At 39.4% G+C, this 144,179-nt stretch overlaps 1 protein-coding gene across 1 annotated transcript; it reads right to left on the bottom strand.

The window, feature by feature from the left end:
* Window positions 1-52,365: 52,365 nt before the first annotated feature.
* On the bottom strand, window positions 52,366-112,976 carry CLVS2 (clavesin 2). The gene is made up of 5 exons (XM_074862413.1): window positions 111,638-112,976; window positions 100,737-100,911; window positions 68,548-68,658; window positions 65,307-65,527; window positions 52,366-60,773 (listed from the first exon to the last, which is right to left on the bottom strand). The coding sequence occupies exons 1-5, from the start codon at window positions 112,024-112,026 to the stop codon at window positions 60,686-60,688; spliced, it is 984 nt and encodes a 327-aa protein (XP_074718514.1). The 5' UTR covers window positions 112,027-112,976; the 3' UTR covers window positions 52,366-60,685.
* Between the last annotated feature and the right edge of the window lie 31,203 nt (window positions 112,977-144,179).

Here is a 144,179-nt window from a genome sequence, read left to right as displayed (position 1 = left end):
AATATATTATATTAATATATTAATATATAATTATATAATAATTATATACTATGATAATGACAATTCAGCTAAAAAGTCATCTGGTCTTTAACTATCATGAGTCCAATGTATGTTACTGTGTTAATATTGTCATATTTGTTTGAAAATTGACAAAACCATAACAGTCACCGCTAAAGCTGTCTAATTGGAAAACTTAAAAATATATGGGATTACACAAAAAGTGTAATGAGTTCTATCCCCTTGTCCAATTTCAACGGACAATAATTTCTATTATACCCTTATAGGTGCAAAAAAGGAAAACAGATGGCCCCCTATCTCATCACTGTGCCTGACAGAAAACCAACTGCTCATACTAAAGTTAATTAATTTTGCTCTTTTCTGCTCCTTTAGTATGTCCAAAGGCATATTCAGATGTTTAATTTTTTTTTCCATTGGAACAAATATTAGATAATGCTTCTCTTCTTTTTTGTTAAAGAGAAAAAATAATCACTAATATCCTATGAGACAATGAAGTAGCTTCTATCTAAGCTGTAGGAAAAGATGTGCAGAGCCTCATATCTCACCAGTAAAACTTTTTCCTTTTCCACAGCTCCTGCTTCAGCCTTCCACAAGATTCTACAAAACAGTTGTTCCATTGACTGCTTCTGCCAGTCACTCATGACAGAATAGAAAACAGCTAAGTCTTTTTAACCGTTACATTTTCTTGCAAACCACAGCCTTGGGCTTAATACTTTTGCCCTTGTGCTGTACAAAAGTATAACCTCATATAACAATCCTAGGAATTCTCTATGTGAAACAAATCTTAATATATAATAAATCTGTTTTCATGAAGAGTAGGCTCCATCTCTTCTGGTCTATATGGTGTAGTACTTCAACAAACATTATTCTGGTTGCTGACTAAAATCCCAATGTGCAAGGATAAAAAGAAGAAAATGCACAGACTCATCTCACTGCAGAAATAAAGACAGGATTAGATTCTCTGCCTACACTCCAACTATCAGAAAAAAATAGAAACATTTAAGGGGTTTGGTTAAACATTAGAAACCATTTCTGTTGTAAAGATAGCTAATCAGTGGAAAATTGGTAGGCTCCACAGAATTTTCAGAAATTTTAAAAGAAAGGTTAGATAAACACATGTCAGGAGTGGCACCATTATAGCTGATATTGCTTAGGGGCAAGGATGATCACCTCACAATGTCCATTCTAGCCCTATGTGCTATGGTTGAGTTAGTGTATATCCTTAACATTTTTCTTGGTGTAACAATAAATTCTGCAATGCCAAGAAAGTATATGCTCCTCCAAAGTTAACTAGCTTCCAAAGCAACATCTGAGGTGTTTTCATGGAAATGGTTGCATTCTGACATTCAATACTATGGCATATTTTCAAATATCTTTTAAAACTGTGGGCTACATTAAATGTATTTTTGTCAATTCGACCTCACTTCAGTAGTAAAATCTTTGTGAATCCCAGTGACGCAATGGCTCTTCCAGGAACATTGAGTAGCACCAACATTTAGAAATGAAATCCTGTTATTTAGGATTCCTGCAGCTGGACTAACTACTGCATCTGCAGCTGTCCTAATTTGTAAAGCCATAGAGGAATGAGAAAAAAAAAATCCAGCTATGTTATCTATTTCTATTACTTTAGACTTTGTGATGATAAATCTATGAAACAAACTATGAACAAGCTCTGAGGCTATATTTCTGATTTCCCAATAGGTCACAGTGAAGATGAGTTGCTATACAAAAAGAGAGCAGCTAAAGCTAAGAGTGAATACAGAACTGTATCATTCAAAGGACACTTTGAATGTGATTTGTCTCACTTACTTAACTTTATCTCTGGTTTGTCAGGTGTCCAGTTTTAGTTGCTCAGTCAATGTTAAGTCTGTAGTCAATGAAGAGAGACTGGTAATTCCTGATAACAGTTCACCTATTCTGCAATTAATATCTGAGAGGTAGGATGAATCACTCACGAGAGAAACACATCTTTCTTCATTTGTTGTATTCTTAACTAGCTAAGATCAGATCTTTCTAGCTTTCATAAGGCTAAAGTTATATGAGATTCATCTGTGATACTATGATGCCTAGATGCCTCTGTTGCCTAGTACTAGAGCTAGAAATGGACATGCTTTCAGCACAGGACCATAACCTCGATGTATGGAAAAAGTGAAATGCAGCATTTTCTGTATTTATGCCAGGTTTTAGTTGCCAAAAGTAAAAGTATTCATTTGGTTAGTTAGTGTCATTTCTCTCTTCTCACTCCCTCTCCTCTTTTAATTCCGTGTCACCTACATGTCACAGGAGTAAGTTTCCACTAGACTTTCTAATTGGATTTTTTTTCTCAAGTGAAGAAGTAACTTTTCTCAGAGGTGACCATTTGTCACATAACTATATCTAGTGAATGAAAATGGAACAAGCTTAACTTGGATTTGTAGACATTGTCTTTTTGTGGTAAACAAAGTGGGGGAGTTACAATAGAGGGGCTTACTGATGTTGAAAATATGTGCTTTCATAACAGAGTTACTGCAGACCCAAACAAGGAAAAGCCATCCCTAAGTACCAATGCTGGCTGTTAAATTTCTGATCCTATAAACAACAGGCTGTTTTCCATTTCCCTCTGGTTTTCTCTTCAGGAATGAAAGTCTAAAAGAAAAAAAACATAACCATTAGCCAGGTGGGATTCAAACAACATGAGCATAAATCAGCTCAAACTCTGAATATTTTTACCGTATCCCTTGACTGCCCCCACCCCCACAGAACTATGTAGAACATAAAAATTGTTTGAATTGTCCAGGTCATTATAAAAGCCTAGGGAAATTTCTCTTTTTTGTTGATACCACTTGTGCAGGGTTTTTTTTTCCTTTGACTTATTACAACTGCTTCAAACTTATAGAAGTGTAAACACTCATTTCCTAATCAGTGATTCATTCTTCTGCAGAGACACTGATGAAACTATGGAACTATGAAACTGTTCAGGAATAAAACTGGGAAAGGCTTTCCTCTCAGCTTGAAAGGCTGAATTTGCACCACTAAAGTCAACTGGAACATTTCTACTCTTCAAACAACTGGAAGTTCAGGTCCGTAAAGTACAGCTGCCAGTCAGGTGCAATACAAAAGGCAATGTGTCTCCCACCATGTGGATACAGAATATTTGTCCCTGAACCTCTTCTCCCTCAGTGGTGAGCTCCTTGACAACAGAGCTGGCAAGGGCAAGCTCAGGCTGGGCTATACTTACTCATCAATTGTCCAGAGTGCAAGGTATTTCTGCTGTTTCAGTTATGTACCCAACATGACAAATTTAGAGCTCTGAATGCATGGTTCTGTCATGTTTCCTACATCTTTAATGAAAGTGAACATATTTTACTCCTACCTTAACATATGATAACATCTAGAGTGATTTAAAAATATCAGCCCCTCTGGTCTTTATCAGTGCTAGTGCCAACACTATATTTTAAATTTTTTTTGTTTAATTTCATCTTTTCACCTGTACCATGCCCACTGGAGAAGAGATCCCAAATTCTTCTTTTGAACTTAAAAAAAATGCATCTGCTTTCTTTCGGTCTGAGGTAGGCAGAGAGGTATCAAGAACATAGACAAGTTTTAAGAGGAAGGGAAGCCAGGAGTCTAGACCCCAGTATCCGCATATCCTTTTTCATTCTAAAGGGAGACAACTGTTTGACTGTCCTTCAATATCCTGATGAAACAAAAGTATTTCAGTTCATACTGAATGCAATACAGAACAGAGAAATATATTTCTCTGTAGAACATGCTGTGGATGTAATTATTCTGGTTGTTGAACCAGAAAGAAGGATCTAGATACATGAAAAAGTGTTTAAAAAAAATTTAAGTCCATAAATGAAATACCCATCAGAAACCTTCCTGTCTGATCAGATGTCTTTACATACTTTCAAGTCCATTTCTGACAAAGTGTGAAACTGTCAAAATCTGTTTGAAGTGTCCCATGCTCACCACAGCCAAATCCAGGAGACAGAGTAGCACTGAAGGTCCTCGCAGGACCCAACCCAACATACATATTCAGAACATGTTTAATTTATAATAAATCACACCAACCCCCCCCCGATTTCATATTATTGTACTGAATAAGCCATTAGACCTCTCAGTTGCTGTCTACTGTTGACATCGTTGTCAATTTTTCTTAAGCATGTTTGAAGGAGGTCTGAAGGAATCTGCTTCCTCAAAGAAACTGATTTAGATGCAAGGTCATGTAAGATGTGTATGTGTACTCTAAATGGGTCTGTGGAATTGAATAACCATCCCATCCCAAAGTATTGCACCATGCCAGTATGAATTCATGGAGACCATATCTATAGAGTTTTGCCTGTGGAATACTAAATATGTTACTGATACTGACTATGTTACTGAATTATTTATTTACAAGTTATTCAAATATGCCCTTTTATCATTAAATGACCTTTTCATTCTAAAATATTTTAGTATCAGAAATATTCTTTTGGTACAAATTACAGCCTTTTAAGCATTTCAGATTAAAAAGCTGTAAAGAAAAGATTGAAAACCCATTGATAAACAGAAAATAGGAAAATAAAATTGAAAAGTTTTATCTTTCTCTTCATTTGCAGTTTTTTTCCTCTTACTTTTCAATATTTTTTTTCCTTCACATTTTGTAGATAAACCTGGATTTGTACTAAGATCCCATGTGTTGGCAATTTTTGTCATAGAAAAAAAATCGTAATGAAAATACAGAGTAAAACCAAGGCAGTTCCAGCTATTTATAATAAATGTATTTGTGATTTTAATGTTTCCCTTACAGGTATCTTTTTCAAGTGATTAAGGTATGATAAAGTGTAATACTGTTAAAGGATTTCTATTACTAATTATTTTTAGTGCTTGAACTTGTTGATAAAATGCATGAAATGTTCACTTAAATGAGAAATTATAACTGAAATCAAGTTAATAAGACTTCTTTAATAAATCAAAAGACATTTTTATTTGGCATTTTTGTGCTGTAGATAAGGAACAGTTCCAGTGAAACACCAATTGATTAATAAAAAACAGGCAAGTGATACAATTTCTGAATGCTCCGTGTGCTTCATTTAGCATATGATAAATGAAAGATTTTATTATGTAAAATCTTAATGTGTAGGAATCACTATGTTTATTCATTTTTCTGATAGCATATAGTCATGCTAAGGCTTTTCACACATACTTTCCATATAGAGTGTATTCACAGGAGCATGTATGTGAAGGTTGATGGTGAACTGTGTTCAGTTCACTCAATTACAGCACCATCAAAAGGGCTGACATCACACACAAGTTCTAGTGTTGAGTGAAGTTCAGGACTTAAATTTCTCATCATCTTGTCTCTAAAATTTGGCTTTCTAACTTCCTACATTCTCACTTCTTCAGTCTCTTAGCTGTTCAACATATTAAGGCCAATTTCATTCACTTTTTCAGCCACTATGCTCACACTGAATTCCTCTTCAGATCTCTTCAGTGAGTTCTTTGCACCAAATACATCATATTTTGGTGTTGTCTCTTTTTTCATACTCTGAATAATTTATTTCCCATACACAATCCTGTTGCGTCTTTTTTGTATTAATATGTGAATAAGGAGTATTATTTTACAAAAGTTGTTCTCAGGAGTTGGTTAACATCTATTGTGTGATTCCAGTTCAGCTCTGTGATAGTACTGAAAGCCACATACATGTAAATAGTACAAATTGCTTCCAGATTGGAGCACTTCTCCATTACATTTATGAATATTTGCATATTAATAGAATCAATTGTTGTAATGCTGTAAGAGTGGCCCAGTCAGTGAAGAGAGGTAAGAGGTAAAACTCTTAGTTTCCCTGGCTATCACAAGCGTTCTCCAGATATAAAGCTAGGGCCAACCTACAGGCAAGATGAAACATGAAAAAGGGGGAAGAACCATCACCTAATGTTATGAAACTACTGAAAGCAAAGGAGGTGTTGCATACTTGTTAGCTTTTAACTATATTAAAGTCTATGACACAGATAGGTAAGTGTGTTAATTAAGATCCTGGAAGCATGTTTAGAAATAGCTTGGGTAAGTCTGCAGCGCACTGCATTACATTAGGTGCACCAGAAAGGTCCTGCTCACTGTGCGCTTTCCCTAAAACAACTGAACTGGGAGATACAATCTTTAGTGGGAAGTCAGAAGGATTTCAGTTTTTCTATCTCACTCCATGACCACTTAACTACATAAATTAAATAAGTCACTCGGTACACACCAAAAACAGGGCAAAGAAAGCACAGTCTCTTCAAGGGCAATGAAACAGCACACCACTTAAGCAGACTAGATGATTTTTCCACTGGAACAGGAAAATGGACATATTTTTTCTCTGTTTAGACCAATGTCTGTTGCTGGCAGATGCCTAGGAAATAGCACCAGAATAGGGTAGATGTATAATGATATTTTTCTTGGATATTCAATAACATGCAGAAATAAGTTTTCTAAACTAGGGTTGTCTTTCTAGTTAGTAACCTTAAACAAATTCTTCTTTCATGAGTTTAACCAGTTTTTAAACTCTATAAAATATTAACATCCAAAATATTTTGGAGTGAATGGGCTCCACTGTTAACAGTATCTTGTGTGAAGAGTCATAGCCTTTAGTTTATTTTCACCTGCCACTTACTAGTTTCATTTGATTGGCCTCCTTTTGTGCACTAGAAGAGAGTGTGCTTTCATTTCTTATTTTCGTCCTTTATGATACTCCTGATTTCATGGTCTTTTATATTCCCAGCCATACTTTTTTTCCAACCTGAAGAACCCAAGTCTGTGTTGTCATTCATCAGTGAAGGAATGTCAAAAAGGGGATGTGTTTATTTGTACTGTCTTATTGAGGTAAGAATTAAAATGCTACTAAAATGCACGCTTTTTGCTGATATAATTTTCGTTGCCTGCAAACATTTTCCAAGAAATCCATGTTTTACTTTCCACTAATACTGATACTAATGATCAAAAACACGGATTTCCTGTGAGGGTGCTCTTGTTCAGGTGGTGATGTCTTGAGAACTGGTGTCTGAGTTCTGAATATCTGCAGTTCTGAAGAAAAAGGAGGATCTCTTTGGCAGTGGCTTTTCAATAAACCTCTGGGACACTATACATTAGAGTTTTAGCTTGCATGGTTAATTTACTGAGGACTGTATAAATTCCAGTATAGTGAGCAATGTTAGATGTGCAATGCTGCTTGTCCATTAAAAAGCACATACTTTGCTACTGTTACTTACCTAAGAATAGGTTGTGTGTTGGAATAATTCAGAATGAAACATCTGGTTCCCTTATAAAGTTCTTGCTATAGAGACAACATCTTCTTCGCAAAAATTTGGTTGTGCCTGAGAGGCTTAATTTTATTAAGGCCATTAATCTGGAATACAGCAGCCTTGCTGCATACGTCAGGCCTGGAAATGTCAGGGAGGGTGTGAATACTGCCAACATACAGATTGCCAACACACAACTAGGTTACAGTGGAGCGGCACAACCCTCTACCAAAATGGAGGACCCCAGGTACTGTTGTATCTATCTAGCAGATTAGGTAAAATCAGTCACAAAAAGTATTCATGAGTAAAATGATGGACTAGAGTTGACACCTGTATTTCAGCTTACCAATTTTATGTCTGTGAAAATAAACAGTATAGGTCAGAGTGATATGAGGCCTAAGAGTGCAGCAAAATAGAACTACCCAATGAAACAGTTTATCTCCTGAAAAAATAACCTGTCATCAGACAACTGTTGAAAACTTAACTATTCATTTTCCACACCATGGTGCTCAGTTGTTGGTAGCTTACTAAATCTTATATTAAAACAGCTGTAGAGGTCAAGGGGATAGCAATAGGATACCAAGACTCCATTCTGAAAGCTGGTTTCAAGCCAGACCCAGCTGCTACTGCCTGAGCATTATTTCTACATGACAGCACAGCCAGCTGTGAAAACAATAATTTTCCTGGTTCACTTCCTGAAGAAAAGAGGTCCACATTAGAAAAGCCAGTACCACTGCTGGCCGTTCTTGGTCCATTCATCAGCAGTTTCTACAGTTTCAATCTCCTTGTGCATTAAGGCCATCTCTACTCTTTCAGTGAATGAAATAATGAATGACTGGCCCTGGTGAGCTAATGGGAGAACTTTTCAACATCAACCAACTCCTGTTTCGCACCAACTTGGTGGGATATGCAGACACATTTGGCTTCCACCCACCGCTGACAACAGCAGCTTCATAACCTGACTGTACATCTAAGATTTAATTTCCCAGAGGAAATAATTAATACTATTGAGTTAATAATACTGTTTGAAAACCAAACATTTCAATCATAATAAAGACAATGAAATGTGACTTCAAGAATACAGCTACACCATACATGGAGACACTGCTTATTGGAAAAATAGTTGTGTGAACAGAATAGCAACAGTAATGGCTTACATTTAATATATCAAGAGAATTCACAGGTTGCCATATTCATCAAGGGGGAAATAGCATCAACATATTCTTTATACTTTCCTCTATGAAAGTAAGTATAATTATATTTTTGAGACAATAGTCTAAACAAAATGAAAGCACAGTGAGACTTTTCTCTTCATCACCCTCACAAATATATTTCCTGTTCCATCATTCTTCCAGAAGCAAAATGGAAGAATGCATCTTCCAGTAGAAGATGGAAATCTTTCATTCTATGGCTTCCTTTTTTATCTCTTGGTGATGGATATGATCTCTAAAATGGAAGGGGGGGGATTTCTGGTTTTCACCTGTGCTTCAGCACATGGTATTATTCTGGTGCTCAGCACCACATTACCTCAGTCCTTCACTGTTTTTAAGTATTCCAGAAATGCTCTACTTTCACTGTTCTCTTTTCTTTCCCCTTCTCTTTCTACCCCTCAGGAGGGGAAGCATTTCTTTTTTAAAGGAGTGGATAGGATGGATGACATTCTTGTCTTTCCCTCCATCCAAAGTTAGAAACTTTTGTTGAAAATTTCAAGGAAAATCAAATAAAGTACAATTTATTTATGATAACCTCTACCAAGCATGTATATATTTGAGGTTTTTTCCTTTGTTTCCTATGGCAACTACTCCTTCACTGTGAGCTTAAGCATCATTTTTTGCACAGAGGACTTATCTCAGAATAAGCTAAAATACAAGTTTTAAAAAAACACTGAATGATTATTCACAGAATCACAGAATGGTTAAGGCTGGAAGAGACCTCTGGAGGTCATCTGGTCCAAAACACCTGCTCAATCAGGGGCACCTAGAGCTGGTTGCCCAGGACCATGTCCCATTATTCCCCTCTCTTTTCCTGTCTTCACAATCCTTTTCTTAATGTAGTCTTTCTTGTTTGGTATAAACTCATGTTTCTTGGGAAAAGATTAAGTCTAAATCAAAACCAACCAGTTACACTGAAACAAGTCCTCATGGCATATAACTATGCTATAACTATGTTGATTATCACTAGTAAGACTTTCACATGTGCTAATATCATTAACAAATCTTTTATGTATAGTCAAATTCCTAGCTTCTAGCAGGAAGCCTACAGGTAATTATACCTGCTCCACTGTTGAACACATTGGTTTTATAGTTCAGTACCTACTATGGTTTATGGGACAGTCACTGTGTTAAGACTGCCCTGTTTGGCACTGGAAAGTGTACTGCCAGATTAGAGGCTGATTTAAATTGAAAACTACATATCTGGATTGGGATTGATCTGTAATATTAGGTGGTTAATTTGTACTACTAAGAGAGGTATACTATTAAGATAAGGTTCTTCTGTGGATGCTGGCTCTGCATACACGTTCACCTTTCCCTAATGTTTAAAGTCAACTGCATCTTAGAGCTTGGCCAGAGCAACTTCTGAGTCATCAGTGTGCATCCTCATTTCTCCCAGGTGATTTATCAACAAAATATTTCCAGCTAGAGAGGACATTTAGACAATTATAGATGCATTCCCCATTGCCCATTCTGTGTGCTGACCTTTGCTGAGGTTTTGTTGTATGTCTTCCATTATATCACAAGTAATCATGAAATAGAGCAAATGTGGCCATCTTTGGCACCATTTATTTATCTCCATTAGGTACTTGTAACAGAAGTGACACATCCAGTGACTACACAAATACCAAAAAATTGTTACCAATATTTTTTCTTGCTGGTACTAAAACATGTCAGAAAGAAACTAAAACCAAAATCCAGTGTTCTCTGTAAGACAGATAACATTGTCATGCTACCAGGAACAAACATCATTTTTATGAGGAAAGCACCTCTTTAGCAGACTCCAAGGTGAAATGATTTTGGCTTCTGATTCATCTTGATGTTCTCAGATATCGAGTGAAGTGTCTTCAGATTTAGTCCCCTGGAGCAATGTCTGTTTGCATTTGTCCCTTCTGTTGGGAAATTTTGTTTCGAAGCTCCCAAATGTTTAACAGCTCAGCTGAGTGATCATTTTTTCTCTCATATGGCTCTGGCACAGGAACACTTTGTTTCTTTTTTAACCAGAATACAACAGGGTCACCTTCTCTCCATAAGGAATCAGATATATTAACAACTGGCGTGACAGCTGTATCACTTTTTCCCTTGATATATTCTAGTGCACCAGTGAGAAAGTTACAACACTACAATCGTTGCCTCCCACCAAATATATCCAGACTGGGGCTTTTCTACTCCATTCTTTTATAAACATTTAATGTAGACAGTTAAGATAGCAGCTGATTCTGATTGCTCTGAATCAGTTTCTGAAAGTGTTTACCACTCTCCATGGACTAGAGAGGTAGCCTAGACAGACTACTTAGCTAATTTAGCTACCTATATCAGGTTCCTGACTTGTCCCCAGAGAATAATCAACACAAGCTCTGCAAATAAGTGGCTGAAACACACATGATTCCTTTTTAAGAAGTATAACCTGTGTTTTGATTTACAAGACAGAAGTAGGTGAACGAAGGATCACAGTCAAAAAGTTCTAGGCAAACCTAAGCCAGTCCTTTCAAAAAGTAATACTAATGATTCATCAGTGTGATTATTTGCATGTTTTTTGGAACTTTTTAAGTTTCACATTGACATTTGATGTGTGATATACCCCACACAATTTATTCACTCATTCCAATACTGATCATACTTCTTAAGTATGATCATTTTTAAGCCTACATTCTTAAGCCTACCAGACTGCCAATTATTTCTTCCAAGTATGAAAGGTTTACCATTCTCCACCATTGCAAAGATTCCATCCAGAACACTTGTCATCAGACTTTCTTTTTCACTCATCCAGCAACACATTAACTGAATTAGTTCTCTCCTATAAAATTTTCACAACATATCTTTGCCAAAATCGACCTTGCACACTGTCTTATTATTTTAATTAGACATACCTGGACTGATATTTCCCAGAAGATTAATAACAAAATCATTTTTTTAAAATGGTCTGTGCACTTCCAAGATATGGAAAGTTAGCATCATTGCACATATAAGAAAATAAGGAAGAGGTAGGTGAATATATTTGTTTGAGCTCATAAAGGAGAGAAGCATTATTAATGTCATAATGAACAAATAGATAAAAGACACAAAAATAAATGTTGTTCTGCAGCAGCTGAATTAATGAATCCCCCATGTCCCTCCTCAACAGTAGTTGTCTTCCACACTCCTGTAGCTTTCCCTATCTCAGGATGTCCTGTCAAATTCTATGACCTACACCCATAATATCATGAGCTCTCCCCTTGTCACCTAGCAATATGGCACACTTTTTCATCAAACTAAGAGGCAGGTCAAGACACTGCCTGTTGAAGATGTACTGCTGTGCACTACCACTTGGAGGTCTTACTGCTGTTCCCATCTCCACATGTTTTTCCACCAAGGGAAGCACCAACATGGGCACCTATCCTCTACCTAGGCACCACTTCATGTGACATTTGCTGGAAGTCTATTTAAGACCTAACTTCTCTGCCAAACTTGGCTGAAATTTGCCTAACAATTCACAACTGCATAAAGAAAACAGACATGAACAGACAGAGTCTGATCAGCTCATTTCCTTAAGAAACTGGTCTCAAAACAGTTCTCACAGAAGTCTGTTTCATGAAAGGCTTTCTAGTAGCTAAGCTCTATCTATCAAAACTGCAGACCTATGGTTCAGTGATGATTCTGCACCATACTGGAAAGTTTTACTGACATAATATATTACTGTTACTGTTACCTCATTGCTTTCACATTGTCTATCTTCTGTGTATAGCTCCCTTTGAATTAAAATATTTTGTCAAAAACTAATGTAATACTAGGTAAAGTTCAGATATGACTTGTCTTGAGCTATGACATGGCCCATGTTTCCCATCAGAATGGTTTAAAATTTTAAATCTTTAAGGAGGTTGACCTCTATTTTCCTGTACATTATTGAAGTGTAAATGTTTTATGCTTTGACATGCTGCCATTTATTTTGGGCATTTGGTAAGTTTCCAATTTCCAATTGCATTAATTCATATCACCTTTACATTCTCTTGTTTTAGTAAATTAATGACAAATAAATTACAACCCTCCTTTAATTTAGGACAAGGAAGCCAACTCAGCTATTTGTCAAAAGCGTCTTTCACCTCGGAAATATTCTTGAGACAATTGTTTTTGATGGGTGCTTTTTAACAATATCTCATTTCCCTTCTTTCCTCCCACAATTCCCCTGCACCTTATTTAGCAGAAAGTGGCAAACTTACAGTTTGTAGAGACATGCAGCCATTAGCTATATTGCTATAGTTGTTGATCTGACCTGAGAAAGCAGATTGAGACAGTTCTTAATTGAGGTCACCTTCATTTTCAGAATTTTCATGAATCATGCTGAAAGAGCCGAATAACAAACTCTCATCCTGTTTGGACATGAGGTAGACTTTATGTCTCATATAGGATATCTTCTCAAACAGAGCATGGAGCCTAGCAGATATTTTTCTTTAATGAATTATTAGCTTTTGAAAAGTCTGCCAGTCTAAGACTGGAACAGACAAAGCCAGTGGTGGAGAAAGATGTAATCTATCTATAGAGACACTGATGGTCCAAAATTGGCTATATATTCTTCACTGATAAACACAGCAGTCCCTTCTTGGTTAGAATACTAATGACAGATGTGTCCCAGGCTTACTAAGAAACAACTCTGATGGTCTTTCTTAATTTACCATAATGTTCTGAATGCTGACAAGAACTGCTTCTATGGAGAAGATTTCTTTTCACTTTTTCTTCAATAAACTTTGTTTATGAAAGTACTCCAAGGTCAAATTTAAATCCAGATCAAAAAATGTTTATGGAGTCTGTCAACAAAATTAAAAAGTTAAACTGAAAACTTACAAGGAGCTGTTAAGGTATTTAAGAAAATTATTCTGAAATAACAAAATTTCACATTACAGCACAGGAAGCTCTGGACCCAGAGAAATATGTAACATTATCATTCTGAGCTCAGATATCATATTAAAGATCAATTAATAGACTACATAAAAGTAATACTATTTGATTGTTAACAAAATAGATGTCTTCCTTTGTATAGGAACACATGAATACTAGATTCAAAAGTCTGTACCAAATTGATCTATTATTCTAATAAAGACAAATTCTAGATATGACCCCTGCAGGCTGGCTCAGTGGAGTTTTGCTAGCATGGAAGTGGCATAACTCCACTGAAATAACTGGAGAAACACAATTTCTATATCTCATAATTCAAGGACCAATGTTTTCAAACTAAAAACATTTTTAGTCATTTTAGAAAAACTCCACTGACTTTAGTTGAGTGACTAATTACTTTTGCCACCCCATATAAGGACGAAATCAGATCTAACACTTACAAATGCTGAAATGTATTGGCACTGTGTAATCAGCATCAGAGGCATGGTATTTGCCTGAACAAGCAATTCTTTTTTATCTATGGAATGTCAGAGAAACAATGTCGACAGAAGTGATATTATTTGCAAGGTATAATTTAGTATCAGTAGAACAGAAATTTGTTCTCTTCTTAAGAATGAAGAAATTGATATCAGAATAATTATTTTGTTGATATGTTTTGTCGCAAGTAATTGGTGAAAATCGGCAAATCTGGCTAATCAGCCATCATCTGATGTTTAAAAGATTATTTTTATTCCATTTTTAATTAAAGCATTTGAACACATTCACCAAAGAGATTTACCCCACAATGATTTTTCTGATTGAAAATGTCAGCATTTGGGAGAGTAATAGTTCTCTTTGGTTCCTTTTCTTTCTAGCTTTTCTCTCTCTCTCCTTCTGCTTTCCCTTTTTCTACAGCCTCTGGAAATAACAAGATAACCTCCCTTGGATTAAAAAAAAACCCACCTTCCTCATCAAGATCCTTGCCAAATTCAATAACTCTCATGAAATATAGGAACAAAATAATTCATTTAAAGGACAGCTATTGTAACTAACATTAAAATAATAGATAATTTCTCTGGATAGATTCTTCTAACATATTAGAAGATCATGATTCTCCTTTTTTATATCTTTGTGGGTTTGTCCCTACTAGTCAAATTCAGGTAAATATTCACAATCTTCTTTAATTAATTTTCCAGCTATTTCACTTGGAATGGAAATAAGTCCCAGCTAACTCTAATTCCTGGAACCAAACAAACTTTTTTGCAGTCCAAAAGGGATCCAATAACATTGTACAATTGTCCCCAGGATAAATCTCAAAAAGCAGGACTAAAGCACAAAATCTGTGCACTCATAAGGCTACTTTTCTTAAATTCTTATGTAGTGAAATGACTCCCAGCTGTGCCATATCACTGCTACTTTTTCAAAAGGTCCTATATAGTATATAATATTTCATATGTAATAGAGAAATGTTTATGCACCATGCTGTCTTCTAAGATTTCTCAAATATTGTGCTGCCTGTAACTGTACCAGATTGGTACAGATTTGTTTCTTAACTGATATCTCTGCTTATGGAACATTAGAATAAATCATACTGTGAATTTCAATTTCAAGTTCTAGATATGAGTGACTGAATGCTAACCTTTTTCCTAGGATCATGCGTTTGTTTCAACATGTGGTGTGTTTAAATTGGTGGTCAGTTTATCCAAACAAACAAGACTTACTTGATTTTATGCCTGATCTCTTCAGTGTTTAGGAGATTTGAATTTTTTTCTTATATATTTTCCTGCACTAGTAGAAAGGACTTTGGTGGAACCTAAAAAGAAACTATAATTGCCTTTTGTGTGGGAAAAAGATCCCTTTTGTAAGCCATTGGACATCAGTGTCCCAGGCTGGGGAATACATTTAGAGAAATGGCGGTTCAGGAAAAAGTTCTTTAGCAAAATTAATTTAATTGGCAAAGAACATCATCAAGGACAAAATAACTAGGACTGTAATAATGAAACTTTCATAAGACCTAATAAAGAATAACATTATCAATTCAGGGAGGATAGGAAAGAACTAGATGATCTTCAAGACTGGAATAACAGGGAGGGTGGAAACTGAGGACTACAGAGTAGAAGGTTGTTCAGAGAGGGACTAAGATCTGATAGTTAATAATTTGGAAATGCATGACAATGAGGATCAATGTTTCAGGGACTGATGATCCGTATGATGCAGCTATGAGAACATACACAAAAAAATTTATCAAGGCAAAAACACAGAAGCAGCTCCCTGTAGACAAAACAAGAAGTTATAAAGCAAATATTATGCCTTTTTTTTGGTTACACTCTACTCCTTATAGGAAAGAAAAGGGTTCAGCTTCTGGATTCATATTTTAATGCCATTGTTTCTCCTAACACCAGCATCTGTTGTTTATCTGAAATATTAAGTGACCTAATTGGAAAACATCTTTACTTGAGATTTAAAATTATCACAGTAAATAAGACTCGTCCCAGAATACATTGCCTACTCTATTAAAACCTATCTGTTACAGAATCACAGAACCAGAATCACAGAATTGTCTAGGTTGGAAAAGACCTTGAAGGTCATCTAGTCCAACCATTAACCTAGCACTGACAGATCCCAACTACACCATATCCCCAAGCGCTATGTCGACCCGACTCCTAAACACCTCCAGGGATGGGGACTCCACCACCTCCCTGGGCAGCCCATTCCAACGCCTAACCACCCGTTCTGTAAAGAAATGTTTCCTAATATCCAGTTGTTTGCTGGAAAGTCACCCAAATTTGTTTGTGTGATTAAGATTTCAGCTCATGGGGCAAGTGCAATTTGATCATTGAGATAAATTGCTAGAAAAACATTTCTTTCACCCTGGTCACATCCTTCAAGTCAATTTCCCCTTAGTGGATTTTCAGAACATCTTTCCTAACATGTATTATTCAGTTATTAGCTATAATGAAATCCAAATCCAATCTGAGTTCTCTAAGATATAAACCTGCCCTTTTCCACTTCCTGAAACTAGAGAAAATATTTTCAAAATGAGGGAAAACAGCACCTTATTCAGAGCAAAAAGAGACACTACATTTGTCACAGTCTCCCTTAAAAGTGCCCATTAAAATTGCTAAGCCTGCTGAGAAAAGAGGATGAAAGTTAACTTATATAATTAAACACACCTAGGGCATCTCACCTATGTGCTGCACTGGCTTTCAAAGTAGTTACTTGTGAAGAGCCTTTCACAAGTGAAAATTGGGGTCACTGTGTCTTCATGTCCTGCGTTGAAAAATAAATAATTCAACAAGTAAATGCCCTGGCTACATTGTAAAAAACATCCATTCAAACAGTGGAGAAATAGGGAGACATCAGCTGTGAACAGAGTATTTTTTCTTTTCTGACAAGAGAAGAAAAAAAACAAGCAAATTTGATCCAGTGAGACCCTCTCAGGATTTTATTAAGGATCTTCCTCTGGTTTATTCTCTCCTGAAATGTGTTATACATATGACATTACCTGAAAAAAACTCTCTGCTTGCCTCATGAAAACTCATAAAATCTCTATAAATCATTCAACATTCAGACAATTCAGTGTTGCTTCCTGGCATCGAACTATCAACTCTTAACCTCCAGCTCCTTTTTTGCAACCTTATTCACAGCAAGAGCAAAAGCAGGTGAAAAGACCCATTGCCTCTAGTGTCAAGGCTCATGATAGCAGATTATTCTGTGCCTTCTAGCTACTTAGTATTTAGGTGGGGAATGAAATATGTTTAGCTCGAGAGAAGTGTAGGTGTATATCAGTAGCAGTATTCTGGAAGGAAAATGAAGGCACAGAGTAGGCAATAGTGCAAAAGAGCATGATGTTTAGTTCCTGCCAAGTGACTACTTCACTCTCTTCATGCATCAGTGATTCCTTCTCCAGCCCAAAACATGAAAGAGGATGGAGAGTGAAATGCTAGCATTGGCATCTAGGCTATATGTGATGTACAAGGCTCTAAACTAGAACCTCCAGTTCGTGGTTCTGATAGGTGAAAATTATATGGCGAGCATATTACTAAGGTCCTTTTGGGCAAAGGGTCTAGTAAAATCCTCATACTAGAGGAAATTCTGCTTTCTTGCATTTATCTAAAACGCCACATTTTCACCCCCTAATGCATCAGGCCCAGGTCAAGAAACCACCAGAGAGGCAGAGGTCTCTCTATTGTTGTCCCTACATCAAAGCACTTCCGTGCAGAGCATAAAGGCAGTAGAGGAAAGGTTGTTTAGTGTATGTCTTTATATGCATTTGTGGTTACATCTGATTTTGTTTCATTAGTCACAGGGATAAATAAATATTTTTTAACAATTTAAGATCAAATCTTGCTTCATGTTACTAACAAAAGGAAGAGATCACACAAGTCCTTACAATTTCCTTCAGGCTTATCAGTGATTTGGCAATAGGAAACTGTATTGTCTGAAACTGTGCTATTTGTAAAATTTCTGACATTTTAATTATGTTGTTACTCTCTTGTTTCTTCTGAGCTGAAATTCTACACAAAATTTGAGGGAAAGGGGTTGTAAATCTTAAACTTGGCTTCTAATGGTGGTTTACATTCTGTGTTCTTTGAAGACTCTGCAGTTAGTCCAGCACTGGATCTTCAGTGTAAAACATTTTCTGGAGTGTGACATTTTCTGGTGATATAATGTCATCAGAAAAGCTGTAAAGTGGAAAAATATTAGCAGATTTTATTAAATTTGTTCAGTGTTATGCCTAAATCTGTGAGGTAACAAAGGAGGCATGAACCTCTAGATATTTTATAATCTTTTGGATCCAAAATTATAACTTTTCATGGAAATCCCATCCCAGACAACACAAGTGGGAATCTTTTAGCTAAGAAAAATACACCAGCTTAATTCAAATCATTTTATATGGTGAAATGAGCATTTTCTCAATGAAGAGGATGGGACTGTAAAAGATACAAAGAAATAGTGATGTACAAAATTTCTTTCGGTGTTAAACACTCAAGATTCTGAAGACATTGAAATCTTGAGGAGGACAACTGCTTAGCAACCATCCATAGGTAACTGAAATTGAAAGAAGGCACTGGCAGTAACTTTAAACATCATTCAAATAAGGATCTGAAACAGTCCTTCCAGAGGTCATCTTCTGAGAAGGTAAAAAAATCCTATCTAGTTTTAAGATGGAGTTTGATGTGTTTATGAAAATGATTTTATGCTGTAGTTTTCCCCATGATATCAGGACAATAATTACAATGATACTTTCTGTCCCAGTTTCATATAAATTCTGACAATCTCAATGCTTGGACAACATATTTGGGCAAACTCTTTGTCCTGACACTTTTTCAAAGCTTCTGAGCTGTAACTATCCTCCGGGAGGATGGGGAGACATGTAAAAGTGCACCAGGTAGCAATTCAGCATGGAAGAGAGGTTGTGCTTCATTTAACCTGTCCATCACCCCACTCGTCTCTGGAAGGCAGGACCCTGCCAGGCAGGCTGCTGACTGCAGTGTCCTCTGTGAGCAATTAGGCTGTTCAGAGGCAAGAGGTGGAATGTGTCTCCTTCCAACCACAGCAATAACAGATTGGCCTGAGGAGAGAGGAGATGCTTTAGCAAAGCTGGTCCCAGGGTAACAAATTAAACAAAATCCTATTTAGCTCCTACTGTGTAGATGGTACAAATACAGAAACATTAGTGTGTGCACTCCAGAAAGATATGCTCTTAATGAGCAGAGACTTGAATTCTGTTACACTTTCAATCTCCAGATGGTTGTAAAGTACAGCCCTTAGTAAAATTCATTGCAGAGTCTGAGCTGAAAGTAATAGCTACTAAATGCATGACTTAAAGAAATGAGCCCAACTAAATAACTAAATGAGAGTGAAGGACAAGGAGGGAAACTAGATCCCTTCCTTTATAGTAGCTCTCTGATTTTTTAATATCAGCAGTGAACTAATTTCATTCCTACATGCCTCTTCTGAGTCAAAAATAGCAATATTATCTTTGCCATCTGTTCCTGCTGTTTCCCATAGCCAGTGCTTTGGTCCCTTTCAAATCAAACATCAGCCAGCTAGCCCTTGGCCACAAATCCATCCTCATCCTAATAATAGATGCTGTTGCCATGGCTGGGTTGGGTGTTTTGGATGGATACTGCTGAAGGTCATGGGCTGGACGACTCTCTGGACCCAAACTGTCTATTCAGAGCAGTCAAAGGAAACCATGATACACCTAGTCCACAGAAATGGGAAATGCACTCTGTTCTTGTTGAAATTCTCCTCAAGCAAAATATGCAGAGATTAGATAAATTAAGATGGAGGCTCTGAGAAAAATAAGCACTTCCTACAACTGCTAAAACAACATATGTTTGTTATAGAATTTTTCAATTGCATATTTGTACAATAGGCTAATATATTAGAAGAAAATATCTGGGTTTTTAACTTTCAAAATTGTCAAACTAACTGTTTTGAACTTTTCTAACAAAAACTTTACATTTTTCTGCTTTTAAATAACTTTTTTTTTCCAATTAGGCTAAAGTTAATTAATTTACTTTTTTCAAATTAGGCTCAATTTAAGCATAATCAATGTTTTTTGGATCTCAGTGAAAAATTGAAAAAAATAATGGAAAGTATATTTTATTTGAATCAAATATATTTTGGACTTCCATTTTGCAAAGCCTTAGATTTTGATGCTTTTTTCTAATTTAAAATAGATATTTTTCCTTCACTAAATCCGTTTTCAAGTAAAATGAGAATTTTTCTTCCTTATTTCCTCCCCAGGTTGTCCTTGCAGCTGCAATTCAGAAATAAGTAGTGTGTAAGACTGTATCTCCATTCGTGTATTATTCAGGTTATGGCTACTGGGACAAACTTGTTCCAGATTCCAAGTTACTGAAAGATGTATTCTTTTATTATCCAGTCAGGGACTTTTACTGAGATGCATGCTTCAATTTCTTTTTCAGTCTTTGAGAAAGGCTTCTACGTTTTGTGCAAACCTGAAAGAAAACAAACAGCATGTTATCAAAATAAATCTCACTCCGCTGAAAAAGGTTGAATAGAGGTTAATCAAATTACTTAATGGTTGTCTCCTTTTGCCTCTTCCTTCAGGCAGAGGTGTTTTTATATGTTCTGCTTCCCTCTCCTAAGATGGTTCTTTAGAGTTCTTTCCTTCACAAAAGAAAAAATGCTTCACTGTGCTCGCTAAACAAAATCTTTCTCCATTATGGAGGAATAGAAATATGCTCAAAAAATTGTACACGTAGTGTTGAAGTTACTCATTTACAGCAAATACTTAATTTTCATTTAGAGTGAACAGGCCATTGCTTTTAGATTTGTTTGATATATTCCTGAGGTCAGAACTCTTACTGAATTAATATATAGTAGGAATAGCACTGAAAAATTGATCAATAACATTAATTGATTTGATCGATAGCATACATTAATATATCCAGAGAAAACAGGATAAATAGCAGTAGGAGTCAAATAAATATACTTAATAGAACCCTAATGAGAACCAAATTTAATGAACTGCATGTATATGTTTTCAGCATTCCTGCTTCAGGGAAATTGAATATACTAACTCCTGTTAGCATCATCCCTCTGGGAGTTTATTGCACAACCAGTAAGCTGCACAAAATGATAACCGACCTACAAGGAGGGAGGGCAGCAAGTGAACAGTGAATGAGATGTATGGGTCAATTAATCTTTGGCATCCACTTGTAGCTTATGGAATAATTATTCTTCTGCATTTAGGACATGCCAAAATGTTCATACCTACAGTCCCCAGAACTAGACCTCCTGTGCGGATGCTCACCAATCCTCTGTCATTCTCTCAGTCAGAGCCATCATAGTCCATGCTTGGTAGTGCCCCCTGGCACTAACTGAGGTGGGCGCTATTTATTCCCTAGTCAGCCTGACCCAGTATTCCTCTCTCCCTGCAATAAAATTGCAAAATTTATGCTATAGACATTGTCCAGAACAACTTCTGCTTGGTAGCATATTCAAACACTAAAATCAATCCTCTTTATTGCTAAATGAAAAGGGAAAACTTGTTCCCCCGGTGTGTTTTTACTGTCATTCACTCAGTGAGCAAAGTTTTAACAATGGGACTAGGAATACAGAAAATTAATTAAAAAAAAAACCTCTTTGTAAAATCGGGGGAGATGGACAGGATGACTAAATTACAAAGTGGGTGAATCACTTGCTGGACCAAAAACTAGCTCGAAGTTGTGGTCAATGATTCAAACTTCAACAAAGATTAATTTTAGTGCCTCAGGGCAGGAAAAAAACGTCCAACAGTATAGGCTAGTGACTCGCTGTCTGGCTAATGCTTCTGCAGAAAAAACATGAGGATCATGGTAGGAAACAAGTTAAACATGAGGCAGCAGTGCATCCTTGCAGTGATGAAGGCTAACAGCATGCTGTGCTGCGTTAACAGGAGTAGAGTAAGTGGGCTGGGGTAAATTACTATTCTGCTTCGCATGGCACTTGTGAGGAGGTATGTGGTTCTCTGTCTCCAGTTTTGCCACCCCAGTACAAGACATGTGACCTGCAGACAGCCTAGAGGAGGGTCAGTGGCATGGTCAGGGGCTTGCAGTACATGGGGAAAGGCTGAGGGAACAGGTTTTCCTCAGCCTGGAAAAGGGAAGGCTATGAGTGAAGACTAACTGCAGTCTTCTACAACCTAGTGTGGCTACCAGCGAAGGCATCTTGAAGGTGCAATGGTCACAAGTTCCAGCAAGAGAAAAAGATTTCACCATGAGAGTGGTAAGCATCAGAACAGGTGCCCAGAGAAGCTGTGGAAGCTTCATCCTCAGAGATTTTCAAAACTTCATTAGCCCAGTCAGTTCCTGAGCAAAATGATATAACTTTGACAACAGTTCAGCTCTGTGCACAAGGTAGGATGGGATCACCTGCAGAGCTTCCTTCCAACCAGAACTGCCCTGTTATTCCCCCAGCCTAAATTCCAGCTCTGCTCCTGCTCTGTGTAGCGTTAAGTAGTGCAGGATTAGTTCCTACCATAGTAATTCAGCAAGAGGGTCATACAAAACTGGGCTATATGGCTTCCTACTTGTTGCACAAAGGTTGTGAACTGCATAAAATGACAGATGTTCCTTCAAGGATTTAGCAAGGGTGATTTACCCAAGGTCATGCAAGTCTATGAGAGATCTGGAAACTGAACTAAACACAGGTTTCCAGCCAGCTCACTGATTAATCAGCTATCCATTCGCAGTATGGTAGCTGGAGCTTCTATGGAAACAGGCCTGTTGAAGTGATGCCTTCCATCTGCACACCAAATTTTTTTACATGAGCCAAGAGTAATTAAAAGTGTAAATCTTCAGTAAACTGAAAACTTTACAAAAGAAACCCTGATGTTACGCCCATGTCTTCTTTGTCTTTGAGTATGAATTTTTGTTCTTGACAAAAGGTCAGCAGCATAACAATAATGCGTTCATATCCCCTTCAGCAGGTATCTGTTAGATTCAGAAAACCAGTATGATCTTAGCTGTAGACAAAAGACACTGACCAAGTATCAAAGAACCAGAAATAAAAATGTGTTGTTTTCAAAAGAAAGGAGTAATATAATGATAATTAGAGTATTTTCTATTTCTGTCTTTGTATGCAAAAGCATCATGATTCCTAGTCTGCCCCATTAGTGCTTAATTAAAACTCTTGCAGATTCACATTGATTCGTAGATTTATTTTTAAGCCACTTACATTGCCTCAAGTATTATGGACTTATTTTAAGAACAGAGTAAATTGTATTACTATAGCAGTGATGCATCTGAAGTAACATAATAAAATCTTCAATATAAAAACATCTTGTAAAAGAAGTCAGACAGAAATCTTGTCTACACCCAGCTCAAATCCAGAGTACTGCCCAATAGTCCAGGTCCATTACAAGATTTTTTCCCTTTTTTTTTAAACTGTCAGATATTAGCTATGGCAAGAGGCAGATTATAAGATATGGTGAGCCAGTGGTTTGATCTGATATAGCAATCCTATGTTACTGTGATGAAAAAAATAAACAAAACACACATGCAAGGATCCTCTTCTGTAATGAGCCATGTTCCTCAAAATATTCACATCTGTACAGTTCCTATATGATATGTTCATATGGTGAAGAAAATCAGAAGGGCCATGTCAAAAATTATTAAGTGCTCATCATTTTATAGCTGCAGAGGAAATAAAGTAGGAGAAGAGAGCAGCCTTGCCATTAACAATTCTGCATTGAGATCAGGTTAGTCATGCCTGTTATTTCACTTCTCCCTATGTCAGTTCAAATGTAAAGTACTGAACACACAAATAGCAATATGAGCAAGCTGACCCTAAAAACCTGACTCTCTTTCAAATATATGAGTTTTATTTGACCCATTTTCTTCCAAAGGGATGAATAAAATGCCAGAAATCTTCTGCAAGCTCTTTGTGAGAGAAAATTCCTTAATCTGCACAGGCTTTTCCGCAGTGGAGAAAATCATTGCTGGCAGGGCAAAGAACACCTCCATGACCTTAAGTAACAGGGTTTAAAGATAACTTGTGGTCTGTGCAGGTGAATTTGAGCTTTTAGAGACACCCACAAACCTCCTAGAGCAGGAGGCTAGAAGAGGGATAGCTTTGCTGCAAGTCACCGCAGGATCCCTTTCTCATCAATGGAGAACTTGGCTGCATTGTCAAAGAGAACAGGTATAATTTATAGAACAAGCATCTGAAAGAGAATAGGTGAACTGGAGTTTTCTCCATTGTCTGCTGAGCAAGTCTGTATTGACTAACCCAGGCACACGTCTTACCTCTGCCTCTGTCCATGACACCACTTCCACTATTGATAATGCTGGTGCAACTGTGATTATAGTAAATACTGTAATTGAAGTTTTTCTCTATGAATGGGTTTTTTTCTGAGTATCATATATCCTTACACTGCAGTTCAATGTCTGAGGAAATTGATGTTAGTAGTATATTTCCTATAGCTCACATATAGTTGCTCAAACCTAGATGAGGTAGAGTTAAGCAATTGCTAGCTACCTAAAGTCCCTTTTTTTTGCTGGTATTGCCCGCTAATCACTATCACTGGTGCAGCTGAATTTTTCTCTCTTCTTTTTCTTTTTTTTTTTTCATAGGAGAAGGGCCAACTTTCTTGAAATGTAAGGCAAAGACATTGCTGGGCAAGACTTATCAGGTGGTTGCATGAGTAGTAGCCCTAAGTGAAAAGGAGAAGTCATGGAAAGGCCTAACATTTAGAGGCAAGAAGGCATCCCAGCACACAAAGACCTCCATGACCTTTTCAGAATCAACTTCTTTACAGTCCACTGAAAATGTCTATGTGCTGCCATCTACATAGACATCCTCATAAATGTGTGTCCACCTGAGTGAAATATTTGTCATTTTATTACCAGATAAATATTTCGAGTTTTGTAATTTCTCAGATCTCAAATTAAAAACACTGAGTGAATATTTCCTCATATCAGTGACTATCTCTTTTGATGCAGAGAAACAGATTCTGTCTGTCCTTCAACAACAAAAGCTTTGCTGACCATTCCAGATGGGACAGATATTTTACTGTTCAGATGGAGAGGACCATAAAGGAAGTTTCAATCACAGAACTATTGGATTTCTTGGGTCTACATGTTTCAGATTGATTTTTCCTTCCTAATATAGACCATTCTGGAAGAACCAAATGTGGTCTTGTCCCTAAATTCATCTTTACCCAGAGGTGTGTGGTCAGAAGTGAAGGCAAAGAGCGCTAACATACTATAGGATCACAGACAGCTCAGGCTGGATGGGGGCTCAGTAGGTCCCTGGCCTGGCACTGCCACAGCAGGCTCAGCACCAAGGTCAGGGGGGCTGCTCAGGGCTGTGCCCCCTTGGGGCTGGAAACCCCCCAGATGGAGCCGGCAGAGCCTGCATGGGCAGCCTGTGCCTCTGCCCCCCTGGCCCCCAGGGAAACATGTTTTCAACTGCTGTAGAACTGAAAGGAGATGATGCAAAGAAACAGATGACCTTGTCTTTCCACATCACCAAACTTCCTAGAAGATCTGCTGAGGTACATGTACAACAGTATTTATTATTCCACCACAAAATGTGACTGTGGTGATAAATACTTACTGTGAAGGAAAGATAAAAAATATTAAGGGTAATGCTTGTTTGAATAAGCAGGCTATACAATATATATCCACATGCTTCTGTAGAAGATAAATTTTTAGTCTAAATGTAATGTCCAAATATCAAAAATAAGGACAACAGGTAGTCATCATTTCCAGGGGAAAGAGGCATTTCTTTCTTACCACTAGTTCTGAGACACATGAAGCAATGTCATACCACACTTCAACTTCCCATACAATATTCTGTGAAATCTAAAGCTTCAGTATTATATACTTCATGTCAGAACTCACTCTACTTCTCCAGTCCAAAAGGAGATGACAGAGAATGTAATGACAATAAGTCCCAACTTCACTGTGAATAAGAATGTAAGCTTTTTTCTGGCCTGAGGACAACCAAATCCTACTGAGAATATAAAGTCAACATAAGATTAGGGATAAGTGTACAGAAGTCAAAGACACTATCATTTACTGCTGTTTTAACTATAGAAAAATAGAAAGATTTTTGATGTTTGAAGAACATTGAAGAGATGTTATTTTCAGTACAGTCTTCAAATGTTATTTGCAGGTTGGCCTTTGATGATAGGTCTGTTTCATGTTCATTTCCTACTTTATACCTGCAACAAGAAAAGAACAATAGATCATCAGCAAATGTGTAAAAATCCTCCCATTTTAAGTCTTAGAACTATGATTTCCAGACCTGGCCTTCTAACTGGATTAGGTTAGATGAACACAGCAAAGTCACGAACTCCTGCTGCTGTAAAGTCTTTGAGTTTTCTTTCCTGTCATATTAAATTATGGCAGGGAAATTTAAAAGCTATTTGAATGAGTGTCCTTCAGCAATAATACCTTTGAGTAATTTTCTGAGTATTATTTCTGAGTCTTTAAAGTTATCATTTCATAATATTTATTTAGCTCATGGTGGAAGTGAATATTTCATGTACGTTCTTCAGGTTAATACAGTATTTTGTCTGTTTAGTTATCAAAACCAAAATTCTACACACAAAATATTTTAAAAATTACTCCACTTAATAAACTACAGTCAGGTTATTAGATTCCAAAGATGATCTTCGGTTTATAATCACTATGTCCAATGGAAAAATAATCTAAACATATTTTTTAAGAAAATCCGTATCTACTGACAACACAAAGGAATTCTAACAAGAACCACTATCAGTTTTTGTCCTTTCCTGAGAGCAGGTGGTGTAAACACATACAAGCGTATTTCCAAAGCATATCCTGATATCAGAACATGCAGCTGTCCAGTGATTAAATTCTTAATCACTGGAGATAAAAGATGTCCTGCATCTTTTATCAGCTCTGAAATAATTTATTTTATGTGACTTGGAACCAGCTGTAGTTTTCTCAATTCCAGAGAAAAATATATTAGTTTACCAGAACAATTCTACATCACTAAAGTTAAAATGAAAGAGTGGAGTTACATTCCTGGCAAAGAAAGACACTTATTTAAAGCAGCCAGTGACAGCGTTTGCAAGATACTAGATTGTAAAGTTATTTATTATAAAGCACATTTTGTTCAGACCTGAAAATTCCAGCAGTTCAAAAACCATAAGCCAGATTTCCAAAAACTTCATTATCTTTAAAATTGTAAGATTTATTTTATATAGTTTAATTGAGACTTCAGAGATCATGCTATCTGTCCACTAGTCTCCAAGAGTCACTTCTGGGCACTAACAAATATTAATCAAATTTTTACAGAGGTACTGGGTCTCACAAAGTTTCTGCAAGTGCAAGGAAAACCTCTAATTAGGTGGAGTGCTGGTGGTGCACCTGGTGCTGGAAGGGCAGGGGCAGGTCGGTGTTTCTCTCTCTTGCCCAGCAGCAGCAGCCAGCAGTCACCATCTCCACCACTTTGAATCAATTGGTGCTTGCCAGAGCAGCATTATAGATAGTTAAAGCAAATGAGGTTTTTGGGGAAGATTAGTATCTTTTGCTCTGTGAGAAAAATCCACAGGAAAACAGGCTTCCTCAGTTCTGCTGTTCACAGAACGATTTGTTTTAAGAATCAGGTTTTACTGTTTAATACTTCTTGTGTTGTGTCCTCAGGCTACCTTAGAGTCAATTATTTCAGCCTTTCTCTGCAGGTAGGAACTTACTTTAATTTTTTTTATTGACAGCTTCCATTCTCACAGTACTGGAGGATGTAGCTTAAAAATAAAGCCCAAAACCAAAACAAACAATCAAACAAAACAAAATAAAAACCAACCAAGCAAATGAACAAAAAAAAACCCCCACAGTTTTAGATATGTGAAAAAAATCAATAAATAACAGAAACGGGGAGGGATCTTAAGTAGGCAAGATAAACTGTGACTAAACTATTGCCAACAGATTGTTACCTCTATTATTTTTTAAAGTCCTCCAATAACAGAGATGCAAAAACTTTCCTGGGTGCCCTGTGTCATGGTTTGAGCCCAGAGGGCAACTGAGCACCACACAGCTGCTCACTCACCCCTTCTCCCTCAGGAATGGGAAAGAGAAAATACAACAAAAATGTCGGGAATTGAGATAAGGACAGAGAGGGATGATTCATTCATTATGGTTACGGGCAAAAGACAGACTCAATTGGAGAACATCTATTTAATTCAAACACCACCACCACCACTTAACAGACTAGGACAGTGAGAAGTATAACCACATCTTAAAAACACCTTCCGCCCACCCCTCCCTTCTTCCTGGGCTCAACTTTTCTCCAGATTTCTCTATTTTCTCCCCCTGAGAGATGCAGGGGGCAGGGAATGAGGGGGTGCAGTAAGTCCTGCTGCTTCTTCCTCCTCAGGGGGAGGACTTCTTGTACTCTTCCTCTGCTCCAGCGTGGGGTCCCTCTCACAGGAGACAGTCCCCCACAAACTTTCTCTGACATGAGTCCCTCCTATGGGCTGAAGCTCTTCCCAAACTGCTCCAGTGTGGGTCCCTTCCACGTGTTGCAGTCCTCCCAGCACAAAACTACAACAGCAGGGTCTTCTCACAGTCCCGGCCTTCTTCAGGCACAGCCACCTTCTCCGGCGTGGGGTCCTCCACAGGCTGCACGTGGGCATCTGCTCCACTGGTGACCTCTGTGGGCTGCAGGGGCACAGCCTGCCCTCTCATCACGGACTGCAGGGGAGTCTCTGCTCTGGAGCACCTCCCCCCTTCCTCCTCCTTTCTTCAGCTGACCTCGGCGTTTGCAGAAGCGTCTCCCTCGCAACTCCTCCTCACAACTCCAACTCCTTCTCCCAGATTCCCCTTCTTAAATATGTTATTGCAGAGGTGCAGCCACTGTCACTAACTGGCTCAGAGTTGGTGCAGGGGCAGGTCCGTCTTGGAGCCAGGGGAGCTTCAAGAAACTTCTCACAGGGACAACCTCTGTAGCGCCCCCCCCCCCCTCCCCCCCCCGCCCCCAAAACCCCCACCATACACACAAACCCAACACACCCTGTTCCAGTGTTCCAACCTCACCAACACTTCCTGCACCAGTAGGTGGCACTGTCATTGCTAATGCACTACTTGAGAATAGCAGGAAACCTCTTACTAACAAGGACTAGATGATCCTTGTAGGTCCTTTCCAACTGAAGTTTTCTAACAACTTGGAGAAGGAGAGGACCTATGCTCCTTAACCATAATATGAAGGACAATGATGTTTTCCATTTAACCTAACTTTTGATTACACTGGGAAGAAAGGGCCTCACAAACCCATCCTATCAATGAAACATTTTTACAGAAACAAGTCCAGCAAAATTAATGCAGAAGAGAAACAGTCGTGATTCAAGTTCTTACCATCACATCTACAGCTACACAAATAATATAAATGTGATGCACAAAAATTTTTATCACTTACTCGTAAGTAAAATACTTCCTTAACGGGGAGAACTGCTTTGTTGCACTTTAACCTTGGAAGAATGCTCACTGAAAAAGCTTTAAAATTTAAGTCCATCGTATTATTTTCTATGTATTCCAGACAAATGCTAGCCGACACCTTTCTTTAGAAAACAATGTAAAGGCTCATTCAGAGACACCTTCAAGATGCCACCTACTTACAGCTTCCCAGCCTACTTCTTTTCATGCCTAGAATTAAGAAAATTTAGAGGTCTCGTGCTATGCCATTTCCCCTTTGACTGACAACAAGTATGACCCAGGATTTGAGCATGAGCATACATATACATATGAGAGATTGAGACACAAGAGCAAAAATTTAATTCATAGCAATAACATCTGAATAAATTCCTAGTTAAAATATTAGAAGGAAAGCAACACCTGTATGTGTTTTCATAAGACATAGAACAATTTTGTTCTGTAGCTATTCCTTAAAAAAATCAAGATTGCCGCAAGTGGAACTGATATGCATCTACTATGACATCATTTCACTGTGAATGCTCTGAGGTCTGAATATTTGTCCCTCTTCAGCATTCTGAAAGCAAAACCATCATTTAAATCTAATTACTTTAGCCCAGGGAAGATATGCATTTATAAGGAAAAATCCTGATAGCTGTAAACGAGTCTTACGGCAACATTCACATGCCAAATAAAATTATTTCTCTCTCATAGAAATTATGCAACTCTGTTTTCAGCATCATATGTTTCATATTTGAAGAGAGCACTTGTGTGAATGTATGCCTGATTATTTAATAGTGCAGAGATCCTTAGAGTTTTAAAAAGCAGCTAGAATAATATGGCTATGACTTTGAGTCTGAATTTGCAAAGATCAGTGATCTTTTTTGCCATCAATATAAATGGCAAATGTGTTTGTTCTTCCTTCTCCTTTCACGAAGGAAGTTGTAGCCCCAGCCGAGCTGCAGGTACAGGAACCTGGCTTTTGCCATGTTTTGCTGTACAGCAGTCCCTGGGAGACGAGGAGTCTCACTAACACCTGCTTGATCTGACTGTACAACTGCCTTTGGCAAGGCAAACCTCTGCATAGCACCACTAGTTTTCACTGGCTCACATCCTTCTTGAAGGTTGCTCCTCACAACGTGTTTCATGCAGTGTGGTGGTCAGCAGGCTGTGGCTTGGGGAGCTCAGATGAGATCCCAGGCTGATGGGTATCTACTGTTGCATGATTCCTGCAGACAGAGATCCTCTTTGTCACTTCTAGAGGAACCGCTTGCTGCAGACTCAGAGGCTATTAACATAACCTTCCTTGCCACTCTCTGCCATGTCTGACAGTCTGGTCTCCGGCTGCCAGCTTCCCGAGCAAGTCTCCAGGAAGCAGACACCTCTGAGCTGCCAGCACACCCTAACTCATGCTTCCTGACTGCCTCTGTTGCAGTGGGTCCCCTCTGTTTGCTGTTTTCATTCAGATTCATTTCTCTCCCCAATACCATACAGGTTTTGCTGCAAGACAAAGCAGAGGGTTATTTATAAGAGTTGAAGGTAATAAATTCAGAATTATACCTGCAGGACTGCAAGCACAGGTGACATAAAATGTTATTCTGAACAGTAGAAGCTTTCTGGATTTTTCTGGTGTTTCACACAAGACCCTTGTGGCACGTGTTGACTTGAGAAGCTGATGTTCCTCTTTCATGAAATAGTGACAAAGTCAAGTATTCCCAACAAGTTCTAGAGGATTTCTCTCTCTTCTCCAGATACACCAAGCTTGGCTTCTAGCTTCAATTCAGGGTCATGCCAGTGGCTCACATTTTGTGCTACTATTTGTGATTTAGATTTTCCCCACCATGCCATCCCCATCTGCACTAGCCAGGTGCAGTCACATCAGGGATCCGGGCAGTGCAAAGGCAGAGCCCACTTAGCCCAGCCATTTCTGGTGTGGGAAGGTTGGGGAAAGACTGAGGAAGATGGACTTCCCACTAATTCCCACTGTTAAATTATGCTAGCTGGTGTGTATTGCTAGGTATTTTCAGGTCTATAAAATTTGCCTATGAATCTTCATTATTGTCTTTATTAAATCTTCATTAAAATAATCAAATTTATTAAAAATAATTAAACCAAGTAACCTGCATTAAAAATATAAGTCATATCTATTTTATTAAAACTTTAGCTTTTGGTGTTCTTCCAGTGTTTTGCTTCAGACTGCACATGGCTTTTATGGATAAAAATTTCCAGAAAGATGGAAGACTTTGCCTGTACAGCCATCCACTTGTGTTCCCTCCCCAAGTACTTGGTCTCAGCTTTCGGTTCTCTGGAGCAAAGAGTCAAAAGGCGCTCCCCTCAGAAGTGCAGCATATGAGTCTGGGGATTTTGTACCAGTTACACCCAAGAAATACTCAGAGCATGAAGTCAGGATAAGAAATGACAAAAAAATAGACTGAAAGTCAGAGTAACTTTGTTCTTGAGAGACCTTGCAAATTATCCAACCGTGACAGCCCTGACTGCCTGGATTAGCCAACTTTCAGAGAAATAAAGCCTTCATGATTGTTTCTCTCTTGGACACTGAAATTACTTCCAGCCTCTCCTCAGGGTGCCTCCAAAGGGAGAAGCACATTAAGCCACTAAGCCAGTTTTTCTCAAAACAGCCACTAAATAAAGAGGCCAGAGGAAAAACAGGAACTGTAGGTAGCTGTGAAACTATACACTGCAGGGTTATTAAAATTTTTTAATTCTGCTTTTGTAAAAGCCTAAGCAATTACTAAAAAATTCATAATTTTAAATACAATTGTAAAATAACATAATTATATAAAGAACAGTTGGAAGCAACCCTGAGAATATCAGTTAGCCCAAGTCTGGAAGGATCAATTATCCCTATGTCATTCATGAAAGACATATGGTTAAACTGTTTTTAATATCTCCAGCAATTAAGATTTTACAGCCTCTGCAGACGTCTGCTCATACAGTGCAAAGCTATATTTTTGACTAGCACTGTCACTTTGCCTTATAAGTAGGAAGTGTTTCCTAGTACCTAGCTTGATCTTTTCTTGCTGGAAACAAAGCCTATTACTGTTTCTTTACCTACCAAAGACTTGGATAACAGCTTATCCTCCCATGCTTTGTAGCAGCCTTCTGTACACCTAAAGTCTCTTACCTTGTCCAAACTGTTTCCTATTCTGTGTCTTACCTGGGTCCAGTTTTTTCAATATTTCCCCAAAGGCCATATTTTCTAGAGATTCTCCCAGACTCTCTCTGGTTGCTTCACACGTTTCTCAAAGTGTAACGACCACAGCAATCCAGCTTGGCAATACAGGTCTGAGAGGAACAGAAAACCTGTGGTCTGCCTTTCTGAGTATACATCCTAGACATGATGTTCACAGCTGTACAACCTTATTAACTTCTGTTCAGCTTGTGGTCCACCATAAATCCCACATTCTGTCTTAAAAATCTGGTATTTCATCCTATTTCTGTTTGCCTATTCCTATCTATCTGTGTTGCCATTAAGCTTCATCTTGGTTTTTCAGACCAAATTGTCAAGATCTGTCAACATACCTGCAGTCTTTCTTCCCGATTCTCTTTAACTATTAACCAGAGAATTTTGACATACACTTTACACTTTCAACACCACGCAAGTGTGTTATCTTGCATATACAAGGTAATACTTTTTCTTTTCTCCCTTGTTTGTCCTTCTTGAGCATACTATATCAATTTATGTTCATCTTCTAGTCATATGAGTTATCCCATCTCTGTTATGCCAGTTACTTCACAACAGTGATGAAATTAAGTTTCCTGTGTTAATATATAGTTGCCTGTATAGTATCTATGGTATATAGTATAGAAACCTTTGATGGGCTGACCAGCTATTCCTATTTTCAGTCATTCTAAAAGAAATCTTAGTGACTTAGTGTTTACTAAGAATAGTCTTTATGTATCTAGATCCTTGTTGCTTAGGTTTAGCTAGGATCTTGTCATCCCTAGCTGGTATCCCTCCTTCCTAGGTCAGCAAGAGAAGATAATAGGATAACCTAGGTTGGCAAGATAATTCACCATTTTTGTGAGGTGAACTCCGTTTTGACAGCAGATCATTAAACGTTATTCCCTATTGAAAGGACCAAAGCTCATGCTCTTGATGAACCTTAAGGTAGTCAAAATGTGAGTTTCAGTTACAAAGAAATAATTACACATACAAATGTGTTGATTACATTGATTACATTACATGATAGGTTACATGACTACCTGTTCATTTGCATGCACAATTACCCAAACTGAATAAGAAACCATGACAAATTTAATGTGCCAATTGGGTGTGCAATCAGGCATTCAGCTAACTCACACCTAATTGGGCACACCTCATTTAGAAAATTGTTTTCCTAGTTTTCTGCTTACCTTTAACATTTTGGGTGAAGGCTCTGTGATAATTTTTCCACAGTTATAAAATTGAACAAAAGGAATTCATAGTTGTCCACAAAGAACATACACAGCAACACTGTCTATAAGCATTTTTCTTTTTCCCAGTTCAGCCTTGTCTAAAAACTATACAAGGTCCCACCAGGTCACAACGCTGGTGCTGTCATTAATCACTAGATTCCACAGCAATCTATTAAACTTTTGAGAAGAATTTGACACCAATAACACCAACATGTAGAGATTATGACTGACTTTTCTTTCAGTCATGGATTCATGGATTGTATTACATACACATAGTACTTGTGCAGCATGAAGTCATGTTTTTAACTAGGATGGCATTTAATTCACTGAGGACCAGATTTTCACTGACAGACAAACACAGATGTTTGTGGATGCCTGATTTATGTGCATAAATGTCAGCTGGGTAATCACAAATCAGGTATCTGCACATATACAGACTTATATTCTGAGTGGCTGTGCACACAGGCAAACAACTGATATGAGTATACAGATCCACTTCTAAGTTAGAGATGGGCTAGTACTTGGAGTGCAGTACTAGCTCCCACATTCAGGTTAGTCACAGCTAAACTGTCTGAAAATAGCTGAAGAAAGATCCCATGATAAAGCATGAAAAGATTTCAGGAGAAATTCAGGATCAATAAATGCAAAATAAATCCCATGAAGAGAAGTAATTGTAATTCTATATGTACAGCAGCAGGCTTTCAGTAAGATTTTTTGACTCAGAAATGAGACTTTAGAGATACTGTGAACAATTCTTTGAAAATGTTAGCCCAGTGCTCAACAGCAGTCATAAAAACAATTAGAATATGTGGATCTATTAGGAAAGGGAAAGGGAAGAAAACTGTATAAATTCACTGAATAAAACCCTTGTGCATTATGTCTCAAATGCTGTGTGTAATTCTGGCCATCACATATCAGAAATCATGTAGCACTGGTAAAGTGGAATCAGAAGAGGCAGTGAGAAATGTGACAAGGATTATCAGAAGTATGAGATGGCCTCTGAGGACAAATTACATAGAGTAGTATGCTTCTTAAAATTTAGAAAGATGTAATCAACACTTATAAAATGTTTTTTTACATTAAAAAACAACATGTCATGGAAAATATAAATAGAGAATGACAGTATATTATTTTTCATAATATATAAAATAAGGGACATATGATGAAATTATATGCAGCAGGTTTAACACAAACAAAAGAAAGCAAAGTTTTATGCAGTACACAATTAAATTGTGGAACCTTTTGCCACAGGATGATTTAGATAGCACAAACATGAATAGGTCCAGAGATTTTTGAACAAATCTTGGAAGATCTACTAAGATATTCTGAAATAAGACGTTGGAGACGTGACTCTGCTTCAGTAAACTCCTAATCCATAGTGCCAGCAGGGCAGAGTGCATCAGGAGAGGTGACCCTCCGCCCTTCCTGTTTCTTGTAGTCTTTTCCTAAGCATGAAATGTTTTTTACTGTCAGAAACAGACACTAGTCTAGGTGGACCTTTGGCCTTACCCCATATGGCTATGTTTATAATACAACTTTTGATCCTTTCCTTGGGAACTTCTACCTAGTTGCATTTTCCTGTCTTGTGTGCTGCTCTTATTTTCATCTAAATATAGTATTTGTTCTCATTCTTATTGAACTGCAACCTATTTTTTTCAGACCATTTCTCCAATTTGTCAAGATCATCATATTTAAATCCATTTCCTCACATCGTCTTTAGTAACAATGATTACCTGAAGGAATGGCTGATGACAGTAACTCTAAATCTTACAACACCTGCACAGTTAAATTACCCTAAAGCTCATTAAACTGACTGATGCCATATACAAGGGAATTATGGTATTTTAAAATTGTGATATATGTGTCTGGATAGATCTGGAAAGACAGAATATTATGGTTCCCAAAAGTCTACATGATTTTCCTTGCATGCTGTTATTTTGCATAATATCACTATTAGTACGGAACATCCTAAGAGTTGTTTCTGATCTATTAATATTTGTAAGATTGGTGCAGCTACTGTTCTCAGTTTGTAGGCACCTGTTGAAGTAAGACAAATTAAAAAAGAAAAAATATTTAATGTAATATTAGTTATCTCATATTACACTTTCAAGGTAGATTTTCCTTCTGTTAACAAATGCTAATACTTAGAGACACAAAAATACTGATGTACTGAAAGCCTGGTCTTCAGCCAAAGAACCTGGAGTTTATTTTCACTCCTGGCAGTAGATCTGGGAAGGGAAAGGGTTGCTAAGTGCAATATAATGTTGCTCCCTCTGAAGAGGAAAAGCATATTGACTAGCAGAGTGCCATGCTAAAATGTCAGTTTGACCAGTGGAGACCTACGTTCAGGCTTAGATTGAGGCAGAGCACATGCATATCTGTAGGCAACAGCCTGTGCAGATACCCTTTCAGGTACCTAGAAATGTGTTGCACAAAGGCTGAGTTGGGAGACATCTAAACTAATCATTCAGAAACAGAGATGGAAGGAAGGAGAGGAGGGAAGAATTTAGACAATTATCTTGTGTTGCACCTCTTTCCATTAGGAGAGTTAATTGTCTTCTCCTGAAGCGGCCATCTTTCTTTCAGAAGATAAGGAAAAGCCAGTGCTTTTTAAAATAGTATTTCTGGAGCAGAGGACTTGCACTGCTGCCCAAGATCCCCCACTACTTTTGTCCAAGAGCACAGTGTACTAAGACCTCTCTCACAACCTATGATAAACAATTTGAGTAGCAAGGGAGAGGAAGCTACCAGCAAGAGAGGAGCAAGAAGAGGTATCTTCATTCCCTTCCACTGAAGATGCTACACCTGATACTAAACTACTTTTCATGAACTTACCTGAAAGTATGCTTCACCTGCGTTCCAGTCCAAGCTCCTGGTTCTAAATTCCCTCAGTGAAATTAGACCTAAAGAAATATTTAAGTACTTTTCTCTTTAGAAGATGTTTTGATTCAGATTCTGTAATTCAGCCCCCAAGATGAATGTATCTATGGTTTTCTTTAATGAGATTTCTAACTTGTTTGACAAAAGTAATTAACAACTTTTGCCTTTTCTAAGGTGTTTGATTTAGTATCACATGTGAGTCTTATTATAAAATTAGTCTCTTATAAAACAGTAGAGAACACATTAAATGGATTAAGAACTCAGTAATTGGCAGATGCCCAAATGCAGCTGTCAATGGAGAGTCATACTGAAGTGAGGAATATTCTAACAGGATGATCCCTTTGCAGGGATTAATTCAATAATGTTTTATTGATGCCCTCAAATAATACACAGTAACACTGCTGGTAAAATGTGTGGATGACACATAGATTGTCAGAATAGCAGATAATCATGATGAAGACATCCAACTTGTCGGTGTGGGCCCAACCAAACAAATAATCTTTTAAACACCAAATATCTCTAGACCAAAACATCTGGACCATGCCTGTGAAATTAAATACTGCATATGGAACAGGGACTCAGTGAGAACCACACAGGAAGAGCAACTGAGCTTGAGCTTCCAGAGGGATGATGAGGTGAAAGGGGGCTCATGAAGTCACTGCAAGTATGTAAATAGTGGAGCAGAGGCTGGAAACGAGAGCATCCTTCTGTATGTGACACTATTGAAGCCAGCACATGAATACTAGTGGAGAAATTTCCAAGAATTGTCACTATCTTCACACACAAGCAGCAACTTTGCTCACTGCCTGTTGCTCATCACATCCTATTCTGCCCTTGTGTAACATCATCCATTGGATGAAACACATGAGTTGTTTCAGAAGCAGGAGAGTGCCGTAACCACCAGGCAGCACATCATTACAATGCTTACAGCCCCTTTCCCTCTGTCCCTGTTCCTTCATGTTCAGTGTCAGTGCTGCTCAGTGCCCCATTCCCAGGTCAGAAAGGGATGTATGAGTGAGTGGCCTTCTGACTCACACCCCATATCCATGCTTCCCCACAGCCTGATCTAGTGTGCAAAACAGAGATGGGAAATACATATCCCTTGAGGTCAAACCTGAGTCTCTTCATTGTTAGGAGCATTTGTTGCAAATAGCCTGTTATACAAAGAGTGGGTAGGAAAAACAGTTGTGTTTTTAAAGGCTAAGACCTTGTTTTTTTGAAAGAAAGGGTGCAGATCATTCCCTTCAGCAGATGGGCTGTGGGTTCTGAGTAGTAGGGAGGATGCACTCAGTCTTCTAACCCTTTCATGGCTGTATAGTAAGGACAAAAATACACTGCATTTAGTCAACAGAACTTGAGTTGCTGATTACATGACAACTGGAAAAGCATTCTTTATTCTAATGAAAATACATGAAAGCATTTACCTCACCAACAGGGCTTGATATATGGCTGCAAGTTTCTGGACTTTTGGACAGACATAAATCAGTTAAATATACATTTTTTCAGTAAAATAATCTTTTCAAACACACCACATTACTGACATTCTTAAAATAAATATTTATGTTTACATAGTAAGACAATAAAAGTTTGTTATAAATCATCAAAAAAGCTTTCTAGCAATGAGAAAGTTAGACCCACAAGGTTTCTCTTTGCTTGCTACAAACAAGATAAATGACACATTACAAATTTATGCTATAAAGAAAAGTTCCCCTTCCTCAACATGTTGTTCTTCTCAGATTACATGCCTGAAACAAGCATACGTAAAGTACTAATGTTGATTAAGAATATACTAAGTTATTAAATAAACATCTACTGTTTAATGTCTTTGGAGTCACAGCATTGCTGAAGATTAACCTTTCAAGCTTCTTAGAAAACACAGAAATGTCTAATAAAGTTTTTGATGTTAAAACTTCCCAGTTAACTAGTTTAGACTGCTTAGTCTAACATTTCAACTCATGCATAAATACATCACAAGATAAATTAATCTTGTTACTCTACTAACAGGAACCCTTCCTCCCACTAAATTAAAATATATACTTATGCCTGAGGTCCAAATACTGTCTTGAAAACTTTTAACTACTCATCCAAAAGTATACCTGCTTTCTGCTTGCATAGATAGTGGTTAAAAGAGTCTTAGTAAATATCTTCATAAATATTAAAATATCAAATTTTGACAAATATTATAACATGGTCAGTACTAATATCTTCCCTTATACTCTTGGATCTTCAGGTCACCACCATATCAGAAAAAAATCTGACTCCTGACCAGCCTGTGTGTGAGAGCAGGCAGACATATGCCTTTGCGCTAAGCACATACTCTTGTTCTCCTCCTAAAGCAGGCAGGAGAAAAGAAGGACCTTCTCCGTCCAGCTGGAAGGGGGTCCTGCCTTCACATCCAAGGAGAGAGAGGAGTGCATGCAGGTTATGATCACAGCAAAAACTAAAAATATGTTAGGATATAAAATGTCTGTTCTTCTTTAAAACAAATGAATTGTCCTCTATAGCCTCACAGTTCTTCAAGGAGCTCCATGCCATCCAAGCTGGGCATCCTTTTTGGATAGACAATCTGAGGCCATGGGTTGAAGAGAATTAATTTAATGTCATGGAGGATAGGGAACATTATGCAGACCCTCTCAAAGGAGGGTCTAAAGCTGCAGTCAGAACCCACAAAATCATCTGAAGCTGCACTGTTATTATAAATTCTTCCTCCCCTTATATTCACAGTTTCACTTTTATTTATGAATAATGTGCTCAGTCCTGTAGCATGAAACCAAGCTAGCTCCTAAACATACCATGTTTATTCTCCGTAATCCCAGAAGAAAACTGTGATTAATATACAATGTCTTTATGCAAGGATTTAAACACAGTAGGAGAACAGCTAATTAATGTCTTTTAGAGATGCCAGCCATCCTAAATCATTGGCAAATACAAGTCCAAGATATCAGACTGCCACAAAACCTATCAGTGAGGTACAATAGATTGCTATGATTAACAGTTCCTAATGGATTCCCATGGAAGGAATGATTGATTTCCAATAAAAAAGCCTTGGATTCACAACAAGGAAGCTACCACCTGCTTCTGTTTAAGAAGAAGGTCTGAAATTTATAAACTAGTTTGTGTACAGCATTTTCTTTTCCTGCTGTTAATTCTGTAAATTACCTTTTAACCACTACTGACACCATTTATTTTTTGTTCATTAGACTTAGGTGGTACTACCACAGAATTCTCAAAAGAAACCAATAAAATATTGTTCAAACTTGTATAGTAATCATTGTTATCATCTGCCCCTCCATGGAAATGTGACAGGAGATAATGATACAACATGGAGGCAGAAGTATAGACAATTTCATGGCTGGAGCCAGAAAAAGGTAGAATACCGATGTTCAGGAGGGTAAGAGCTATTGGATGTGTTACCAGCTCAGGCAGTTAATGAAAAGACAGAGAGAAGGGTTTTTTAAATTGCTAAGAGGAGCAAACTGTCATTCTGAAATAGACCTCAGAAAGTCCTGATTCCTAATGAAATAGATATTGTCTGGCCACACTTGGTTCTCAGGCTCCCAAATCTTCTGATGCTACTCTCAGTCATTCTGAAAAATAGCGAAATTCAGATACATGAGCAATATGCAGGCTTTGGCTCTGGATATGCAGCCTGTCTCTTTTGAAGGAGAGCCATACATATCTTGGTCCATCTCCAGATTCCTGTGTCTGACTGCACAGCTAGCAGTAGCTCTGGTTGCTTTCAACACCCCATGGCAAAGGGTGCGTATGTGCTTACAGACGTGTTAAATGAGAGCAGTTTCCAGCATTAGAGTAAAACTCCAACTCACAGATAAGTATCCTAATACTTTAAATGCTTTGCTGTGATTTCTTCTCTCACCTCCCTTTTGCTCTTTCGCCTCCTTTATAGCCTGCAGTTACAAAGGTAGTTGTCCTTTTAAATTACAAAATTACAATTACAAATTTTGTGAGTGCAAAAATAATTTTCTGCTGACCAGTGCAAGCAGCAAATAATAATCCTTCCTGTGCAGACTGGTGGGCCAAGCATCAGAGCTGTGTCTCCATTCCCTGTCCACACATGAATCAATGTTCAGCCAGTGGTCAAACTCACAGAGTCATCGCTCAGAGCAGAGGTCTGTAATTGATATCACCCAACCAAATTACAGTAACTGCCATCTCAAACATGTAAGCATTGCTCATTCTGAAGATTTCCTGCACTTTATGAAAAATAAAGAGTAATTCAGAATTTAAACATGTGGTAAGTTCCAACTGCATCACTTAAAACAGCTTTGGATCTCCAGATTGCGATACCCCATTAGCAAAAGGGATGGGAACACCTCAGACTAAAGTCTCCAAGGGGAGGACTTTGAGCCCCCATTGCTGTTTGAATAGAGGCTGATTTTTTCAAGAAAGATATTTAGCTGACCACAGAAGAACTGTTCTCCAGATTTATAGGCAATGAGTCCTTAAATCCAGCACAGGGCCCTATGATTTTTGGATTTTTTTATTTTTAAGGAATGAAGAAAAGCTTCAAACTGTGGTATGCACCCATCCCAAAAGCTAGTTTAATGTTCTGTGTGTGCTGAATGTGAGAAGAGGCACTTTTTGTTGAGATCCACTGAACTGTCTTTTATTGATCCATCACTATGCAGATGAGTTGTTCTGGAAGCCTGAGCTTGCATTCCTTGCACTTCTGAGGACTTGAATATTCACCATAATAAAGATAAACTTGGAAAGTCTTTAGGCCGTAACACAGTACATTCCTTTTGCCTTGCCTCTGCAAAGAGTAGCCAGACCACATTTCAGTACTTACAGCATGAGTCAACCCGTCTTCTGTGAAGGACGGGGCAGATGTGTGTGCAACAGTGCCTCTTTGAAGACTAAGGTCCTGATTAAATATCTTTTATTAAGCAAGCATTTTCCTTTGGAGACCTACCTTTTCATTACAAATAAAATGTGTCAAAGGGCTTCCTCCTGTTGTTTAATAATTCGTAAGGGAAACATTCTTTTCTCTGCACTGCCTCTGTGCAGTGCGTATGCTGTTTCAGATTCCCATTATGCCTCCCTTGTCAGTCATACCAACAGTTTATCCTAGCTAGGATTTCTGCTCTAGGATGTGATGAGTAGTGCCTTAGAAGTGACTCTTCCTCTTTATTGACTAGGGCGTACAGAGATAGATCACAAGTAGCTGAAGTTTGGTTAACTGAATCCCACACATTTTAACTCAAATTATTATCGTCAGCTGTTTTTATTGTACATTCTTCTTCACATAAGTATCCAGTACCTGTACTTTTGCATCAAAATATCACAGCATGACAGATTAACAATGCAAAACATAACATCTGGAGCATAAATTATGTGAAGAATCCTGTCTCAAGGTAGATGTAGTATCTTCAAAACACTGGGTGGTACATTTAATTTGGCTGAAGAAGGAGTGGTGAGCAATTTAAGTGTCATCATGAAGAAAAAATGACCTATTATAGATGCAGACAAAGAGGAAGCAAAGAGAATGATTTTCATCTTGAAAAAATTATATAGATAGTTGAAAGTATAGGTATAATTGTAAGTATAGATACAGATAAACTTTGGGAAGCTCTTTACCAGTGATAAGAAGAATATTCAGGTAACAAACACGTTTCCATATGGCAGAAGGCCAGATGATTTTATCTTGAAAACAGAAACAATACTGAAAATTGTATGTCATATACCTGGATACAATTCTGTTATGAATGAACTCAACCACCAGGAGCTATACAGTCCAGTTCCTCTGAACCTAAGTAATAGCTGCCCTCCATTCATAGTGCTGCCCTTCAGGCACCCTGCTCTGTGCACGTCTCCTGTCTGACACCATTCTTAGGCAGTATCATTTCCATAACACAGCTTTTAAGAGCCAGGAGTGATTCAAATGCATTTTTCTCAGTCCTAGCCCTTTGAATTGTAGAACTGTGATTTTGGAGGAACTACATGGCAATGAAGCAATTAATATATTTTTTTCTAGTCATATTCTGAAGAATTGTTACACTCAAGAAGAAAATAAAGGATCTTTCTGGATAACAAAATTTTGCCTTTAACACCTTTAACCAAACCTGGTTAAAGTCTGTATGCCAGACAGCTTTTCCAGATGGCTTGCCCTCACACTATTGTTTTAGAAAATACACTAATGTCTCCTTGAAAAAAAAGCCACATTTCCTCCATTTTTATGCAATGTACTCCATGAGGGAGGAAGCAGAACCAGGATACAGCTCTCTACTTACTTCCCTTGCTTACTAATTCTCCCCTCACATTATCTTCAATGTGGACACCGGTCAAGGGCAATGGTCCTGCTAACAGAAATCTCCTGATTTCAAAAAACAGGGAAAAAAACATTCAGTTTTCCCAGTTTGCTATTCCAGACATAGTGGGATTCTGTACTGGGTCTGGCTGAGCCGGAATTGGTTTTCCCCTATAGCAGCCCTCATGGTGCTGTGTTTTATGTTGGGAGCTGGCAGGGTGTTGATAGCACACTGGTGGTGTGGCTACTGCTGAGTAGTGCTTACACAGCACCAAGGCTCCTTCTGACATTTCCCCCCACAGTGGGACGGGGTGGGCAAGATCTTGGGAGGGGACACAATCAGGACAGCTGACCCGAACTGACCAAAGGGATATTCCATACCATATGATGTCTGCTCAGTATAAAGCTGGGAGAAAGGAGGAAGGGGGTGGGGTCACCCTTGGTCCTCCGAGGCAACCACTACACGTATTGGAGCCCTGCTTCCTGAGAAGGCCCGACATCGCCTGTTCATGGGAAGCAGAGAATAAATCTGTTTTCTTTTTTTGCTTCCGCGCGCGGACCTTTGCTTCGCTTTGCTTATATTAAAACTGCTTTTGTTTTACCCACAAGGGTTGGTTTTTTTCCTATCTTATTTTCTTTCCCCTCTTGTTGAAAAAAAAAGGGGAAGGGGGGGGAAGTGATAGAGCAACTTGGTGGGTACCTGGCATTTAGCCAAGGTCAAACCACCACAGATTCACATATCCAGATTCTGATCACTGTAGTGTAGGTGTCTGAATGAGAGTTAGTCACTTGGCTACTTTTACAGAGAGTGATGGTTTCCACAGAGCACAGATCATCTCCTAGGTGAGATGACCCTAACCATGAATTTTCTTCTCCACTGATCAGAGCAGGGATCCAGGCAATTACCTCACACATAGATGTCTAAAGTTGGATGAGATGAATTTCCTTCATCTGGCTTAAATAACAGGAAGCGCCCTCCCCCCCTTGCATAACAGCCTTTGAAGAATTACAGAAGACAACAGCTCTTTTAACAAGCAAATCTCAAATCCATCGCAGTGTTGGACACTATGCAAATCTGTAGTATGAAAGCTATTTTTACTGAAAGTAGGAAAAGCCATGCTGGGCAAGGCTAAAAGTCCATCAAGTCCTGTTTCTGACAGTGGGCAGCAGCCAATGCCCAGGAAGGATATGAGAATGCTGCAAGCAGGAACTGATGCTCCCCTGGTGAACTGTTGGAATACTTGGAGCTCTGTGTCTCAAGATCTCCCTGAGCCAGTGGCCATATTTTTTTGCATTTAATGACCTTAGATAAATAATTATTTTATGAATATGGTTTTGGAAGTCATATATATTTTCAGCATCTACAGTGCCCTGTGGCAATGATGTAAAGATTTTAATTAGAGATTACATGAAGACTCACCTTCTCTTATGCATCCTGAATGTGCAGTCTAATCATTTTGTGTGGTGACTCTTTACTTTTGTACAAAGAAGGCTATTCATGTTCTCCAGGCCACTAATAAGTTTGTAGGTTTCCATCATGCCTCAAACTCCACTGGTTATTTTCAGGGCTGAGCTGTCCTAGCACATTTACTCTCCATGTGCAGATACTGTTATATCATCTTTGTTATCACTCTCTATTAATTTTTAGTGTGCATGCTTTAATTCATTGCCATCACTGTCAGGTCTGGATCTTGGCTTTTTCCTCTCTCTTATCTACTCCCTCTCTCTCTGGTGTGAGTATTTTTGCTTCCTTGATATGCATGAGATCCTTGTCTAACATGATATCAAGAAATGTGTTTGTTTTCACACGTGGTTAATACATTGGAAAGTGCTTATTACATAGTATGTCTGACAATTGTAGGATTTTGAAAGGAAAGATGCAAAGCCACCAACTTGTTCATTTAATACACATCTCAGAAGATCTCTGGCTGTCCTCAGGTGAGAGTGGATGAGGCAGAAACTTTGGGATTGATGAAGAGGAAGGAAAAAAAAGAATAAAACTTTGAATGGATGAATATGTTTCTGAAGGGCTGGAGGCTTATGTCAATCAAATCATGACCTTTCCAAAAGTCACCTACAGCAAACTAGAGTAGCTGACCCAAATAAAAAAATAAAAAAGGAAATTTTATTCCTCAGAACAATTTATAGATTTTGAAATTATATTTGTCTCAAATTATAATGAAGTGTAAAAATCCAAAAAGTTTTAACAAAATAAAATATACAAATTGAAGCAGAAATATTTTATGTCATTGTTTTAACTAACATATCATGAAAAGAACTATTGCATCAAAACAAATGGATTTAAACTGTTTTAAAAATTTACTTTGAAAATGTAGATGAGATTGAAATGTTTCACAGTTTCAACTTTGCTATATCAAAAATCTTCAGTAGGAAAGAGTTTCTCAGACAAATTCTGACCAGTCTCACTCAGGAGAATAGGGAAAGCAAAGCTTCATGATGGAAAAAGTTCAAAGGCTTAAAACAGCTCCACCCGACCCTGCCTGCCTCATCACGCAGATGCAAGCAAGTGAGGAGTCCCAATAGGGTGACATTAATCATCTGTGCTCTGGAATTATGGACCTCACTAGCTGTGGATGTCATGGAGGTAATAAAGCTGAGCGATAAGTTGCTTAAATTTATAGAGCAGGTGCAAGCATTAACTAAACTTTTCAGAAGACTAGTCTTACATTTTAAGACGGGAGTTAATGATCTGATTATTTTTCTAGTTCAGTAAATCAGCAAGTGACTTATAGCGTCCTCTTATTCTCTTTAATCTGAGTAAATCGTGAAAGGAACTGATATATCTTTGCTGTCAATGACTTATTTTGACAGAAGTCAAGCAACAGAGCAGCTTCAATCTAAGAGTTTCTCTTCCATGAGAAATTGTGGTAGTTTGGCATTTGAGTTTATTCTGGCACAGAACTAAACATGATCTGAGAACAAAACATGATCTGAGACTTCCTTCAAAAAACATAATGTTAACAATTCAGACTCATAATATCACTTCAGCATTAATAATCAGAATAGGTGTTTTGCTTTTTTTTAAATAAAGAAATTACTTTAACCATTTTACTTATATGTTATAAACTGCCATAAAATCAGTCTTAAAATGAAAGCCATTTTGAGAAGAAAAATCAAAGACAAGTCATTTTAATCAAAATGATCTTGCAAATAAAGACTGCAAACTGGAATATTAAAATCAATACCAGTAATGCTACAAGCCTCTGGTAGTTTCCCTCACAACATAAAAAGTCCCTTTGGGAAACTCAGTTCAGAAAAGTTGGCAGTTTTATTCTCTGCCTTCCCAAAATTAGTTCTCTGACAGCACCAATACTTTTCTCCCTAGGATGCAGCAGTTTTCTTCAGTGAGGCTATGTGACAAAAATCCCACAGAAACTACAACCCATATAAAGTGCCGTTTATAAAGAAGAGGTTTGTGTATCTCAAATTGAAACCAAGTTGCTGTGCCATATCTGGCCTCTGTGGCCCCTCATTATTTAGTGACTTCAGTCTGTAACACAAACTCACTTCTGCAATCTGAAACCCACAAATGTCACTCTGCAAACAACCAGTGGTGAAAGGCAGCAGGCAGGTGCCTCTTCATTATGTGGCATCCAACAAACACACAATTTTCCCTGATAAGCATTTGTAATAGATAAATTGCTATCTGAGCCTTAAAAACAAATAAATAAATAAAACAAAACAAAATAACAGTCATCTTATTAGTGCATTTTTTTTTGCACAAGAGAAAATAATGAGAAGGTACAACTAATTATTTCCAGGGGAAAATACTCAAGCTAAACCATGCTATTTGCATTTTATTGTCTCTGCAGAGGTGTAAATTGCTGTCATCTTGGGCTTTATATTGCACTGATAAGGTGCTTCTAGGAAAGGGAAACTAGGCAGAAAATTGACATCATTATGCATTTCTGAGATGCTTATATTTAATCATTACAAACAACCAATCTTTGAATAATAGTCTGGGGGGGATTAAACTGCCAAAAATAAATGTCTGCAGCTGCAGGGTTATGAAAACATTATTTGATGAATTACCTAGAAATGGAAAAAAGGACTCATGTCCCCACCTTCCCCAAAAAAACCCTAACACAAAAACCACCTCAGTATCAATAAAAATAGAAGACAGATAACTGGCAGTAAAGGAAGACTAAAGAAATTCTTATATAGTAGATTCATCTGCTTCCTTTCATAATGCAGGGACATTAGCAGAGAAATTTAAAGGCAATGAGCTTTAGAGAACTTAAAGACGGGAATAAGCAATGGTAGTATGTCACATTCTCACTTTCCCTGAAAACCTCCATAAGATCCTCCACAAAAACAAGTGGCAGAGGATGTTACTCACAGGAATTATGACTTGAGGTCAATCTCAGTTAATGCCTTGAATTTAATTAATCCACACTGCACTGTAGTTTCCTGTGCATTTTACTAAAGCCTTATAACAAGGCACTTTTCTCATAGTGAGAAATTAACAGTATGCTAAATCCACTTTTTCATAGCATGATTTCTTATTAATTCAGCTGATTGACATGTATTACTAACAGATACATCCATTTTCCCCTTTTTTTAACTCTGCAGCTTGAAAACCATCATAGCCTTAAGTGACTGCAAACCATACCTCTTGAAGAGACTATGTACCTGACAGGTATCTATGCAAGGGTTTTTTCAAACACTCTCTTCAGTTCTGCATCTTTATTTCATGATCAAGTTTAGTCTACAACTTTTTTCAATCTACACTATATGTCAAATGTTTTTAATGACACTATAATAACGTGAGAAGCTATGATGGTTTAGCATGCTTTTACAGGGCTGCATCAAGGTGATGGCTACAGTTTTGCTAAAGAAGAAAGAAAGTCACATGTATGAGGAATTAAATCAAGGAAGATCAGTATAAACTGTAGTATGCCAGTTCCATGTTTGTTTTCTGTTTTGTTTGTTTGTTTCTGCAAACAAGATGTTGTGTTTCTCCTTGAGGTCTTTGCTATATGAGCATTAAAAGGATATAATAATAATAATGTAAAGCCTTAATAGCAAAAAATTTCCAGCTGATAGTATGATGCACAGCTGTACCTCATGCTTTATTCTGAGGACTTCAAGATTTTATGGTATTTTCTTGATTTTTGGTAGCTTGATCTGAACTGAATCTAAACATTGAATCTAAACATATATACACATTTTAAAAAGAGAAAGAATTGTAAAACTTTTGAATATGTTGCAGTTTCCCACTATTTTTTAATTTAGAAACTAATTAAAGGCTTTATATTTCATATTCAAATTTTAGAAATTTTCAGTTTATGCATCAAACTAAAAGAAAATATTTTTTTTTTCTCATTAAGAAATGAGAATTTCTCAATGCTGCATTTCAACAGCTTCTTCATCAGGGTTATCCTTTATGGTAAGATCAGTCTGATTCTCACTTCATTCCTTTATGAGGAAGAAATTACATATCTGTTAAAAAAAAATGTATTTATTTCCAGAGGTTGAAATAAAAAATATTGCTATCAAATAATATGATTAACTGTTTCCTCTAGCATTACCACTGCTGAAAATAAAATTTAAACAATGGTATTTCATTAATATTTTCTTCATTAATAGGCGCTTTTTTTTCTGTAAATTTGGGAAGAGGCAAGGTGTTAAATTTTTCAAAAAAGACAAAAATTTAAAAGTTGTAGCTCTGAATAGAAGAGAACGATAGTGTAAGAAAAAAATATTATCTCCAATTTGACCAGTGTGACATATTTTTGCTACATATGCACTTTCTCAGCTGCTAATCTCCAGAGTTTTCAATAGTTAAGTTGACGGATGAAGTGAAGAAAGATTGCTTGACAGCCTGGTAATCTATCAAAAGGGGAAGGGACACTGTCAGTCAGGGTTCAGGTACTGGAAGGGCTTTTGACCAGCCAACCATCTGTACATGTCTAGATGGCCAAGTGCTATTTTTCCCCACTACTCAGCTCATGAAAATAAAACCAGCACTGTCAAGATGCACGCAGGCAATGAGACAAAATACTTTTTATTGTCATAGAGAACTTTCAGCTTTGTGAACACTTACTATCACAGAATCACAGAATCATCTAGGTTGGAAAAGACCTTGAAGGTCATCTAGTCCAACCATTAACCTAACACTGACAGATCCCAACTACACCATATCCCCAAGCGCTATGTCGACCCAACTCCTAAACACCTCCAGGGATGGGGACTCCACCACCTCCCTGGGCAGCCCATTCCAACAACTAACAATCTGTTCTGTAAAGAAATGCTTCCTAATATCTAGTCTAAACCTTCCCTGGTGCAACTTGAGGCCATTCCCTCTTGTCCTATCACTTATTACTTGGTTAAAGAGACTCATCCCCAGCTCTCTGCAACCTCCTTTCAGGTAGTTGTAGAGGGCGATGAGGTCTCCCCTCAGCCTCCTCTTCTCCAGACTAAACAACCCCAGTTCCCTCAGCCGCTCCTCATAAGACCTGTGCTCCAGACCCCTCACCAGCTTCGCTGCCCTTCTCTGGACACGCTCGAGTAATTCGATGTCCTTTTTGCAGTGAGGGGCCCAAAACTGAACACAGTAATCAAGGGGTGGCCTCACCAGTGCTGAGTACAGGGGTAAGATCACTTCCCTGTCCCTGCTGGCCACGCTATTTCTGATACAAGCCAGGATGCCATTGGCCTTCTTGGCCACCTGGGCACACCGCTGGCTCCTGTTCAGCTGGCTGTCAATCAACACCCCCAGGTCCCTCTCTGACTGGCAGCTCTCCAGCCACTCCTCCCCAAGCCTGTAGCGCTGCTGGGGGATGTTGTGGCCCAAGTGCAGCACCCGGCATTTGGCCTTATTGAAACTCCTACAGTTGGCCTTAGCCCATTGCTCCAGCCTGTCCAGATCTCTCTGCAGAGCCTCCCTACCCTCGAGCAGATCAACACTCCCACCCAACTTGGTGTCATCTGCAAACTTACTGAGGGTGCACTCGATCCCCTCATCTAGATCATCAATAAAGATGTTAAACAAGAGTGGCCCCAAAACCGAGCCCTGGGGGACACCACTCGTGACCGGCCACCAACTGGATTTAACTCTGCTCACCACAACTCTTTGGGCCCGGCCATCCAGCCAGTTTTTTACCCAGCAAAGAGTGTGCCCATCCAAGCCACAAGCAGCCAGTTTCGCCAGGAGAATGCTGTGGGAAACGGTGTCAAAGGCCTTACTAAAGTCAAGGTAAACAACATCCACAGCCTTTCCCTCATCCAATAAGCAGGTCACCCTGTCGTAGAAGGAGATCAGGTTTGTCAAGCAGGACCTGCCTTTCATAAACCCATGCTGACTGGGCCTGATCATCTGGTTGTCCCGCATGTGCTGTATGATGGTACTCTGGATGAGCTGCTCCATCAGCTTCCCAAGCACCAATGTCAAGCTGACAGGCCTGTAATTTCCCAGATCATCCTTCCGACCCTTCTTATATATGGGTGTCACACTGGCCAATTTCCAATCTGTCGGGACCTCCCCAGTCAGCCAGGACTGCTGGTAAATGATAGAAAGCGGCTTGGCGAGCACCCCAGCCAGCTCCTTCAGCACCCTCAGGTGTATCCCATCCAGTCCCATAGACTTGTGTGTGTCTATGTGATGCAGCAGGTCACTGACTATCTCCTCCTGGAATGCAGGGCGGACATTCTCCCAGTCTCTGTCTTCTGGCTGAGAAGGCTGGATGTTTATATTATGCTCAATAGACACACACAGAGTTGCGTAAACCACTATTACTATTGAAATTAATAGTACCACTCCCAATTACACTATCCACCCCTGCATCCTACACCATTACAGTGCTATTGTAGGCTGCATGGAAGTTGTGATAGTATCATAGGCAATTAATTCCCCAGAGGAGTCTCCCATATTCCTGCATACCCTGCTGACCATGCCTCCTCTCTGGCGGGCATTACATTGGCACTGTCCTCTTGTCTGGAAGTTGTGTATGACCTCCTGCCCATACAGAAACATCGGTGCCTGAAAGCAAGGGCTCGCTCTCCTCGCCATCAGAGAGCAAAAAGCATTGCTCTCCTCTGCCTATGTACCTGCTTTCATGGTACAACACATCTAAACTCTCTGTGTAGCACTAGCATAGGTCCCCATTGCATCCCAGTTCCCTCAGACCAAAGGCAAGTCTGATATTCCTTTCCCCATCCTCCAGCCCACAGCCTGGTCTCTGCCAGTAGGAACTGAAGGTACTGGAATCACAAGTGAGCTGCAGGATGCTCCAGCCAGCTCCCACATCAGGGCCGGGCATGTCACACCGTGCTGTCACATGTCAACATCAGTGCGAGCTTTGAGGCCTCTGTCTTTTTCCCAAAGACGTCTGACATTGGTAAAAGGGCTCCAAAATGGGAGGTGGGGGGAGACAAGCAGACATGTACACACACACACATGCACACACTGTGATCACATTGTTTTCAGGGGAAAGCAGCCTCGTAACATACAAATGGATAGTGGCTGTAATCCAAAGCACTGTGGTGACGTACTTCAGTGAACCACACCAGTTTACAGGGGCTTCCAATCTACTCACTAAGAGGGTTGTGAGTGAGGGATTTCAAAGGGGACAGAGAGCTGTGTTGACATCTATCTTGTTACAGTAGTTATGATGAAATGCACGTTTGTGCAGCAATGGCTTGCATACTGTATACAACGATGCAGTGCCTGGGAACTGAAGGACTGCATTCCCACATAGATGGGAAACCACTGATATTTTTTCAACATGGTAATTGGGAAATCTGTACTTCTTCTTGAGAAGTTATACCTTGCAGAATTGACATAAGAAATGCATCTGAATATACCACTGAGATTATGTGTGAAACAGAAAGCTACTGCAGCCTTTTTCTTTTAATCTGTGTAAATCAAAGTTAAGATATGAAAAATATACATTGAATAAGTGTCCTTGTGCCTAAAGTAAGGAATACTACAGAAAGGACATTGGAGAAGCACATAAACACATGGCTATCATTTACTGGGTCTGTCCCCCCAAGAAAACATAAAATCTAGAATGAAATATGGTCATTCTGCAGGCACCGCTGCAACATCACACAGCCAGTTCTGTCCTGCCCTGGTTACTCTCTCCTGAAAACAGCAATATTTCCCTGAAGAAAGGGACATCTCTGTGGAGCTAGTATCACTTGTCCCTGATGTGGCATCAAAAGAAATGCCAATGAACATGAGATGATGCTAGGGAACATAGTACAGAAGAAGTTAAGAGACAGGAGAGTAGAAAATATCTTTGAGGGGAAAATGAACTTTTCTTGTGTTGCATCTCTGCATGATCTTCATCTGTGAGGACATCCACGACCTGCAGACTTCCAAGAAGTGACAGCTCACAACAGTACTGTAAACATGGAATATGTTAGCTCTCTAAAACTTACTGCTGGGCAGAAAGAGATGTTCAGGGTTACCAGAAAAAAACTTACATGCTGATATACCACTCAGTTATTTCTCATTTTTCTTTCAAAACCTTGATAAAAATCAAGTACGGTTCATCTAATTAAAATGTCCTCCATGTATGTTTTAGCACAAGCAAGCCAGACAAACACTCCCACGTACAAACACAAAAATATATATGTATTTTAATTTTCATTTGGTCATATTTTATTTAACAGAATGTCATTCTTTCTCAGTAACCAACAATGATTTAAAGTAGTAGTACTCTCCAAAGCAGCCCATTGATCACAGAGACCTGATGATATTTAAATATACAATATAAAGAGTGACATGTTTCACAAAGTTGCTTAATCTTCTGATTTTAGCTTGGAACACAATAGACCATCTTACTAGGTCCAAGAATAAAATTCAAACTGACACCAAGTTGTGAAAAGAGAATAGCTATTGAAATTATACATAGAGAGATGACTGATAGACTTGTCCTGGCTTTACAAATCTCAGACCCCCTGAGTCCTAACAGTACTAAACTGAGAAACAAACAAACAAATTTTATCCTGAGGATATAAGCACTGTTTGCAAATTACTCCTGTAATTTAATTTTTGAATTTTTGATACGGTGCTGTAGTATTTTCCGTAAGGCTCCAAAGTAGGTTGTTGCATGCAAAAAAAATTTATTCAGTGGTTACTGCTATGCAAGTACTACAGATCATGAGAGCCTTAAGGCACAGATAGCCAATCTAGCAATTTTAGATGTCGCCACGACTAGCTGTTAATCATTATTCTCATAACAGAGTTGTATCAATAGATTATGTGAGTGGTTTTACATTTGCTTGAGTGCAGGATCAACAGAGTTAGCGTGAGTTGTGCACAACCTTCATTGGGACAGGATTACTTCCATAATCTGTTGCTTAAATGTTGGGGCAGTAGTCCCTACCTAAAGAGTGATAATTAACAGTCAGGGGAAGGCAACATCTTAAACCACAAGAGCTGTCTCAGATGACTATCTATCTACACAACTATCTATCTACTCAAGCTCTAGTCTGCAGATTATCATGGTGTTGGATTTTTTTACAGTTTTCTCCAGTTATTCATAGAATAAAGTACATACAGAAGACAGGATGTTGTTGAATGCAAAGGGGTAGGAGAAGAAAGAATGCAGAGCTGGAAAAGTTTTGTAGGACACGTTTCACACAACATAAGGTAAAAGAGTTAGAGAACAAAATGGTTTGAAAGAGACATTATTGTCAAGTTGAACACTAATTAACTGCAAAACAATATTTTTTAAAAGTATCAGGTATTCTATATGTGCCCCTCTGAATATATTCATAGTTTAAAAATCCCATTTTCTACTATTTAATTCCTTCTGCCACTGATGCGTGAAAGATGCACATGAACCTCAGAGAATATTTATATTCTCTATATTTAAGGGAAAAAGATTATACACTAAGTCCCATCAAGGATACAACGCAACCAAACCCTGAAACTCTTTAAGTTATCATAATATTAGGCATTACTTGTATCACCAATTTAATATTTTTAGACACTAAGTGTAATGCTTAAAGTTGTCAGTTTCCTTTAAATCGTCTCCACTCTGAGTGACTAATGGCTACAATTAACATCACCAGCAGAACTGTTTAAAGACACAGGACAGAGATCACCAGCTACAGCTCAAAGGCTGCATAATTAGCACAAGACATGGTGGTGCACAGGGGAGATTCCCACACCACTTACACTCTCAGCCTTCTACACAGAGTAGGCGCCGCTATTGATGTCAGGGCAAAACAGGCTGCGCAAGCACTGAATTCTTCCACAAAATTATCTCTGCAGCAGGGATGTGCAGAATACATCTCTCCCTTCTCTTCCATAGGTTGGTGAACATTAGCTTTCCAGCTCCTGCATGCTACAGGATATCCACATCCCAAGAGCCACTGTGGAAACAGCAGCAGCAAAGGCAGTTCAGACCTGGCATATACATCAGGTTTAAATATATTGAAATCAAGTTTGTGTGTGTTAGAAAGAGAGAAAGATGTTCTCTCTCCTTTCTGATGGCATTTTTGTGGTGGGGTTTGTAAGTCCTCTTTATATTACAGAGCAAGTGAAAGCCTCCCTCACCATTACATTAAAATGATTGATCAGTCACTCCAACTCCCCGCTGTGGTTTTCTCCATAGGCCTCCCCCTTTTCCCTAGGGGCATGTGGCTCCTTTCCTTCTCTCCCTGCATGGCTTCTTCAGCCAGGCAGGACACAACATTTCACATATTCCTTTGTGTACCAGGTCTGAGTCAGCCCAGAGCCCATCTCCAGGTGAGGGTCTTGTGGTATGCACTGATCCATTAAACCACGTTCACAAACTCAGCTACTGCACCTACAGCTTCACATGGTAACTCAAGTGTTTTCTAAAGATTTAGGAAACTCCATCATGGCCATATAAGGTAGACCATGTAAAAAATGGGAACTCTGTTCATAATGTAGATGGGGGACACAAGATAGACTACTGATTTACTTCTTGGAAGTGTTCATACAAGTTCACTCACATCATTTTTGCCATTCATATGGCTTTCCACTGCAGGCTTACTTCTGGCTTTTATTTTAATTATTGTGTTTTATCATCTTCTATTGTCTTTTCCCTTGCTTTCCTCTCCCCTTAAATTTTTATTAACCCAGGGACCTGATTTGAGATGCCTGCCTTTAGGCACTGCTGTGTGTTGCGGATGATGCAACAGCCTCTTTAAGGAATCACAGCAGCATTTCCATATCAAATACAAATCCTAATTAACCCCCGCCACTTGTCTGCCACAAATTGACAGATATGCCAATTCTCTCGAAGTGAGTTCTCCACTAACAGCAAAAGAAAGTTTCGTCACACCTTTACTAAAGAGGACTTGCTGTAAGTGACTGATTCAGAAACAATAGAGCTGACTGACCATGGTCCCCATAGACAAAATACTCTGGCCATGTTTTAACAAAATTGCATGCCATAAGGAAGCATCAGCATCTTCCCTTGGAGGTCTCTCTATTATGCCTGTGTGCAGTGCTTCCCCTCCATTTGGATTCCACAGCAATACCATCAACTCGGATTTTGAACTCACTGCAGAAAGTTCTGCTCTCTTTTTAAACTCGTATCATGTGAATCTGACAGGTCTGTTATCAGTTAAAGCAGTTTACACACACAAAACACTGGAGAATGAGTGACAAAGCAGTGGGAGCTTGTGATCTATATTTCAACTTCACCATTGCCCAGCATACCACAAGCTGTTATTTTTTAACAACAAGATCACTTTGCAAATTGTGGAATCCAACAGGGGTCAATGCCATTTTGTGGCAACAGACCCATATGAAGGGAACAAATTAAGATCCCAAAAGCTGATAGGAAAAAATTCCCACACAGCTGAAAGCTGAAATGCAGTATGAAGAGTATATCCAAGTCAATGTGCTAAACACAGACCCTTGACACAGGATCATTCAACGTTACAAGGCAATACAGGATGGGGGGTCCTATCTACCCCGCTTGCACTTTCATTTGTGGTCACTTAAGCATGCCTCTAAATAAAATGTCAATGGTCCTTGTGTAGTTAATGGGAAATAAGTATCTTTCAAGGCCTTCAAAAGGAAATCCTCCCTGAACAAGTTCATAATTCTTCACTGGGCAGCCAAGATTCCCTTTTGGGAGTCTTCAGAGTAAATTACTTTTTTTCCATCAATTACACGGGGAAGAAAGGCATTTCATTTGGGGTACATACTCCCTTTTTACCATTTCCTCAGCAGAAATGATAAAATGTACATTCAGATTTAATTCCACAAGAAAGCAGATCACCCCTGGTCTGTAAAGGTCTCATGGTAAGATGTTTACGTAGGTTTCTAAAGAAACTAGGCATGACTGAATGAACAACCAGACACTCTTCTCTCACAAAACAAGGACACATTATTTTCTCTCCTGCAGTTCAAATCGGATTGAGTGATCAAAGTGTCATTTTTGCCATATATAAACACAATATGAATGTCTTCCATTGAGATTTTAATGTCTCTAGCTGGCTGTGTTGTTGTTTTGCTACCTGAGAAATGGGTAACTATTATTTTCTTGATTTCATAGTGTGCTTTGAACTTTATGGACAAAAGTACTATTCTCAGCACCACAGATACATGCCTGTAAGATACTTGCAAAATGCCTTTCTTTAGAGGGACATGATACAGCTAGCACGTGATTTTTCAGTACAATCCTTTGAGACCTTTGCTTTTGCCTTTCACATCGATATTCAACTTCCAAATTTGTTCTGGTACCCAAAGCTGTCAATAGCTCAGCAGGACATTCCCCATAGGTAAATAAAAATTATCAAAACCAAACTCAGCCAGCCCTCTCAACCAAACCCTGTCAAATCCTATTTTAAAATTCTAAACAAAATTCTGAAGCCTGATTTTGATTTTTTTCTCTCTTCCATACTCTTTCAAACATGACTTTTCAAAAAATCTTGACACATACACTAATAATAACAGAAACAGTAGAATAACAGGGACATGACAAAGATTATTGCAAAGTGTTTCTCAGGTAATTCTAAATCATAGTTCTTATGATGCTTGGCAAACTTTTTAATTTTGCAAACAGAACAGATAAATAATAAAATGCGTGAACAAAATACTGTCAGGTTATAAATTTGTCAAGTAATGTGCTTAGGCATTGCTGTGACTGTGATTAAATAATACAAAGAGCATTCCATGCAAGGTACTGAGCTAAAACAATTCTTTGAAAGACTAAAGCGAATCTGCTCCTCCACATATTGATGACCTATTGAGGTCCCTTCTACTCCTATTTTCTTCAATTCCATGTTTAGATTATGTATGTCTCTACAAATATCTTTTGTGACTAGGCATAGCATCTTTGTAGAGTGCAAAACATCTTTTTAAATATGCTATACAGTAAATTTACATTTCTGTAAAGACATCTTAAAGCTATTTTACAACTAATAACTCTTGGGAGCCTGTGTATTTGCTGGAGCTTAGTGGGACTGATTACCTGTCTTTATAAAGCCAAGAGACCACTGACATCTCTGATTACAGGAGGAAGGCTTTGGGCATGGAAGTTTCCATAACTTTTCCATATATTTTTAAACATTAGTTTCATGGGAGATATATCATGTAAGCGGACATTTTTAGATCTTGCCAAAGGCCTGAAAATATAAATTTTTACACTTTTTTTCTGCCCTTTTTTTTTCACTTAATTGCTTGTACAGGTGTATCCAGTTTTTCCACTAAGTTCCTCATATTGCAGGATATTTTTTTTCATATGCATATCAGCATGCATAATTACAACAAGGTTTATTCTATCCAATACACAACAAAGGTAAGAAATTAAGAGGAATTCCTCCCAAGCATCTGAATTCTATTTTTAGCACTTCAAGTCTGCTATAAAAATTAGACATCAATTCCTATGATAATAAAGATTGGAAAAAGCTTTCAGTCCAAATTTAATCTATTAAAAATTGACCTACCTATAAAGATTTTCTACAAGAAGCAAGGGAAAGGTGGAAACCCTTTATGTACCCTGATGCGTAAGAGAGAAATGTCTTCAAAGAATACTGAGAACATGTAAAGGATAATTATTTTTCTTACCCATTTTCATATTCTTATCCAATGTCACAATAGCAGTTACTACTGACAGAAATTGCTTCAGCAAAATAAAAGCTGCAGCCAAGAAGACCTGTAGCCCAACTCTTTAACAGTGAGGATCTTACTGAAAAAGTAGTTTTGTTCTTGGTGAAAGATGAGGTCCCAGTTACACAAAATTATAATATATCCTACTTTCACTTTCTGGAAACAGCATATTAATACTCATTAACTTGAGGCTGAAATCAGGAATCAGAAAACATTACATAAATTACAGCTAAGTGCATAAATAAAGCATTTGCAAACAAAACAAATTTATAAGCTTCAAAACAAATGTTAACGATCATACAGTTCAGCAGATACACTTTCCTACAAAGATGCTCTGTAGGGATATAAGAGGCATTTGCATTTTCTGACCAGACAGCTGGTGTACTCTAAAACCAGCGTTCTGCTGGTTTACACCAAGGTTTGGCCCATATATCCAAAAGCATCCATGAAGATTTTCATCACCACTGTGTCACAGTTTGCATACATATGGAATACTGATTAAATCCTGAAGCCCTTACAAGGAGAATACTTCTACTGATGTTAGAGTCTTATCTGATAAGGATTTAAAAATCAGATCAATGGCAATATACTATTCTACTAACCACAAGTGTGGGCATATATAACATACATTCAAATATGGCACTTACGCAAACCCTACAGACATATCTCACCTATCTGGCATGATGTTACAAGGTATGTGAAAAACAGAACTGAATAAAATAGTATATAAGAATTCATCAATCTTCCAAGTCTCTCAAACCATAGAAGTAATATTACAACAGTTTCCACTACTGAAAGCTTGTAGGACAGACTAAAAAGACATTCAGGCTCTCTTTACATTTCATAACACGTATCATGAAAATAGAATTAGGAGAGCGGAAAGGCGATGACTTGTTCAGACAAGTTCATCCAATACAACGGCATGTTGGGGCATACACTATTTATAAGCATTGCTAATGAACTGTGAAGCAGGAAAGCTTTATCTGTGTGCTGCCTGGGCTAATCAAGGGTGATGCTGGAAGAGACAGGGTTGTCTCAGCCCTGAGAAAAGCCAAAGCTGCCACCACAGGAGTTACAGCTAAACTCTGAGATGACACACTTCCAAGATTTCACTCTCCACTCTCTCTTAACTTATCCCAGTCAACTAACAGCTGCAAGCATCCTGGGTGAGGAGAGGTGACCTGCAACTGGTGACTTTGAAATTTCAGTGATCACAGAAGCAACGGAAGAAATTCTTTAAACTCTGGCACCTGGGAAGTGGGGTTGCTGTGAACTATCTCCTCCACTATGGTCAGTGTATTCTTAACTAATCCCTGCATTGCCTGGACATGCTCTTACAATACCTCTAACTATTCAGATGTCTCGGTGGGCACCCTGTGTCTTCTCACTCTGCAAAGTCCTAATAAGAAATTACATTCTTGCCTCAGCATACAGGCTGCACACACATCAGCCAGCACACAAAGATGACACAGCCCCTGTGTTTCAGCTGATTTACCCAATCCCCAGTGAAACCTGTTGCCCTTTTGAGGTAAAATGTATTTCTCTATTATGGCACAAGTTCAATATATACAGTTACACTACAACCAAAACAAAAGTGTCCTAAACACATAGGCAGAGATGTTTGACTACAACTTATTCACATTAATCCTTGCTTGGAGTGGGATGCTGTTGTTCTATGGAAAGCTTTACTATATCAATAATGACATTGTCTCAATATACAATCTATAATATATCTAAGTACATTGAATAGGTATGATTTCTTGTATAAACCTTCAGTTAAATATACTTGTCTAACAATGTCACCTTGTATGCTTGTCAGAGATCGGTAAAAATATATATATGTATCCAGTCTCCCAGTGCACAGGGTTCAGTGATTAACTTTTAACCTCTGCTGTCAGGCTTTACTTTCAAATACCGGTTATTACACTGTATTTAGAGGACTATTTTCTCACTCCAAGGGAGAACAGAGTTCTGGAAAAATTGTTGACGTGCACCCAAAATGCAAGAGAAGTAACTCAAATGTGTACCACGTTACAACACCCAGATTAGGGTAACAAGCCAGGTTACTTGCAAACTGTAAATGAAAAGTTAAGGAAGAAACCTCACAGATCCATACAGCCAAACAACAAAGCTGTCAAAGAGTTGGTTCCAGCTCATCTGTTATCTTTTTCACAATGCTACATGGTTTATGTTAAATCACAATCCTAAGCCACAACTTTATTTGGGAAATCAATTCCTACAGTTAGGAAATATTCAACTCATTACAGCATCTCCAAGTTCCTATATTCCCTCTTTATCTTTGCACACTACATGAGCATTGCAGAGAGAAAACAAAACAGCAGTCAATATGCTAGCTGCAATATGGCTTCCTATGAGAAGGACGACATTTAATTGGCTTTGATATTTTTCTTTGTCCGGTATGTATTTCTTTGTATGTGTGTGCATGTGTGAGCGCACACACTTTTTCTTCTCTTTTATGGTGCACTTCACTGACATATTTAATAGTCACTCATTGCCATAGCATTTGTTTACCATAACTTACAAAGTCAAATCGGAGGATTATATTGTATTTACAAACAAGTTGGCACTTACAGAATAAATTATTGATTCCTCTTTATTTTTTATTTCATTTTATTTTCCTTTTTTCTCCTCTTTTTTTTTCACCCAAGGGCATCTAGAATTCAGGCAGAATAGTAAAACCTGCTGCCTGCTGCCATTATGCTACATTAACACAAGTAAATAGGATTCCAGCTGGTACACTCTTTCCCAAGGTTTGCTTGTTGCTGAGAGGCAGTGCCTTCCACCTCAGTTCATGTCCAATGCTCAGGAACTGTTAGTCAAGTGAAAGCAAAGGCTGCATGTTTTCTTCCTCATTCTTATCCATGCGTTTCAGCACCCCAGGATCCACAACCGACTGAGACCTGCAGAGGGATAACATGTTTATTTGACAGTTCTAGATCAAGACAAATGAGCGTAAACCTCAGCTTTCTTTTGTTTATGTTAATCTCTGCCAGGGCTTAAAAATAATGGTACAGCATTACCCAAGCATCTGATCATTGCAAATAGTCAGAAAATACCCTCATGGAGTGATTACATGGCTTTAAAGAGCTCAGTGCTTGTTTGTGGATATAAGAGCAAAAGGTGGAATAAAGTGGATCCTCTTTTCTTCAGTGAAACAGGGCACATCCTCAGTATGCAACAGAGAGCAAACTGAGCTGTCTTTTGTACTGCCTTAAGCACTGACCCTCTCCACCAGAAGGTTATATGGCATGGGGCTGGTAAAGAAGGCACAACTCAGCCACCCAGCTGGCTAATGACACGCTGCAATTAGTGGCATGTGTTAGCTGGAAGCACAAGTTGCTCCTTTTCTGAATAGCAACAGTGTGAGATACTAAGCCATCCCTAGGGACTCCAGACATGGTCAGCAGAATTTCTGGAGCAGTGAACACATCTGTCAAACTCACTTAGCAGCTCAGCTAAACAGAGCAGAGATGGATGGGAAGGGCAAATTCAACGATTCAATGAAAAATTTCGCCAGGTTCTCTTATTCAGCACAGAAGCATAAAACTGGTGCTGGTACCCTGCAACAGCCAGGTGTGAGGGAAAAAGAGGAACCCCCAATCTCCACCAAAACCAAAATGCTTCATTATAAACAAAGTCCGAAGTGTGTCTCAGCTTGTCAAAACGCAGACACTTCTGGGCTACAGTAAAAGCAACCCTTGTTAGATGTTTCCTTTAGTGGGATGAATCTCATGCTAGAAATGCCTGTTTCTCATCATTTCTGTAAAGACGATTTGAGATGGCTAGAGCATGTGTACCTCTCTACAGTAGAAGCACACTGTGACTGTAGTATGGCTACAGATTTGCCCATGTGAAGGGCTACAGCAAAAAGAAAAAAACTGTACTAATTCTGACCTCTGCTAAGATAAACATACAGTAAATCCCTCACTTTTATAGACTGGCATCATCCACTGAAACCAATGAATGAGTCTGATAGGAGGAGACAATTCTGTTTTTCTCAAAAAATCTAAAGAAAACCTTCAAAAACACAAAAAATATCTGAATTAGAGCCTAGGTGAAAACTTTAAACACAAGGATATTGTCTAATAATACTTGCCACATTCTCTTACTAATGCTAAAATCAAGAAAATTAGCTTTAAAAATCTGATAGTCTCTCTTGTGATAAACATAATTAAAAATTTTTAATTAAAACTGTACAATAACCCTCATCTAGAACACTGATCAGTTCCTCAGGCAGAAAACTAAACCACTGAATTTAAAATGCTTTAAAATCTTCACAAGGTACTGTGCCAATGTAAAGCTGATTGAAAATTTGCTTTACTCCTGGAAAATACAGTTCATCAAGATAAAAAATGCTGTGGAAGCATACTAATTTCAAAGGATTCCCAACTGAATGTAAGTACTAGTGGAAGACTGAGCCTCTTCTTCATCTGCCAATGTCTGAACCGCCAAGGTTTCCAGGTCTCATCTGGGGAGCTGAAGGGGAGCCAGAAAGGCTGCAAACCTGGTCTCAAATTCCCAGTGAGGTAGTTTTGGGCATAAATTCCCAGGACCTCCAAACTCCCCGATACCAAGGCAGACATGAAAATGGAACTGCACAAATCCTGATCTATGGCTTGTAAGCTCAGGAGCCTAAATGCCTTGAAGAAGGAGAAATAGTTTTCATTCAGTTTGAAATCAACATTTACTGTCACATTTCATTCTGTTCAGCAGCAGTTCATGAAGGAAGGTATGTAAAATGAAAAACATTTGTGTAAGTCTATAGCACCTTCTATCTACCTCTTCCAAAAATCTTTACAGATATTACTGAATAAATTCCCAGAAAACACAGTAGGACAGAGTTGTACTACAAAGTCCCACTGCAGAGGTGAGGAATCAAAGCCACACACAGATTACTCTGCAGAGGCTATCAACACAGAAATCTGCCCTGCAGGGTTAAGTGAGAAGAGGATGCAGGTCTCCAGCTGGGTGTCTCAGCCATGAGAGCCATGGGTGGACACAGTAACAGGCTAAACATAACTGCTGAGATAGCTGCAGTGGTGCCACGTGACATGAACATGTTCTCTCCAGAGGTCTGTGCTACAGGTGGTATTAATTCCTCCTTATCTCCACCACCCTCCCCACCATCAGCCTTCCTTTCATGCAGAGGTCACCCAATTCACCAAAAATTCAAGGAGATCTGGAGGAATGTCAGTGGTTCATATGGGGACAAAAATGAATAACAAAGAAATGAATTCTCAGCAGTATTTTAGCTTAGGAATGATATTCTTTCAGAAAAATAAACTGATTTTAAAATGGCAAGCCAAATTAAACAAGATAATTGTTGGAGATCTGCTAGATGCTTCTGAAATTTGTTCTAAGTTAAGCACTTTTCGTCGACTTACTGTCATGGTTTTTTATATGTTAAAAACCTTCTTCTGCACTAACATACCACACTGAGTGTGGTTTTAAACTGAAAGAAACAATACATCAGGTGCCGAATTCAAGTTAAATTTCATCTGCTTTACCTTAACTTTTCTATTTCTGTTTTAACACAATCTGTGCACTAAATACATCGAAGTCCTGGGACTTTCTGTTCATCTTACTACCACTCCCTTCTACTTGGTACTAGCACAGTAAGTCTACTTAGTACTTTTTATATCCAACAGCAGGGAAGGAGGATTCCAGCAGGTGCTGCAGACACACTAACTGAAAAAGAATGCAGAGAAGGTGAGGAAATTTCAGCTCAATATTATATAGATATAAATTTCAACATGCTTATTTTCTGCAGTATGTCTCCTACTGTGTCAGTTAACCCAGACTGAAAGAACGTCAATTTAAAGCTTACACTGGAGTGAAACTCTGCATGAAGGATTTTTCAAGCACAAGTTAAATGAAAATAAAAATTCTTTGAGAAAGAATGAAGAATCTGGTCAACCCACTGCTCTTCCATTTAATAATGTGCTTGCCCAGGATAGTCTGTCTTGTCACAGGCCTTCTCATGTTTTTTTGTTGCATCATTGGATGAAGCTATTTACTCTCATGACTTCATTTTGCAACAGTAAGACTTGTGCATTTCAGCTCCTAAATTCCACCCTTCTCTCCAAGACAGCTTCTCTATTGTCTCATGATTCTTGTATTATGTGCAAATCACATATAAATGTATTGCTCAGTTCTCCCCTTTCCCTGACTCTTTGCTGTCCCATTTTCTCCACTGCTTGTGTTAATTTCATCATATGGCTTCGGGACCTTTTTTAACTTCTCCTTATCCTAGTTCATTCCCATCCATTGCTATTTCCCACTTTCAGTGCACTATAGGTTTTTTCCAAAACAAATTCCTTAAACTTCACTGCTTGTTTTCTTTTTCATTCCTACAGCAATCTCCTGTTGTCTCCTCTCTATTTGCCCCAAAATATCTCCCTTTCAAATCGCGCTGTCCTCCCAAATCTATGCAACATTTTCCAGCCAACATTACCTTTCTGGCTGAGGAGTCTGAAAATATTTTATCCTGTTTGATCTGCTTCCAGAGTCTCTCTCCCTTTTGCATCAAATACCATCTCCTGAATCTGAATTCTCAGCTTAGCATATTCTGACTTAATTTTAATGACTTTATATATTGGTTTCTGCCCTGTTTGTTCTCTTCTGATTCATTGTTATGCCTACCCCTTTATGAGCTGCAATCTGGCTTTTGCTGCCCTGCTCAACCTCTTCTACCACCCTGTTGTAATCTGTCCCCTTACTCTTCTACTGCCCTGGCAAGGCTGGACCGGGTTTACCCCTCCCAAATGAATCACCTCACTGCTTCCATAGTTACTGGAGAGTTAACGAACCTCTTCCTGCACTTTATTTTGAATGGTAAAATGCAGCAAGCAATTATACTGTATCTTCTCAAAGAGAAGAATATCAGAACACCAGGATGTTTAACAGACTCAAGTATAATGATTGGCACCAATTTTTGTCCTGGTTCTCCTCATTACATTTTCTCATGTTGTGTGCAGTCACTGTGACTGACAGTTCAGATGCTGTAAATGTCCTGGCACCTATAGGCTGGTGGATACCAGGCACTGGGCCATGAGGTGGAGGAAGGTACGAGTTATCATCACCACCCAGCTGGATAATTGGCTCCAACTTAGCCTATGCACCAAGGCTCACTTCAGCTAGCACTATCTCTCTAATACATTCTGGAGGCTGGGGTGGGATATCAGCTTATACCAAACACAGTACTGTATACACTACCTATATGGAACCATGGAAATAATTAGCTGTACTGAGCTCACAACTCACATGGGCAATAATCAACACTATGGTCTATAATCAGCAGAGATCTTCTTAAGAAATTTTAAAAAAGGGTCCTTGTATATAATAAACTGAGGGAACTACCTGCAGCTTCACAAAACAGAAGGCAAACGTTAACCATATAGCAATACCAGAAGACCACAGTACCTTTAACCCACCTTTTCATGGATTTGGGAGAGAGGTCCTTTTCTATATCCTTTGCAGGAGCGTTGTAGGAGTCTGCATTGCATTCACTGTCATCGTCATATTCATGGTCAAGCAGTGTTCTTGCCCACGTCCCCATGTCATAGGGGGGCAACATTCCTCCAAACTCTGAAGGCAGGATCTCAGGGTGTATTAGCTGATGAAGGCTGTTGAGGTTATTACCGTGCAGGAATATCTGTATGTACACATGCAGGTAAAACCAAAGTGGTATCACAAAAATCATCCAAGCCCAAATTCCATCATCCTTATTAGAGGATACTGTACAGTTTCAATGTTCTGGCTGTGTTGGGCTAACAGAGATGTCAACTAAGGCACACATCACCTCTGCCTTAAGCGTGGTCATACTATGTTCATAAACCTACAACTTGATTAAAACATAAATGACTTAAAATGGTTGCAGGACAAGGGGCCTAAGGAGGGTAAGAACTGATGTCTGGTACCTAGATGGACAGAAGATTAGGTAGACTGCCTATCTCTTGTTATTTGCTCTCCCTAATCCTGTGAATTAAATTAAGTGAATAAATTAAGAACATAAATAATAAGTAAAATTAATATTCACCATATACATTAGGGAATATATACTGACTTTCAGCATTCAGCCATGAGTTCTGTAAATAAGATAAATAGTGCAGTGTAATGAAAACTGCATTGGAAAGATTTTCTTCCTTAATATGGTGGTACTACTAACTACCATCCATACTTAACAACATATGAAGTAATTAATAACAGTAAAATAATTTCTGTGACAACAATGAGGGAATAGTTGATGGTCTATTTGATATTTTCCAGCAATGTTTTGGTAGACTGATTTTCATACATGCTTTACATTTTTATATATATGTATATTAATATGACATCTATGTATATGAATACTTGTATTTATGTTTAACCTTACTGTTTTTCCTCAGATATCTGGAATGTGACTGATGAGTGCTAGAAACAGAGCACCTCTGGAGTTGGACAGCCTTCTACCACAGATACTAGGGACCTGCAGACTTTCCACTGGGAGGAAATGGCTGCTCTTGGGTATGGCTACACAAGACAGCTCACAGCAGCTATTTCTAGACTAGCAAGTAAGACGGGCCAGGATTCACCCTTTGGGACTAGGAGCAAGTGCCATGGCACAGTTCACATCCATATGGTTAAACTCCTTTCATCTCCAGAACAAGTTCACCTCATCCATACTGCTCACTGGTCCATGCCATCCCCAAATTGTTCCTGGTCAATGTCTAAGAAAGCACCAGCTGGCACCAGCCAGTGCCCTGCCAGAAAGTGTCTGTACAATTAGAGTAGGAATGGCAGTGCCCAACCCTTTTTAACTGACTAGCACAGAAGCAGCCAGGAAGGCAAGGTAGGATGTTGCCTCCTAACAGCTGTGCGCTGCCTCTTGTTCCCCACAGGGCAGGCGGGGGTGTGCACACAGACAGATGTCAAGTGCTATCAATTCACATTCCACTTCACCTTGCAGAGACTCCTCTGGACAGCTATACCCCTAGCATGATTTATCCAGAGTTAAATTCAAAAGGCAGAAAGAAAAATGATCAAATCTATGCTTGTCTTGTATCACTTATTTCAGCCCATCTTCCAGTCAGCTGTGGAGACAGGAAGCCTAATATGACCATGCAAACCCAGTAATGTTCTTCCATCTCGGAAAGGAATTTATCCTTGTGTGAAAGAACAAGTATTAATGGTAAAAGGAATTTGTTTTATGGTGCCTTTCCAACTGAATGTTTCACTCCTTAGAAATTGTTTTCATACATGCCTAGCACTACATTTATCTGAATATAGCTATCAGTTGCAAATCTACCAGACATATTAAAAAAATACAAAATAATTCAGGACCAACACAACAGATCAATAATAAGCCTGGTAAAATTCTGAAGAGAATTCTGTTGACTTTGGGTTTTTTTCACAATCATTCATTCTGCCTCTTAGGTTGTTTTTTTAAAGCTGATTTTAAATTTTATGTACTGGGCATAACTTCCACATACTCCACACTACATTTTGGACTCTAAATCAATATTTATCCACCTGATTACTTCTTCCAGTTATTCAGTATTGACAAAAACAGTTGTAAAAAGTCAGTGTTTCTGAAAATATATGCCACTGATTCAGGTGTTTAAATAAAAATTTAGACACAAACTGATAAGCACCCATGTTCAACTGCCTTGTCACTTATTTTTAATGTTGTAACTCACCCATGAGCTGGACTTTACTCCCTGGTTATGCACATGCAGCACTTTAAAACGCCTGAAACATATCTGGCACTATAATGTTCTTTGTTGAAGCTGTAGTCAACAGAGTGCAACTCAATTCTGCAAAATGGATTTTCATTTGCATATTCATAACAGATATTACACAAAAAGCTTTGTGATCTATAGTTCAAAATTTGTGAATACCAGAAGACTCTCAAACATAATCTATCAGTAAAAAACAGCTAAACACCACGGATCATTGTGGTCTTGAAGACTGTGTTTGAGGAGAGAAAATACAGTTGCTTAGAGAGCTGATCCCATTTAAAAAAAAAAAAAAATCACATTCTTTGTAGTAGCTTTGTATGTGATGCTGATTGTGTTTTCCTGGATGACAAATTTCCTGTTACAGAAATAATATCATTCTATGTGCTATCACCACCAAGCTCTAATTTAATTGCACTGATGCAAATGCTGCAAATTCAGCAACATCTCACAGACTGCTCATGCTTATGCACAGATGCATGCACACAAATTTCCTTTCACTGGCTTTCATTCAAATCAGTATTTGCAAACTGCTATACACCAGCTGTGTATTTTAGTTCATGCTAATGTCAGGGAAATCACACTAGGAAAGGACTTTGTAGTCACTACCTCTGTTCTTAAAAGAAAGACACAAATAATTTTAACAGAAGTTGAATAGAGTTGAATTGAATAGAATCTTAATAGAAACAGTAATGTTGGCAATATTTTTTATACAATCCCCAGGAGAAAGCATATGCTTACATTTTAAAATACATTTAAGTAAACTGCTTGACTGTCTCCTTAAAGGATAACACTGTATAAGTTTCTAAAACAGTTAAAGATACTCTTTATAATGTATATGTATTTAAATATTTTCCACCAATAGCAAGCTGATATATTGTGTATATCTACTTTATTAGAGTATGATACATCTGCTGACTACAACTGCCAGGTAACGGACAATTAAACAGAGGAATACCCTTTTTCGTGTCTTCTCCTTTAGAAAGGGCCGTATAACTGTGTAGAGGGCATGGATATACCACGGCTGATTGACGAAATGAATTCCTCCAAACCGAGCTGGAAAGCTGTCCTGTATGTCACAAAACAAATACAATGTGAGTTGACCCTCAATGTGAGGTTGCAACACTCATCAAGTTATTTTTTTTCTGAATGCTTTCATTTTAATAATAAACCTTAAACAAGAAGAAACATTCTTCAAAACTGTGTCCTCTCAATTGAGTTCCAACCTTCCAGACCAAGCAGCAACACACCCTGGACAGAGCAGTGAGGAAGCATGCTGAGACAGCTACGATATTCAAATAAAGGCATGGCATTTCTAACCTCCAGCAATGCTTTAAACATTTATGACTTGCCCATAATCCATCTATGCAACATATTTTTCTCCTTTCCACTTCTACAGATTTTATTCATTTTTAATGGTAACCATCTCAACTCTCCCAGTGTCATTGAAGAGCACTAGAAATGTCCCGCTTGTTTCCACCTTAAAAAGAGAGTGTAAATCTAAACTACTATTCAAAATGTCTCCAATATTATCCATATTTCATAAAACTGAGAATGTATTAAACATCATGCATAAACTGTTATGCAATATCCATGACAGTAATTCTTGTCACACAGTCAGGGGCCTTTTGAGAGCTTAAATGTAAGGATAGCATATCTGTATTGAAGCAATGACTTTTCTTTTTTCTTGCTGAAAAACACAAGGGGCAGACAACTCACTAGGAAAGATCCTGATCTGCATTTTCAATTTCTAAGTCAAGAGAATATGCCAGAGGGTTTGGCAGTTTGAAGAGGTCAGCCACTCTGTCCTGGAATACTATTGCCAAATTCATCATGTGTCCTCATTTTATCTTTGCCTGGATGATCATACGCTCAAACAATGTAATAAACTGCTGCTGACTTCTATCTTGCCTAGAGTTGCAGTACCGAGCAAGAAAGTAAGAGGTGTAAACAGGCATGTAAACTAACGGATGTCTCCTTTTGTTTTCACAGGTTGTATCTGAACCTTCTCACTGTTTATTTAGGAATACAGACTTATTAAATGATTGGCTTTCTTTTGAACTTTATTCAACAGGTGGTCCACTCTAGGCAGCCATGGTAGTCACTTAGATCAAAACCCGGCTCCTCACAGCAGCAGCAACTCCCGTTTGACAATACAGGTACAAACAAGGACATGCTTCCCAGCTACACCTCCTCCTCCACCTTCTCCTCCTCCTGTGTGGATGCAGTAAAGGCAGCTTCAGGTCTGTGTCAGCGGGATCAGAGGCTCAAAAGGAGGCAATCGAATGGTTAGACAGCACTGTGCAAATAGACATATTTTACCTCCTCTGGAGACAAGACAGCAGGCCATATAGAAGCACGCAACAGTCTATATATAATCCACAAAACACCATTTGAACCATACCGATTTAAGGTCACATAGCACACAAAAAAAATGGTCAAGAAAAACTCATAAGCTGTATCAACCAATCAAGAACTGTCAAATAAGGAAGGCAGGAACTGTAGGAAGGAAATCTTTCATGAAATGTTTCCAGATAGGAATATACTTTGAAAGAGTGCATGTGCCAAGAGTTCTGCAAATGGATGCAGACCTCTGGGAATAATGAAGCCTGAAGAGGTCACTTGCTCCTCTCAAAAGTACCATTCAAATACTGGCAGGCACTCTTAACCCAGGGGGTCTTTACATCAGGGTGCTGCCTGCCTCCAAACTGCAACAACCTGGTGGATTACCAGATGAAATATTGTCCATCAAGGAGGCAATGCTTTAACAATAATCTACAGGGAGGATGACAGCTACAATACACACCATGAACATCTGGCTGGCCACAGCACAATAGTCAATGCAATTAACAGTCTATTTTACACATTTTATCCAGAAACATTTGATTAACAACAGCCTTGAAATAAAACAATCCTACTGAAAGACTGTGCTACAGAAGCCTCATCTTGTTAAATGCCTAGTTCCTGTCAGCGCTGACTAAATGTCAAACAGGATGGTTGATAATTTGACATGTAATTCAACCTGTTCAATATCGTAAATCCCCAAACACCATTTCGAGAACACAACATCCGATGTACAAAAGGTAGTAAATTATGTCCCTATCACAGCAATCCAACGAATCCATTAGGAAGGATAAATCACTGGATGACACCTTAACCTTTAGTTGTAGGAGATACCATTCATCTACAGAAGGCTGCGTTTATTTGGTTTATCATGGCTGCTGCTCCAGGAAGGTCCAGTGCAGCATGCTGTGTACCATGCACAAAAGAGCATACACTAGAGCTGCAGAAGATGGCTTTTGCTAGTTTCAGCTAGATGTCTTTGAACATATCTTCACAGTTAACTCTGGAATGGTAACTGTGTAAAGTGTTGTGGGGGTCAAACACTTTTTATAATGTAGGCACTATTGAAGACAGCAAAGCAAACCAGCCATTCCTGGCTGCATGCCTTCTTGCGTGATTTTATAAGCTTTTAAATTAATACAAGTGCCCCAAAACTTACACACACCAAGTTATGAAATGTTTGGGTCTTATCGCTCAAAAAATGTCTCACACACAAACTGAAGACAATTTGTGAATAAGATCTCAATAGGCAAGCAGCCATGCATACACAAAGATTCAGAGCAGAGAGAAAGGTATTTGTATTCTACCATGGGCTCAGAATGGATGACTTGTCAATACTCATTATCTTTACAAAGATACTAAATTTCTAGAAGATAAAAGGAGTATCTTTAGAAAGTACCACTTTGACACTTCCACTATCTTTTCCTGCATCTTGGAAACCATTTGGAGGATCATGAATGTATATGGAATGATCCTCAAATAGAAGACGCCACTTGAAATTAAAAGCCAGTTTGTCTCAGTGTTTTTCAGCAATTCTAAAGGCATTTCCCAGAACGGACTAAAGCCACGTATTTATCAATTTCTATGTCTGAATTGAGGTGCCCAAATTCAGGAGCACTTCCTAAGGTGTAATTAGGAACCCCCAAAATTTGGTCCCAGAAAGAGAAAGGATGATTTGGTCAGAATGATCCTGCACTGTACACAGTGATGGGACTAGAATTCAAAAGCTTCTGAATACAGATTTAAAACCCAATCTCAACAGCACCTGGTGACAAAATAAAAAAGTGGAATAAGCAACTACAGCTGCTGGAGAAACAGGTGTCAGAAGGTTGTCTGGCTCTTCTCAGACGTATCTGACTTTCACATGGGGATTTGCCAGACAGATGGCCATCCTACACAAACAGCAGGTAGGAATGTCTTCCAAATCACTGATTCGTGTGGGTTTTTTACGTAGATTAAGTCACAAGTGTTGTGGCAGTCACAACTGCCTCTGTAGACATACTGCAATTCAACAGAAAAGAATTCATGAATCACATGAATTCTAAGTAAAAGGAATCCCATGCCAAAAAACAGTAAGTAATGGAGATCAGCCATGAAGTGAGCTGTGCATTTGACTGGAAAAGTAATGAATCTGATGGGGTATTACCAAGCCACTAAAAAGAACTAATTATTTATACACAATGTGTGGATTTTTTTGGTGTTCACGATAACCTCTGTTTATACAGCAGAACACAATCTATGCGTGCCTCTGACATGGCAGTGCCACAGACACAGAGAAGCAGGTAGTTACTCTTAGGGACCACAGTCCTTGTGATACAAGGCTTACAAGTGACAATTAATAGTGGAATGCCAAGGAAGAGGCAGACCCCTACACTACTGTTTGTAGGACTGGGCGACTACCAGTGCATGGCAATAACTGACCTCCCCTCTAACATCTATAAATCAGCATTGGAGAATGATCCCAAGCAAACTGTGATCCCAAGCAAACTGATTCACCAGGTTTCCATCTCTGATGACATGGTTCTGCTCACTCACAGCACAGCAGCTTTACCTCTCTGCCACACCTAATTTATATGACTTGTCTCCACAAGCTTCCTCGCCAAGGACCCAGCTGCTGTTGCCTGCTACCACCCTTGGCACATGCTAAGAAGCCAGGTTTATACTTGCTGGGCACCACATCCCACCAGGTTGGGCTCAGCCATCACCTGAGCCAACTCTCAGGGTTTCATAGAGGGTCCTGCTCTCCGCTATGGCCAGCAGAAACTCTTACAGGGCATGTAATAACAGCAAAAGCAGTATATGACATTTTCAATAGTACCTGAGAGGAAAGTGCCAAATTCCTACTGAAAATCATGTAAGTCTTCTTAGTGGTGTCAAAACTGTTATCATAGAGATAATAAAAATGACCCACCTTTTTCATCGTTACCAAATGCGAAAAATTAAAGAACGTCTTAAAGCCCACAGCATTCTCCACTCCTTGGGTATTGTGTCTACATTTAAACATCTGAAGTCTACTTTTAAAGAATTAGCCCCCCAGCTGAAATCAGTACGGGAGTCAAATTTGTTTGCACAGCTCTTAGAAGCTGCTGGGACTGCCGCTGTGCACTGGCAGTCCAGCCATATCGGGGCCTCAAAGTGTGCTGCACATCACCTGCGCATACATAGTCCATCTGGAAACACCTTGTCACATACTAACACTGCAACAGTGCTTGGGCATCTATGCTCTGGGGACATGTTTGAGGGTTTGCTGTCCTTATGGGCAGCAAAACTGTTTTTGCGGACAATCTAGAGGCATTCTTCAAAGGACTGTCTAGACGAATCTAATGATCACACTCACACGCTTTACTTAAGGCTGCACTTGAGTGCTGTGATGAATTCAGGCCACAGCATCTGCAGGCAACAAGAGGCTACAGAGACAAAACTATGAAAACTGTATCTTCATAACAAAAATTACAAGTTCAAAGATAGCATGTTAAATTATTAATATCTTAAATGTCACTTAAGAGTTATTCCCAAAGATAATAAATTCACGTTTCCTCCAGCTATTCCAAAAAGTCAAGCACTTCAGGGAGAAAAAAAAAATCATTATGATGGAAAGCTCCACTAGAAAGACACTGAAACATTCTGTCCGATGCAAAGATGCAGCACGACTGAACTTAATTTTTAGCATGTTAAATAGGAAACTATGGAAAATCACAGAAAGAAAAGGCTCTGATTAGAAGGGATATTTCACTTCCATAGCACTCCAAGAGTTGAATTACCAGAGGAACTAAGAGTCACTGCCGTCCACACCAGGAAAGGAAACCCAAGTCTTGCTCCCAAACTACAACTGTCACGGAAAGTATGAAAGAACAAGGCACTTCTAATACCAAACTTCCTGCAGGCACCCATACGTGACAAGGGTAATTGCAACGTCTCAAAGCAAAGTAACTTGTGTGTCAAGACTCATAACCTGTGCTCAAGGCATGACCTTAGACTGGGATCCAACCCAGTGGTATGGTAGATGATAAAGAGACTGAAAAGTGAATCTGTGGAGTCTAAAAGAATTTGGATTGTTTTGGAAGGCAGATGATCTCTATAAACACACTAGGGAGAATAAACAATAGGTGACAAGCTCAAAACAAAGAACAATGCTGACACCCAAAGAAATGAGAAAAAGCTCACCATGAACACAGCTAGACTGGTAAGAAGCAGACAGCTTTGAATCATCAAACATCCAACAGGTCTGGGGGGCGGAATAAGTAACCTAATTCATTTTGAGACAAAGATTATTAAATTATGAGGAAGATAAACTTCAAGTCATCTGTAACAACAGGCAACTTCACCTCTGTCCCACTGTGCTAAAGCTCTTTAAGGTTCAGATCCAAAAAAATTTTCAGGTGTCACTGATGGTGAAATTTTACTTGATCCCTAAAACAGCTGCATCAGTGACTTCCCTCTGTAAGACTAGGATATTGTTCTCACCTAGCTTGAGCTTTTCATTTTTATTAAACAATGTTGAACCATTTCTAAGACAAACAAAAAGTGCCCAAATAAATTTTTGTTACTCTGTTCAACCAAAAGAGCACTACCTAAAGGCAAATTAACATCACTCAGTGACATTCCTACAAAATAAGATTTAATTATCTAGAACTGGATGTTGTCATTTCGCTAAGAAGCTTCCAGTGAAGCAATTTGACTTTTGGCAGTCCTCCTTTTCATTTCTATTAGTCATTTTATCTTACAGCTCATATAGAAATATGTTAAATTGAATGAGATGAGAAGAGAGATGGTATCCATCCAGTGAGAATATTGCTCTTTTTATTGAAGTATCTGTTTTAATTTCAAATAATCTTCCATCGTTCATTTCAATATGCTACTCATAAAAATTATATATTGGTTAAATTAATTAGGTGGATAGGGATTTAAAAGCCATCTGACCACATGTGTCTGCTTGTTTATATATAAATATAATAAAATAAAAAATCTACATAGATTTTGTGCTTCCACTATTTGGATAAAGGGCTCAGATCACTCTCAATTTTTTAATTAGATGAACTTGACAAAGCAAACATTTTGTATAAAACCTCTCATTTTAATTTGAAATTACTTTCTTTTTGCAAATTAACTTCAAGAGGTTTTGGCCTGATTTTTTTAAAGTTTTAATTAGAAATTGTGTGAAATTCTTTTAGCTGTTTTTGCTTGTTTTGACAGGGGCTTGGGGTTTGGGGTATTTCTTTTTTCCTTGGCTCCTTTGTTTGGTTTGAACCTGGAAAAATGAAGGCTTTCATTTTAAAGAGGAAATGAAGAATGCTGTTTTCCAAGGACAATTCTGACCTCAACTACCAACACTGTCCCTTTTTTAATTCTAATTAACACTTCATCTGGAATGTGAGATATTAGAAAGGGGGGAAAAAGCCCAAAACTTTTTCACAGCATGATGCTGTTTTCCAAATTGGCAAAGCCAGAAAAACAGTAGGAAAGATGGTAGAAGTAGGTTCTTCTATACTGTTTTCTTTTCCTGTGATGAAAAACATTCTTTACAATAGGCAATTATCTGACAGTGATTTCTTCTACGGAAATTCCCATATGGGAAAAAAAAAAATCCATTTTCCAGGCAGCTTGCGAATGTCTTATTAGATTAAGATTACAGACAAATGGAAAAAACACTATACTGCAAGCTGCTGTGCAGAAATATAGTAACAATACTTTCATAATGCCAGTGGAATAAAAATAACACAGGAAATTACTGTTCATAAAAATGCCATACTCAAATTCCATACACAGCATCTCAGCTTGTACCACCCTCATCCTGAAGTCACCCTCTTCTAGTCAGTGAGGCTATCCTGATGTCCAAACAGCTCTTGGTCCCTGGCAAGACCACTGACCACAGGATTACTGTCATGATGCTTTGCATCACACAGAAAACGTCCCACAGCCCTGAGGCCATTTCAAGAGGAGCATCAATAGCTATCAGATAGCACACCCACACCCCCCCCCCCCCACCTTGTGCCTGACCACTTCCAAATGTGAGTAGGCTAAACAGCACCTTATCTAGAATTGCCTTAGGGGACCTACACCTATTTGTTCTGGTATTCAACCAAAATGTGACCTCATGTTATTCCACCTTTCCTTCATAGGAAAGGAAACCTTAGGATAATATTAAAACAAGGATTGAAAGAAACAATGACAAGGCAGAAACCATAGAAATAAGATAAAAGTGAGGAGCAGAGGAAGGCAGAAGAGATTAAATTAAAATTAATTCAGGGAAGGATATAGAGAAATAACTATGATGAACAAGAGAAAAACCTATTAATCATGTTCCTTTTCTAGCCCCTCTTCAGAACTTGCACAGAAAGGCAGGGAAAGAGAAATGTAAAGTATTCCTACATGGAAGACCCATGTTTAACAGTCACATGTCAAGACTGATTTTCCAGACGTAGACTCAAATAGGGTAAATAAATATCAAATTTATGCCTTCCATATAATTTCTGCATATCTTCTCAAGTGATAATTTCCCAGAAGAACCAGAGCGAACCTATGGATTTTTAATTCTGGATTGGCTTCAGCCAAAATTGGCAAGAAGCTACATCTGAACTGACTGTCCTTAGGGGTATATCAGTATACCTGACCAGGCAATGGGGCACACAGGTCTGCAGATGCATAGGGTGAACAGAGATACTGTTTAGAGGAAAAAATGCAAGTTTCCTTGTTGTGGCAGCTTTCAGAAAACATTGCATAGCTTTGCAGTGCCAACAAGTTACTTAGTTAAAAGATAACAATTGTCCAATCAGAATATTCACTTTTCTTTTCCCTGGAAATAAAGAACTTCTAAACTGTTGCCTGCAATTTTATGATCCAAAGCTTCTCCAAAAATGCAACTCTCAGTTTCAAATAGGATGCATCAAAATTGGATTAACACTTTATCTGTTTCAATTTACAATAATACAATAGAGTGATAACTGTAGAGATTCAAGAGTTATTTCATGAGCCATATGTTTCCTCATACTATGAGGGATCAATCTCCATCACTGCAGTAGGCACTAAGAGCAGTAATCGTTTTAGCCATCCAATTTTAATCTGTCACTCGATGCAAATAAGAGTCCTGAGAATTGAAGTGAACTGTAAAATTGGAAGGATAGTGATTTAAGAAAATCAGCTGAGGACAGCCACTGAGATCTAGAATGCAGCATAATGAAGCTTTAAATTACTGGGGAAATTGAATAACCTACTTGAGATCCATTAATAAGTATTATATTTTATTAAAAGTAGAGGTATCATGAACTATGCAGCATACAAATTTTCAAGAGGTCAGTTCCCAGCAGTACAAAACTATTTCCAGTCTCAAAAAGCGTTCAAATGTCTTTGTCATAGTGCAGAATAGAGATTTATTTCAGCCTTTCAGCTTCAAGAAAGCCTCAGTCTGAACTGCTCAGCTACACTTTATCTTTACAAAGGTGCTCGAAAAGATAGTTTCCTATGAGGTAACTACTCCACCTCAGCTTCCCTCTTCCTCTGCACTCCTGAATGACTGCTGGTGGTACACACACATAAAATGCCCCTGGGAGCCCAGGGAATTTCAATATTGTTTGAGGGAGAACTGTCATTCCAGTTATTACTCTGGAGGATCGTAAATCACTGTTGTTGAATTCTAACTTCAGACATCAATCCCCTGTCTTTTTAAAGCCATATAAGCATAGCTGTCTCTGTGTCACCTGATACAGAGGAAACCCTACCAGTAAAAAACAGAGATTCACAACAACTGGGCAAACAATTATTTGCGTTATCATGTATATCTAGGACAAAGCAAATATGCTTATTGTGCTATCAGGATGTGCCAGTAATGAAGAAGTGTGATGGTAAGAGTCTATCCTAAAATCACACTTTTAGAACTCTTGAAAATCCATATCCAAGGAGTTGGAAGATCAAAATCAGAAAAGCAGATCTCTTCTTGCTAAGATAGAAGTGGAACTCATGTGAATCTCTCCCCAGCAAGAGAAAATAACAGTAGCCCCTGTCCACATTACATGGATACCCACAGAGAAAAAGAATTGAACTCTGAAACCATCTAGAGCGCCAGGTCCAGTGCTGGGGTCCCCAGTACAAAGCAGACAGGGACATACTGGAGTGAATCCAGCAAAGGGCCAGGAAGATGACTAAGGGATTGGAGCATCTCTCATATGAGCAGAGGCTGAGAGAACTGGGAATGCGCAGCATGGAGGAGAGAAAACTCAGGAGGATCTTATCAGTATATAAATATGTGAAGAGAGGCTACAAGAAGCCAGAGCCAGGCTCTTTTCAGTGGTGCCCAGTGAGTGGACCAGAGGCAATGGGTGCAAACTGAAACACAGGAGGGTCCTTCTGAACATAAGGAAACCATGTAAGAGTGCACAGTTCTGAACAAGTCAGCCATTGATGAAAAACATAAAATCACTGAGGTTACATGAGGTCTTTTTAGCTGGTATTTTCCAAAAACACTTCACTTCCCAAAGCTGTGCTATTTTTGAAGTTCATCATCAGCCAAAGCGACCAATGTGATGACAGACTTCTCAAACTAAATAAAAAACTGATTTGCAGGTAGATTTTAGTATTTACCCTACGTAATGTACTCAAGCTGCTTGGCTTGATTCAGTTCACTCATCTTTTCATCATAAATGACTGCCAAAAACGTGCATGGCTTACTCCACCTAAATGAAGGCTTACCTTACTTGAAAACCATGAAGCTTCATGCATCACACTCTCTGAACCAGGATTTACGAAATGTAGCCACTGCCAAGCTGTCTGCACAGCACTGAACAGGCTCAGTTTCTAAAGGCTGGGAATGAGTTGCTCCCCCAGTTCTGGCTCAACACCCACCTGTGAGCCCAGCTTTTCGGAAATGTCGCAGAGGGCAACGCAGGCAGCTCACAGACCAGGGAAAGCCTGCAACACTTACGAATAACTCCATTCACAAAACCTCTAGGACAGAAGTTCAATCTCAATTTGAGACTGTCTGTTTACTGCTACACTCTTAGCTCTTCCCAACCTAATGACAGGTTGCATCTGAAAGTATGTCTTTTTCCAAGTATAGCATTGTTTAACAAAAGATATTGTTGTTCCATATGTAACATCTTTAAATGTTTTTAACTATACTTTGCAAAATGTTTACTGCTCTACTGTTAAAACGTTATTCAAATTGTAGCATCTTAAGTCCAATGCAGTGTATTGGACATATTTTTTACAGACAGCTTAAGAATGTTCACAAAAAGATCCTACTTCCCTCTTCTTCCTTTCTACTTTTCTGACTTGGCCACCATCTGATTTGCAGCCCTCTTCTACAGCATGGCTTAAATTTTCTTTATTATATTACTGTCACTCCAACGTTAGTGGTTGATGCTAACAGAAGAATTAAATCCTCAGTACAGGGACGATGACATATGGTATGCCTGAATGGACTTAATGGAAGGGAGAGACACCCTGTTGGCTGTCGCTTGCTTCCCATCCATTAGCGCCATGCACTGCACCGTGCCATGCCACCCAGCACATAGATGCTATTAGTCACACAACCATGCAACCATCATCCACTTGTCATTCACGCTACAGCTGCAAACGCCCCTGCTGTGACTGCCATGTGTACCTCAAAAGGAGCCTGAAAATACAGAACTCCTCACTTCAGTGAGAATATTATTAAACATTAAACCTTAAACCAGCTTTTACCTCCGCTTAACTGAACAGTCAAGAGTCATTCCTCAGCAACTAAGAAAAGCAACGTATGACAAGCTGAAGCAAAATCACAGCCAATGTTAATGTAAGTAGACATGGCCTTTTCCAACCTGTCCATTTGCAAAGGGATGCAGTTGTTGGGGGTATCTGGAGGGCATGTTACAAAGCTCTTGCACCTCTACAAAAAATAGTTTAAGCAAGCAAAATCTTCTGTTAAGTACTAACAGGTGCGGGGTCACAGCAAGAGACAAATACTGACCCAAAGTGTACAACATTTGCTAGACATAAGGTATTTTCAACTGTCAATGAACAGAACTGCATCAAAATCTAAAACAAATGTGTCAAATAGAGTGTGTGTTTCTGTGTCTGTGCATAAAAATCATTACGCCTCAAACATCAAATTAATCTCTTAAATAATTTATTACCATGGATAATTTGTCTGTTTCCAGTAGCCTGTTCACTTTAATTTAAAACAGATTTTAGAGCTCAGACTATCAGCACAGGACAAAAAAAGGAAGGCATTTCCTATCTAGGAACCAGAATCAGTTCTTTGTGTCCTACTGGTAGATCAATTATGTATTAGATCTGCTTCTGCTTGACTTTTAATCCACATTAGTTCACAGACCTTGAGCAAATTTGATGTTACCATATTAAAAAGGGAAAGCACTAGAATAAGCTACACAGAAAAAAAAAAGGAAAACAGATCAAGCAAGGGGCCAATTAATCAGCCAAATGCTGGCAATGGAGAGACAGCCTGCTTACTGCCAGCACACAGGGAAATAAGAAATGCACAGATAATTCATTTAAATTATCTTAAATGTAGTAAATCCCACTTGGAATAACCATAAAACCATTTTTAATATGTTGCATTGTTACCCTTCTTTTTGGCAATTCAGGCAAAGAAATCTGCTGATGTGTATATATGCGTACATTGTAGTACTATAGAACTATAATACCTGTTCTCATCCTGAATGAACAACATTTTGAGCCACATTCTAGATATCAGATACCAGCTGTATGCTTAGCCATTTAAAGATCCTGGCGGTGTATTTACTGAAATAGATAATTTAAAGCACTACTCCAGTCAGCTTTACTCATTTTGAAGCCCGGCTGATAAATCTTCACACATAGCCAAAGCACTAAAAAGTCTTCCATTTTCTGAACCCAAATTCCTGCATCATCATATCCACTACAGCCTTTCAGCACTAAAATTAAAAGCAGCATGAATATTTAAGTGTTTTGCGATAAGAATGCAGTAGCTAAATCTGCCAGTATACAAAAGGCAAAGGCAACCTTAGAATTTGAGTTCACTGAAATACAGGATGGAGGGGAGAAAGGAAGCTGTAAAAAAAAAAAAAAAGGAGGGGAAATCTCAAAATGCTTGCTAGCTATTAGTACTGCCCTAAGAGCTGTAGTCTGAGTGCTCTAAGCTTCCATTTCCTTACAAAGACAACGTTATTTGGTTGAAATATTTTTCCTACAGTGCACAGCAGTCTCTCCAGGAGACAGGAACAGATACAGCCTAGAGGTAAATGGGGACGTGAGGTGTCTGAATGCTCCACTCAATATTGGCAGCCTTCCCAAACTGAAACATTTCTGCCTTGACCCATTTGATACTTGTCTCCGGAAAGGAAAAATCTCTAGAAGGGAGACACTTTACATAAACAGTTTAATTCCATCTTGATGAAAAAGTTGCAACCCTTCTTAGAAGGGCTGCAGTGTCAAAGGTTATAATGTTTCTGTTTAAAGTTTTAAAAGAACTACAGTGCCCTTGTTTTTGTGCATATGAATGCAGCACCTTGGAGCTATAACAGATTCCACTCTGTTATTTGCCATGATCATACAAAATGCAAGCTTATGCCAGGATCAGAAACTGAACTTCATGCAGATCTGATGTGGAGAGTTATGTGATGAAATAAGTCACAGACAAGCACTGTCTGTCTGTCCCAAGACACCCTCAGTATCCAAACAGATTGCTTTGTTATTTTGAGCCATGACGCTGCTGGAAACTTCATTGCCCAGTTCTGTGACAGGCCTCACCTGTGAAGCAAGGCCGTGCAGGTTAATCTCCAGGTGGAAGCCACAGTGCTGAACAACGGTTGTTGGCACTTCAGTAACTGGTTCCTCTCCTTTGGACTCAACTCGGCCCCAAAGCTCCAGCACAATTGCACAGGATTGGTGTGCTCGCTGGAGCTGCCAGCTTTCAGCAGAAAAAAAGCAACTGAAGTCTTGACCACTTCTAGTTGTATAAAGTCCCATGGTGCCATTAAAGAAGTAGAAGCATTAACCCCAGTGTCTTGGTCAAATAACAACTCGAGTAATCTCATTCTGTCTATCTAAATTCTCTCTATATTTTCAGCTGACTCCAGCATTTCTACTGCAGCATTCAGCTGCCTCAAAGTGTCACCAAGCGTTGAAAAACACCAGACATGACAATTTATTCGATGCAAGATGTGATCATGTCATCGCTACAAACATTTAACACTCAGACGATCCACAAAAGTTAAATAGCAAGTGGGTCTGCTGAGCTAAACTCTGTGACATTCCAGTCCTGCTCCCCCTGCCTGCCAGGGTGAGTGCAAAGATGTCCAAAGGAATGTTCTTCACGTACAGCTCACACACTTGAACTCACGGTGGACTTGCACTAGTTTGACTACATTAGGTGTATTCCACAATCTCTGACTACAGAGACAGGCCTTGTCCTACTAAAATGTACCATAGAAATACCAAGATACACAAAATAATGTTTTATAAAACCCAAGCAGCATCTATACTGCACATTTAACAGCACCCAGAAGCATTCGTGGGAGAAATACTCAATTATCTATACTGTGAAACCGTTAGAGCAAGTCAAAGCCACCTAGTTCTCCCCCAAACAATTTGGAAGGTAAACAGAAATCAGGCACCATTCCCAAAATGCTCTTTGGATGTAGCTATCTGGTTAGGTTAAAAAAACATTAATAGCCAGGACATAGCCATTCCAGCAGTAGGGAGCAGCCCTGGGCATGTCTAGTTTATTAATACAGACATAGTTACACTCTCTTAGAGACATTCTCCACTGGCAGCTGACCATTATAAAACAGCAAGAAGCCCATGAAAATCTGAAGTAATTTTAAATTATTATGCCTCATACAAAGCAGACATATTCACTTTCAAAAGTAAACTATAGATCTTTTAAATTCTATTGATTACACAGATTAAATCTTTTAAATACCATTAATTAAATAGAGTGGCTACTCAAGCACTATGAGGTCTATTGTATAAATTCATATTAAGGAGTCCTGGGAGCTGTTTCCATCCACTGTAGTGACCTCTACTGCATAGCTTTTTTTTACAAAAATTAGTATCACACAAATGCTTCTGTTCATATAGTCTGTTTTTGAAACTTCTGTTTTCCACATTCTGTAGTCTGAAATGCAGACTCGAAATGGCTGCAAGATATAAACAATTCTCTGAGCAAAATATTTATAATTATTACTTTCTTACCCATCAGATCTTCAGCATCCCAGTTCCTTTCCTACAGCACTGAGAATGTACTGTCACTCATATTTAAGGTAAGTGTTAAGTAAGTAAGTTCTGTCCATATTCCCATTAACTCAGCAGGTAACTCAAAAGTTTCAACCTTAAAATAACAAAATATAACAAATAAAAATAACAAAATTGGTACTTTGGGAAAGTGAGGGAGCCAAAAGAGCCCAGCTCTGAACATCAGCCACAAGTGAGGGACATCAGTGCTTACTGACCAGCAGATCTGGTGAGAGCACGCAGGGGTTTTGGAGAACCTCAGCTACAGCAGCATAACTAACTGCTTCTGAGGAGCTGGACTCTGCATCAGACGAAAACCAGGCCCAGTCTGATTACACAATTAATCAATCCAAAGTAAATAATAATCCACATGTAGGGTTGTAAGTTGACACCAACAGTTATTTCTGATGGTCTTAAAGAGTAAGTAACTCATCTGGGCTGTGAGATTCTCCTTTTTCAAAACAATGTACCTGTCTCAAAACAGTTCTCACTATTGAGTAGCTACTGAATACGTCTTCTTTATAAGAGGCTTCATAGGCATAATAATAAAACAATTTATTCCCTATCATCAGCAGGGTGAACAGCACAGCCCCAATGGGAACAAGAGCTAGGTTAACAGAGAAGCTGAACTTGTAGCAAATAAATAGTGTGATCAGGACCTTTTCATGGTTTTGTATTTCACAGAAAAAAATCAATTTACAAGTATTTTATTTTTTTGAATAAAGCTCTCCCTCATTGTGTTTTTTGACACAAAAGTAAATACAGATGCAGATGTGTTCACAAAAAATGAAATTATCTTTTCTAAAGTGTTATTGTTAAACAAGTGGTGACAGATTAATATAACCCAGCATCAATGCAAAAAAGCTTGCACTGTGCTTTTCACTAGAGCATGAAGTTTACAAAATAAAAGCATTGTGGCATGATTAGCAGGCTCTATATAGTTTTATACAGTCCACATAAAATATGATTCTTCCCTGATCCATATCTATCATTCTGAGGTGTGTTTTTCAGTACTACACAAAGCAGTAAAAATTACAGACACTATTTACTATCAAAGCATGCACACAAGTAAGTGCATCTACCACTGCTGCAGATGAAAAGTATTCCCAGTGAAGATCATGCTGCATTGCCCTGGACATGGCTCCCAGTCAAGTAAAGAAGATATTTTTTCTTCAGATGGGGGATCTGAAATAATGCCTCAAGCAAGAATCAAACCAGATGCCAAAATTTTGAAATTCAAGAAAGTAACTCTCTGTCCAACCTAGCAGGCCTAGGTTTGTTTAAATCTGCATCAAATTGACACCAGCTCTGGTGAGCTCCATGGACAGGAGACCACCACCAGCTCTCCAAAGCTGCAGGGCTTCAGGAGTGCAGGAGACTGCACCAGAGCTCACAGGAGCCTGCAGATGGGCATAGGGGAAGAGAAAGTGTAAAGACACAGAAGGACACCAGCATTACGGATAGGAAAGTTCGGACCTCCTGCACTAGAGCACCCTGTCTAACTCAAGACGATGGAAAAAGGTGGCAGAGGTTTGGATCAGTTTTGGTGAAGGGCACCTGCATGCTCACTGCAGGTAACCTCTTGACCCTTTTCTGCAAGGATGGAGAGCAGCATTCATTACCTTAAATGTGTTAACTAGAAATGTGATTGTTAAAACTAATTAATGATATTTAAAAGCTGGGTTTGACTCACTGTTATGTAATACTAAGGGAAATGAGATCTATTTTAGCACTCTGAAAATGAAGGCAAAATAAATGGTACCCACAAACATGAACCTCTATCCCCAAGTTCCCACTCCATAGCCTGGACCTCACCTGCTCCCGACACATTCACCTGTTACCTGGGAAACAACCCAGAGATTTGACTTTTCAGCACCAACTCCTCTAATTGTACTCCTGATGTCATTTTCTTGCAGTGACAGCTCCTGTTTTCACCCCTCCTTCTCCTTTTCTTTAGCATATAAACATATTACAATACCTTTCACTGTAAAATAACTCACTGTTCATCCCACCTCTGTTTTACTGTTAATGCTCAGAAATGGTATGCCCTCATTGCTTCATTACTCATATTTTCTGCCTTTGCCCCAGCCTCCCTGTTCCATGCAAACTGGCCTCCCCAGGTTTCAATGCTGCAGGTCACCTTTCACCATCCCAACGACTTCAGCCCTTATTCCCTGCTCTCTTCCCACTTAACATCATCCCTGGAGAGCTCCCTTTACCTACATGCATTTAGCTGTTATCCCTGTGCTGAAACTCATATCCCTCCATTCATTCTGTCTTCCACAGCCAAGCTTCACTCGTCAGACTACTTGGCTGAAAGCTCACTAACAGCTCAAATTCTCTTTTTATTTTCTGTAGCGTTGCAGTGATCTCCACAAAGCACTCAGCTAGTAAACTCACATCCTTGGGATTATCTGTAAAGTCCTGTTCTCCTCTAACACCATGGCTTCCCCTGCAAGACCAACACTTACCATCTCTTCCCACACACAATGTTGTGGGGAACCTGACCCCTTTACTAGTTACTACTTCTTTACTAGTTTACTGTCACGCTTTTTGTTGCCTAAATATTATTCAGTTGAAGGGTTGGGCTTTTTTGATCAATTTGGGTTTGATCAGTCCAGAGATGTAAACTTCACTCCATATTGAAAGGATCAAACCCAAGAGAGAAAGGACAGGAACACATCTTCCACCAGAAGCAGAGAAGGAAACCAGGTTGACAGTATTTGGGTGACCAGAATTGTGGTCTATGTGAATCCTGGCTGAATCTGACTGAACCCCCTTTTTAGTTTTTATTGTGTGTTCAAAAGAAAATCAAGCTTCCGAACAAGGAGGGGTGAGAAGCAAGCAACACATAGCCCAATGTGATGCACTAATAGCAAAAACAACCATTTTGAAACTGTCTGCTTTGCAGCAAAACATGTCTCCTGCAATACATGAAACAAAGCAGATTATGCCCAGGGTTCCTGCAGAATGTGGAATAAAACAAGTTATCCTAAACCAACCTCCCCATCAGCCTGTGAAATCAAGCTCAGGAATGCCAAATAAAAAGCCGAATGGCATGCCAGGACCCCACTCGCTCCATCCGGCCTTACCTCAGGAAGAGGGACAGATGGTGCCAGTGACTCAGAAGAACGCCAAAAGGCTCCCATCTCACAGCAATAACCTATGTCCCAGCCCTGTGATAGTCTGTCATCCATGCAAATGGTATTTTTCAAGGACATAAGTGTGAACTTGGTGCTGATAGGAAAGCACAACAGAGTGCTCTCAGGGACAACTTCTCTTTTTGTGACCTGGTCAAAGATAATTCTGTTCTGCAGTTTCACCAGTGTGCTCTTACGTGTGAGAAGGCAGAGCCTTGGGAAATAATGCTTGGTAACATAAATTACAGCTTAGGGTACTATTTCTGACTAAATTAAAATTGTCAAAAACCTTTCCAGGAAGGAAAAGCCTCAGGGAAAGCATAAAAGCTTTGTGAGCAAGACTTCATGACTCTAAAGAAAATCAATCCCAACTTTAAAATCTGTAAAAAAACAAAAAAAATCCTCCAGATTCTACTTTTCTATTTTCTTTCAATTACTGTATTTGCAAAATAAAACAAATCAGTTGTAGCTCTGTTCCCTACTGCCTCTTCAAAATCTTTTCCATTTCCAAAGTTTCAAATTAGGGCTTTCCCATTTCTAGTGTAGGAAAACAAACATGAAATTGCAATTGTGCTTCTTTTCCCAAATAGTAGCCACAACACAGAGTGAACAAACACAGGGAAGCGCTACCTCAACATCTGGTCCAAGTCAGAGGCCAGGACTGATTTAGGACTAGGAAACAGGGGACAGAGCTTTGCATTGGCAGACCAAGACCTGGGCAGAAATGATCTGCTGAGAAGACCTGTGCCAGTAACAGCTCAGTGATGGTATTCTTAGAGCCACAATGTTGTAATGGCATAAGCACATTAAGTTTCATGGGGAAGAAGAATCTTCTTTCTTTTGACCCAAACTGCTATTCTGGGGGTTGCTCCACAATGAAAGTTTTCAATGGCACCTTTATGTCCCTTAATAGTGACACAGATACTTCCACTCTTCCAACCTCAGCTCAGTGCACTCAGAGGCTTGTCAGTCACAACCAGGTTTCCATTTGCCCTCCCAACTTGGGAACTCTTTCTCAAAAGACCCTCCTCCTAATCCGCCCTGCTTCACATGGGCCCCAAAGGACTCTGCCTTCAGTCCCTTTCTCTTTTCCCCATGTCAGCCTGAGTGTGAGTTCAAACATCAACTCTGTGCTGGTAGCTCACATGAAGACTTCTCTTCTCCAGCCCCCTCCTGTACAATAACTTAAAATTGCAGTCTGTTGCTCTAAAAACTGTCCAGCTAAAGCCCAGTGCAGCTAGAAGAGCTTCTAAACTTGCCACCCTCACCACCATTCTCAAACAGTGTGCATAACAGAGCTGAGCCATTCATCATACTCAGGCCCTAGTGTCGTATTTGATTTTGACCTCTCTCAAGCCACACACATCTCACATCTGTTTACATCGCACAAATTCTTCTTTCATGGTGTTGCTTAGACAATATATGTGGCTGAGTGCTCACCAATGAAGCAAATTATCTTTTTTTCCAAAAACAGAGGCATGCATTTCCGTTTTTTTTCAGAGAAGACAACAGTGCTGGAAATGCATGGGTTTTTCATTTCAGTCCTCATGTCTGCTTTCCTAGTTTGTGATTTAATGAAAGATTAAAGACTAGCTTATGAAAGTTCACCACGGCAACTGCTGATGTCATTGGGAACTGGATTCCCAGTTGGGGCTTAAAGAAAGATGAAGACCATATTGATAATTGACAATATTTCTGACATTATTCACCTAGCTAATTAAACCACAACTCCATGCCACTACATATGCTCAAAACTGAATGAACAGAAAATGTAGCACCATTAATATGCTTAGCTATTGGTGTTATATAAGTTTAGCCCACAGAAATTAACTGTTCATGGAAGGTACAGATTATTTACTCCTTTCCCATTCAGCACTAGTAAAACAGAATTATTAATGCAGCTACTTCATGATGCCATGCCTCTGATTATCCTACTGAAAAAAAATATGTGCATTCTTCCTCAGAAAATGAACCTAAGCACTGTATCCCAAATGCCATAAAATGAAGCAAGATTTTTATCCATTTAATTGCAAGCACATTTAAGCATTGAAGGAAATGAGACATATGTTACTAGCTTGGACAGTTTTGCATGTAAGGCACAAGTAGTGATTCTCCCCCTCTCTGTGTTTGCCATCTTTCTTAGAAGAGGTAAAACTTTTGTGTATGTACAAACTCAAGAACAAAAAGCACATCTGAAGTCACCAAAGTTTACATGCATTCCCCTTTTGGCTCTTTCTGAGGCAAGTTACTGCTAAAATGCCTTTATGGTAGTTTGTTGCTTGCTCAGCAAGAGGCATGACTAAAAGGCGCTCAGCCCCATGGTATAGACATATACTCAGTAAAGGAGAATATCTGCCACAAAACGAAAATTCTCGAGGAAGGAGCATGGGGGGGTTGTTCAGGACTTAGCGGATACCATGAGCAAAAAATGCAGTTAGAGGAGGAAGCAAAGATGTGTTACACAGCTCTAAGAAACTCTAAGTACAAATAGCTATGGCTTTGTTTATCTACTGTGATTACAAGTACTTGGATGACAGGAATGAGAATGGATGTAGACGGACTATCTTCTCCCTGCATTTAAGTGAAAGCCCTGAGACCTGAGACTGTGCCTGAGTCCTGGACACACAGCTGCACAGTCCTGCTACAGTGTGGCTGCCATCCTCAGGGAAGGACATCAGAGCTCATTACAAAACAGCATAAGGTTGTCAAAGGGGAGCTCTTAAACAAAGAGGTTTAGTCATATATGAAAATAAAACAATTCATCAGGAAGATTTAATGGGACAGAGTATCAACAGGATGAAGAAGAAAATATATAGTAAGGCTCACCTTGCAAGTAAGATGCTGCTCAGTTTGATTTCATTCCTACAACTTAAAGCAGGAACACACATGGTCCAACCTGTTCCCATAGATCGTCAAATGGATTCATTCTTAATTGGCTTTCCATGAAGCTCTCTTTAAAGGCTTGAGTGCTACTTTCATTTGATACTGCATTGATTTTCTCTGAAGTTTCCTCCTATCATGGCTACCCTGATCAATTAGTGTGCTATAAATAGAGCAGTCAGATTCCTTTCACTGGTCTCATTAAATTGCACCCCTGCTGAATTTCTGTGGAGAACAGAATTGGATCATACTGACAGCAATAGTATGAAGATGCTCTCAGGTTTTCCAAAGAAAATCAATCGCTCAATATTCCTAACGAAACACTTTGAAAAGCATGACCCAATGGAGGTCAGCTAATGTCCGAAACATATGTCAAACCTTGCTTGCAATTCTGCATCTCTAAAACCCCGAAAGATAAAGTATGGGGAAATAAGTGGTTAAGGGGCTCAACCAGTTCCTCACTGATACATAATCGCTCATCAGTCATAACTATTTAACTGAATCCCCCCACAATGGAAATATGTTGCTGAAGGTATGCAGCTAACCCATATAATTCTTCTGTAAAGTGGAGTAAGGATTTGAGAAGGAACACAGTCCTAAGGTACATTTAGTGCCTGTCAAAGTCACCACATAATGGTGGTATGCTTACCAACTAAAACTAGAGGGGACTGATAATATCTGGTGATATGATATAGGCTAATTATTGCAGGTGTATGTCAGCTATGACTTCAAAAATGTTAATCCTTATTTTGTAATGGTATGGCAGTATAGCTTTTAAAAAATTGTTTTAGAGATGACATTTTACTCAATAAAATTGGAAACAGCCATAAAATAGGAAATGTAATTGTCCTCTTTGAAACATTTCAAAATCTAATCTGAAGGGCAGCTTTTAGGTCTCCACTCTGCCTTACACCCTTCCCTATCCTTTCATAACTATCCTGTCTTCTAACATCCTTTCTGTCCTATTTTCTCCTCTGTTAAGCACTACCCTTCAAAATCTTTTCCATCTTCCTCCCAAAACGAAGCTACGTATTCACCATAGACTGTCCTGCAGGTTGAAAATCCCTACTGCAAAGGATGTTTTTAACTACTGCACTTGAATTACTGAATGTATCCCCTGTTTCTATATGCACTCACTGGTGTCTGAAGTATACTCTATGGGTTTTTTGTGTAAGGGTCTGAAGGATCCATTGCAGAGCTCAGAGGACTGGCTGTACCTTGCAAAGACTGCAAGAAGAACACTGGAGGACTACCAGTACTTGATGATTTATCCTGGATCCTTCATACTTAGCACGGTGGCTTTCAGCCAGAAGATGCAGTGCTCTAAATGATACTTTCAGTCTAACAGATTAGCACTGAATGAAGGTACTTCCCAACAAAATCAGAAGATTTTGTGGATAATAAAGCACATTCAGAGCAATATCAGGTAAGAATTAATAACAACTGCGGTTTAAACATAGCTTTAGGGAGGTCCTCTCCTGAATCACAGCAGAACCACCTTCTCCTTTCAGAAAATGTTTTCAGTGGGGGAAATGCAAAAGGTTGAAATCCAGTTCTTCTTAGACAGAAAGTCCTCCCCAACATGATTCTAACAGATATAACAGATTCTTAAGAACCAACTTAAAAGAGAAAGGAATTAACAAATACATGTGAAAATACAATCTTTAATCACTGATTAAAGATTGCATTTTCCAATGCCATTGTGTGGTACTGGAGTCAGTCCCATAAAATAAGGGGGCTGAATACCGATATTATAGTCAGAACCCAAGCCTATACTGTGATGGGCAACATAAAATGTAATTCACGAGAACCAAAAAGCACCCTGACATAGCCAGAACTGTTCTGGGTGAGATGCTGACATGACACTTTCTCAGTATCAGGCGCTAGAGTTATATTCACTTTTTGGATTGAATATTCACCCAAATTTCCACCACCAGGCTGATATGTGCAGCCACCTCAGATTTCAGCCCACATCCATGTTTGGATATTCATTACATATAGACAAAACATTAGTGTTTGATCCTTTTTATTACAGAAGACACTCGAAAAGATTAAAAGCACTATTTTCCTATTCCACATAAGAAATTAGTAACGTTTTTTAAGACCTTACTCTGATCTTTGCAAAATATGCAGGAAATTACTGGAGAAATTCATTTTGCCTGGAGTATTGGACAGGGTTTTTTTGAAAAAAATATATTATCCAAGTTGGAATATGATGTTTTAGAAAGAGTTTGTACTTAATTTTTTCTTAAGAAAAATAATTTTTTATGTGTTAGAAATCTAAACTTTCAGATCCTGAACTACTTTCAACCACCAGAGTAGTACTGATTTAAACATAGCTATGCCTATTAAAACATGAGAGAATTGAATTGTCTTAATTTTCTTATAGTTATGAAACATGAGATGAGAGAAACCATCACCAGCTATATAATTTCACATTTTCATGGCACTTCCCCCTAGAGAAGTTTCCCACATTTGTTTTTCAACATTAGTGAAACATCACAGCAGTGTTTTTCCTGCACGGCAATCACTTACAACCAAAGTCAAGATTTTGCTTATAATGAAAGTCAAATTGGATTCATAAAAATAACTGTCACAGGAGTTGAACACTTGCTAAGGAATATAAACAAAAATTTTAAAAAATTACACTGTATTGTTTTGGGAACAGCCACTGAAGGCTTAGCTGATATCACAGGTACTATGTGCAAAGGCAGTATGTACCAAAGACAATAACACAAAGCCAGCTGTGCACAGCCTAGTAAGATCAAAGATGATTTATGAGCATCACAAAAAACAAAGATTAGACTGATTTCAGAAAACAATTCAAAAAATTATCGAGTGTATCCTTATGAGGTAAACCTGAAAGATGTGTATATAAAATGAATCAATAACAAGCGATTTGCACAGTATCAAAAAAAGTAAATTTAAGCTCCAAATAAAGAGGTTCCCACTGATTTTCACATCTCACCATCTCCAGTGGCAAAAAAGACAGGAAGAACATCTCCAGGTACTTATTCCAGATCACTGCTGTTGCAGACAGATACTCCATCAAACGTTTCCTTTCTTTCGCTTACTGAGAGTCACACACCAATTCCTGCATCGGACCCAACAGCACGTGGTAAAATAGCAAAGGGTTTTATAGGAGGTGACATTTTGAAATAGAAAAATTAGGATTAATGTCGAGAGGAAATCTGAAGAGCAAGAAGGTTTCCAAAGAATGTGCCAGACCTGCCTTCAAGACTTTAAATCAAACTGTGTGAAGTACTAGAAAATATAATGTATGAGATAATCTTGCCTTAGCAGGAAGGTGAACTATGATCTTAAAACATGTCTTCTGTCTCTGACATTACAATTTAGAACAAATTAGTTTTATTTCTGAGTGACCTTACAAGAAAGAATACTATTTATTCCCTTCATGACCTTAAGATACTGAAACAAAAAGAAATATTTATATCTGGACTGAGAAAAATCACTTCCAAAAATATTATATATTTTGAAGCTGAGGAATGGTCATAACCATATAGTTGTTGAACTGTGGCCTACCAGAGACAACTGGAAGTCAATCACAGTGACAAGAATCAATTCCCTACACCAAGTTTGTGCTACAAGCCCTTCTTTTCTCATACTGGTGCCACTCACCTTAGCATAGTATTAGTTTTTCAGCTTAATCAGGGCAATTTAGTCACTACCTTTAATACAGATAGATTCAGTTTCCTGATAAAAAGAAATAAAACAGAAAAGTGGATAGCATTTAGCAAAAGCTCATGAAAGAGGCAATCTGCACAGACAGGAAGAATCTCCTATTTTCTTTCTCTTGAGATGCAATAATTGTAATTGGATGTTTTTCTCTGTTGACAGAACTGACAGAAAAGTGTCAACTATGAGCATTTTCATTGGCTTCTATTCTAAAAATGGCTACTTTGTTGAAGTAGAAGAAAACTTCAGGTACAAAAAATCTTCTTTTCCCAGATCATGTCATGTCATTCCACTACATCCCCAGAAGCTCCCAACATCTCCTGCCCAGCCTCATGAGCACTGAGATGATATACCAAGCAGACCAGTTCCAGTCTGAAAAACTACAAGGACCATTTCCTTAATAGCCTGATGGCTAGAGGACTCACTTGATATGTGAATAGATCAAGACTCACTCTCTAGTGCTGCCTTCAAGAGTGGTATGAAGAGCAATGGGAACACTGGTTAAGAGGAGGTCTGAAGCTGGGAGATCTGAAGCTGATTAGATGCCAGATTATGAAGAGCATTTGGACAGTGAGACCACAAAAGGCTGAGATCTGCTAACGAGTCTAAAATGAACTTACCCATTCACCCACGGTGACTGATTTTGGAGCATGACATCAGGACATTGAGACAAAAACAAACATATCAGTGAAGACTAGTACAAAGTAAGGCCATGTCAACAGGAGTGGGATGAGGAACTGTGGAAGCAGTAGGACTGGAGCAAAGGCTGCTCAGAAGGAAAAGGGCAGGAAGAATGGGCAGAAAAGTCTGTTCCAATTAGATCAAAGCGCCCGTATGAAAGCCAAGATCCCCACAACTAATCACGCCTTGCTTAAAGCAAATATCTGCAAAACACTGGCAAAGTGCCCACTCTCTTTCTAGTGCGGGTTCACAGGAAGGATGACAACCTACTGCAGGCAGTTACTCCGCTAGCTCCAGTGGCAGTGTTTGGGTGGCAGATATTTAACTCCATTAAGCATCCTTGCAGTTTTCACTAAGATGCCACACGGCAGAGTTGCTGGGGGTGAAAGGGGAGTTCAGTTTACTGCTTCTTACCATTTGTTTCAAAGAGACGGCAGCCCATGTGGCATTACGTGCATTCAAAGATCATCTAATGAGGAGCTCTAAATTTAGACTATGCTAGAATTCAGGCTCCTGGCTTGGGGGTTCAGGATCAAGACTTTAGAAATCTTGGATTTTCCTGATCAAAAATAAATGGCAGCTGAACTCTAAACATATAAAAGATGACTGAAAATCAGACCATGGCCTGTCACAGTGGGCACCACAAATTAGCAGACACTTTTAGCAGTAATCTTTCAGTGGAATAGCTCTCAGCTGGGGAAAAAAAAAGAAGAGATAACAGTATCTCTTCACCTTAAAAGTGTGTTTGTGAGAATAAATAAATTACCATTTGAAAGGCATTCAATGATTTTTTTATTGATGAGCATCATAAAAGAATCTGGCAAGAAAATTAGTTATTCTGTCTTCAGATAACAGGCTAACAGCTGGGACCACACTGAATAATGTCTATGTCTATATAGACATGCCTCTAAGCTACTGAACTTGATCTCCAGCCATCAAGTCCTTTCTCACCTGGCAGGTTAAGCCCATCCAGACAGCAGATGAGGAGCTAGAACTATCACTTCCAGTCCCTGCTGTGTACACAGTAAATTGCTGGAAAGCGTTTTTGATGGCCTTTTTACAAGTAGCGAAGATATGCAAACTCTTGTAAAATAACAAGCTCTTAGGAAAAATACCCCATTCTGCTGCTGCTACAGAACATGAGCTGAACTGGTACAAAATTGTACTGTTTACAAGCACATTCCTCCAGCATCTGGGCTGGTCCTGGGCTCAGGGGACTCTAGCATTTACAAACAGCTTAATTCTTTGATAAAAAACTGAATGAAAGCAGCTACATGATTTACTAGCCCTCCTGAAAGCAGAAGATACTCCTATTAAAAGCTTGAGCCTGCTTTTTAATATCCTCCCAAGCACTATGTGAAGTGTCAGGACCCTATTCTGAAAAACTGGTGGAAAACTCAAGCACTGAATGAGTGGTTTTTATGGTTTTAGTTTGGATGCAAAAACTTTTAAAGCTTTCTTTTTGTGGTTTACTGCTCACTGATACTCATTGCTGGTACTGAGTTAACTGTTTCTTAAACTCATTATTAACAATCTTATGCACTGCATAGAGCATGTGACCATGTAATTACACGAAGTCAAAATACTGTTTTCAGAGGCATCCTTAGCACTGGAAGTTCCTGACTTACAAATTCTTGACACTGCAACCTGCTGGTTGAATAGATGTAGTCCAGAACTAGGTGGCGAAATTTAAGCACTGTCTGGATATCTAAACAGAAAGGTGAACCAACCATGATGTTCAGATAAGATTGCCTGTAAGATACTGATGAAGTTCATGCTTAAAGGAAATGGGAGTGGTAAATCCTGTCCCTTTCATCACCAGACTGTACATGCTCTGGTCTCTGTTACTTCCACCTTACATGGCTGCAGCAAATCTGATTGGGGATATTGTCCTTACAACTCACAAGAACAGCTGTTTGGAAGATGTTTTGGATAGCAATAGTAGCTACAAGCATGCTGCCTTCATGTTCTTTCTGGTTTGCTTTCATGTTCACAGTAACGAGTTTGTTTTAGCTTATGAAGCCTTCCTTTGTTACAAAAATAAAAAAGTCACAGTTGAAAGACCTGCCTTGTCCCCTACAACACTACCACTCTCGCTTCCTGTAAACATCCTCAACCCAAAAGCATCTTCTGTCTTGTGCAACAATGCTGACTGTCCACATATGTTCAGCTCCCAGTTTAAATGTGTATCATCTCTTTTTCCCCAGCTTTTTACCTAGAGGAAAAACATTAATATTCAGCCACCAATAACTACCCAGTTTTACTGAGCATTTGGAGGTACAGCCTGCCTGAGTGACAACATGCAAAACAAATCTGTCATGTATGCAACTACTATTACGAGCTAAACAGAAATCAAGTATTTAAAAGGATTTAGTGATCCACGTTTTAGAATCCTAAATATCAGTTAATCAGTGAAAGTGTCTTACGCATACCCACAATTTTCCACTTTGCAAAGCTCACTTATAATTACCCCCAAAGCTCTCTGTCAGAGTTAGTAATAAATCCCAACTTTCAATATAATTTTCAGATTGGATTTTTGGTCTTTGATACTGTTTTCACATGTTTTGTGAAAACAATGCTCTCTTGATAATAAAAAGCCCATATGGGTAGCTATAAAAGGACTACCACAAAGAAAAGAATCATACCCAGAACTTCCTCCCTTCTTCTGCCCAAGTGTTCCCAGCTCAGTATTCGGGCAGAAGGGACCACACGAGTGCCAGGAGCAGTAAAATGAAATAAAGGTTATAAAAAAGGGGGGAAGGCAGGGTAGAATATACACTTGACTTAATTATGTCTCACCAGAAGTCCATCTAACCCCATATCCTGTCCTTAACAGAGGCCAAAAATGAGAGCCTAGAGCAGTTACAATGCGGACAGCATATGTGATATTTCCGCTCAGCATTCACCTCATCTCCAACTATGTGCAGCCCAAGGAATTCTGAACTTTGATGTGGTTTTTACATATTTAGTAATCCTTGGTTCATTTCTCTTCCACAGTCTTATCCATTTTCCCTGAACACAACTAAACTTTTAGCACCCAGAATTCCCCACAGCAAGGAGTTCCACAGATTACCCAGATATTGTACAAAGAATCACCGTGTCATATAAAGAGCCAGGCTCTTACTAGTACCATCTGATGATGCTCATTTCTTAAAATGAAGGTAACAAAGAACATCTAACATCTGCAGCTTGTCAACTCTCTCCAGTCACCCATGACCTTGTCTGCATCCTGGTCTGGCCTCATAATGGACCCTGCTTTAAGCAGGAGGTTGGACTTGCTGGTCTCCTGAGGTCTCTTCCAAGCTGAATTATACTGTGATCCTATTGTTTTATAGGTACCTGTAGATTCTTTCCAGTTTTTCCATCCAGAAGAATCTCAGCCAACTTAGTTGTTCCTTGTACAAAAACCAGCCCATAACTTTTGGGGGTTTTTGCCTTTCTCCAGTACTACAGAGCCTTTCTGAGACAGAAAATCAGAACTATCCACAACATTCAAGAGGGAATTGATGGCACAGATTTTTGAAGTGGCTTCACCACCCCTGCTCTCCATTCCTTTCCTTACAATTCCTAACATTTGATCTGCTTTTTCGACCAACATTATGTATTGAGATGGTATTTTCATAGAGCTGTTTACTAGACCATAACATAAAGGTGTCATTCTTGTGTGGTAAGAGCTTATTGTTCATCACTGTCTATGGAAAGTTAGAAATGGTTTGCTTCTGAGCTCTCAAGAGTTCCCCTTTCTGTGGGAAAAGTGGCTGAAGCACGTAGATTGTAACCCCTTGCTGGTGGAAGAGGCAAAATTTTGTAGTTTTTGAAAGGGACTTATTCAAGGCACACAGTGCTGTAACACCCCCTGCTTTCAGGAACCCAGCCAGCTGAGTAACATGAGCTCCTTCACAAAGCCCAGAATCAGTGCTTGGCTACAGAAACCAATGAATGGGGAGAAGGGGGCACCTAAAAACTGGGATTCACACCCACACATTGAATACATTGGGGAGAGCCAACACCAGATGCTAAAGTCAGAGTATGGGTTTTGGTCTTACCTCTCAAAGAATGCTCTCCTTCTGCTCAGGCTCTTAGGTACTCCTAGGCACTTAATCCAGACAGACCTTTCTCAGAAAATAGAGTATTACATGTTGTATTTGCTTATGTTCTTATTCTTCACTACAGAAACTGTACAGGCTTGAAGTGCAAATCCTTCTCACTGACAAGGTGCAACACAAATGCTGTAGCCACCAAGATCTGCATGGAAGAGTATTGTTCCTTTTTTCCAAAAGCACAAGGCCAGTGTACAACCTAGGACTGGAGCATCAGGAATCCCAGCTGAGTGCCCCAAGCTCCACAGGATGTTTCTGCTTCTTGGCTAGCAAAACCATTTGATCTAAAAATCAGCACTGACCTACACTGCACCAACTGGTTGTTTCAGCACTGTTGGGATGGATATGCTGGAAATTCACATTAGTTTATAGATAATCACTGTCCTTTAACATTAAAAATTCCATGGTCAAAAGGCTCTTTTCCTGAAAACAATTACCTTTTTCTAACATATACAATGTATACAAGTCAGTTAGGGGTATGATTCTTTTCATACTCCCATTTAAAATATATATGCAAACAAAGTGTATAGCAGAACTTGTCTTTAGTAGAAAACTGTATATATTTACTTATCTTACTTTCAAAAGCAATTTCCTAAAAAATAAGCAGCTGTGACGAGCCCAGAAATGCCATAGCTTGTAATCAACTCTCTTTGGTACGTACCATACTGAATATTCTGCTCACCATGGAAGCTAAGCAAATATAATGCAAATTTAGTAGATTTAATTCAGGAGGCAAAGGGATTTGGTTAACATCAAATTCAGTGGTCACTAATCCCACTTTCCCTGTCCCTTTCCACCCAAGTAACACAAATATTTAAATTCCCCAAATGGTAAAGTTCAGCATCTTGAGCCCTGTTAAATCTTATAAGCCAAAGTAAATTCCATTTCTCTGATTAAACAGAGAGTATTTACAAAGATCATAAATAAACATTGTGTGTGAGTTGTTCTTGTTCTTCTTCATACCACCTGACTAAGCACTTTTTACTTTGCAGCATTCAGAATGATGTTTCTGCTACTCATTTTTGTCCTCAATAAAAGAAAAGGCAATCCCTGTTGAGGATAAGGGAATGTAACATTTCAGGGATGAAATCTCAAAAGAAGGTGCCAATAAACCTGTGCCTTGCTCAGGGTCTCTCTGTACCACCTTTGCAATATGCTTTCCTCTTATTTCCTTCCTGATCCCAACTGGTTTTGAAGTGAGGTTGTCCCTCCAGGATGCTCAGTACAGTTGTCATTAGTCCTTTCCATTGATTCTAATATATCTTTACACAGAAAAGTGTCTAAGTAAAAGAAAAGTAAAAAAAAAAAAAAAGAAATTAAATATAAACAACTCCCCAAGTAGTGCAACTACTGGGAAAATATCATTAGAGAGTCAATCAATTTTGCTAGTAAAAGAATTTTAGCCCTCGTTTCCTCAGTGGTCCTCCACAGAAAATTAAACGTTGTATTATGAGAGCCCAACTACTTGATTTCTTCAAGGCGGTAAAAGGCCTTGTAAAAGTTGATGCTTACAGGTAACAATATCTGTCACAGATTAGGACAGATTCCTCAAGCGTTGGGAGAGTTTTATCTCACATTTGCCATTCCACTGCCTTCTCATTCCCTCTTCCGGAGCATTTTATGCCCAGTTCTACATCTCTGGAGTCAACAGGACTGAAGACAGTGGGCACAAAATTATGCCCTCGGTGCTGGCCACCATCAGACTCAGGATATTAGAACATAGGAAGCTGGGGGCATGGGTAAGTTGAGCCAACGGACTTCACCTCAACTCAGTAATGAACTATCCGATGGCAGAACAGTCTCAGAGTCCACCTGAAGTTTGGTAGGTCATCATTTTCAGATGCAATTATCCACTGCAGCTCTCCTCAAAATAACCAACTCTGATTAATGTCTAAGAAGAAACACCACCATTTAAAAACAGACTACTAAAGTATTTATTCATGTTCTAAACAAGAAAACAGTAGCAAACTTTGAAAAACAGCAAAAAAATAAAACAACTTTGTAAGCAATATAAGGAAATGCAGCACTGTTAAGAGTATACATCTCACTGCTGCCTTCTGATATAGTTCTCAAGACCACGGAATCACACCATTGCATAAGGAAACACAACAAAATGAAAATGAGATCTTTGTCTCATGACTGTCACTAGCCTTCTGTGTGCAACTGCAGGCTGAATACTGGTTAAGCCATTTCAAGATTTAGATCAAAACTCCATACTGCTGCTATACAAGTTCCTTCAAAAATAGCAATATCAAAGTGAAGAAAGTTCAAAGATAAGGCTGTTATTTTGTTTTATAAGTAATAAAAATGTATAAATGATACAGACATCACAGAAAAGGAATATATGTCCTTGTAAAACCAAGGCACACTGCACAGGAGTGAATTACTGACATTTTTAACATAGCAACTCAAGCTTTCACAGCAAACAACTACTTTACAGGTTCTAGTTTTTCATTTTAATAAGCATTAAAGATCATAGGAGGCAGCCAAGAGTTATGTAGTATCCTTTCCACCAGTGTGCCTGTGCCATGTAAAGTGCATTTACAATGAGCAAAAAGAAATTTAAATCACTGTATACTCAGTCCCAGAAATCGCTGCACAAATTAATCCTGACCCAGCAAAAGAGCCAAGCACATGCTGAACTGAGTAAATACTCCCAGCTAACTGTTTAATCACAGTGCCCCACACTTTTCAGAACAAACGATGTAGAGCCGTTCTCCAATGGAATCAACCATAAAAACCAACTCATATTTCATTAGCCCTGTGCAAAATGACAAGATAAACTGATTACTTCTAACTTGCTGCAGCAGCGACAGTCAGAATTTACAGGAAGCCAGCCACTTCAGAATAAAGACAGAAAAGTTACCTCTTATTTATGGCAAAAAAGAAGCCTACACACCAGGAGTTACTACAGTTAGCTGACTGAGTGCACATATTAGCTTGTGGCACTGTAGCTTGCCTGTTCACCCATACCTTAAGGTGTTAAGAGCTTTGCTCTTCAGAAGTTCTTGGATTTTTGTTTTGTTTGTTTAGCCACCTAGATTTGTAACAAGCTGCAGAATGAAGGAGAATTAGGAAAAGAAAGAAAAGAAGAATGTTACCTGAAGGCCCTCTATGGCTAATCTAAGCATGCTTGGCGTGAGCTTGGAGGCCTGCTTGAAGGTGAAGTTGCTCCAGTCTATAATCAAAACAAATCCATTCACTTGAAGCTCAGGGTCTTCTATCATGGCTTCTAAAGAAAGAAGTATGGCGCGCAAAATATCCACCAGTGTGTACCTGTGAACATTAAGGGGAGATTCAGTTAGGAAAGAAACAACAGCCATGGACATGGAGAAGTTCTGAGCATTCTTCCTTTGTACTGCTTTTCAAATGTTTAAATCAAAGGAGTACAAAAGTATCCTCAGAAGTCATGGGTATGTAAAGCTGGGAAAGTCTCAAAAGTTCAGTTAGTTGAACGCATCCTCTGGAGCAGGATTATGTACATCTAGACCATCAGCCAGTCAGAACAAACTAAAAGAATATAATACACCAAAAGCAAATTTGAACTTACCTGTAGTCTCCTACTCTGCTTTAATATCTACGAATTTTATTAAATGTCTGTACAAACTTATCTACGTAAGCTGTACTTTTCTAAAATCATAATGATACCAAAACCTGAGTCTAACACCAGAAACCTAGACCCAAAGTTTCCTCCTATATTTTTCCAAGGGATTGATATAACAGCTTCTACAAAATTATCAGCTAAAAAAAGGGATTTCCACATGCTCCCCTTGTCCCTCTCTCTGGATAATGCTTTCTCTTAAATCTACAAAGGGTATTACAGAAGGCTGATAACTCAAGGATCTTGAAAGCAGAAAGTAATACACACTAGGGCTTTGAGGCGTTTCTGGTTAAGAGCAATAGCAATCTTTTAAGAGTTATTTAACTGCTTCTGAGTACTGAGTACTTTGTATACCCAAACTGTGGTTTCAGGAGTAAGTTTGGAACATGATATTCATCAGTCCTAGAATTTTCTATGTTAAATTTGGGTTTACAAAGATGCCACCTACAATATGTAATTATTTGTTTTACTTATATGCACATAACCTTTTCTTAGATCAATGATCTTGTAAAAGAAGACATAATTCCATATTGCCAAGCCCTGTTGAGTACAATCTTTCTTTTTTGAAGCTAAAGTACCTAATACAGCAGCTGAATAGCTTAAATATATACAGCAATGTCATCTTTAGACTGCTATATAATAGAGTTATTAATCAACTTGCAGTTTAGCTTATTGGGTTTTTAAAAAAGGCAAAACATCTGAATTGTCTGGGGTTTTTTAAGAATTATGAAAGTAGTAGTTTAAGTTTTGATTTTTTCCAGGTTAACTATGTTTTATATCTAAAAATCTTTTTTAAAAGTAGGATAAATAGTTACCAAAACAGATGTAAATTCGCTTGTCTGCACCACAGTATCAGATGCAGCATTAGAAAACTAAACCAGAAAAATATCAGATAAGCAAATATTCCAGGAACAAGAGAAAGAGCTAAATCTTCAGTGTTTGTGCAGATATTTTTAAATAAGGCCCTTTAAAAGTCTCCCATGATGGCATCAAACATAGTTCTCAAAATTATGAGTCTCCAGAGAAATCTTCACCATACTGCATACGTAGCAAAGAACATATGTGCTTATTTAGAAATCAAACTATACTGAATTCTACTTGCTTTAATACAGTGAATACACTGTTCTGTTGTGTACATATAACTATGTTTTGAAAGTATCTGCAAAAGGAAATAACAGAAATGAAATTAATCTGATCTAGCTGACTCCTCGCATCTTTCCATCTTTTTTTTAGCCAACTAAAACTCGGTGAACTTCCCAACTATGCATTCCTACGAAAGGGACTAGAAAAGGATTCTCTTAATGTCAGCCGAACATAAATGAACAAGAGGAAGTGTGTTTTCCCCAGAAAACATTAGGAGAAGCATTGTTTTACACAATTCTTCTCTTCATTTTAGATACCCTTATTTTGGTTTGAATTTGGTTTGGTTGACTGGGATAAAAGTTTTCATATTTACTCCTCTCCTTTTCACTTTTCTGAGATTTAACTTTTTTCTAAGGCTTTACTTTTCTGAGATCTAAGGTTTCCAGGAAGTTTGGCATGCTCCCTCTTTTTTGTTCAGGTTTTTTCAACTGGGAGAGGAAACAGCACAAGAAAAATTCTCTGTCAATTCTCTATGGAAATCCTCAAAATGCTAAAATTCTCCATTTCCTTTTGGCAGAAAAAAAAAAAAAAAAAGGCCATTTCTGTAAATGGAATTCTGTCCAGGGGAAAAAAGGACATGCCTTAAAACCTATTTTGTAGGAAAATGCTCAAAACCTGGATCCTTAAAATTGTTAGCGCAATTTGATCATTAAAGAACTTAGGCCAGGACTCCATTTTTGCAGTAGGCACAGTGAAGCAAACCTGAAGCACCCTGCCTGCCCTGACCAAACCTGCCCGGGGGCACAGGGGCTGGCATGGCAGAGCCAACACCATGGGCACAGCCTGGCTGATGCTCCCCCTCTCCCCAGGCAGAGCAGCTCCCCCAGGCCCAACTGCTGGATGCATGGGGAAAATATGCCACCATTGCTGCCGAGGCCTCTGAATAAGCAAACACCCCCAGCGCCACAGTGCGAAGAGCAACCCGAGGAAAAATGAAATCATTGATCAGCTCTTTCCCAAACAAGTTCACGAATGTATAATGGGGCATGTAGGTACTGTTTGGCAGCATGAAGACTATAGATGGTTTTACTGGCACTAAAAAGGTCTTAGTTTGCCTAGCACATCTGCAGACTAGTCTACCTATTCAACACAACACTGGTGCACAGACAGTGGAGGGCACCTAATCAACATGGGAACCAAAAATCCCCTATACAACATGCATTTTGCACAACTGCCAGCATCAGGATTAAAACACATGCTTAGCCCGAGGGAAGAAGGCTTACAGAGTCGTGTTTGAGGTTGGCGCTAGGCTCAGAGTGTGGCCAACTGCCTTCAAACCCCTGGTTACCTCCACAGGTGGTGGAGGTCTCAGAAATACTATTTTTTTTACCGCTTCATTAAATTAGATGGAGATACACCCTGTAAGAGGCCTTCCCAGGGGAAACTTTGCACCGGGAAGGAAATTACATCAGATGAGTCACCGGGAGAGCAGATAATGCCTCAGTCTGAGGAATATCATCTATCAGAGCTCATACAAGAAAGAGATATTAGAAATACTCAAATCCTAAAATTAGCCTCAACTCCACTTAACATTTATGCTGCCCCATTCAGAGGATCTCATTCTCCGTAAGAGAGCTCCATGAAGCAGAACGCTGCTGCAAGCACCCTACATCCATTCCAAGAAGATGGGTTTAAAGTTCCTGGTGTAGATCTCTTATGTCCTCCCTAGGGACTTCAAGAAGACATCACATGCCTTGGATTAACAGCTCCCTATTGGCACAAGTCTGCTAGAAGTCTGGTGCATTAGACATAAGGATTCTTTGTTTATGAGGCCAATCAGGTCTCTAAGACTGGCCATAAAATGCTTTTATATATACCTATGTGATAAATATATAGATGTATACATGTAAACACAAATACAACTGGTTATGTCCTGAATTCATTCAAGTCAACGGGAAAACTGTCAGGCATCAATGAGACCAGGATTACAGCCACCACAGAGAGTAACCAACAGTCACAGGGCTGGGCCTCCACAAATCTATGGCATATTCACCATCACCATAACCTAAGCAGGTTTGTTTAGTGTAAGAAATATAGTCCACAACAACAATGATTATATGTTTATTCACTGAAAAAGACAAAAGGTTGTCCTCTCAGTGAAAACAAGTTCTGAAGAACACAGGTCTAGATAGAAGCAAACAAGAACACTTTCTGCTAGAGGAAGTGTGAACAATATGGTGGTGATTCGTGTTAAAAATACGGTGACTTTGTTGGTGTTTGCTATGTACATAAGTTAAAGGAGATTTATCATGGTTTTATGGTTAAAATGGTTTGGAGCTTTTTTTTCCTCAGTGACTGTTGTTAAGCAAGTGGAAAATTACTGGCGGGACCCCTGTCAGAAGATCCCAGCAACACCGGATTGCGCAGGTGAAAAATGACTGGAGGAACCCCTGTCAGGAGCCCTGGCAACACCAGAAAGCCCAGGAAAGCTCGGGAGACTCTACTGCGCACGTGCGGGCAGGGGAAGGTTAGAGAAACTCTACTGCGCTCGCACAACCAGAAGGTGGGAACTTTTTGGGGAGAATTACGCCCATTTGTGAATATGCATGAGGGTAGACTATAAGGGGAGTGATGCAGCACCACCTGGTGTGTGTCAGTGCGGAGCAGAAAGCCCCTCTGCTCCCCGGCGTACCAAGCCCTTTTGTTTTACTTGTTCTTATTGCAAATAAATTTATAAAAGATATTTTCGGCTCTGCCTCTGCATTTATAACAGAAGGTATCTCAAGTACTCTTTAAAAAGTCTAAAAAGCCACACCAGGAGTATACAGGGAAATGTCACTAACAGCCAAGCTTCACACCTCAAATACTCTTCAGGGCAAATAGTTGAAGACAGGAGCTATCCTTCATTCTGTAACAGACCTCTTCTCTTGTTTTTGATAGCTTACTTAAGTACAGTACAGAAAACCAGACAAGAAAGACAAATCCATTAGTGGATATTTAAAGCAGCTTTTACTCTGGACACATGCTGAGGCAAGCCAGAAATGTAAAACCGGTGTGACAGATGAAACCTTAGGTGCTACAAATGGCAAGCTGAATATTGAAAGTATCAGCTGAACAGCCCAAGCAAATGAAACATGATTAAAGAAACTATACTGAAGCTTTCACACAGCACGGAGTTATTTGCATAAAGACTCATCTTTAGTCTGCTCCAGCCCCATGTTGACCAACATTTCTCCTCACTGCTACTACTGTTCATGTCAGAACCAGGATGCACAGGCTCGGCCATAAAATACACTCCATCCTTGGCTGGACTTTGGGGAAATTAAAATCCTATGTAAAAAGAAGGTGGGAAAAATTACTCTGGATTGTGTTGTTGAAACTTTTATTCCACACTGAAATTACTTTCCATAAAGATATAGAAATATAACCAATCAAAAGTGAGAAAAACAGGGTAAGCTAGTGAGTGTGAAATTAATTTGGTTCAAGATGGCTTTGATTGCCTACTTCAAAATGGGAAAAAGAAAGAAAAAAATCAACATATTAGTCTTTAAATTTTAAGAGATCATGGTGTTCAGTCTGAGGGGAAGATGGTATTGCTCCACTCTTACCAATCTGCTTTAAGTAACAGCATGTACTTAGGGGACCACAAGCCACTCATTTTGCCCTGGCCCCACTTTTACAATGACAGTGTTGTCACGTACGTAGGGTGTGCTGGGCCTGATTTGCTGCAGTGCATGTTCTGTAGTAGCCTGGGGTTAGGCTGTGCAGAAATAAATCCTTATTTATTTATGGCTAAGTTCAGTTGCATTCACTTATTTAAACAGACTTTCGGGATATATTGTAGCTAGCAAGGTATTACTAATTGCTAGGATAATCAAGAACTCACAGTTAATTTAAATGTATTTGATGCTCTCTATTTATAGAATCATGCTTAATTCAATGGAGAGCTTTGACAACTTTTTCAGCCCAGTTGTTAATGTGAATAACAAATGCTGGAAATATGTTATCACATATATAATGTACTCTTAATGTTCCTGTACTGTGTGAGTCCCAGCTTAAGTTCAAATGAGGTAGGGACTGGTATGCAGACACACTCTGCTACATCTTGAAATTTTTCATTCAGGTTGACTTTAAAGCAATGAGCCTGGGAAGGCTTGACAAGTTAATAGCCACACTGACAGTGATTCTTTCAAAGGCTTCGGAATGGCTACCATTTCTACCACAACAGCGACAGAGCTTTCTAGGGTAATGCCTCACTGAGGTCTTGATTTGTCAAGAACAGAAGAGCTCAAACAATCAACTGAGCATCCCACTCTTGTAATTTATCAGTGGCATCAATTTCCCCTTTACAGAAAAGAAAAGTTCTTTGAGAATTTTTTATGGGACAGGAACAGATTCAAAGTATTTCCAAGGATTTCTGGGAAAAAGAGTCTGGCAAACACTGCTATCAACTCTTGGTAGTACTTCACTGTGATCTTTCATCTTTACCTCTTGGTTATGTGGTCTAGGCATTCCCTTCACTCCCAGAGGCCACCGTGATTTCCACCAGGCCAACAGAAAAAGACAGGAGAATGCAGGGTGCAGATGTCTCATGTCAAATCCAGCTGTGTCAGATGTTTTACGTTCTTGATGATGGGTGGCATCCACGATATCATCTGTTTAACCAGATTCTGGTTCCAGTCGATTCACTTGGGCACTGAATAACATAATCTGATTTGGCAGAGTTGCCCTGCTATCTCTATTGCTATTTGTCATCACCCCCCTATATCAAGAAATTTCAAGTTATTTTGAGAATTAAAACTGAATGGCATGAGTCTGCCTCTCAGGATGCAAAATGTTAACTGGAAGAGATGGTAGAAGAGAACAGTAAGTTTTCTTTGCTTGAATTTAAGCCAAATGTCTCCTGAAGGTCCCAAACACGTAAGGAACTCACAGTCTGTATTTTGAGCTCACCACCATTTGGACAAGTAAAGTTTTCTGTCAAATGAGCTTTTGTGGCACTGTGGTTTAAAAGAGAAAGCTGGTCAAGCCTCTGAGCTTTCTAACCTACTACTCTGGCTTAATGTTTTTAGAATTTCAGTGAAACAGAAGCCTTCACGATACACAAAGGAGTACCTAGAAATGATGCCTTGGTTTGTCAGTTTGAGAGTACAGATTTGAATGCTGAAAAGATGGGAGATTGAAACTTCTCTTACAGCTATTCTGCTTAAACAGTGGCAAGCATGTCCTGGGAGCCCTTATTCTAAGAACAAAAAGCACCACCAGTGTTACAAAAATGCATAGAAAAATACAAACTGCTTCAAATATATTAACAGATTAGCTTTTAGATTCAGATTTAATACCATTCATTACTCCTTATGTTAGTCCAGTGTCTAAGAGTCACAGTCACGAATGTGGCTTCAGCTGAACTAAATTTTACATTAGCATTGACCAAAAAGATCCCTAGCCAAAACACTCAGTCTAAAGCAAGTGATAATAGGAATACCTGGCGAAAAGCTAGAAAACAATACGACAGCATCAATCAGCAGAAGAAAGTCTAAAAAAATGACAGTGGTTTCACTAGTTAATAATTATTATTTGAAAGATATTAATTCCAAACAAAAATTGACTCTATTAACCAGGTACTTTGTCATTGTTAATATGCTATTATTGTTAATATTGCTATTTATTTTGTCACACTGCCTCCATCAGAGATTGAAAAATACCCAGCCAACTGCCCTGTGGTTAATAGTGAGCTGAGGAGCAGACCAGCCTCCTATTAGCTACAGATTTCAAATCTTCATTTAATGGGACAAAATAAAAGTTTCTAACACTTCTGCACATGAAAGCATAGTTCTGAAAGCCAACCCGTGGACTCTGTCTTTGTCCTGCTGTAAATCATCTGATGCAACAGCAGAGCTAACGGTAATGAGAGCAGTGGATTTCCATCTTCGCTGAGGATGGTGTGAGCTGACTGGGTCACTGTGACACAGACAGGAACTAGGTATCACTGCACTCTTCTACTGCACTTTTCTATTGCACTTTCTAGGAAAAATTCTGAGATTATTAATAACGGGAAAGATTTCAAATAAATACCATCAAAATGGACTGGTTTTCCTAGGGAATTTGTGTACAGGGGCCATGAAGCATACAGAAGAACATGCATGGCAACGGACCCCTTGTCGCTGAGAGTTGAAGTTAATTGTACCATTAACTGAAAAAAAACTTCACCAGCCGGACCCATTAAGATAAAGGGAGTCTTCAAATGCACATACACACCTACAAGCCAAATGTAGTTATGAATCAACAATCTGGAAGCTAATAGGGAAGGCTGATCCCTCCCCAAGTGCTATCCAGCCTCCTGGCAGGAATGCCACCTGCCTTCACCTTCCCCATAGCAGACAGGATGGAGAGTTAGGCAGGGTCCCATTGAAAAGCTGCTGGGCTACTTAATGTATTATACTTCACCTTTCTTTTTTTGTTTGTTTGTTTGAAATACATGTCTGATTTAGCTGTTCAGATGGTAGGACATCTGGTACACTTTTCAGGCCCCGCTTTAGTTTAATGATTTAACATCTAGTACACAGGCTTGTTTTACCATAGGAATTTTCTACTTCCCACGCTTTTCTTTCTAATTGGAACTATGTAAATCATCGGCTGCTGGTGCTATATAAATCATCTATAGTATGTCTGCTATTCATTTAAATAACAAATTGGAACTTTTTATTTCTAATTGTTACATGCTGGCCATAGTAAGTTGTACACGCATGATAAATTTGCAGGCTTGCTGTGCTCTATTAACTTAGTTTATGAAGCATATGAAGAGGTCCTAACAAGACAGACTATGAAAAGTAATCCTCCCAGTGTGCTGTAAGAAGAGCACTGGTTTACATACTGTAAGATCTCAAGTCAGTTAAGGCATAAGCTTGAGACATACTGCACAGAAGCTCTAGTATATGTTCCATACGCAGTGCTCCCAAGGCTCAGTTGCTGAACATCAGATAATGGAAGACACTAAATTAATTAGAAAAGAGAGTGACCTAGCTCCATTCCCAGATCTGTCACTGACTTGTCATGTGCCTTAGAGCAAGCCACTCCCCGCAGCTGGGCTTCAGCTCTCTCCCCTTTGTCTGAGTGGTCTATCTGAAAACAAATCCCTCACTCTGGAGGAGAGGCGTACCATTGGCGGGCAGTGCTGAAAAGTAATAGGGATGCAATTGCAAACATGGCCATTAGGTACCCCTGTGTACCCCAATCACCTCCCTATTATATCATAAATAATAATTTTACCAATAGGACTTCATGAAAAAGATCATAATAAATTTACTGTTGTGTCAGCTTATCTCATATAGTTTAAATATCAGCACATCTAAAAATAAGAGGAAAATAAACCTATTCTTTTCACATGGCAATTGCTTTTTTTAAATGCTACTTTATCTCTGAATTCAAACTCTTGCTGTTCTTTTGACTAGGAACTAATGATCTGAAAAGCATTACAACAAGCTTCAGGTTTTTTTTTTTTTAAATGAGAAGTAACAGTATAGAGTAGGCCACACTACCTTTAAAAAAGGAACTTCTTCATGGTAAACATATGACTTCGTGAAAGGCCTAAACATCCATTTCTTTGCTAATTCTTCATTTTGGAATTTTTAAGAGTTTGTGGAGCTGTTTTTAAAATAAAAAGTTGACCTGGTCATTATGTGGGAAATGAAGCCCATTCGGAGAGTCCTTAGCCTCATCACAACTGCTTCCTCCCTCATCTTCTGTGCCTCCATTTGCCAGAAAACCAAAGCAGGAAAAGAACACTGGCTCCAGTTCTGCGTATGTTCATCCACACTTTCTAGTTGTTAGCCTGGTCATGGGCAGTTTTGATTTGTGCCAGACAGCTTTCTCCGAGTCCCTGGGCATGATTCACGGGTTAGCAAGGGCCAGGAAACTCTCCCCATAGGCACTGTGGATGTGGCGACCCTGACTGGAGAGGAGGAAAGGCATGACGGGCCAGCAGCCCTCCAGGCAGAGACACCAGTCCCTAGCCGTAACACCGACTGCTGCAGGGAGCTGTGGGATCACTCCCTGAAACGGCTGTTGACACAGCCTGCAAGAGGAGAGCAACACAAACGCTTAAAGGGCAGGCTTAAGTATGCCAATCCCCCGAATTTTGTCCTTTCTATCCATGCTGCTAGCTGGCCGTGCCCCCCTCATGTTTCAAAATAGCTGAGCTTGGGATATCTGCACAGAGCACTGTGCACTGCCTGTGCCAGCCTGTGTTGACCGCACAAAAGACAGTTTGGATTCATGTGAAGGCAACTAGCAAGATTTTAAGTCTTCTCACTAAGAAGTGCTTCAGATCCTAAACCTGCTCTCGGGTTGGGAGCCTGGGGAAACAATGCAGTGCTCACAGGAGTAGGCTTTAGAGTTCACTCTTAATGGATTCGTTTATTTACACATACTGAAAATCAAGCAATTTTTGTGGATGTAACTTTAGACTGCAGGAGAAACTGGGCATGACACCCAACGAGGTACTTAGAATAACCAAATAATGTCACACAGTATCAGATTGCTAAAAGAAAGGGCCTTGATGGGAGACAGCTCTTGGGTCAGCCTGCTAAGTCATCTTCAGGCTAGAGCAGTCCCAAAAAGGATCAAATATTGTTCTAAGGACTACACTAGCCTCCTTCAATTTTCTACCAAAGCTTTGTGTGCTTGGATCTTATTATGCAGGGAATTCACACTTAGAGCAGTGTGAGTGGGAAAAAGAAGTGGTTACTGTAACTTCCATCCTGGCATTTCCAGGTGGCTCAGGAAGAGCTTTCTTCAGCTAAGGGAAAGGATTCGAGCCTCAGCTTCCTGCACAGGCAAACTTCTCAGATCAAAAGCCATGCGTGATACTTCTGTTTTGCACACAGCATCTCCCACTTTCTCCTAATGCACCTGAGCAACTCTGTGCATGCTGAAGCAGAAAGACCAGCACAGAGATCGCAACCAGCCTTTGTCAGGGGGGTAAGCACATCATCTACTATGCAGCTCACTTCAGCTAAGGGGAGGCAGAAGGGTGTAAACCTCACATCAGGCAGTTGAGAAGAGCACCCGAGCAGTTCCTACTTCCCTCCCGAAATTCAGAGCCTAAAGGATGAGAAGGTTGAAAAGGCCCCAAGACACAAAATACACTCCTTCTTTCTCTTCTCCCTCTGCCTTCCAGGCTGCTGCCCAGCCCCCTGTGGGCAGAGCCGGGTGTGTCCCTCCTGCCCACCCGCCCTCTCTCTCTGCTCTGGCACAGCTTTTCCCACGCACTGCCCGGGGAAAGAAGGGGTTAAGGCTGGCGGGTGGCTCTGCACTTACCTGCTCTGGTCCCAGTTGGCAGCAAAAAGGACGAGGATCTTCCTGCCGTAGTGGTCCAGGTTGGCCAGCCCGCCGGGGAAGCCATCCTTCAGCGCCTGCTTGATGCCCGGGTCTGTGGCCTTGAAGCTCTTGAACATGTCCAGGTTCTGCTGGCGATATTCAAAGTACTGGGCCAGGAGGCGAAACGCCTCGAAGTGCTGAAACTTCCTGGCCCGCAGGAACCGCAGGATGAAGGCATCGTCGGTGCGGAGGAAGCCGATGTCCGGCCGGGTGATGACCATGTCCCGCACCTCCTGGATGTCCTGGTGCAAGGTGTCGGGGTTCTCGTTCAGCTCCAGCCGGGCTTTCTCCAGAGTCTCCGGGGAGAGACCTGCCTGCAAATGAGTCATGGCGCTGCCCTCCTCCTCCTCCCCGCCCCTGCTGCCTGCGCTCCTCAGCCTCCCAGGCGCTTGCCCCCCGGAGGCGGGGTGCCCTGGCACGGCCGGCCGCCGCTCCCCCGCCCCGACGGGCCTCGCCCCGCCGCTCCCCGGACCCGCCGCCGCTGCCAGTCCGGCCGCCGAGAAGCGAGCGGCTCCCAGGCAGCCAGCTCCCGGGGCAGGAAGGGGGGGGGGGGGGGGGGGACGACGACTGGCACCGAGACTGCCCCCGGGCTGCTGGCGGAGGCGCGTTATCTCTCTGACATAGCGCCCTCCCCGCCGCGGGGTCCGACGCGCCGCATCATCCCCGCAGCCGGTCCGCGGAGGCGCCCAAACCCGCCGGGGACGGGGCTGCGGGATGCCGCTCGCCGCCCGCCCCCGCCGGTGCCGGTGCGGCTCTCGGGCCGGGCTGCAGCGAGGGGCCCGGCCGCTAGGCAGGGCGAGCGGCGCCCGGGGACGCTCCCCCGGCCCGGGGGTGGCAGGGGGGCTGCCCTCCCCGGGGCAGCACCATCTACGTAAGATCAGCGCTCGCCCCGCTTCAGAAGCGTCTCCCTGGATTTGAGGGAGGGGTTAAAAAAAAAAAAGAAAAAAACCAAAACCACCACCACCAAACTATTAAAAAAAAAAAACGAAACCACAACAGCGAGGAGGAGGGAAGCCGATCCGCAGGTACTTGGCCGGTACCGAAGAGCCTCCTGCCCGCCGGCGCGCAGCCTGCAAAGACAAGCGGAGCCCCGGCCTTGAGGCTGCGCGTCGCCCCCCGCGCCCTCCCCCGCTCCACGCCCCGGCTCCCAGATGGCACCAGCCGGCGCGGGGCTGCCGCCGGCGCGGCCCCGCCTCGCGCGCGCACGCACGCACACACACGCGCGCGCGCACCCGCCCAGGCGTGCGGCGCGGTACCTGCCCACCGCCCCGAGGGACCGGCCGCCGAACACGCCGCGCGGGAGCCGCCCTCCCCTCCCGACCGGGGGGGGTCGTGGGGAGGCGGGCGCGGAGGCGGCGCACACGCGGCCGTGCTCCGCGCTCCTCGCGCAGCGCTGCGCAGCGCTGGGCCCGGGGGATGGGGGGGGGGAAGGGGGGGCGGGGGCGCTGCGGCCGCACCGCGGATCTCCGCGGGGGTGGGGAGGCGCGTTGCGCAGAGCCGCGCCGCGGCCGCTTGCGCCGGTGCTGCGCTGAACAAGATGGTGGCTGCCCGGCGGAGGGGGGCGGTGGCCGCGGGAGGCGGGGGCTACCGGCGCCCTCGGGGTGTGGGGCCGGCTGTAAGCCCCCGCGGAGCATCCCGCGGGAGTCGCAGCGAGGGCCCGCGTAAATCTCGTGGGTCGTGCGAGTGAGGAGACGTTGTTCGTGGAGCGACGGCTTCACTTGCGATCCTCTCTTCTGGCCGAATGTCTTAACGTGAAACATTGCGAGTTTAAAACCTGGGAATAAAATAAAGCAAACCCCCTTTTTTTTTGCCTCCTATTGGAGGCAGCATGTCTTAAGTTGCATTATATTGCGAAAGGCAAAAATAGGTTGCTTCTGTGTATTGAATATTTCAGTGAGGAAAGATGCCTTTTTCCGTGCCGGAAAGTTTGATGCTGCAGTGTGCTTCCAGCAGAAGTTCCCACTGAAGGACACTTGACCTTTGTCAGAGGGACTGGACCTTTCCGATGCAAATACACCCGAAAATCAAGCTTACACAAAACACAGGGCAAACACGGAAAAGCCTATAAAATGTACCTCCTCCTCCTTCCTATAGGATACTTCGTGGGGCTCCTTTCCCAGGACGAAATAGCCAGAGCACACGGGCAGAATTGCTGAAAAGACACTGAGGTCACTGATCCGTATAGAGAGTACATGTGGAATACACCAGTGGGAAGTATTGTATGTGCTCTCGGGCAAATAAAGAATACTCATAAAAACGTTTAAGTGGTACCCTGCATTTTCTGCAGGCCGCGGTCAGGTGAAGCAGGTGACCTCGGCAGCAGGAGGGAGCGCTCAGCCATGAACGCGTTCCGAGCGCAGGTCCATGCAGCGAGCACTAGTTAGGTGGCAAAATTGTCGTTCTTCTGGGGGACTACAGGGAGGTTTTGGTTTATAGGGTTTTGCAGTTCTTCACCGGATCCCTTCTTTGTGCCAAGTAAGGGTCGAGTTTTACCTATTTCTTCATAGCTGCCTGATCTTAAAATACCTGCAGTAGGGATGGCTGGAAGGGCAGACACCAGTCCTTACTGAGCCAGGTGCCAGACTTCCAGTAGCCTAGCTTAAGGCAGAAGCTGTTGGAAGGACCAGTCTGATAGTGCCCAGTCATCGTGGGCCAGCTTTATTCCATCTGAATTTCACTATGTGCTTTGAGATGCTTCACAAGAGAGAAAGATATGCAGTCTCCCTAAGGACTGAATCAATCTCTAGAAATGCTTATTTCTCTTTGATAAAATGCCTTTAAATTAGCCCCCTTACATAGATGTGATTCATCTGGTTGTAACTTTTTCTTAGAACAGTTATTACTCCAGAAATAGTTTGCGCTTTTTTTTATTATTTTCTATTATTCTTAAATCTTATTTTTCCTTTGCTCTTGCTATCTTCCTCTGTATTACTTCCGTATTCCTCAGCAAAGACCCTTTGAGAATAGCTGTTTCCATCACCCCTAAGCAACCAACAACCAGACTTTTCCTGCCGTCATTTTCCATTTCTGATGCTACTGCTCTGCCTTTTCCACTGCAACTAAGCTAATAAAAGAGTGGGTCATGTGACAAGTGCCTTAAATTCACTCGGTGCAAGGCGAGCTGCAGGCATTCAGTGTCTTGCAAAATCAAGACCATAATATATCCTGTCTATGACCTCCAATAGCACATCCCTTAATTTGCTTTATTTTTCTTTTGCAAATGGAAGCATATACATATATTACATTTTCTCTTGTATCCCAGCACATAGATGCACTGAACAGAGAAAAGAAGTGAGCTGGCCAAAATTAAAATATTAACAATTTTGAAACTACAGAAAAGGTTAGTTCTAAAGATTCTTAATTTAAAAAAAAAAAAATACATATTAAGAAAAACCCTGGAATTTTATCTGAAAACTTTCAGTATTGTTCCAATTTTTTTGTTTTCTCCATTTCGGCCATATTTAAGCCATTCCTCTTCCTACCCTTTTTACAATAAAAAAGCACAGAAAAACACAGGGAAAAATCTGGAGGAAGAGGATAAAAAAAAACTCTGGAAGCCAATCATATTAATTCATTTCATCAAAAACAACCCTATTTCTGTACACTTCCTTTTCAAAGCAAGATTCAGTCTCCATAAAAATGGATTTAATAATTTAACAATTTCTAACCGGTACTTTGCTACATTAAAATGAAATTCACCGAACATTAACAGCATTTCAAGAAAATAATTTTTCAATGAATTGTTGAAACATACATCAAAACACCCTCATCATGAAGGAGATGGTTTACACAGCTCTTTCCTTAACTGAGTAGATTTAGAAGGTGGGCACTACAAAAAGCACACACAGCAAGTCAGCCTAAAGGTAGAGTAGGTCAAAGAACAAGTTTTTGGTCATGTTCTACCCGAGCCACAGATGGGGCTTATTATGACAATAAAATTTTTCCAATATTTTGAGATCTTACATGTAAACACATGTAAGATTTGTTTTAAATATAAATAACTTGGAGAAATAAAAAATGTTTGCCATCTATAAGCAGATTTATCAAACCATTTAAATAGTATAATGAAGAAATATGTGTTTTCCAATATGTCTTCCTACCTAAGTCATGAGGGGAAAAATTGAGCCACTAATGCAGTTAGATGCAACATACTGATGGCACAGTGTAATTTATTTATTGTGCACATGCACTTTTCCCTCTATAAAACAGTAGGGGTGTCTGACTAAACCATTATGTAAATCTCAGCATCTTTTCACTTGTACTTGCAAACTATTTTTTTTTTGATGCTTTTATAGTCACTTTTGCCTGAACTTCATACAATTAAAATCCAAGCACCCTGCAATCCTATAAGCACTACAGTTAGGCACCTGATTTGAAATCAAAGTAACACACAAATAAGACACAAAGGTGTTTGTGTAGGTGTTTGCTATCAGAGATGCTAAGTCACATTCAGAATGAAACTGTTTAAAACCAGCAATAGGTCAGGACATTCCGAAACAAAAATGGAACACAGGAATAAAACTAAACAAAATAAATAGTAGATGGTGAGTAAGGAAATAATTGTATTAAGACCATTGTTAGTACCTCACTTTCTCTAGAGTGGTTTAAGACTCCAGACAGCTCTTCTTGTTGTCTTTGACTTACAGTTACATTGTCCTCAGCATCCTGCTCTGGGTATTCCTTCAGGACAGCTGTGCATATAGGATCAAATTTCCAAGACAGATTGTCTTATTTAGCTGTGTTGTAGCTAAAGAGATGAGAAATGTGTTTGAAAGTACACATAACTAGGAATATATGCTCACATCCATTCCTCTTCAGCAGTGTTTATGTAGGTGCATATAGTTAAGCATGTCCTTGAAGATTTTGAAAACGGCTAACTATAACTTTGTCAAAAGCACCTAAATGATACCTAAATCAAAAGCAGATAAATTCAAAGTCTAGGTCCCATTTTCAGAATCAATTTAGAAACCACCCAAAGATTTTAAGAGCATCAGAACAACTGTAGGTGGTCAGAACAAGCATCTTTATAGGTTCATAGTATGCCTCTACAGTGACTTAATATGGAAGCCAAAGGAACAGAATCAGTTAGTGTTAGGCCCCTGGACTCCTGAAATATTTTCTTCAACTCTGAGTTAATCTTTGAAGTCATTCATTGACCACAGAGCTGTGACTTAACAAGCTCCCATATGGCAGCTGAGACTTAGGAACTGATGCCATGCACGATCTTTCCCTGCAAGTGGTTGGTAAAACTTCTCAGTTTAAACCTCAGTGGAAGCCACATGGAGGTTGAGGATTCACCTCAGATGTACTGTAACTAGGTGAGTTATGGGAATGCAGTCATGTGTCTGAGTGTAATGGTGATCTTTACTTAAGCATACTTCTAGAAAATGTCAGAATGCTTGAACTAGAAAGTCCCACTATATCTGAAACAAGGGAACTGCTAGAACTGAGCTCTGTTGGAAATCTGTCTTCAACTTCAGACACTGACTAGCTGAAAAATTGACTTCTGAGAGCAAACTAGTCATCTCTTTTATTCATCATCATAGGTCTCTAATAACATTAGGATAAATAGCCTTAGAGTAGACAAGGGATAGCATCAGACCCTAATCAGAGAAATTTTTCAGTATGACAAGCCTACTCACAGAATCATAAAAAATAAAACTGGAAGGGATTTTAGGAGGTCACCTAGTTTATCTATCCCCCATCCTGATGGATGTTTGTCTGAGTGGTATTTTAAAACCTCCAGCTGCAGATACTCCACAGCTTCTCTAGATAGTCTGTCCCAGAGCTTCAGTATCCATGCAGTACATTTTTCTGAATGTCTGGCTGTCGTGGTTTAACCCCAGTCAGCAACTAAGCACCACACAGCCACTCCCTCATTCCCCTGCCACAGTGGGATGAGGGAGAGAATTGGAAAGGTAAAAGTGAGAAAACTCATGGGTTGAGATAAAGACAGTTTAATAGGTAAAGCAAAAGCCACACACACAAGCAAAGCAAAACAAGGATTCACCACTTCCCATCAGCAGGCAGGAGTTCAGCCATCTCCATGAAGGCAGAGCTCCATCACACACAACGGTTACTTGGGAAGACAGACACCATCACTCCAAACGTCCTCCCCTTCCTTCTTCTTCCCCCAGCTTTACATGCTGAGTGTGACATCATATGGTATGGAATATCCCTTTGGCCAGTTGGGATCTGCTGTCCCAGCTGAGTCCCCTCCCAACCTCTTTTGCACCCCCAGCCTCCTCGCTGGTGGGGTGGGGCAAGGAGCAGAAAAGGCCTTGACTCTGTGGAAGCACTGCTCAACAATAACTAAAACATCCCTGAATTATCAACGGTTTCCAGCACAAATCCAAAACATAGCCCCATACTAGCTACTATGAAGAAAATTAACTCTACCCCAGCCAAAACCAGCACACTGAGCCGTCTATCACTCACTGCACTTTAGCCCATTGGTTTTTATCTTAACTACTGTAGCCTGACAGAATAATTTATTTCTTTATTCGGAAACTGGTATAAAGTCTCAAGTAAAATCTCTCTTCTCCTTTGTCTGACTGCACGATGTCTGTTCTTTCAACCTCTGGCATTTAAAACACTTCAGATGTACAGTATGAAGGTGAGCAGGGCATTAGCATCATGGGGACAGTATTCTGATGGGTTTTCATCTTCTATCTACATGAGGTCTTTATATGCCATTTTTACTGTTGGAACAGTCTTCCAGAGGTGAAATTCTAAGTTGAAATAATTAACCTATGATTTAGAAAAGCCAGCGTCTCACAAACATATGATACACAAAAGTAAAAGTTTCACTCAGCATTAGTGCCTACACAAAATATTTTAACAGCTGTGTTAATTTGGAAAAAAAAAAAAAAGAAAAAACACACCCAAACCCAAACTTAGGTAACTTCAGGACTCTGTCAAACAAGTTCAAAAATTAATTTAATGTAAGTAAAATGTATCCGGAAATGTAATGAAGTTCATTGTTATATTAATACTGCATTAACTGGGAGCAAAGCAGTCAGACATATTTCACTGCTATAAAAATTTGCATATCAGAGATATGTAGGAAATAAAAGATAATGAATTCATAACTGAGCCAATAGTTTCCGTAAGCTTAGTCAAATGATGAGTTAGGACATTAAACATTCCAAAATTTCAGTACAGAATTAATAGAGAATGCTGAAGAATGCTAAGTTTGGAATAAATGCTCATTTTATTAAAAATGGATGAATGCAGTCATGGAACAAAATTATTCATTAAATCATTTTTAATGCAAGTATGAGAAAGACATGTAAGTCTGAAAAGCTCCCAGTGATGATGTGTGCCTTGGGTTTCTTGAAGTCAATATCCAGACTTGCATATCTAAGTAGAAGGTGATTGGTTTTGTCCTTGAACACATGCAGCAGATGGATGAAAGCCACATTTGGATACAATGTGGAATGACACAGCTCAGTTGTTTTATGGTACTGGCATTACCTATGCCACAATAACTGCTAACTTCACAGCATTGAGAACCAGGTAATGTTTGGTTTGGCTGCACAAAGTAAAGGTGCTTGTGACTTCAGTAAGTCTCATTCAGTTTACAGCTCAGGAAGCTATTTTCTCCAAAACCTGGTGGGAGAGATGCTGTAGAATGGGTTCACTGCTATGAAGGTACTTCCAAAGCTCCTTTCCCAAATCTGGGGACATGTGTTTTCATCTTTTTAAGAGAGATTTTTGGGAACCTCAGTATCTCCAGCTTTAAAATCTCTTGGCGGATTTGCTTTTAGAATAAGTTGCAGCTTTCATCTGACTGGAAAGACTGCAGTGCTTTGTTTCATAAAGAATGGTCTTCTGTTGCTGAAAACCCAGCCTTTGCAAAGTTTTCTGTGGCTTATTACTCTCCATGACTTATCTTTCTGTCTGTCTGTGTGTCTTTCTAATTATTTATCATGTTTAGAGCTCATTTCATACCAAGCAAGTAAACATTTCCTATTTGAACTATTATATCCTGTCTTCAAGCTCTCATTTCCTGATATTTCTTTATAATATTTTTTAACTCCTATGTTGTCCACATGGTCAGGTAACTATACGTCTTCACTGGAATTCTGTTTTACTCATGTGACATGGATGCCTGCTGGTGCACACAGAACCCTGTGTTTTATCTCCAGATGTGGCACTTTGTACCACAACATATTTCTTGATAAGACACATAGGAATTTTTTCTCTTTAACATAGCATCTCCTTCAGAATACTTTTCCCATTATATGTGGTTTCATAAACAGTTTCATAGGTATTTTTTAGTACAGTATTATTCTCAATGTTCTCTGGGCAAGTTTAATTCAAATCGTGCCCACTGCAATAATGATATATGTGACTCTGCCAGTTGCAAGCTGGATGCAATATCTGATATAAATCCTACAATATCACCACACCGTTTCTGGCAGAGTTTGATCCCCACATCTAGAAACAAATGTTTCATCGTTGACTTTGTTACAGCCACTGGTCAGATTACTTGGTACAACCTACAGGTGAACTCTTCATGAACATTCATGTCACCTTCCACACACGGCAGCCATAAAACCACCCACTCTCTGTAGAAGTCAATTATTTTCATCTACCATAACTATATAGTACTTTCCTGAAATTTTCTCAGAAATATTCACTCTGATCTGAAAGGTCATCATTTATATCACTTTGAATGACTGAGTGGATGAATTTGGCTTGATTCTGTCAGTCACGTTGAAATATCAGAAATCGCCTGGAAGCAAAGCAATTGAATAAAGCTGAAGTCAGCCTGTTCTCCTGAGGCAGTATTTTCAGCTTGTTCAGCAAAACGTACTCCATCACAGCGTAAATACTTATGTGGCAAGATAATGTAACTAATGTAGGCTATGTTTGGTGATATCATTTCATTAGGATTTTCCAGTTTTCTCCTTTCCTTAAAAACTTGGCACATTATCCATATATTTTGTGATTTTCTTTTTGGAGAATATCATGAAGAAGCTTGCAGCCTCTTCAGTTTGTCTCTAGCCTTTTTTTTTTCAGTTAAAGAATTCAGGCTGTTTGAGAGCTTCATCTATTTACTAAGTCAAAAGCAGATTGCACCCAAAAGCTATCGAGTAGCAAAATTGCCTTATGCTGTAACTTGTTTCAAAATAAATGGAGCCATTGAAAGTCATTAAACCAGAATGGGCAGAAAGGTGGCCTTATTTTCTAAACTTACGCACATGGAGAGCTTGTTGTCATGGCGTTTTACAGACAGTAATGGTAGCAGGCAACAGAAATTCAGTTTTCTTTGAAAGCTATGATGGAAACAGCTCAACACTAACAAATGTAGACAGATTTGGTTTTGGAAATGAAGTTAATTCTGCCACTGCTGCAGGTGATTTGGTTTTAGCACCTTAAAAATGCTAAGTTTAAACTTCACTCAGTAATTTAGGATTCAATTCCATTGCCAAAGCACAGGCATTTAGAGTCTTTTGAGATGCCTTCAGTAATCCCACCTAGTCTTCAGCTGCTGCTCTGGAAGTCATGGGTGGTCCGTAGCTCTTGTGTTCTGCCTGCCAGCCCTATACAGGTGACATTGGTATCCCGGGGAATCTCACATGGTTATGGACACCTGCCTTCTGAAAAACAAATTAAGCCCTATTAAATGGCAACAGCATAGGGTTACATGTTTACTTTCAGTCCAGCTTAAACATTTAGCTGTGTTTTGGCTGTTGCATTGTTTGTGGAGCTATGATGTGGTAGGAGGCAAAAAGGACACCTACTCTTGATCTGTGAAGGCAAGCAACTGCTTTTAGTTTTGCCTAAGTCTTAGGTCCTTTTATCACCGAGAAATTCAAAGAATGAAAAGTGCAAAATAAGATGGTTGTTCAACACTTTTCATAAACTTTCCTGAGATCTTTCCAGGCACTGTTTGATTCTCACTAGATTCTAAACAACCACTGAAGAATCATAGGTTGCATGTCTAACCTTATTCCTTCACAATGACATTGCACAGAAGACAGGATCAAAGGAGAAGAGCTGAGGCACGCACTGAGGCACACAGAAATGTTTGCAGCAATAAAGGGAACCCTGCTTGTTGAACCTAGCCAACTCAAGGACAAACCCCAGCATCTGCTATAGTTGTTCTTGGTGACTGAGAGCCCACTGGGCAGAAGAGATGCGCTTTCAAACGGCTAAGAATATCAGAGGACTGAGCATATTCTGGGCTGAAGAAATTGTGAGTTCATTTCCCTGTCACCAAGGTGGAAGTGTAGGGAAAAAAAATTAATCGAGAGGTGTGGCCAGGGCTTAGCAGGATTTGCTCTCACCAAGGCTTTTTGCACTAGCGATAGTGGAGGGAAGGTAGGTACCTTGCTATCTTCTCTTTCAGTCTCACCAAGTTTACCAACAGAGCCTACAAAGGACCTGAATCCTCACCCAATAGGTCCTGTAAATAAAACTAAAATATGATCTGTGTGTGACCAGTCTCTTGTATAGCCAAAAAGTACCCCAAAATCCATTTCCACCTCTGTAAGTTCTTTTGAACACAGGCATTCTATTCTGACCTTTAGCTCTCATCTTGTTTCAGTGAATTATCTTACTGAGGTGATAGCACCAAACCTGAAATGAATTTACTTGTTTTCACACATCAGTTCAAGAAAGATGTCATGAAGACATGAAGTCTTGATCCACAAAGTCAGGGGGAGTTTTCATACTGCCCCTGAGAAGTAAGGGAACTCACTCGGTTCTCACACTTCTCTAAGTAAAAATACTTCTTGCAACACAGGAGGTCAGCTTAGACTAACACAGCCGTCTCCCTGGCCTTAAAAATATATAGATCTATAAAGCATAATGTTCATGAAAAGGTTAACTTCCTTACTGTTAATAGTGAAATAAAAAGAATTCATGACATACCACAGTGCTGACTAAGAAACCTACTGCTAAGGAATAGGTAAAATTCAGAAACAGGCAGAACCTGAATCATCAGATGAAATAAATGTGTTCCAAAAGTCTGAAAATTTTGTCAGAAGTTCATAGAAAATGCAGCTGAATGTATAGAAAATGCTGCCCACCAAGCAGCAGGTGTACTTCCACAGATTCTCTGCCTTTCAAGAGAAATACTCTTAAAAATGAGCATTGTATCTTGTAAAAAGGCGCTCTGCTTATTGGACAAAAGGCATTTGATGTTCCAGCATCATAGAAGCATTAAGTAAATCTTTGAACATCTCAAGTCAGAAAACCATTAGGTTCTAAACCATCAGGACCACATGAAATGAGTCCAGAATATGTCCGTGTTTGTTGTAAGAGAACTTTGCAAAATGAGTTCTGAAAGCACATTTGGCATTAGCAGTTCCTCTGACTTTCATCATTCGGCTTCATAGTCTGTGTCATAGAGGTAAATTTTAGTTCAGCAGAAAAGGATTCAGCTTAACTGACACAAATGTTAATGAGAATCTTTTGGCTAAACCTCTTCCCACAAATTTGAAAGTTTACATTTAAAGGTCAGAGGGTTCCCATGGCATTTGAAGACAATGAAATATATTCTCAGGGCACTATTTATTCTGCCACAGAAAATCTAGTTGTTGAGACTCAGAAGTCCTCCCAGTTACATTTATTATGATTTATAAAGAAGGAAAAACTACACTGGCTGTTAAAATAGCAAGAATACAGCCAGATTCTCCTGCACTTTACCCTAGAAATAACCACAAAGCAAACTGAGACTGTATCAAAAATGAGTGATTCAGAAGTATTTCTAAGCTTCCAAGTTTAGGTGAGACACACGTGTGGTTTTGAACAAGTTTCCACCTGCCAAGTTTGTTTCTACCATGAAGCAATGGCAAAAACAACACAAAAATCCAAGAAACCCATGCACACTCTAATGCTATTACATACATATAAGCAAAAAAATAAAAAGATTATGTGGACACCATCTAAGTCAGTTTAAGAATTTTTGGTCTGGTTTTATGAAAAACATTGTTTTATCCTCCAAAACAGTCTGAGATACACTGTTGTAGAGAAAAGGGTGACACACAGGTCTCCATACTCTCAAAGCTGAATGACTCCTATAACTTGAAACTCTATGGCTATTTATCTGGTTCTGAAGGATTTTTGAAAACTGGCTTCAGAAGAGTTGTGAAAGACATGTAATAGTTTACTCTTCAGAGAAACAATTATTTTATGACAGGTAGCTCCCATCTGGTGTCGTTCAATTCACAGCAACCCTCCTAAGATGAGCTGATTGGTCCTAAAGGATTGGAACAAGAAACGCAATGGCATATTTTCTATGACTTTTTCACAACATTATCCTACAGAGTCTGTCCAGGCACAGATTTCATGCTGTTTTCTTCAGATAGCTGCAGGAGCAAATTGGTTCTGTCTTTCACAACTGTTATGAAAAAGAGTTACAAAAATATAATTCTCTTGAAGGCATCCTACCAACATTTCTATTGTATGGCCATATGCCATATTAAAAATGGAAACATTTCCTGAAGAAGCAAGAAAGAAAAGTAGATAATTGGATTTTCTTCTGCTTGTCAGGAACATACCACTCAACACCAGGCACTGAAGGGAAGAGTTACCACTGTTTAGTAAGTCATGGTAATTCGACAGCTGACCTAAAAGGCCATTTCACTGTGAACAATAGGTATCTGTTAAGGATTTATTACTGCTCCTGATTATATTAACAAAGTCTTGCATAGAAAAAGTCACAAACACTTAACAGGAGCAAGCACCTCCTTCTGTTATCTGGGTTTACATTCATGTAACTCCACTAACCTTGAAAGAATTATTCCTTGTTTATAGTAGTAAGAGATAAGAATCAAGCCAAAGATTTATTCTGTAAATCAGATATTTGTACCATCTATTTCATGGGGATATTTCAAACTGAATGTAAGAAAACCCAGTATGTTCTGTTTGGGCATAAATACAGATTAAAGACAATCCAGCACATGTCCTTGGTGAAAACTGACACAAGGGAAGATGAGCTGCATTAACTGAAGGTCTAAGATAATAAATGGTGGACAGTGCTGAAAATTATTCTGTCATTAGCCAGACAAAGCACAAGTCAAAGAAATCTTGTTCTATCCACTAGCATTCTTGTTCTAAAGGCACAGGTCCTTTTGTTGAATTTTGGATATCTAAAAAATTTCCTGGTCAAAAAGCAGTGTCCATTCTCCAATAAACATGTACTAAGGATGAAGATGAGGAACTTGGAAAAAAACCCTTTTTTCTGTTATTTGCATGCTGCTCATTTAAAAATAGGCACATTTTCTATTTCTTTGTAATAGTTTCTTTTGTGCTTTTTATCAAAGAGGGTTGATTTTGAAATGTACTGCTTCCATATTTCCTATTTCCTCTTATTCTTTCCCATATTTTTATCCCATACTTCTTTCTTTTCTGTGTCCCTGTCTCTCACCCCATTCATCCCTCCCCCTTTTTTTTTTCACCAGTTAGACTGGCAACTGGCACAGGAAAAGAAAGAAGGAAGGTGAAGGAAAATGAAAAGAATGAGAAAAGGAAAATGAAAAGAATGAGAAAAGAAAAATGGAAAAGAAAGAATAAGCTAATGCATAAGAATATTATAGTGTAAGTTAAGTTAGGGAAAAAAAGATCTTTTTAAATAAAATACCTTGTTTTCTGAAAAGATTGGTCAGCTTTGTTTTCTGAGGTCATTTAACTCTGGTTGCTAAGCTCTGTATGTCGCTATAATAACTATCATAACTATCAACTGCAAAGGCCAGTAAGTGCTGGATTAGGAAAACAGGGAAGACCTGGCATTAGCTGGCAGCTGGCTAGGCTATGGGCCCCATTCCCTTCTTGGCAGCATATCCCACACCAAGCCCACTACACCATGCAAGAGAACTGCCAGATTATGACAATTGTCATGACTGTGATAACTGTACTGAAGTCAGCAGCCACAAGGAATTCTCCTGTCTCCCAGAGTCCCTGAGCATCAGCTTGAGTGGGTTGTGCCATTTGCATTCAAACTGCACAAAAGCCAAGTGCTTCAAACTTCTCCTTTCCAGAGTGACCAGTTACTTCATGAAAGCCACTGCCAAGACTTTTGCAGGGAATCTGACTCACTGCACTCTTTCCTCTATTGTGCAGTTCCCTGCAAAGGCGTAAACTATTAAATATTATATAATGTTAAATATTAAACTATTGAATAACATTAGGCACATCACATTATTCCCACTGAAAATGTGTGCCTGCTATTGGTTACTTAGAAAAGCTCCCATTTAAGAATGCTGTGGCCACTCCAGCCAGCTGCTTCTGACTTCCAGGGCATGTTACATCTTTTTACCTGGTAGGGAATATGTTTTCCCCAGTTTTACTCTCAATTCATATCTTCAGTACTGCAAGTTATTTATATGACAAGTTTGTTCAAGTGAATTTTATTTGCTGTTGAAGTGTTGAAAATAAACTTACAGATGTTTGGAAAATTAAATTTGACCTTTCAAACTTGTGGAATGCCGTACTTTGTACTACAACTCCTTCCCATGCGAGTTCCAGCTACAGATGACTGTAAGCGGAAATAACATCAATTAATTTAACACAATGCTCACATTAAAAAATGAATATTTGTCATCAGTTTCTTTATTAGCATCTATTATTTCACTTGTTTTGTCTCTATGACATATCTGCATAGACAACTGACATACCAACATCAGCAGTTGTGGCAAATGGCAGTGGAGGCAAGTAACCATGATAGGAACATTAAACTGAGTGGATACAGATGCAGAATGTCAGCTCTCCATTTCTGAAGTGGAGAGTCTCCATTTTAAAACAAGAAACACTCAGAATGGCAAAAATTCAAAGGGATTTTTTAACTAAATGCTGTAGTTTGATTTAGTTTTTATCAAAGTCAGTGGTTTATCTTTGCATAGTTACCCTTTTTTTCACAGTGTGCTTATCTATATCTCCTTTTAACATTACTGCTTGGAATTAATTTGCAATATAATGGAATGATCAGCATTAGTGATGCCAGTGAACATTTTCTTCAGAAGAACTACATAAAGCAGTGTTGGATCAGTAACAGTAGAGATGACATCAGCAGTAACTGCAAAAATCTTCTTTTATTGTTGTGTAACAGCACATATATGAGTTCTCATGCTTCTAACCAGTTTAACCGAACTCGTGTTTCTAATACAAAACTTCAGAATGTCCCTTATTGCCTCATTTTCAGATGCTAGTGGAACAAGGTTTTTTGTACTGATCCTTTACAAATGTGCATCAGTATGTTGGTTTTATACAGAACTTTCACGATGGAAACCAGGGTCAACTTTCAGCCCACTGAAGTCACTATAAAGAGTCTAATTGATTTCAGGGGACACTGCATCATATCCTAAACACTGGTATCTCTCTAGAGTAGCTATGAAAACACTTGGAAACAATCAAAACCTATAAAGACTTAAGGATCTAGCAGGCCACTTTCCTACAGTTTCTATTTTCAGTTTGCATAGTAGTGGGAGGTCATGGGATAGGCTTGACACTTGGCATTTTCTTTTCCTTCTCCGTGTCTTTGCAGAATTATGCCTGACACCCTCAGGCTGTCACTGAGGTGTGTGCAGAGGGCAGAGCAGAAGAAATGCACAAGGGAAAAAAGAAAGGTAATTCCAGCAGACGACAGACTCCTGTTAATCTGTCAAAAGAATTTGTGCTTTAGGTATTTTTGCCACCATTCTTGTCAGCTTCAGGTTGGCATCTTGGGAGTTTACAGAAGTCCTTGTCAGAATAATACAAGCAGAATTATAGGAAGAGAAATGAAGGAGACAACGCAAAAAGAGAGACTGAAGTTTAATTACGAAACTGCGCTTTTCCATTTAGATGTTTTTTCTGCTATCTGGTCTCAAGCTGACACTTGACTCTTGTAGGTGTCCTTTAGCACAGCTAGATTACAGAAGTAGATGGAAAACTGAGGGAGGAGAATTTCAAAGGCACAAGAAGGAGTTAGGCTCTTTCTCTGTGCAGAGAAATTATCTTTCCTTGGAAATCTTCCTCAGAAAGATACAGGCTAGTTAGGACTTTTTTTTTACTCAGTTCTCTTATTAAGTCTGGAAGAGATCCTTCTCCCACCACCAAGAATGTGGTTTTGTTCATACGTTTAAAACTACAAATTACAGGCATATGTTGATCAGAGGTGGTAATCATGTGAAGGAACACAAAGGGTCTAAGTACCCATGAGGAGGAAGGCATGAAAGGGCCCAAAAAAAGAGCTGAAGAGATTTTTAGAACAGGAAAGAAAATGTAGGTTGAGAGCCCAAGAAATGCTTCCTGACACACAGTAAAATGGCAGGTTCCTTGAAAATCTACTATCTTGGACAAGATGAAAAAAAACAGCAAAGGCAGATTTTTCAATTATACCAGTTTCTAGGATGCATTTTAAAGGTGAGGTGTTTTCCTTTTTTTATGGTGCTTATCTATAAGTATTTGTCAGTCATTAATTCCTGCACTCTCACATGTGAAATCATTGTCCTCTTCTCTGTACATGCGTATACTAATTAGAACAATGGGCTATATGGAAAAATATTACTACAGAACTGATACTTATAGGTTTCACCTATGTTTTCATGAACCAGATCACTTGGAAAAAAGGAGACTTGATAACGAGATAGCTCTCTGCAGACTATCAGCAATTATTGCATTAATCATCAATAGTCCTTGGATTATCTTTTGAAGATCACTAAGGTCTATGCTTCATTTGCCTTTTGTTTCTGTAGTTTTGGAGTAAAAAAGTACCTATTTCCCTCTTGGCAGTGATATGAGTAGAAAGATCACTAACGAGAGCAATTGACCCTCACAACTAGTGATTTTAAAGAATAGGTTTCCATATCTATTGACAAAATATTCAGTTTATAACAAACTTAAGCCTTAGTCACTGTTGCAAGTTTTACAAACACTAATTGACATTAACCACATCAAATCAAGATTTCAGCTTGTCTGTTAAATAGGAAGAAGAAAGTTAAAGTTATATGTAGAAAATTTTGTTCAAGTTTCCACTTCCTCAAGTAGAAAGTAAAGTGTTTACAAATTAGACTTTTAGGTTATCTATTCGGCTCATGTTGTCCTATAAGATGCATGAAATCTTTCTCTCTTTTCATATTAGTGCAGGTAATTGCTTTACAAGTGCCAGTAAGCAAGCTGTGTAGGTTATCCCAAACTCCAGAACATTTGGCAGGGAGCAACTGTAACATCCTCCATTTGTATAGGATCCTTGGGATTTTCTCAGCATGCACTATTTTAAAGGCAGCACACATTGCAAGGGCAAGGGGCTGACACAGTCCATAGTCAAGATTCTTAACTGAGTACTCAAGGTAAATGGTAGACAATAAACTCCCATGTAACCAGAGGAGGATGAATGCACAGTATAAAAGTGATTGTAGCAATGCTTCCCCACATTCTTCAAAAATTTTTGTCTCGAACTAATCAATGGAGCTTTAAATTGGGTTTACTTCAACCTTTTGCAGGCAATATCAAGAACACACATTCTATGACTTTGATCAATCTAGGACATGTTTATCTATTTGTGATTGTAACACCTGAGGATATGTACCATAATATATAACATTTTATATGCTCAAAGTGACTCAAGGATACCATACTAGACTGTATTGCAGTGCAAGAACACTGAGAAAATGTCATATGCAAGGAGATACAGTTATTTTTTTATCAGGGCACATTATCATTTCATGTGGAATCAAATCCTTCTGGTGGTAGAGGCTTGAGGTCCCCTCTCACTTACTTCTTGTCAATATTGGTCAGTTTGCCAACATCAGAATATTTACATCTCTGAAATACCACTGTAGGGCAGAAGAAGGAAATTTATTGAACCTGTAGTTACTAGTAATGAAACAGTAAACTATGTTTCTGTCTATATTCCCATTTCAAATGCCTGTGACTTGTTAGGAGGGGAGGTGTACTCAGGTCATTAGCTGTATTTTCCTCGAGGAAGGGCAGGAAAGGTTACAACATATCACACTGCAAGTAACTTTACATTAAAACATTTGCCATTTCTAGGAAAGAATAATTCCTGATTGTGTGAGTTTTACTGTATCTGCCAGAACAGAGGTCTGGCAGACATCAGAGGACTGCTACCATTATATCTTATGATTTGTAAAAAGAAATGGGGCAGTTCATCTATGCAATATGGAAGTAAATGGTAATATAGTCAGGAAGGATAAAGTGGAATAAGCAAGTGTATAAAACAGCTGACAAAGATGGTGTTAAAAGCTCTTCAAGAAGGGTTAAGAGCTTGTCTTTCTGCAGGCAATAGCACAATACAGTGGTATAGCCAACAGTGGTACTCAATGAGACAAAGCATAATTCATCAAAATCTCTTCATTAACATGAATAAACACTTATATGACTAGTGGCAAGTAATCCAGAAATGCTTATATAATGGTTCAGGAAGGAAAACTGACCACATGGCATTGAACAGGTAGTTTGAGTTTATTCATTCTGCTCAGATGTCTAAGAAACTAGATGCCTCATCATCCTGTCATTTAAGTAGCTGCAGCTAGCTGGAACTATGACCTTGACTTTTTTCTCAAACTAAGCTTATTTGATACAACTTTTTTTGCCATTTCCTTTATCAGAATGATAGACATGTACCTAACTAGTAATATATCTTATTAACCCACTTCTGAAATTTGTGGGGAAGATGCTAGTTATTTTTCCTGTTCCCAAGCGGCCAAACTAATTTTAGCATTTTTCATTTTTTCCAGCAGTCTAGTCTACATGGGTGAACACAAAAATGGGCATAATCTGTAACTCATGCCAGCCTACAAGATGAAGAGATGGGTTAGAATGGGCAAGTATGCACATTATTGAAATAAGAGTTATTAATGTGCAAAAACCCCACATCTCTAACACAGCTGAACAGTGCTAGAATCAAAGCTATCTTGTTCCTCAGGTTAAAGGATGAGCAAAAGTTCCCAGGTCTGTCTGTGACTTGCCATGTAAACATACCCCAAGGATTATGGGGGAGATTATGGGAGAATCTGCCATAACTTTTCTGTAAAATCAGCAGAACTGGCTGCCTCTCTTTAGTGCCTGTGCACTAATATGCACAACATGGGGAACAGGAAGAACTAGAAGTCCATGTACAGTCACATGGCTACAATCTTATCAGGATCACAGAGACATGGTGGGATAGCTCAAATGACTGGAATGCTGCCATGGATGAATACTGGCTCCTTAGAAAGGACAGGCTGGGTAGGCAAGGAGGAGGAGTTGCCCTACACATGAGAGAGCGGTAGGAATGCATGGAGGTCTGCCTAGGGATGGATGATGAGCCAGCTGACAGTTTATGGGCCAAGATTAGTGGACAGACCAACACGGGTGAGGCTGTGTTGGGGAAGATGCAGACCTCTATCAGTAAGCCTGATTGAGAAAAAATAGATGAAGCCTTCTTCACACAACTGGAAGAAGCCTCACATTTGCAGGCCCTGATTCTCATGAGGGGATTTTAACCACCCTGATGTCTGCTGGAAGGACAACACAGAAGGGCACAAGCAATCCAGGAGGCTTCTGGAGTGCATTGACAACAACTTTGTAACACAGGTGATTGAGATAACAAGGGAAGACCACTCTCCTAGACCTCATATCTACAAAAAGGAAGAACTGACCGGGGATGTAAAGGTCAGGGGCAGCCTTAGCTGCAACATGGTCTAGTTGGCCCTGCTCTGAGCTGAGGGGCTGGGGTAGAGAGTATCCAGAGGTCCCTTCCAACCTCAATTATTCTGTGATTCTATGATCTTTGCCTTAGGGTAATATTACTTCCCACAAGTTATCTTTCCTAAAAAGAAATACAGTGATCACTGTTCCAGATAATAGAGTTCAGGATCTTGAGAGAAGGGAAAAAGATGAAAAACCAGGATCACAACCCTGGAGTTCAGGAGAGCAGACTGCCCTCCTATTCAGGTACCTGCTTGGAAGAATCCCATGGCATATGACCCAGCAGAGAAGAAGAGTCAGGTGAGCAGGTTGATTTTCAAGGTCGCTTCCTCCAAGTGCAACACTGATCCATCCTGACAAGTAGAAAAATCAAGCAAACACAGCAGGAGGTATGCATCAATGAGCAAGATGCTTCTGACAAAACGCAAACATAAAAGAGAAGCATGGAAGAGGTGGAAGCAGTATCAGGTGAGCCACAGAAATATGGAAACTGACCTGGAAATATGGAGACTGTCTGTGGAGGCAGGGATGGGGGTAGGAAAGCCAAAGCCCACATGGAACTGAATATGCTGAAGGATGTGAAGGGCAACAAAAAGGGCTTCTACAGGTATACCAGCAGCAAAAGTAAGAGTAGCAAATATATGGGCCCGCTGCTAAATGGAGCAGGAAACTGAGTGATAAAGGACATGGAGAAGATGGAGGTTCCCAAGGCCCTCTTTGCCTTGATCTTTACAAGGAAAACCAGCCTTCAGGAATCCCAGGTTCATGAGACCAGTTGGAAAGTCTGGAGTAAGGCTGAATTGCTCTTGATGGAAGAGGATCCGGTTAGGGAACATTTAAACAAACTGGACGTGCACAAGTCCATGGGACTGGTGCTCCCACAAGCACTGAGGGAGCTGGCAGATGTCACCAAGAGGCCACTGTGAAAGTCATAGCAATTGGAAGAGTATTCCTGATAACTGGAAAGAAAGTAAATGTCACTTCTATCTTCAAGTAAAGCAAGAAGGAGGATTATAGGAACTAAAGGCTTGTCAAGCTTGCCTCAACTCCTGGGAAGGTGGTGGAGCAACTAATCCTGAAATCATTTCCAAATATATTAAGGACAAGAAAGTGAATGGGCATTGTCAGCGTGGACTTGTGAAGGGGAAATCATACTTGATCAACCTGATTGCCCTCTACATGAGATGACTGGCTTGGCAGTCAGAGAGCGGTAGATGTTTTTTATCTCAACTTTGGTAAAGGTTTCAACATCATTTCCCATAACAACTTCATAGATTAACTGATGAACTACAGACTAGATAAATGAACAGTGAAGTGAACTGAAGAGTGGCTGAACTTCCAGACTCAGAGAATTGTGATCAGTGACACAAAGTTGGCAGCAGAGCAGTGGTATACCCCAGGGTTGATAACAGGTCCTATGCTGTTTAACATCTTCATTAATGACCTGGATGATGGTACAGAGTGCACTCCCTGCCAGGGGGTAACAAGAGGAAATGAGCACAAATTAAAATAGAGGAAATTCCATTTAAACATGAGAAAAAGGTTTTTTACAGTGAGGGTGATCAAACACAAGAACAGGTTGTCCGGAGAGGTTGTGGAGTCTCCAACCTTGGAGGTAATCCAAACCTAGCTAGCTGGACATGGCCCTGAGCAATGTGGTCTAGGTGGCCCTGCTCTGAGCTGAGGGGCTGGGGTAGAGAGTATCCAGAGGTCCCTTCCAACCTCAATTATTCTGTGATTCTATGATCTTTGCCTTAGGATAATATTACTTCCCACAAGTTATCTTTCCTAAAAAGAAATACAATGTTCACTGTTCCAGAGTTGTCTTGAAAATTGGAGGGATAATTCTCACAGGTTATTTCAACTGAGTAAACTTTAGTTTAATTTTTCAAAGAAAATGTATCTCATAACTCTGTCAGAAGAGATGTAGTCAAATATATTATTTTAACACCTTCAATACAGAACCTCCACAAAACCAAATATGATCAGGGAAGAAAATCAGACAGTAATCAGCAATTTCACACGATTCAAGGAAATAAAGACATCCTCTAACCCAGTCCAAAATCTCATTATGTCAGGAAATCTCAGAGGATACTCAAATGTTATTAAGAGTGAGACAACTTGCTGAAATCTACGGATCATGTTCTCTCAGACACAGTTTTTATTCTTGTTCATGTGATTCTAGGAGGGAAGTGTAATTTCTACCTATGATTATTCTCACATTGCCCAGAGACACTATTTTAGTGAGCACAATATTGGAGACATTCTTTACATACTACTGAGAGGGCAAATTTTCATTAGTTCAATCTTATTTCCCTCTAGGTTGTCCTTGGTCTGCATCCATCTCTCCACCCAGTGAGATTTAATATTCCAGCTTTTGCAAGAATGTCTAGAATTACATGACAATGACCCAACGCTCTTACAGTAACCTGGTTCGTTCTTTTCTATCTTCTCCTGCTCCTCTGAATTGATATTTGCCTCTAGAGGAAATGAAACTTGAACATTAACTTTCCTGAAGGCAAGTGCTTTTTTATACATTTTTAAACTCATCACAAAGGTTGTTTTATTATTTACACATTCCAAGAAGGTAATCACTATCCCTCTCTGACAGTCATAGCTAATGTTTCAAATAAAAAATCAAATATTTGCAGAGACACCAGTGCTGCCTCTCCTCTCCCCAGTCTTCCTGCTGTCAAGGAAAAGATGCAAGCAGGTACTCCAGGCACTTCAAAGTCAGTGGAACTTGGTTTTTTTGATCAGTTGGATGTTTATAAAAAGTCACATCTGAGAGAGCTCACAAGACTAGAGACAATAGTCTGAAATAATCATGGCCCTCAACCTGGAAGATCAAAAGTCCAGGACTCCATAGTTTTCTATGGAGCATAGATGCTCTCCATTCAGATGTAGTTTCTGCCTCTTCCCTGTCCAAACCTGTAACATGCCTATGGCACTCCTGAAGTCTTCAGAGATACCCTGTGAAGTATCAGTCACTGCATTAAGCTCTTGAGCTATAAAATACTTCATAAATTTTATGATGTGATATGACATGGTTGAGCACCAACCCTAGGCCATTTTCAACACTGCTGTCAAGGCATCCAGATGCACAGGTGGCCCAGGCCCCTACACCTTAGTACACACCAACCAGTGCTCCTACCTGTGGCCTCTCAGGACAGAAACTTCCCCTGTGGCCTCTAAGAGCTGGAAACCCCAGCCAAACTGCCAATACTAGCTTGTTGGATCCAACCATAGCTTGTTCATTCCCCGAATATCCTCTCCATGGGAGACTGCTTGCTTACAGCTTGACTCTTTAGAAGGCATAAAACCCAAAAAAGTTTGATCAGGCCTTGCACAGTCTCCACTGGCCTTTGGTTTTTTTTGTTTCTTTGTTCATTTGCCTTACCAGTTGCTGGTGATCATTCTCAACCATGACCCCATCCATCAACCAGTTTTATAGTATACACTTTCTTTTCTCCCACTACCTAATCCAGGTATGCATCACTTGCCTCTTTACCTGACTCTATCTGCCAGCACATGACAAGGGAAAGTAAATTTGATTTCACAAGGTTGCATCCCACACCGGGCTGCCTGCAACAAGACACCTTTCTACATACAGACTGCCTCTGCTGATTATCTGGAATTGTGTCCTATTGTAGTTAATGGTAAAACCCTCTCTGAGTACAACACAGTCAGCCTAAGGGAGGATCACACATATTTATAAAAGAAACAGATGGGCTTTGTTGAGAAAAGACCAAAAAACCCGGAATACTATTGCTGTAATGCTTTATACCCTTTATATTGCTTGTAAAATGCCTGAAGACTTCTAGAGTCTTTGCAATTATTGGAGAAGACAACAGGAAATAAAAATGTGTTGCTTAGGAAGAGCAATGTTTTCTTTACCTTTATAAATAAACCTCCTGTATCTTTTGACACCTGCAAGCATAATTTGCTTGGTTCCAAACCGCAATATTTCATGCTTCCTGTTAAGCTTTGATCTGTGTGAAAACACACTACATAAGCAAGCTAAGAAGGCAGTATAGTTAACAATCAATATTATTATTTTATTCTCTATCATTTTAATTTGAAGAACTGACAAAGTGTAAGAATAGTTTTTAAATATTGCATAAGCAATAATATAACCAAAATGCATGGTACAAGAAGTTATTATGCATGCATAACTAGGAAACACAACAAAATATGTTCTGCTGTTTAGACAGGTAACATGGGGTTCAACTCTAGCCAATCAGAAATTAAACATCTTTACTAGAATAGCAGTCTAATCACTGAAAAAAAAAGAGAGGTACCTCTGGGGCAATTCACCCACTCTGTCCTCAGATGGATGTCTAAGCTATGTAGGATAGATCACTTTTTGGAGAATGTTCTCTCTCTCTCTCTGCCTTTCCTGCTGATAAGAAAGAGCCCAGGTCAGTTTAGGTCAGATACTGACCTTTTAGATTAGCTAGAATTAGGTGAAATTAAACCCCCCTCCACAAGGTCTCACCCTTCCCAGCGTTTTGTCCTGTGTGATAGTCATTATGCATGTAAGTACAATATGAAGGCTGAATGGAAACATCGTTTTATGTGGGATTCCTTGGGTTTCCATGAAAGTCAGTGGAAAGAGGCCACTGACACCAAAATCATACTGACTATAGTCCTATTCATTGCTCAGCTCTCCCATGAGCAGCAGCCTCAGGCTCTGGACCTTACCACCGTACATACATCCCAGGTCACTTCGTGTCCTTTGTCTTCCACGACTATCAAAATAGCTGCAGAATCTTTCACTCGCACACTGCCTCAATAGTGGCCAGATAAAAATATTCTAAAATCCAAATCTTTATTGATCCTTTTAGTTATTGTGAACCGTAATGACTCTTGTTCCTAGCAAGTGCTTCTCTGAGCACTTCAGAAAAAAATACAGTGTATGTAAATATGGACAAGTAAATTCCCTTTACTTGAGAAAAACTGCTTCTCTGCTTTCTTCAGAAAAAGGGACCTGATTGAGCTCCTTTTATGGCAGCAAAACTACTTGTTCAGTTCACTGACACTGCAGACAAAATAGCACACATTAAGACAAAGTGGATCTGCCCAGCCTTGCTTAGGGTAAAGCTCAACCCTGAAAACAGTGCTCAGTTTTTACATGCTTAAGCATAAGAAGGTCCTGGAAAAAATAAGCATCTTTTATTGGAGACACATGCTTTTTGTCACAGCTGGTGCTTGTTAGTCCTGTAAGTTATTAAAAGAGACCCTCTGAGTTCAAGGGTCATTTGGCTTGGCCAGCCTGCAGGTCAGTATGCCAGCAACATGTTCTGTTTTGAATTCCCCAGATCTCACTGAAAACTTAACACGTCCAACAGCTTGGCTTTCAAAGCAGTGCTCTGAGGTACTTCCCCTTGGCTCTTTCATTCTGATCCAATACATTCACCAACATTTGCTCTTACTGCAATTTTGTGTTTCATTCATAAAGAAAGAGAGTCACTTTGCTCTGACACTGATTTTTGTCATCATCAGTCAGGCTGAAGTTCTGAGCTTCTCAAAGATGTTCAACATTTCAATGCAAAGGTCAATGGAAAAAGCAGGGTCCTCAGACTGGCAGTGGCTTAACCATTTCTGAAGGCTTTCGTAGTAACCACTTGCAAAGAAGAGCCTGAAAAAGAACAGTGAAGATGCTTTGGAGACAGATCTGGAAAAAATAATTTTTAAAAATCCCAGTACCTTCTAAATACCCAAAAATTGTATCATTCCAAGAAAAAGGGCAGCACAAGATGCGTGTAGGTAAATTTAAAAAACAAGCTATGGAGTCTATAACTGTGGGGTTAGCAGAAGCAGTTTTTGACACTGTCAGTCCAAATGAGAGATGACAAATAGGTTACACTTTTAAAGGACTGACTGTAAAGATGAGTAGTGTAAACCTGATGCACAAGAAAAAATGTAATACAGCACACGATTTGGTCTAGAACAAAAATTAAATACACAAAATGTGGTGGTGCTATGGTTAAGAATTGATTTCTTCTACCTCATTGATTGGATGATATTCCATCATACTGAAAAAAAATTAGCAAGAACTTAAAAAATAACAGAAAAGTTTAAAAGTTAAGCCACTCATGGATATGACATACACAACTGTATCCCAATATCACTTGTTTTCATCATTACTTGTAGCTTCAATAACATGAAAGACAATAATTAGAAGGCTGCTTCACTGTTCTTCCTTCTGAAGCATTGCATAAAAATACAAGTGATTTTAAAATGGAAGTTACAAATTAATATTTAGCTTTTTTCTTTTATCACAAAGTCAATGAATCCTGAAAAAGAGGAATGCCTAAACTAATATACTACAAAAGGAAAGCATTTGCATGTAGTATTTGAACTATCTTTTTCACAATGCTGTATAGGAACCAGGAGAGCTTGGAATTGTTTCCATAGAGCAAAACAGCAAAATAGCTCATTAATCATTTCTTTAACCCAGAAAAAGTTTCGTGTTCACCAGTGTCTTAATTCAGCATTCCAAATCAAAATCATAATACTAAAGACATCCAGGTCTGTAGAGATAAATTTCCATCTAAAACAAAGAATAAATCTGGAAATGATGGAATTGATGCTACAGTTGTCTTTTTTCCCACTAGGCCAGATAGTGGAAGAAAGCACAGAATTTAAGAGTGTATCAAATTACAGTGGATCTCTTTGTCTGAATACAATGACATATTATGAAAAAACATGGCCTCCATTTGTAATTTGATTACAGGAAAACAGAGGTTTAGAGAAAGCTTAGTAGGTTGATTTTTTTTAGGTTACAAATATCTCTTTTACACTGATTTTTTTTCCCATTTAAAAATGGAAGCCAAAATATTTAGACAAAATCCACATTTATAACATATTTCATGAATCATAGAATCATAGAATGGTTAAAGATCATCAAGTTCCAACCCCTCTGCCATGGGCAGGGACACCTTCCACTAGACCAGGCTGCTCAAAGCCCCGTCCAACCTGGCCTTGAACACTGCCAGGGAGGGGGCAGCTGCAGCCCCTCTGGGCAACCTGTTCCAGTGTCTCACCACCCTCACAGGAAAGAATTTCTTCCTTATATCTAATCTAAATCTACCCTCTTTCAGTGTAAAACTGTTTACCACTCATCCTATCACTACACTCCCCGATAGAGTCCCTCCCCATCTTTCCTGTGGGCCCCCTTTAATTACTGGAAGGCCGCTACAAGGTCTCCCCGGAGCCTTCTCTTCTCCAGGCTGAACAACCCCAACTCTCTCAGCCTGTCCTCATAAGGGAGGTGCTCCAGCCCTCTGATCTTCTTCATGGCCCTCCTCAAGCAGGTCCATGTCCTTCTTATGTTGGGGGCGCCAGAGCTGAACACAAGACTCCAGGTGGCGTCTCACCAGAGCAGAGTAGAGGGGGAGAATAACCTCCCTTGACCTGCCGGCCACACTTCTCTTGATGCAGCCCAGGATACAGTTGGCTTTCTGGGCTGCAAGCACACATTGCTGGCTCATAGTCAGTTTTCTATCCACTAATACCCCCAAGTCCTTCTCCCCAGGGCTGCTCTCAATCCACTCATCACCCAGCCTGTATCTGTGCTTGATCCATGTTCAGAACCTTGCACTTGGCCTTGCTGAACTTCATGAGGTTTGCACGGGCCCACCCCTCAAGCCTGTTAGGGTGCATTTCTATTAGGAAAAGCAGTTTTTACAAAATTACTCAGAGTCACTTGTCAGTAATTTTGAAAATGTTACACACAGTGTCCACTGTAGTGCAATCAACATAAGTACATTATTTTGTCTGTGTTAGTGTTTGTAGACATGTCATGATTTTGTAGAAAATCATAATTTATACTTTCATTTGAAATGTGTTTTTCCTGAACAATTTCACATATTACACTAAGCAGTGTTTTGTTTTTACTTAGGGAAACCTTTCTCACACAGTTATGGTTTTGCATCTCACAAAGATAACAATGGGAGATGTTCTTTTACATACACAAGTATCAAAATACAGGTATTTGAGTTTTTTCTGGAAAGCCTCTGGAAGATTATAAAGTGAAATGAGCACTGTGACATGTTCAAGTTTCATCCCCCTTTTTCATTTCCTAAAGAACAGTGAGTGCTTGACATTTTCTTATCTTTATGGTGTCTCAGCCGTAAAATTGCAGTTAAATTATAGTTTGAGATGTTAGCATTAATATGTTAATTGCTTGAACATCACTGTTTAAATATACGATGACAGCTACTGAATAGCACAAACTATGTATGTATACTAATGCACTTTTTCTCAGATTCCTGTATTCTTCTAATCTTGCCAATATCTTTGAACAAAAAAGGTTTATTTTTAGAGAGAACATGTTCTTCTACAGGTTCTGCTTGTTTAGGAAGGTATTGACATAAATGGAACTTGGAGTCCTTTCAGTTTCAAAGAGGTTTTATCAGAGAGATTTTAGAAATCATATATCCTACTCCATAGGTTAAAGATATATTCATTACAAAAGAAAGGTCTGTGCACTTATTGACAAAGCTTTTAGCAAACTCAGGCAACATGTACATGGGTTTAATTCAACTTTGCTTTCATATCTGTGATGAACAGCTTCTAAATCTATCAATGCTCTGTGTATTCTACACAGTCTAAAATAACCTGTGTGTATTTTACTAAAAGCATTGCTGCAGTGAACTGCCTTGTCTTGTCCTCTTCCTCTGTGTAAATCTACTACTTCTCTCCCTCTCTTCCACCCATATAAATCTTCCACTCTTCATCTTTCTCACATTACAACTGCTCCTGAATGCAGCAAGCTGTTTAACATGGATAAAGAATATAGAAGATAAGAATTCTTGCCTGTCCAGTAATCCCATGGCTTTGGCTCTTGGACCAAGGCAAGAATTACGCTTTTGAAACCCACCATCTCCATGTAACCTTAACTGTGGAAGAGGAAAGAAAAATCTTTTTCCTTGTACTTGGTGGAAGAAAAGTAAAGGAGTTATCTCTCCCTGCTACACATCTACAAATATTAGACTGGGACAGAGGATAACCTATTTTCAACATCCAGTGCTTCGAAGTAAGACACCTGGGACAAAACAGCCACACTGATACAAACACAATATGATTTACTACCACTATGTAGGAAAGAGATGCTGGGTATAGCACTATGAATATGTCATCCCTGCTCAACAGTAGTCAAAAAATCCACAAACAAGGATCACAGTTCATGACAGCCTCACATCTTGAGTACTGGGTGCACCCCAGCTACAATATCTTAAAAATACATAGTTGACTTGAAAAAGGGAACAAAGAAAGGCAACAAAGACAATGAGAAGTGTGGAATGGCTGCTTAGGGGAAGAGTTTAAGAGAAGAGACCACATAGACCACGACCATTCAGCCTGGAAAAAAGGCAAGTGAAATAAAGCCTAAATTCAATGTCTGTACAACTAGAAAGACAACTATTGTATCTTTCAACACAACAGCCAAGAACACACGATCTCCTGCTTAGACAACAGTTGCACTCCATGCATAAATAAACTGGGAAAGTCACTCTCAATGTCAAAATTATTAATGGGCTTAAAAATAGATGAATAATGGAGGGCTAATTTAACTTGTAGTTGTTAAGCATAATGGCCTTAATAAAGCCTCAAGAAAACCCTATGCCACAAACTGCTGTGAAATGGGAGAAGACCAAGGGAAGGAACACTGTGCGTTTTCTCAGCTCCACAGCATCTGCTTCACAGCGTTGCAGGAGGTAGGATTCACAGCTGGATAGAGCTTTTGTCTAAAGGAGCAGGGCAAATATTGAACACTTATGATAACCCATAACTGACAAAGTGCTTCTACTGAGACTTGTTTCAATTCAAAACTATGTAAAGCAGCCACCTGCTTCCCTTTTCACCATAATGGTTCTGGTGACAATTGGAAGACTCAAAATGAGCCAGATTATGTTTTATGCCTTTCCCCAGAGGCCCTTCCTTCTCAGTGCAATAGTACTCTGCAGCCTATTATGATGTTCCCATCTGTCTTAGTCATCATGCAGCCAAGCTATTTGTATTTAGCTCCTTAACCTTTCCTAATGAATCAATTTCTCTAACTCAGTAATCAAGACTGTCTGACAGGAAGGGAAAGTAAATCTTGGATTTGGAAATAGGGCTTCAGACAGCAACTCCTGTAATAAGAGATGTAGAAGTTCTCTAGGTCCTCTGTACTACTTTTCTTTGGATAAACATGTATATTTACAGGGGGAAACAACGAAGCAAAAACAATTGACCATGTTTGGAAAAAAAGTGGGCACTGGATAGGAAAGACCATTGAATAGTCTAAGAGCAAAAGGCAGGATTAAGATGTGCTTTGTTCTTTTCTGTTGGATTATGAAAAAAAATCCATCCATCCATCCATCCATCCATCCATCCATCCATCCATCCATCCATCCTTCCTTCCTTCCTTCTGTTCCTCCTTCCTTCCTTTGTGCCTTCCTTCCTTCCGTCTGTCCCTCCCTCACCCCTCTTTGTTTGTGCTCTGGCTAGTCCATGGTTTTGAGACCTTTGAATCTCTAGAGATTCATGTCCTAATAGGCAAATGTGTTGAGGCAGAAACAGTGCAAACCTTTGGTTATTCAAAAGAAACTGCCTATATTCCAGAATGTTTATTTCAAGACAGTCTTTAACAACTTTCTTGACTATTCCCTTGAAATAGTATTCAAGCAAAAAATTATATCTAGCTGGGAGGAATGTAAATCAACCTGTGCCCCATCTTTGGAAATTTTCTTCTTTGTGGTCAGTGAAATGCATTTTTTCATTGCCAATTCAAACTAGACTTTGACAGATGCTGAGACAGGGAATTTCCATGGAGCAAAGCCCACATAAACTGCATTTAATGATGAACAAGAACCTCTACACACTGCAATATCAGCATGTGAAGTGAATTTACAGACATCTTTGATAGCACTCATTTTCATGATCATTACTGACTGTTTAATGATACTGAATTAGAAACAGTATCAATAGTTGGTATGGAGGTGTTGATTCTTATACCATATACTTTTTTAGAAAGGTATGCATATTATATCTGGTATTACATTTTGCCGATTATTTTTGTCTTTTTAATTCATCAGTTAAATATGACTTACATTATCCAAGGGAGCTTTCAGTTGCAGAACACCACAAACTGTGATCTGAACCTATTTCCCGTACATTTTAGGAGGTTACATTGAAACAAAAACTTTTTTTAATTAGGAAGGACATGCTGTTACTAACTTTGATTTTGTCTTTGATCTAACCAACAAAAGTATACTTGGGATATTTGACTTAATGTTCACTTAGTGAATGTGTACAGTCTAGTCAGTTATAAAGTTTATCCTGTACAGACTTTTGTTTAGCAATGTGCTGCCTAGAAATATGAATAGAAGCTTTCAAGAAAATTTTAGAATCAAGTTTAAAGCCACAGACTTCTCATGCAAATGAACTAAGTATTTGTCATTGCCTGGTAGTGAGAGTAGCCATTAATGAAGCATTAATAAAGCTCAATAGCTGTTACAGTTGCTTCTAATTTTGCCAAGGTTTAACCCTCCACATTCATGTTCTTAGCACTTCTCTGCTTGAGGGTTGCTTTTATAAAACTTAAGTTAAAAACCTCACTCTATCCAGTTCCAAAATCAATTAATGAAAATACATAACATTGCTCTGAAGCAATTTCTTGGGTTGAAGCCAGACTTCCCCATGGTTGCCTTTCCATGGACTGTTTGCCTGGGTTATGTTCATGATTGTCTCAACAGTTAACGTAACACGTCTCAGAGTGTGACCTTATGGAAGGAGAAGTGGTAGTCTCTCACAGGTTGCACTTGCTCATCTTCTCAAACTGACATTCTCACAAGCAGCAGGATGCATGTGTCAAAGTTGTCTGTCCAGGATTTCTTGTGTGCAGCCCAGAGAGCAAGGGATATCTACTGAGTCCTCGCTATGTCTTCTAGGTTCCTCTTGGTTGGCAATGACAGGTTGGTGTTTGTGCAGGCCTTTTAAGTCTCCCTTTAGGAGCCAAACATTTATTACAGTGGGATCTTTCAACTCATAATGTTGCCAGGCACTGCCTTGGTTGCTTCTTCTTTGTGGCTACCATCTGCCTTTCGGTTTGGAAGAGGAGAGCACATGCAACATGACCTACAGCCTGTGTGTAAAACTTGTTCACTGAACAAGTTCAGCTGAAAATCATTACACAAACATGTCGGCAGAATGAGGACTAAACAGCACAAGCCCATGTATGGGGTCCTCTTTGTGGTGATAAAGTGATCATCACAGTACTAGGACTGAGGGACTATAAAGAAAAACTTACAAGGTATGCTGCAATGTTCACTATCCTCAAACAGAACAGAAATGTAAGAGACTTACTTCATGCCTTGTTTTACTGTCTCTTGGAAGCTCTCGCTGAGAAAGAGACTATGAACTGATGATGTTAAAGACAAAATGAAAAAGTTTAGCCCAAGAGGAATCCATCCTTTTTTATGGACTGTCTTGCCTCTCTCAGAATAGAAATAACCCACAAATTTTAAGGATTTGATCCCACCTCATATAGATATCTCACCCTTTTGGAATAGGCAGAATTTCTGGCATTCTGAAATGAAATAATCTTTTATTCTTAAATCTTTTATTCTCCAAAGAAATCAAAGGGGTGTATTGAATGATCAAGACATAAAATCCCTTGTAATGGTGGAATTGTCTGGGTTTCGGGCTGTGAAAACTGGCTTTTCTTCAGAACATGCTAAGCTGAAGAGAAAGTTGGTATCTGCACATAAAGTAGTGCTGCTGGTCTGTACTGCCTCCCTTTCTTCTAATAGCATGATCACAGCCATAATCTTGGCAACTTTACCTGGAT

This window comes from Strix uralensis, chromosome 3 (genome assembly GCF_047716275.1).
Source record: "Strix uralensis isolate ZFMK-TIS-50842 chromosome 3, bStrUra1, whole genome shotgun sequence".
Classification (NCBI taxonomy): domain Eukaryota; kingdom Metazoa; phylum Chordata; class Aves; order Strigiformes; family Strigidae; genus Strix; species Strix uralensis.
The sequence above is the reverse complement of the archived record's forward strand: the minus strand, read 5'-3'. Positions and strand labels throughout refer to the sequence as shown.

Coding starts and splice junctions, on each gene's coding strand:
- CLVS2 (XM_074862413.1), bottom strand. CDS start 112,026: ATGACTCATTTGCAGGCAGGTCTCTCCCCGGAGACTCTGGAGAAAGCC. Junction 68,659..100,736: donor TAGCCATAGAGGGCCTTCAG/GTAACATTCTTC, acceptor TGTGACATACAG/GACAGCTTTCCAGCTCGGTT. Junction 60,774..65,306: donor TCTCCCAAATCCATGAAAAG/GTGGGTTAAAGG, acceptor ATCCCTCTGCAG/GTCTCAGTCGGTTGTGGATC.